General features: G+C 34.4%; 13 protein-coding genes and 2 pseudogenes across 23 annotated transcripts in view; 5 read left to right on the forward strand and 10 right to left on the reverse strand.

Annotated features, from left to right (window-relative positions):
• Nucleotides 1-1,484: 1,484 nt before the first annotated feature.
• Nucleotides 1,485-4,558, reverse strand: LOC114732954 (cucumisin-like; annotated as a pseudogene).
• Nucleotides 4,559-9,309: 4,751 nt separating this feature from the next.
• LOC114732955 (cucumisin-like) lies at nt 9,310-13,941 on the reverse strand. Its single transcript, XM_028920358.1, has 10 exons — nt 13,870-13,941; nt 12,126-12,220; nt 11,915-12,009; nt 11,586-11,820; nt 10,965-11,484; nt 10,768-10,871; nt 10,446-10,670; nt 10,233-10,344; nt 9,916-10,129; nt 9,310-9,818 (listed from the first exon to the last, which is right to left on the reverse strand). Exons 1-10 carry the CDS (start codon nt 13,939-13,941, stop codon nt 9,310-9,312), a joined length of 2,181 nt encoding a protein of 726 aa, XP_028776191.1.
• A 2,296-nt stretch (nt 13,942-16,237) lies between these two features.
• Nucleotides 16,238-19,784, reverse strand: LOC114732972 (cucumisin-like). Its single transcript, XM_028920384.1, has 10 exons — nt 19,679-19,784; nt 19,429-19,526; nt 19,165-19,259; nt 18,835-19,069; nt 18,210-18,729; nt 18,014-18,117; nt 17,677-17,901; nt 17,471-17,582; nt 17,157-17,370; nt 16,238-17,035 (listed from the first exon to the last, which is right to left on the reverse strand). Exons 1-10 carry the CDS (start codon nt 19,760-19,762, stop codon nt 16,503-16,505), a joined length of 2,220 nt encoding a protein of 739 aa, XP_028776217.1. The 5' UTR covers nt 19,763-19,784; the 3' UTR covers nt 16,238-16,502.
• Nucleotides 19,785-22,181: 2,397 nt separating this feature from the next.
• Nucleotides 22,182-23,302, reverse strand: LOC114732956 (cucumisin-like; annotated as a pseudogene).
• Nucleotides 23,303-24,986: 1,684 nt separating this feature from the next.
• Nucleotides 24,987-36,503, reverse strand: LOC114732927 (cucumisin-like). 4 transcript variants are annotated; one of them, XM_028920318.1, is made up of 10 exons: nt 28,238-28,524; nt 28,062-28,150; nt 27,676-27,770; nt 27,340-27,574; nt 26,676-27,186; nt 26,464-26,567; nt 26,162-26,380; nt 25,958-26,069; nt 25,649-25,862; nt 24,987-25,552 (listed from the first exon to the last, which is right to left on the reverse strand). In XM_028920318.1, the coding sequence occupies exons 1-10, from the start codon at nt 28,337-28,339 to the stop codon at nt 25,029-25,031; spliced, it is 2,205 nt and encodes a 734-aa protein (XP_028776151.1). In that variant the 5' UTR covers nt 28,340-28,524; the 3' UTR covers nt 24,987-25,028. The 4 variants fall into 4 exon arrangements, with proteins under 4 accessions (XP_028776151.1, XP_028776152.1, XP_028776150.1 ...); XM_028920317.1 differs by lacking the exons at nt 24,987-25,552; nt 25,649-25,862; nt 25,958-26,069; ... (5 more) ...; nt 28,062-28,150; nt 28,238-28,524 and adding exons at nt 32,815-33,428; nt 33,548-33,761; nt 33,860-33,971; ... (5 more) ...; nt 36,017-36,105; nt 36,196-36,503; XM_028920316.1 differs by lacking the exons at nt 24,987-25,552; nt 25,649-25,862; nt 25,958-26,069; ... (5 more) ...; nt 28,062-28,150; nt 28,238-28,524 and adding exons at nt 32,815-33,428; nt 33,548-33,761; nt 33,860-33,971; ... (5 more) ...; nt 36,017-36,105; nt 36,181-36,503.
• Nucleotides 36,504-43,782: 7,279 nt separating this feature from the next.
• On the reverse strand, nt 43,783-56,750 carry LOC114732929 (cucumisin-like). Of its 2 annotated transcripts, XM_028920321.1 has the most exons (11): nt 56,614-56,750; nt 56,438-56,526; nt 56,016-56,110; nt 55,681-55,924; nt 55,085-55,595; nt 54,868-54,971; nt 54,567-54,785; nt 54,361-54,472; nt 54,048-54,261; nt 53,419-53,942; nt 43,783-43,929 (listed from the first exon to the last, which is right to left on the reverse strand). In XM_028920321.1, exons 1-10 carry the CDS (start codon nt 56,713-56,715, stop codon nt 53,419-53,421), a joined length of 2,214 nt encoding a protein of 737 aa, XP_028776154.1. In that variant the 5' UTR covers nt 56,716-56,750; the 3' UTR covers nt 43,783-43,929. The 2 variants fall into 2 exon arrangements, with proteins under 2 accessions (XP_028776154.1, XP_028776153.1); XM_028920320.1 differs by lacking the exon at nt 43,783-43,929 and having other exon boundaries at nt 53,349-53,942; nt 56,614-56,749.
• Nucleotides 43,911-47,358, reverse strand: LOC114732926 (cucumisin-like). Of its 2 annotated transcripts, none has more exons than XM_028920315.1 (10): nt 47,233-47,358; nt 47,054-47,142; nt 46,578-46,672; nt 46,242-46,485; nt 45,597-46,107; nt 45,380-45,483; nt 45,079-45,297; nt 44,873-44,984; nt 44,560-44,773; nt 43,911-44,453 (listed from the first exon to the last, which is right to left on the reverse strand). In XM_028920315.1, the coding sequence occupies exons 1-10, from the start codon at nt 47,341-47,343 to the stop codon at nt 43,930-43,932; spliced, it is 2,223 nt and encodes a 740-aa protein (XP_028776148.1). In that variant the 5' UTR covers nt 47,344-47,358; the 3' UTR covers nt 43,911-43,929. The 2 variants fall into 2 exon arrangements, with proteins under 2 accessions (XP_028776148.1, XP_028776147.1); XM_028920314.1 differs by having other exon boundaries at nt 47,218-47,358.
• Nucleotides 56,751-66,569: 9,819 nt separating the features above from the next.
• Nucleotides 66,570-69,915, reverse strand: LOC114732930 (cucumisin-like). The gene is made up of 10 exons (XM_028920322.1): nt 69,745-69,915; nt 69,569-69,657; nt 69,182-69,276; nt 68,847-69,090; nt 68,251-68,761; nt 68,034-68,137; nt 67,733-67,951; nt 67,527-67,638; nt 67,214-67,427; nt 66,570-67,108 (listed from the first exon to the last, which is right to left on the reverse strand). Exons 1-10 carry the CDS (start codon nt 69,844-69,846, stop codon nt 66,585-66,587), a joined length of 2,214 nt encoding a protein of 737 aa, XP_028776155.1. The 5' UTR covers nt 69,847-69,915; the 3' UTR covers nt 66,570-66,584.
• An 8,272-nt stretch (nt 69,916-78,187) lies between these two features.
• Nucleotides 78,188-80,377, forward strand: LOC114732966 (ras-related protein Rab2BV-like). 2 transcript variants are annotated; one of them, XM_028920377.1, is made up of 3 exons: nt 78,188-78,253; nt 78,416-78,608; nt 79,768-80,377. In XM_028920377.1, exons 2-3 carry the CDS (start codon nt 78,444-78,446, stop codon nt 80,251-80,253), a joined length of 651 nt encoding a protein of 216 aa, XP_028776210.1. In that variant the 5' UTR covers nt 78,188-78,253; nt 78,416-78,443; the 3' UTR covers nt 80,254-80,377. The 2 variants fall into 2 exon arrangements, with proteins under 2 accessions (XP_028776210.1, XP_028776211.1); XM_028920378.1 differs by having other exon boundaries at nt 78,209-78,253; nt 78,406-78,608.
• Nucleotides 80,378-91,976: 11,599 nt separating this feature from the next.
• On the forward strand, nt 91,977-94,561 carry LOC114732976 (protein NRT1/ PTR FAMILY 5.6-like). Its single transcript, XM_028920391.1, has 4 exons — nt 91,977-92,197; nt 92,535-92,752; nt 92,862-93,403; nt 93,483-94,561. Exons 1-4 carry the CDS (start codon nt 92,047-92,049, stop codon nt 94,330-94,332), a joined length of 1,761 nt encoding a protein of 586 aa, XP_028776224.1. The 5' UTR covers nt 91,977-92,046; the 3' UTR covers nt 94,333-94,561.
• A 3,326-nt stretch (nt 94,562-97,887) lies between these two features.
• LOC114732931 (mitochondrial substrate carrier family protein B) lies at nt 97,888-102,601 on the forward strand. Of its 3 annotated transcripts, XR_003739039.1 has the most exons (9): nt 97,888-98,325; nt 98,887-99,063; nt 99,147-99,296; nt 99,670-99,771; nt 99,858-99,928; nt 100,311-100,378; nt 100,682-100,776; nt 100,888-100,963; nt 101,999-102,077. XR_003739039.1 is itself a non-coding variant. In XM_028920323.1 (7 exons), the coding sequence occupies exons 1-7, from the start codon at nt 98,107-98,109 to the stop codon at nt 102,238-102,240; spliced, it is 1,029 nt and encodes a 342-aa protein (XP_028776156.1). In that variant the 5' UTR covers nt 97,888-98,106; the 3' UTR covers nt 102,241-102,601. The 3 variants fall into 3 exon arrangements, 1 of the variants encoding a protein (XP_028776156.1); XR_003739038.1 differs by having other exon boundaries at nt 100,682-100,963; XM_028920323.1 differs by lacking the exons at nt 100,682-100,776; nt 100,888-100,963 and having other exon boundaries at nt 101,999-102,601.
• Nucleotides 102,602-103,436: 835 nt separating this feature from the next.
• LOC114732941 (protein DA1-related 2) lies at nt 103,437-109,395 on the reverse strand. 2 transcript variants are annotated; one of them, XM_028920339.1, is made up of 12 exons: nt 109,271-109,395; nt 108,379-108,533; nt 107,104-107,191; nt 106,902-107,019; nt 106,497-106,617; nt 106,252-106,335; nt 105,909-106,028; nt 105,582-105,794; nt 105,444-105,506; nt 105,207-105,322; nt 104,296-104,354; nt 103,437-104,208 (listed from the first exon to the last, which is right to left on the reverse strand). In XM_028920339.1, the coding sequence occupies exons 2-12, from the start codon at nt 108,490-108,492 to the stop codon at nt 103,877-103,879; spliced, it is 1,428 nt and encodes a 475-aa protein (XP_028776172.1). In that variant the 5' UTR covers nt 108,493-108,533; nt 109,271-109,395; the 3' UTR covers nt 103,437-103,876. The 2 variants fall into 2 exon arrangements, with proteins under 2 accessions (XP_028776172.1, XP_028776171.1); XM_028920338.1 differs by lacking the exon at nt 109,271-109,395 and adding an exon at nt 108,789-109,236.
• A 6,731-nt stretch (nt 109,396-116,126) lies between these two features.
• Nucleotides 116,127-141,339, forward strand: part of LOC114732940 (delta-1-pyrroline-5-carboxylate synthase) — a 27,575-nt gene continuing 2,362 nt past the window's right edge. Inside the window, exons 1-15 of one of the 2 annotated variants that reach the window (XM_028920336.1) lie at nt 133,379-133,794; nt 134,169-134,240; nt 134,349-134,452; nt 134,581-134,683; nt 134,894-135,055; nt 135,946-136,223; nt 136,701-136,851; nt 136,961-137,125; nt 137,236-137,313; nt 137,759-137,848; nt 139,595-139,681; nt 139,793-139,879; nt 140,245-140,341; nt 140,464-140,567; nt 140,680-140,755. In XM_028920336.1, coding sequence (XP_028776169.1) covers nt 133,735-133,794; nt 134,169-134,240; nt 134,349-134,452; nt 134,581-134,683; nt 134,894-135,055; nt 135,946-136,223; nt 136,701-136,851; nt 136,961-137,125; nt 137,236-137,313; nt 137,759-137,848; nt 139,595-139,681; nt 139,793-139,879; nt 140,245-140,341; nt 140,464-140,567; nt 140,680-140,755 — 1,714 coding nt within the window. In that variant the 5' untranslated portion in view covers nt 133,379-133,734. Of the gene's footprint in view, nt 116,137-122,985; nt 123,000-133,378; nt 133,795-134,168; nt 134,241-134,348; nt 134,453-134,580; nt 134,684-134,893; nt 135,056-135,945; nt 136,224-136,700; nt 136,852-136,960; nt 137,126-137,235; nt 137,314-137,758; nt 137,849-139,594; nt 139,682-139,792; nt 139,880-140,244; nt 140,342-140,463; nt 140,568-140,679; nt 140,756-141,339 lie in introns of those variants that run through there. The other variant, XM_028920337.1, reaches the window with a different exon arrangement.
• On the forward strand, nt 118,916-126,082 carry LOC114732939 (protein NEDD1). The gene is made up of 10 exons (XM_028920334.1): nt 118,916-119,268; nt 119,576-119,676; nt 120,597-120,857; nt 120,994-121,098; nt 121,869-121,934; nt 122,075-122,296; nt 123,268-123,834; nt 124,513-125,112; nt 125,399-125,572; nt 125,655-126,082. Exons 1-10 carry the CDS (start codon nt 119,133-119,135, stop codon nt 125,760-125,762), a joined length of 2,340 nt encoding a protein of 779 aa, XP_028776167.1. The 5' UTR covers nt 118,916-119,132; the 3' UTR covers nt 125,763-126,082.
• Nucleotides 128,411-129,606, reverse strand: LOC114732944 (probable glycosyltransferase At5g11130). Its single transcript, XM_028920345.1, has one exon. The coding sequence runs from the start codon at nt 129,472-129,474 to the stop codon at nt 128,437-128,439; it is 1,038 nt and encodes a 345-aa protein (XP_028776178.1). The 5' UTR covers nt 129,475-129,606; the 3' UTR covers nt 128,411-128,436.

Here is a 141,339-nt window from a genome sequence, read left to right on the forward strand (position 1 = left end):
AATGGGACGTACAAATTAAACCCCACAATGTTGGGGGGGAATCATTTCATGATATAGCCGTTCCAATTAATTAAGCGATGCAAGGTTAAAGGGAAGCATTATATTTCGTTTCAAACTGCAATCCTATAGGATACTCATCTTGTCCTATTTATAAGTCACTTTCAATATATTTCACACATACTAATAAAAATTTTAAACTTTATTAACTCTCATCTAGAATTCAACAACTTTATGATTTTATTTTTATTTAATATACAATATACCTCATCAAAACGAAGTCAACATAATAATAAATGAAAAGTAAACTTGTACATTCATGTGAAAATTTTCTCTCTCTCTATCCTATAAATAGGACTAAAAATTTTCTTGTCTCCCTATGCTATAAATAAGACTATAAGAGTACTATATGCCTAGTCACTAATTAACATCCCAATTCTGGGTCCGAAAATTACTGTTATACTGGACACATTATTATTCCCGAAATATCTTCTAATATTTCAAGCCGAGGGTAATGTTGGCAATAATTCTGTTTATTCCAAAATTTCAATTGAGTCCTGAGAAGGACCTGGGAAGAGAATGTCGATTATTTTTTGAGATTCCGCAGGAAGTCGTGCGTGTGGTAAGAGATGAAGAGAGGTGCAGATGATCTGGAGAGACACGGGCTGAGGTCTTGAGGATGTTAGTTTGTGTTGGTTTTGTCTTTTCTTGATTCAGGCCTTGGGCCTCCTTCCTACCAACAAAAAAGACATGCAGTACTCCACTCAGCCTCCACAATGGAACCTCCAACACATGTATTTTGCGTCTCTCTTCTTCTTCCTCTTCCCTTTTTGTATTTCTCCTCTCTCTTATACTGAGGCTTCCAATATTATTATCATTTGTTTTGGCCGAAGAACACCATTGCATTTATCCAATGTGGGATTTCTCACATTAACCCAAGTCCACTCACACTTAAAGAACCTAACGTAAACAAATTAATTCATAAATTTGAGACCAGATTAAGACACAGCATTTCTAATATATTTATGTTCTTTATATCATCATCACTTACGTAATGAAGACTAGTTTTTAAACTCACTCTCCTTTTCCTTCCATTCTCCGTAGCATCTTCACTTATAGCTTGCCACTTGTGATGCACTAGCGTCATGTGAAAGAAAAGGTCATGACTAATAAACTGAGACTGAATATAGACAAAATATTTATGAAAAACTGGCCATATCCTTTATTGGTAAAAAATCAAGCATCCTTGTAGATTTACAGGAGATAGAAACCTTGGTCGTACCACCTTGTAATCAGGCAACAAAGCTATCAAACATTTCAACATCTTTTTATTTTACACAGTAGGAGAATAAACAATGACAAATTAAGCAAATATACATGAAACACGCTTATTCAATGGACTTAATTTATTCACCATATTCAAAGAAATGTGAAAGAACGAAATTATCTTTTGTCAGTTCGAGACGGAGAATCCATGTGCATGGCACTCACTGAGTGCTGTAAACCACAATAGGGCTCTTCACTTGGAAATTGCCATCATCCCAAATCAAAGAAGCAGACACTATCCCCACGTTTACTGTTCCTTCAACTGTCACTGTGAACGACTTCTTCTCACCCACAGACGAGAACGACAAAACATTTGGCGTCACTTGAATAGTCAACAAAGATGGCGGAACAATCACTTTAGCCTTATATACAGATGTAGCTCCTCCAACATTTGTCACAGTTCTATGAAACACACTGGTAAAAGGTTCTGAGATGTTTCTCTCAAGAGCGAAAGATGGGAGATTGAGGTCCCAAACCGTTTCGTTCTCAGATTTCTTACAGTTGACATCTTCATCTGTAATGCTTCTTAGGCTTGTCCTGTTATAACCTTGTCCACACAGGAACCTCACATATCTGATTCACTAATATCATATACCAAACCAGGGGACACTGCCTTAATGGGATTAATTTGTCCAGCTCCATATGCAAATTCAGCTTCTGGGTTGAGAGCGGAACTCATTGGAGTGGCTGCAACATATACACGGAAAGGACGGTACTTATGTCATCGTAAGAGAAACTAGATAGAGCACTATATAACAACACTTGAAAAAAAGTTGATATTGGTGGATTAATTAAGCAATTACCAGTGGTCATTAAGGCAGACTTGATTGTTGCTGGAGACCATGTGGGATGAAATGACTTGACGTAGGCGGCTGCTGCAGTAGCATGAGGGCAAGCCATGGAAGTTCCTGATATTATATTGAAGTTTGATAATCTCTTATCTCCTTTCAAATTCGAAACTGGGGAAATGCCAGACCATGCGGCTATGATATCCACTCCTGGAGCAGCTATATCAGGCTACAAAGACATTAAAAACAGAATCATTTCAATGACTATTCATCCTCGAAAAGGGCTAGCATGCAGACCGAAAATTCATAACTAGTAGCAGTGACTCTACCTACCTTGAGAATGTTGGGAGTAATTACGTTTGGACCCCTTGAAGAAAAGGAAGCTACGTAAGGGGACAGAGAATCTTTGCCTTCATTACTCTTGAAAATAGCAGCAGTTGGATTTCTGCAGAAATTGGTAGATCATAGAACAAGAAAGAATAATTAATCAACAATTCATGATGAGGGGCTCAAATATAGACGAATATGATGTCTGATTATATATACCTGGTAGAATCCAGGTAAGAGCGAATGGTTGTGCCATCATTTAGAGTAAGCAAAGCGAGTGGAAAAGGAAAACGATAAAGAGATGGCGCATCTTTTGGGGAAATGGTTGAAAGCACAACACCAACCGCTCCTGACAGTCCTGCAGTATCAATGATCGAAAGCGCATCACACAAAACAATTTTTCCCTTCACCATCGCTTCATCTAACGAGTCTGGGGAGCAAAGCCTGTCCAACAAGCAGTCATTAGAATATCATTCTAGTGGTTTGTTTCTTTCATTTCTTAAACATATTTTACGGCAAAATAACATTAATAGAAATAGTAATAGTACTAACCAAAATAACAATACCTTGATGTGGAACTGTTAAATCCACCAGTGATATTGGGTGCATCTCCAGAGTAAATCAATGGGTAGGTTTTATTTTGGAGATCAAATGTGTTCATGGAAATTCCCTGCAAGCAAAGTGGACTATTGTTGTAATCTTGTCTCTTAAATTTGTTATCCATTTTTTATTTAAAAAAAAAAGTGGAGTATCTTTGTTATGACTGTTGATTACTTGGAAGTAATTATGAAAAGATTATTGACGAAAATGAGTGATACCTCGAAACGCATTCCGTTTCCCAACTGAACGTTGGTGGTAAACTTTCTATTAGTAGTGGAAGCAGCCACCGAAAGCGACCAGGGCGCAAAACTAGTCATGGTGAAAAGTTCTGGACCCAAGTTGTTGGCAGCAATTGAGGTTAGAATGCCATTCTTCATTGCATGAAAAGATCCAATTGCAAATTCATCCTGAAACAAGTCAGGGTGTACCACTACTCTAGAGCCGAGAGATACAGAAAGTATGTCGACACCATCGGAGATTGCTTCGTCAAATGCTGCTAGAATGTCAGCTGTATTGCAACCTTTTGACCAACAAGGTTTGTACACAGCAATACGAGCTGATGGGACTCCCCCTCTTGCAGTGCCCGAGCCTAGCCCATATAGACTTGCTGAGCTAACCAGGTTTCCTGCTGCTGTGGATGCACAATGAGTCCCGTGGCCATTCGAATCCCTTGGAGATATAATATCATCTTCTCCAAACTTACCGTCCACCCGAAAGTATTTTGCTCCAATTATCTTGCTGCATATTTATACACATATTGAGTGATATATGACATGCACGATTCAATTTATTGCTTTTATTATAGTGCTTTATATATATATATATATATATATATTGTTGACTTAGTAAAAGTGTGTCGATGCATACTTATTGCAAGTGATGTTTTGGCAAGAGCCTTTCCATTTTTTTGGAGGTGAACTAAATCCTTGGTCGTTGAAGCTGTCAGACTCGGGCCAAATTCCGAAATCGATTACTCCGACGATGATGTCGCTCTCCACACTTGTTCTGTTCACTTGCTGTGGAAACCCTATGAAGTCCCACGATCTTGTTGTTTGGAGCTCGTGCGTTTTGCTTTGGAACACAGAGATCACCCCATCCATTTCTGATGAACATGGTATTATGTTTAGCACATACTCCCTTATTTAATAGTGTTGAATATATAGATGAAGAAAAATCAAGCCCATCCCAATATGCAAAACTGTACCGGCCATTCTTTCAGCTTGCTCTGGCGTTAGCCTCACCGCAAATCCGTTAAAACTCTTCTTGTAGCTGTGGAGCAGAGCTTCTGGTGCAAAGTTTCTAACCAAAAACAATTTGTATTGTCAGTTTCTTGTTGGACTCTCTTTCAATCACAGACAATGAACAAAATTATAAAGTGACCCGTCATCATCAAATAACCCTTTTATTAAATTGGATAACAACGAGTTATGGACGTAGTATGAGAACCTGCCAAGGACTCTTTGAACCATACTCGTGTGGTGTAATTCAGCGACTCTCATTTCCTTCGGATGGTCCCCCATGTACACGATATACGTCTGCGTCTTCAGAATGAGGAATAAAAAAACATTTTAAGTATTTTATTCTTAAACTTCAATGAGTTGGGAAAGAAAACTGAGATAAAATAATCAGCCAACATTGGCAGAGAGATTATGGTTGGAGAGCTCGAGGAAGAGAGATTATTTCACCTTTGGATCATCGCAATGTGCATGAAGCAGAAGTAGTGCGCAAAAGAGAGACAAGAGGAGATGCCAGGAGCTTAGAGAAAACATGTTTAAATTGCTAAATGAAACGATAGAGCTTCAAGTGTATGTGTATTGTGGCCAAGTAGTCTTGCTGTGTTTCGGGGCAGGACCTGTCCGATGCTATTTATATAGGACAATAATCAATGCTTCGTCCCAGAGCTTGCATTAGATGAGACGTACGTTTGTTGTACAGGATTGAAATTTTCTTTTAACGACAAGGTCAACGCGTTCCTAGATTCTGTCGAATTCCGAAAAATGTACATATAAGACGCGTACGCTGTATCATTAATACATAATAGAGAGATGTGTATCCTTTGGCCACCAAAGATTAACATTTAATAGAGGTTTATTTTCCTTGTAAGCATGATCATTTTGAAGTTTTCTCACATGTATGTTCGGCATGTATATATTTTCCAAATTCCCGTCCCAGGAAATCATAAAGAATTAACGAACTCAGTATACTCCTCCGGTCCTTAATATAAGACCCAATTGTTGAGTTAGTTTTGGTCTTAAATGTAAGACTCATTTCTCATATTTATCAATTTTCTCTAAATTACCCCTATAGAGACTCCCTCAACCATAATCAAGTAGTAGAAGAAGATTAGGTATTAAGAAAGATGATTATGATATTTTAGGAAAAACATGTGACATTTCTTATAATTAACTAACTTAACTAACATCATTAATATAATCAAATTAGTTAAATGGGTCTTATATTAAGGACCAGAGGAGTATATTAATTTGGAGTTGGTGGGTTCTAATTTTTTGTTTCATATGAATAATTCTTGGATACAGAAGGTCAAGCAGCCACAACCCACAAAGGCCAATAAAGCAGCCACAAGGCCAGGTCAGCTTCGTGGTGGCCTAAGTATTACAAACTAGATTGGCCAGCCCGTCTTATATCTTGTATGTTTCATTAATTCATGAGATTGTAAACAAATAATTAATTTTGACAGTATTGTTGAATGCTGTAACATGTTTCTGCTTTTTTAAAGAAGTTTGCTCAAATTATTCAATTTTAATCCATTTTAACATATTTTTTTTGGCTCCCCAAACTGATGAGCCGTCCTTGTTCCCGAACGTTGTTTAGTTTATATATGGAGGCGGAAGGATTTGAGAAATAATCCTCTTGCGCTTGAACTCAATTTTTATTTTCAAACGGTGATGTGATTTGAACAAATCAGAGTTAAGGTCATGAGTTCTGCATTTCATGTTGCCAAATAAGGGTTGGTGGGGCATGGATGTGTGGGTCCTCTCCTTTGTATTAAAAAAAAAAATGGTTTAAAGTCTCCAAAAGGTTCAGCTTCCAAACTAATTTTTGAGGGCCTGAATGTCATGCCAAACGAATTAAACACACTGAGTAATACTCTGTTTTTCTCTTTATAACGATGTTTAAAATCATTCTCACCTTCAAATGACTTGCACCTCTTTCTCGGGCCATTTCTTTCCAACCCAAAACCTCGGATCATCACCGCTTTCATTTTGGGCTTTGTCCCATCATAAGTTATAAGTAATTGCGACAAAGGCGACAGTATTATTTGTTTGATTTCTGCTTCTTCTTATTTTTTTTTGGGTGATACAAGATAGAAAGAAAATAAACTGAAATACTAGGCTAAAATTCTCAGAGGCATGGCAGTCCCTTCCAAGCCCTCCTTGTATATCTGCATAATGCTTCTCGGTGGTGTGTTCCAAATTGTTTCTTGCTGTTCTTGTTGCCAAGCCAGCTTCGCCAAGTGATCAGCGCACCTGCTCGCTTCTCTAGAAACATGTCTGAAGCTTAACTCCCGGTCTCGATTGAGCAGTTCATGAAATTGATTAACCAGTTGTTGGCATTCATCAATCTTTCCCCTCCTTGTATTTGCCTAATTGCTTCAAATGCATCACTTTCCACTTCAAATTTCCTAAAACCCGTCCTGCAGCATAGTTCCAGCCCTCTTGCAATCCCTTGAAATTCGGCAGAAAGAATATCACATTCCTCCAATTGCATAGTAAATCCTCTTAACCACGGTCCTTTATTCCCGCTTGTTGCACAGCTGCAGTCTCTCAGTGCAGGTAAAGGATCTTCCACTTTCAGGTTGCAAATTCCACATATAGTCCCATGCTACCATCCCATTTACAGGTCACGTGTTTGGTAGGAATCTTCTTGTGTGCTGTTATCCACATAAAGACACGAATTCGTTCTGATATTTTAAGTTTCCAGATCCTCCTCCAAATTTTTTCATGATGATCTTCTTGCTCTCCTCTCGGCCCTTTGCAAGTGCTGGCTGTGATGAATGCCCCACTTTTGTTTAGCCTCCATTTAATCTTGTCAGGTCCTCTAGAGTCAATTGGAATTCTCATAGGATTTATTTTCTGTATAAGATCTCCCGAGACTACGGCATGTTTGGATCATCACAGCATCAACCTCAAGTCACGAATATTGTAGGAATATTAATAATAGGAGATGTTTAATTATACGTATAGGACTTGATTGTTAAGTTAATTTTCATTCTAAATATAAGACTTATTTCTCATATTTATTAATTTTTTTTAAATTATCCCAATTGATACTTCCTCAACTATAATCAAATAGGAAAGGAAAAAAAGATATTAAGAAAAATGATTATGGTGTTTTGGAAAAAACATATTATATTTTTAATAATTAACTAGTTTACTTAACTTTTTAAATATAATCAAATTATAAATAAGTCTTATATCAAGGATTGAATGAGTACTTTAACATTGAACACAATATACTAATGAAAAAAAATTTATGTCAAGTTCCTTATATCTATTATGTCAAATCCTCAAATCATACATGGCCATATGTCTTTTTTTGTTTAATGTGAATTTATAATTAAATACTATTTAAAGTTAATATTTCAAAAATAGGAAATATGTTTTAATCAATTATTGGAATAATCATCAGCTACTGTGCGTGTTTGACAATCTTTAACAACAGCAGCTAAAATTATACTCATATTTTCATTGTAAATAAATCAAAAAATTATGCAACTGCACCATGCTAATTTAGGAGATCAGCTAGCATTCTCACCATTAAGAAGTTAATTAAACTTTTTTACATAATTGAAATTTCATTATTCTGCATAATTTTCTGTTTATAATTATAATAAAACCAACAAAATGGTTTCCTATTCATAATTACATTACATTAAACTTCGAATATTACACGTATAATCAAATTAATCATTCTCATTTTTAAAATTATTTCCACACCCATGCATGCACCACTGGTCATCAGTTATACCATATGAAAGAAATTGTATATAGAAACTACAGTCTTAATAAGATCAAGTCACTTGTAACACATTTTATATCATCAAAAAATACATTAAATTGATAAAAAAATTTAAATTTTTTTATTAGAAAATTTTTCTCTCTCTCAATATTTACAAATCATTCTCACATATCTCTCTTTTCTTTCTTTCTAATGAGAATTAAATAAGATAAAATTAAAAAATAATCATTAAATACCTTACAAGTTAACTATATTTAGGACAAAATTTTTTTTCCTGCGAGTGATTTGTAATAAAACTGAAGTGTAGGACTTCATAATTATGTAGTTGTCATTGTTGCCCGTTCTAATGATCAATCATTACTCTCTCCGTTTATTTTCATAAACAGCCTTAGACTAAAAACGTAGATAAAAAATTAGTTAAAATTGGTTAAACAAAGGTATAAAAATTGGAAATTTTTTCCTTCCAAAATGCTCTTATTTATTGGGAAGAGAGTATAAAAAAGAGAATTAAAAAAATTATTATAACAAAGATAATTATGAAAGACAGAATATGTGATGGAGAAAAATTATATTAAAATATAATTTTCAAAACATTTATTGCTTAGCAAATGATGTTTTGGAAAACAAAAACTAAATATATTAAAAATTAAAATAATTTTTTAATATGGGTAAAATAAAAAATTTGCTACAAAAATTTAAGACAATTTGTAAATATTACTTCTATTTAGGAAAAAGAAAAAATGATAGTTGTTGCTTGTGAAAATGGGACGGATGGAGTATATGATTATATTCCCATTGCATTATTGAATATCATTACTGTTGCATTTTTTTTACGAAGAGGATTATCATGAGTTCTAAAAAACAATATATATATATATATATATATATATATATAATCACCAAAAAATTCTAACTCAGTCTCTTTTTCCTTGCATTCTCCATAGCATCTTCAACTAGCTTGTAACTTGTGAAGCAGAGCGTCGTGGGACTAAATGTTTATGATAAATTGGCCACCCTTTCTTGGTAGAAAATCAAGCATCCTTAGATCAATGCACATAAGGAAACGGAAACGTAGATTGCTTCACCTTCTAATCAGCCAACAAAGCTATATATCAAACATTTCAACATCTTTTTATTTTACGGAGTAGGAGGATAAACAAACACAAATTTAAGCAAATATACATGAAACACGCTTATTCAATGGACTTTATTCACAATACTACAAGAAAAATGAAAGAACGAATTAATCTTTTGTCACCAGTATGAGACTGACAGTTCTTGTCCATGGCCCTCACTGAGTACTGTAAACCACAATGGGGCTCCTCACTTGGAAATTGTCATCATCCCAAATCAAAGAAGCAGAGACTATTCCCACGTTTACTGTGAACGACTTCTTCTCACCCACAGACGAGAACGACAAAACATTTGGGGTCACTTGAATAGTCAGCAAAGATGGCGGAACAATCACTTTCGCCTTATATACAGATGTAGCTGCTCCAACATTTGTCACAGTTCTATGAAACACACTGGTAAAAGGTTCTGAGATGTTTCTCTCAAGAGCGAAAGATGGGAGATTGAGGTCCCAAACCGTTTCGTTCTCAGATTTCTTACAGTTGACGTCTTCATCTGTAATGCTTCTTAGGCTTGTCCTGTTATAACCCTGTCCACACAGGAACCTCACATAATCTGATTCACCAATATCGTAGACCAAACCAGGGGTCACTGCCTTAATGGGATTAATTTGTCCAGCTCCATATGCAAATTCAGCTTCTGGGTTGAGAGCAGAACTCATCAGAGTGGCTGCAAGATATACATGGAAAGAACGGCAGTGATAATAAGAGAAACCGGAGCATTATGTAAGAAAGCTTCTCAAATAATTAAGTGATTAAGTAGTTACTAGTGGTCATTAAGGCAGATTTGATTGCTGCTGGAGACCATGTAGGATGAAATGACTTGACGTAGGCGGCTGCTGCAGTAGCGTGAGGGCAAGCCATGGAAGTTCCTGATATTATATTGAAGTTTGATAATCTCTTATCTCCTTTCACTTTTGAAACAGGGGAAATGCCAGACCATGCGGCTATGATATCTACTCCTGGTGCTGCTATATCAGGCTGCAGAGACATTAACAACAAGATCATTTCAATAACTATTTATCCATGAAAAGGGCTAGCAGACAAAAAAATCATGATGACCAGTAGCAGTGGCTCTAGCTACCTTGAGAATGTTGGGAGTAATTACGTTTGGACCCCTTGAAGAAAAGGAAGCTACGTAAGGGGACAGAGAATCTTTGCCTTCCTTGCTCTTGAAAATAGCAACAGTTGGATTTCTGCAGAAATTGGTGGATCATAGAACAAGAAAGAATAATTAATCAACAATTCATGACGAGGGGATCAAATATAGATGAACATGATGTCTGATTATACATACCTGGTAGAATCCAGGTAAGAGCGAATGGTTGTGCCATCATTTAGAGTAAGCAAAGCGAGTGGAAAAGGAAAACGATAAAGAGATGGCGCATCTTTTGAGGAAATGGTTGGAAGCACAACGCCAACCGCTCCTGACAGTCCTGCAGCATCACTGATGGAAAGTCCATCACACAAAACAATTTTTCCCTTCACCATCGCTTCGTCCAACGAGTCCTCGGAGCATAGCCTATCCAACGTTTCTTTCATTTCTTAAAAACATATTTTATGACAAATAACAGTCATAGAAATAGTAACAGGACTAAAAGCAACAAGAATAATAGTACCTCGAAGTAGAACTGTTAAATCCACCAGTGATATTTGGCGCATCTCCAGAGTAAATCAAGGAGTAAGTTCCATTTTGGGGATCAAAGGTGTTCAACGAAATTCCCTGCAGATAAAGTGGAGTATCTATGTTATAACCATTCTCATTGATTTCTTATAGGTAGTTATGAAAAGTGACAATGAAGAAAATGAGTAGTACGTGAAGAACTATGCCATTTCCCAACTGAACCTTGGTGGTAAACTTTCTATCAGTAGTGGAAGCAGCCACTGAAAGCGACCAGGGCGCAAAACTTGTCATGGTGGAAAGCTTTGGACCCAAGTTGCCGGCAGCAATTGAGGTTAAAATGCCCTTCTTCATTGCATGGAAAGATCCAATTGCGTACACATCCTCAAACAAGTCACGGTGTATCAGCGTACGAGAGCCAAGGGATACAGAAAGTATGTCGACGCCATCAGAGATTGCTTCGTCAAATGCTGCCAGAATGTCAGCTGTATTACAACCTTTTGACCAACAAGGTTTGTACACAGCAATACGAGCTGATGGGACTCCCCCTCTTGCAGTGCCCGAGCCTAACCCATATAGATTCGCTGAGCTAATCAAGTTTCCTGCAGCTGTGGATGCACAATGAGTGCCGTGGCCATCTGAATCCCTTGGAGATCTAATATCATCTTCTTCAAATGTACCATCCACCCGAAAATATTTTGCTCCAATTATCTTGCTGCATATATACACACACATATCGAGTGATATGACTTGCACACCTCAAGTTAATCGTTTGTGTGTGTGTTGTTGACTTAGTAAAAGTTTGTTGGTGTATACTTATTGCAAGTGATGTTTTGGCAAGAGCCTTTCCACTTTCTTGGAGGTGAACTAAATCCTTGGTCGTTGAAGCTTTCAGACTCGGGCCAAATTCCATAGTCGATTACTCCGACGATGATGTCGCTCTCCACACTTGTTCTGTTCACTTGCTGTGGAAACCCTATGAAGTCCCACGACCTTGTTGTTTGGAGCTTGTGAGTTTTGCTTTGGAACACAGAGATCACCCCATCCATTCCTAATGAACATGGTATTATATGTTTAGTAAATACTTCCTTGTAATCGGGTTTTATAGATGAAGAAAAAAAATTAAGCACGTCTCAATACTGTACCGGCCATTCTTTCAGCTTGCTTTTGTGTTAGCCTCACCGCAAATGCGCTGAAACTCTTCTTGTAGCTGTGGAGCAGTGATTCTGGTGCGAAGTTTCTAACCAAAAGCATTCTGGATGGTCAGTTTCCTGTTGGACTCTCTTAAAATGATCATCATCAAATAACCACTTTATTAAATAGGATAACAAAGAGCTATAGACGTAGTATAAGAACCTGCCAAGGACTCTTTGAACCATACTCATGTGATGTAATTCAGCGACTTTCATTTCCTTCGGATGATCCCCCATGTACACGATATACGTCTTTGTCTTCAGAATGTGAGAGAAAACGTTTTAAGCATGTTACTCTTGAACTTCAATAAATTACAAATAAATATTGAGATAAAATAATCAACCGGCATATGTAGACAGATATGGTGGATTATTTTACCTTTGGATCATGGCAATGTGCCTGAAGAATAAGAAGAGTGCAGAAGAGAGAGAAGAGGTGATGCCAGGAGCTTAGAGAAAACATGCTTAAATTGCTTAATGAAACGATGGAGCTTCAAGTGTTTCTGTGTATGCTGTGGCCAAGAAGTTAACTTAATTTGCTGTGTTTCAAGGCAGGACCAGTGGAATGCTGTTTATATAGGACGATAATCTGTTCTTCGTCCGAGATTGCTTTACACATGACGAACGCTTGTGGTAGAAATTCGAAAATATGCTTTTAACGACAAGGTCAACATGTTCCTAGACCCTGTCGAATTTGGAAAAAGAGAACATGAGACGCGTACGTTGTACCATTAATACTTGCTAGCGTTGGATATATATATATATATATATATATATATATATATCCAATTTGGCCAACAAAAATTAGTACTGAATAGAGGCTGACTTTGACTTTCCTTGAAAGTATAATGATTTTGAAGTTTTCTCACATGTATGCTTTCCAAATTCGCGTCGCAGGAAATCATGAAGAATGAACGAATTCAGTTTATTTTAAGTCGGAGTGGGCAAGGTTCTAAATTTTTTGTTTCATGAAATGATTCTTGATTGCAAATATATCAAAGGTCAAGCAGCCATGAGGCCAGGTCAGCTTTGCGGGGCATAATAAGTACAATCTAGATTGACCAACTCTCTTCTCCTCACTTCCTTTCCACTTAATATTTTTATCATTAGATCAAAATTCAATGACTAAGATTTATTTTATAAAGATATTATTAAAATATTAAATATTAAATAATAAAAAATATATAAATAAATTTATAGTGTTAAGTGTTAAAATTTGATTTAAGTAGTTTAATATGATAAATTTTTATTATATTTAATATTATATGAAGAGAGAAGTTAGTGGAGATATTTTTTTTCACGTCTGTCTTTTATGTTTCGTTAATTCATGAGCTGGTAAAAACTAAGGGGGATTCTGATCTTAGTTTTATTTTTTTTAATAAATAAGATAAATAAATAATTTTGACTATATTGTTATGTTAGAAAACAAGTTGGGCTTAAATTATTCAATTGTAATCCATTTACCATGTCCGTTCCCCACCCAAAAAAAAAAAAAAAAAGAGCCGACCTTGTTCCTTTTTTTGACCAGCGAGCCGACCTTGTTCCTGAATCTTGTTTAGTTTTTCTCAATATATGTCAACTGGGTGAAAAACTAAATATGGTAAACTTAAAAAATCAACTCAGGACTTTAATTAAGATTACATAGATAACACAAATTTAAAAGCAAATTGACATGATTTTATAAGTTAGAAATATAAAAACAGTAAACTCAAAAAAATCAACTCATGAGTTTTACAGTAATGCACGAAAACCCAACATTGTAAAAACTTTTATACCAAAAACTAAAATGGTGACAACATTCTTGCTGGGTTTTGTGTGCGTGTGTGGGAGATGAAATGTGGCATCCAGTTCACTTATCTGGAGCCAAACATGTTAAGTTAATGGTCAGACACAAGTAGAGTTCTAACCTTGAGGCCTATGTACCCCCTTTTTCTCTGAATAACAATCTTCAAATGACTTGGGCCTGTTTCTTCGCCCATTTCTTCCACACCCAAGCGTAGATGACTACTTCATTTTGGGCTATCATAAGTCATTGGGGCAAAGGCCCACCATCAATTTTTAAATTTATATTTTCATATTATATCCTTTTTTGTGACAATTGTATTATATCCCCTTAAATAATTATAGTTTTTAAGATCCTTTACACTAAATATAATTCTCCTTATGTTCCTTACTCTGATTTTTCCAATTTAAATAATGTAAATATATTTTTTAATCAATTATTTGAATAATCATTGGCTACTGTGCGTGTTTAACAATCTTTAACACTAAAATTATACTTATATTTTAATTGCAAAAAATTCAAAAAATTATGTGACTGCACCATGTTAATTTAGGAGATCAGCCATACTTATTCGCATTCTCATAATTAAGATATTAACTAAATTTTATAATTAAAATTTGTAATTGGAATTTCATTATCGTGCATGGCATAATTTTCTGTTTATAATTATAATAACACTTCTCGCAAAATGGTTTTCCATTCATAATCACATTACATTAAATTGCCCTTTTCATTCAATATTACACCTAGAAATATTAATATATAACCATATTGATCATTGTCCTTTTTCAGTAGTTATCAATTATACCAAAATAAATGTGTGTGCGCGCGGGCGCAGGATAAAACGATGGATCAAGTTACAAATTCGATCATATTAATTCAAAATAAAATTAACTGATTATCCAAAAGGACACATTTGAAATAATTGGCAGGAACCACGAAATGAAGATCCAATTTGCTTGGTCACATCAACATTGGTGTGTACTAGTTGTTAATAGCGATTACTGATTACCTAAGTGGCGCGCGCGCGCACATACGCAGATATATTATACACTATTTGTATATATTATATTCCCACTACTTAAAAATACTTGTTATTAATTACAGATTATACCATATATGGAAACTGCCAATCAAGTTAATTATTCAATCATTTTGATCTACAATACAATTAATTGATTTTTCAAAGGAGATTCAATGCGGACTTTGCTAAGTCAAATTTGAGACAATGGCTTGTATCACCAAATGATGATTTAAATATTTAATTGACTTTACTAAAATCGTTTACCTCTCAGTGCTTACATCAACGGAATGAGCCTTTATATATAAATATATATATTGTGAAAATCAGAAAAAGTTACTTATTGAAACTTTTTATAAATGAAATGAATTAAATTCAGAAGTACTCCATATGTATAAAATTTATATAATATCAATACTTTTTAGGTGTATAAATTCATCATGTTTTTCTCATTAATAAAATTTTCAAGGGATTTTTTCTCCCAATATTTCCTGTTCCCACTGCATATTAAAATACATTAAAATATTATATTTAGAATCCAAACAAGCCTTTTATCTAGGTTTAGCACCAGGGGTAGTGTGTATTTTCCGCCATTTACTTTATGCAATAGGTGCCTTAAATCCCAATTCCGCATGCTACAACAAAAGTGCCTCCGAAATTATTGTGCAAACGTGGTTATAAAAATTGACCCCGACTTTTGTCAAGAAAAATCCCTCTAATCATTATTTGGACTTTCTATAATTAAATGTTAATCTTTATATTTCATGCGGCACATAAGATTCCACAAATCTTTTTTTATCTTATAGATATTTATTTGTAGTGTAAAAATATGAAAACTCACACAAATACTAAGTACTATCTTTGAAGTAAAATTTAGTTTCTAGCAGTATTATAAACTTGCTATATATTCATATCTCAACTTCTCCACTTCTCAGTATAAAATCCGTTTTACATTGAGTGAAAATAGTACTACTTCCGGTCTTAATTATAAGAGCTAGTTAACTAATTTGAAAAATTAAGAAGAAAAAAAAGTTAAGTTAGTTTTTTGTGATAAATATGTGTTGTCTTTCCCAAAATATCTTTGCTAATTAAGTATATTGGCTATAACTACTATTATTAGAAGGATTATCTTGGAAAAAATGCATAAATATGAGAGACAAAATGGATTGGGATAAAATAAAAGTCAAATAAGGTTTTATATTAAAGACCGAAGATAGTATTAAAATATTAGCAAATATGTTACCAACAAAGAGTTGGTATAACAGTATAAGGCTCTACTAAAGTCTTTCGGATCTCAAGTTCGATTTTTAAAGGAGACACCTTTGTAGGAAAGGAAAGCTATGAATCCAAACCAGATTAAGTAATTCTGCTTGATTAAACACTTCTATCTAATTAAAACCACCATATAATCAATATAAAATACTCTAATTTAAATAACCTTGTTGAAGAGAATAAATTGTCACAGCTAATATAACAGGGCTAAATATAAAATTATGCTACATGATAAATTAATAACCATCCTTTTTCATTGCACTGAAGGAAGCATCCAAGGGGCCTCTAGTCATCCAGCAACAATTAAACATATTTTTACTTTAGACATACAGGAGAATAAAAAATGACATATTTAAGCAAATAGTAGTATATATTGAGCGTGTTTATTCGCTCGACTTTATGCAGCACGTTCATATATAGGAAATTCAAGAAAGAATTATATTTTGCCAATCCATGTGTGGCACTCACTCAATACTATAAACCACCATGGGGCTTCTCACTTGGAAATTGCCATCATCCCAAATCAAAGATGCGGAGATCATTCCCACATTTATAGTTCCTTCAACTGTAACTGTAAATGACTTCTTCTCACCCTCAGATGAAAAAGACAAAACATCTGGTGCCACTTTGATGGTTAACGTTAGCAAAGATGGAGGAACAATCACTTCGGCCTGATATATAGATGTAGCTGCTCCAACGTTAGTCACAGTTCTATGAAACACACTGACAAAAGGTTCTGAGATGTTTCTCTTAAGAGCAAAAGATGGGAGATTGAGGTCCCACACTGTTTCAACCTTAGTTTCCTCACAGTCGATGACATCCTGTGTAATGATTCGTAGGTTTGTCGCATTATAACCTTGCCCACACAAAAACCTCACGCAATCAGATTCACTGATATCATATACCAAGCCAGGGGTCACAGCCTTGATGGGATTAATTTGTCCAGCTCCATATGCAAATTCAGCTTCAGGGTTGAGAGCGGAACTCATTGGAGTGGCTACAATATTTGGATGGATGTTCATGGAAAAAGAAGCAAGTAAACACAAGAAAAACCAGAACTTCTATGAAAACTTTACAAAGTTGACATAGGTGGATTAATTAATTAATTAAGTAATTACCAGTAGTCATTAAGGCAGACTTGATTGCTGCTGGAGACCAAGTGGGATGAAATGACTTGACATATATGGCTGCTGCAGTAGCATGAGGGCAAGCCATGGAAGTTCCTGATATTATATTGAAGTTTGACTCCCTCTTGTCTCCTTTCACACCTGAAATAGGCGAAATGGGAGACCAAGCGGCTATGATATCTACTCCTGGGGCAGCTATATCAGGCTATAACAACACAAACAGTAGAATAATCATTTCAATAACTGATTGAACCTAAAAAAGGTTAGCAGCAAAATTTACAACTAGCTAGCTGTGACGACCCTACCTTGAGAATGTTGGGAATAATTGTGTTTGGACCCCTTGAAGAAAAGGAAGCTATGTAAGGGGAGAAAGGATCTTTGCCTTCATTACTCTTATATATAGTAGCAGTTGGATTGCTGCAGAAATTGGTAGATCATTGAACAAAGAAGATTTATTGATCAATAGGAGCAAAGGAACCAAATATAATATGATCTCTCTGATGACCTATACCTTGAAGAAGACAAGTAAGAGAGAATGGGCAAGCCATCATTTAGATTAAGCATAGCGAGAGCAAGAGGAAAAGCAAAGCGAGATGCTGAATCTGTTGGGTAATTGGCCAGAACCACAACCCCAACCGCCCCAGACACTAGTCCTGTAGCATCATCTGGAAGCCTATCACACAAAACGATTTTCCCCTTCACCATCGCTTCATCCAACGAGTTTTCAATGCAAAACCTATCCAGCAATTAATTATTAGGATATAATTCTAATTCTTCATTTCTTTCAATATATTAGATCACATTCTATGATATAAAAATAGTAACAATAGTAACAACAACAATAATACCTTGATATCGAACTGTTAAATCCACCAGTGATATTGGGTGCATCTCCAGAGTAAATCAAGGGGTAAGTTTTATTTTGGAGATCAAAGGTGTTCGTCGAAATTCCCTGCATGTAAAGTGGGTTATCTAAGATATAATCATTCTCACTGATTTCTCAAAGTAATTATAAAAATCATTAACCAAGAAAATGAGTGTTACCTCAAAAACCATGTCATTTCCCAATTGAACCTTGGTGAAGAACTTTCTATCTATCGTGGATGCAGCCACAGAAAGCATCCAGGGAGCAGCTTTAGTGGTGGTCGAAAGGTTTGGACCCAAGTTGTTGCCAGAAGTTGAGGTTAGAATTCCATTCTTCATTGCATGGAAAGATCCAATTGCGTACACGTCCCCAAACAAGTCACGATGTGTCACAGATTGATAGCCAAGTGATACAGAAAGTATGTCGACGCCATCAGCGATTGCTTCGTCAAATGCTGCCAGAATGTCAGCTGTATTACAACCTGATGACCAACAGGGTTTGTACACAGCAATGCGAGCTGATGGTACTCCCCCTCTCGCGGTGCCCGAGCCCAGCCCATATAGACTTGCTGAGCTAACCAGGTTTCCTGCAGCTGTGGAGGCACAGTGAGTGCCATGGCCATCCAAATCCCTTGGAGATTTAATATCATCTTCGCCAACTGTAACATCCACCCGAAAGTATTTTGCTCCAATTATCTTGCTGCATATAGAGAGAGAGAGAGAGAGAGTGATATATGACATGCACGCTTCAATTTAATCCTTTATATATATATTGTTGACTTAGCAAAAGTACATTGATGTATACTTATTGCAAGTGATGTTTTGGCAAGAGCCTTTCCATTTTCTTGGTGGTGAACTAAATCCTCGGTCGTTGAAGCTATCTGACTCGGGCCAAATTCCGGTATCGATTACTCCGACAATGATGTCACTCTCCACACTTGTTCTGTTCACTTGCTGTGGAAAACCTATGAAGTCCCATGACCGCGTTGTTTGGAGCTTGTGCTTTTCGCTTAGGAAAACAGAGATCACCCCATCCATTTCTGGTGAACATGGTATTATGTTTAGTACATACTCTCTTGTACCTGCTTGACGAGGTTATAAATGAAGAGAATAGAAACATCTAAACCATATATACCGGCCATCCTTTCAGCTTGCTCTGGTGTTAACCTCACCGCAAATCCATTGAAACTCTTCTTGTAGCTGTGCAGCAGAGTTTCTGGTGCAAAGTTTCTGAACCAAAAGCAACTTGGATGGTTAATTTCTCGTGAGACTTTCTTTCAATCAGAGAGACAGAATTGAACTTATAAAGTGATCATCAAATAACCCTTTTTGCTAATAGGTCCAGGAATAAAGCTACAATTCAGTTAGATACAATGAGTTAAAGACGCAGTTTAAGAACCTGCCAAGGACTTTTTGAACCATACTCGTGTGATGTAATTCTGCGACGTCTTTCATTTCCTTCGCATGATCCCCCATGTACACGATGTATGTCCGTATCTTCAGAATGTGAGAGAAAACATTTTAAGCATTTTACTCTTAAACTTCAGTGAATTAGAAAAGAAAATTGAGGTAAAATAATCAACAAACACAGACAGACAGACAGACAGACAGACAGATACGGCGAGAGAAAGAGGGAGAGATTATTGTACATTTGGATCATCGCAATGCGTCTGAATAATAAGGAGACCGCAAAAGAGAGAAAGGAGGAGATGGCAGGTGCTTAGAGAAAACATGTTTAAATTTAGTTATGGAAATGATAGAGCTTCAAGTTTTGCTATGTATCTCTGGAGACTCAAGAAGTTTTGTTATATATATGTCTCAGGGCGAGACGTACGTTTGGTGTAGACAATTGCGTTTCATGGTATGGTTTCTGAGGTGTAAGAATCGCAACTTGTTAGTGATAGTGTCATTAAATTCTCGATAATGAATTTGATTAGATATCAATTTATTTTAATTACGTGGGACAAGTACGTGACACAGACATCATCATTGATATTTCACAAGATGGATTTCTTCCCTTGTGAACATAAGAATTTTGAAGTCTTCTCTCATATATGTTTGGCTTGGATCATCCAAATTCGAGTTGCAGAAAAGTCGTAAGAATGACTAATTCAGTGCCGTGAGACATATCCATTATCATTAATTATCGAGGACAGTGGAGTAGTGTTTCAACTTTCAAGGAAGGTTCGGCTGTTGTTTTCTGTTTCATGAATGACTCCGAAAGATATAAATCAAAGGTCAAGCAGCAGCAATAATGCCGGCGATGTCATACCCAATTGACCAATTCGTGTTTTTGACTAGTATACTACCTCTGATCTTAATTATAAGAGCCAGTTGACTAATTTGAGAAAATTAAAGAAGTAAGTTGAGCAAGTTATTTATCCTAAATAGGTGTTGTCTTTCCTAAAATATCGTTACTAATCAAGTATATTAATTAGAACTATTATTGTTAGAAGGGCTACTTTGGAAAAAATATATATATATGAGAGACAAAGTAGATTGGGATCTTATATTTAGAATCAAATTAAAAGTCAAACAGGGTTTTATATTAAGGACCGGAGGTAGTATATGTTTCACTAATTCATTAGATGGTGTTTTTACTTGATAAATACATAGGAATAAAAATTTTTATTTTACTTTTATTTTTTATAAATAAGATAAAGAAATTATTTTTGCAACATTATATTGTTGAATATTTTAGCATATTTTTATTAAAAATGGTTTGACTTAATCATCCCTTTTTTAAACACTATAATTATCCTCCATTAACAATTAAACTAATATCCCTATAGTATAGTATATAGAGAATAAAACATATACAATTCCCAACTAGGATTAATACCATATACACAAGCGGACTTGTCCTTCTTGTTCATGAATCTTGTCTATTTACGAAAGTTGGAGCTGAAGGATTCGACTATCGTTTGAGATTTTACTGTGAATCGGTGTTGTGATTTTGAATAAATCCGAGTTAATTGCATTAACTCAATGCTTTTTTTCCCCTTGATAAAGGGCAACAAAAAAGGCTGAAACACAAATTTATGTTTGAAATTTGTTGAAGCCACTAAGTGAAAGGTGACGTAATGTTATTCCATAAATTTAAGGGAAAATCACTATCATCAAATCCTTAAAAAAAAAAAAAGAATATAATTATAAAAAATCTCAATTCATCATTCACTACTTACAAAACTTTTTTACTGATTACATTCATTTTTTGGGACCACCCAGTAATTTTTTCTGAATCTAAAAGATGGAATAAATGTTGTCATAACTTCTGTTATTTTGACAATTCGTGAACAAGAAAATTAGAGTGTTCACCTGAAAAATTTTACTCATCAAGGGCAATGTTTTTGAAAACAGAGCCAGACCAAATGATTTGATCGGTTGAGCCGTTGTCAAACTCACTAATAACTGTTTATATGGAGGAATCAAAACGCGTACTGAGATAAAGTCATGTAAAAGGGTTTGCACATGGATGGGGAAAAGTCTATGCGAGAAAGGAAGACATAACCAAATTAAAGCTATTGGAAGTTAGAAGTACACAGCAATATATTCCTCCAATCTTTTTTATAAGTCACGTGTTCGAATTACAAAAAAAATCTTAAACTTCATTAATTTTTATTTAAAATTTAACAACATTTTATTTTTATCCCTATTTAATATATATTAAACCGTATGTAAACAAAGTTAATATAGTAATAAATGATGGGTAAAATTATACATCCGTACAAAATTTTTTTCTCAACATCTTATAAATAGGACCAAAAAATTATCTTGTCTCTCTACCCTATAAATAGGACCAGAGAAACACGTGCAAGTTTGATGCTAACGTGGAAGAAGATAATAGTAAAAAAATACATTGGGGGACATAGTATAAGCCCAATAATTAAAGGTCCAGCAGATCAAAGCATATTAAAAGGAATAACAAAAACTTAGCTACATATGTCGTGATGTAGTAGTATTCTGTATTTGTGACACGTGCATTCTTCACCTAGTACAATTGATGCTTGATGATCAATGTATGGCCATCACTAAGTACTAAACACCACAACAGGGCTTCTCACTTGGAAATTACCATCGTCCCATATCAAAGAAGCTGAGACTATTCCCACACTTATTCTTCCTTCAATTGTAATCGTGAATGACTTCTTCTCACCCACTGATGAGAACGACAAAAGTCCTACGAAACAAATTGCCAAAAGATACTGAAATGTTTCTCTTTAGAGTGAATGATGGAAGATTGAGGTCCCACACTGTTTCATTCTTAGTTTTCTTGCAATTGATGTGACCATCCATAATGTATCGCAGAAATTTTGTTTTGTAACCTTGTCCACACAAGAATCACACATAATCTGATTCACTGGTGTCATATACTAAACCAGGACTCACTGCCTTAATGGGATTAATCTGCCCAGCACCACATGCGAATTCAGCTTCTGGGTTGAGCATAGAACTCATAGGAGTGGCTGCAATATAATATCTTGGGGGGGGGGGGAGCAGCTTGGCAAAGATCCTGAAACCAATTAATATTGATGGATGAATTAATTACCAGTGGTCATTAAGGCAGACTTAATTGCCCCTGGGGACCATGGGGAATGAAATGATTTGACATAAGCTGCTGCTGCAGCAACATGAGGACGAGCCATGGAAATCCCAGATCTTATATTGAAATTTGATACTCTCTTGTCGCCCTTCACGTTTGAAACTGGAGAAATGGGAGGCCATGTGGCTATGATTTCTGCTCCAGGAGCAGCTATATCGGGCTATAACAACATAAAGATCAAAATAATTCTAAATTATTGAAGAGAACCAGAACAAGTATTTATATCCAATTTTGATGACTCCACCTTGAGAATGTCAAGAATAATTGGATTTGGGCCCCTTGATGAAAAGGAAACTATGTAAGGGGACAAAGAATCTCTGCCTTCATTACTCTTAAATATAGTAGCTATTGGATTACTCCAGAAAGTGGTTACTCCAATCATATATATAAAGGGGGAAAAAAGTCTCAGAACTAACAATAACCAGATTTCATATGAATATATGTTCTTCTTTGGTGTTTAATGAATCTGTATCTTGTTGAATTTAAGTAGGAGCTTATGGTTGTGCCATCTTTTAGAGTAAGCAAGGTAAGGGGAAGAGCAAACACAGATGCCACATCTTTTGATGAAATGAATAGAAGAACAACACCGATCGTCCCTGACACTAGTCCTGCTCTCTCTTTTGAGAACCTATCACATACAATGATCTTTCCCTTCACCTTTGCTTCATCCAAAGAGTTCATCAGGCATGATTCGTAACATCTTAATTTTTATTCTAAAGATTTAAATATTTAAAAATTTAAAAAAGGGTTTCAAGCTGTCGTTTCTTTCGTTTTAAAGAGGGTTTTTAACTTCAGTTTACCCCGAACGTTTTTCACTTTTCTTTTCCCACTCTCTTCATGTCTGTCGCAGCATTGTTCTCTCTCCAATTTCTTTCTCCATCATTACATTCATTTTGTTAAGTAAAATTACTTCTAATTATAAAATTTTCTTCATGAAAATCATTCTACTTAGTTAGATCTACAATAATGTGGTTAAATTTTTAAATATTAAAATCAACGAATGGACAAATCCAAACTGATAGAAATAATCTATTATAATAGATCCATAATATTATAGTTCTCACTCATCAAAACTAAATACTTACTCAAAATTCTATGCTAAAATTTTTTTTTTCAAGCAATATAAAATTATTATCATTAGATAGATCTAACTAAGTAGAATGATTTTCATGAAGAAAATTTTGTAATTAGAAATAGTTTTACTTATCAAAATAATCTGTAATGATGAAAAAAGAAATGAGAGAGAGAACGATGCTGCGGAGGACATGAAGAGAGAGAGAGAGGAAAAGAAAAATGACGAGGGGAAAAGAGAAATGAAGAGGGGTGGCAGTAAAAAGAAAACATTTTGGTGATAACATAAAATTACTACTACCTCCCCTTAATATAAAAACTAGATTGAAATATATTAATAAAATTAGTTCGGTCAGTAATTTATCACAAATGTAAGTTGACCTTAAACTACTACTTCCGATCCTAATTATAAGAACTAGTTGACTAATTTAAAAAGATTAATGAAATAAGTTAAGTTAGTTGTTTGTAATATATAGGTGTTGTCTTTCCTAAAATATCCTTGTCAATCAAGTATATTGGCTAAAACTACTATTATTAGAAAGACTTTCTTGTAAAAAAATACATAAATATAAGAGACAAAGTAAATTGGGATCTTATATTTAGAATCAAAATAAAAATCAAATGAGGTCTTATATTAAAGACCGGAGATAGTATTATTTTTAATAATGTGTATTGGAATACCTTTTGGTGATAACATATTATAATCAATAAGGATATTTTAAAAGAAAAAAGAGAGAGAATCAAAATAAATCGAGGTTTTATATTTCTAATTAAATAAAATCTCCAACTAGTTTTTATTAAGGATTAGAAATAGTATTTCAAAAAATTTGTTTCATTTTACTCCTTCCCTTCCCATTTCTAGACCAGAAATTTGGAGGGTGATTTGTTTCATTTATAAAACAAATTATAAAATTTGAGATAGATACATTTTTTTTTTCAATTTTCTCCTATTTAATATAAGAAATGGCTTGCTATAAATGTTGCATTCTCGATATAAATTAATTAAGTCGGTTCAATCGGCATATGAGAATAGAGTAATTTTGTCCTACAGATGAAAACAGAGGAAGATTATACTCATTTTATTACAATTTAAACTTGCTCAGAAAAATTTGAAGCCAAAAAAAAAAAACCTCGTTCAGACAAATATGAAATAATTGAATAAATGAATATAAAAGGCGAAGAGATCAAATCTATTTAATATATTTGTGAATTTTTTGTAATCCTATATTACTATCTAGTAGTAGCACAGATAGGCCTTATCAGCTTGTTTGTATTGTTCTTGCATCGATTTATTCAACGTTCGATAGTAGTGACAATAGCATAATCTACTGAGGTGAATTGAACACAACAACAGGGCTTCTCACTTGGATCTTGCCATCACTCCAAACCAAAGATGCCGACACTACAGATGCTTCCAAGCTTCCCTCAACACTCAGCACAAAGCTCTGCTTTTCACCATAAGAAGTGAATGAAAGAACACTTGGGTTCACTTGGATTTTCAGCCCCAGAGGACTAATCACAGTGGCTTTATATGTGGGTTTTTCTGACCCAACATATGTAACAGTTCTTTTAAAAATGCCACTTACAGTGACGTTGGAGGGAGGGGTTGGAAGAGCAAAGGAGGGATAGTTGAGATCACTAGCTTTAGCTGATACAGAACAGCTGCTATTATCCCCTGTGACAAGCTGTAATGTCCTTGTGCTATACCCTTGTCCACATAAGAATCTCACAAAATCTATTTCACTGGCATCGTATACTAAGCCAGGATTTATTGCCTTTATTGGATCGATTTGACCTGCTCCATATGCAAACTCTGCATCTCGGTTAATCCAAGGACTCAGTGGTCTAGCTGCAACCAACAACACATAACATGATATATGTTCAGTTTTGTGCAATTCTATGTTGCAACAACTTAAATGTGAACAAATGACAGAAGATGGATTACCAGTGGTCATCAAAGCCGATTGAACAGCAGAAGGGGACCATGTAGGATGGAATGATTTAACGTAAGCTGCAGCCCCAGAAACATGTGGACAAGACATGGATGTTCCTGAGATTATGTTGAACTGCAAACTTCTGTTGTCGCCTTCAATCCTAGAAATAGAGCCTTTCGGAGACCAACCAGCGAGAATCTCGACTCCCGGAGCCACTAAATCCGGCTAAAGAAGAAGGGAGACATTTGTAATGAACATAAAAAATCTGTAACATGTGTATATTGAAGTGATTAAGTGATGATCAGACATAGAAAAGAGACCTTGAGAATATCAGGGGAAACAGGGCTAGGACCCCTTGCGGAGAAAGAGACTACCACAGGGGCCAATGAATCCTTTTCCTCGTTAGTTTTAAATATGGTTGCAGTCGCATTCCTGCAAGTTTGGTTAAGGAATTCTAATTAAAAAAGGTGCTATTCACGTGACTTGGTTAATAGATAACGGAAACCTCAGCTAATGGTTAATACTTGGTGGCATTAATGTAGACAAATATATTGTTGGCGTCCTCCAAGTCAATGTACGAAGCGGGCAAGGGGAAAGAGTAGCCATGGTCTCTGGAATTCTGACCTTGTGCAACGGCACCAGCAGCTTCAGCCACAAAGGCACCTTCTGCTCTGTTTCTTCCCTCACAAAGGACAATTTTACCCTTAACTAAATTTGGATCCAATGAACCTCGACTGCAAGACCTGCACTTTTAACAGTATCTCGTGAACAACACTAAATCATTATGTCCCACGTTTTCTCCTAAAGGATTTCAAGGCTTTATCACCTTGATGCAGATCCATCAAAGCCTCCTCTCGTATTTGTTGCGTCTCCTCCGTAAATTATAGGATACTGTTGTTCGTTCAGGTCAAATGTATTTATTGAAACTCCCTAGACATAGGACAAGGAGATTGCCATTCATTAAACATTAGAAAAATTGTGTCAAATTTTTTTTTTTGGACAAAACTTGATGTCTGGCTTTTAGCTGACATTAACTACCTCAAATGTTCTGTTGTCACCTAATCCAACCTTTGTAACCAACTTTCTGTCGATGGTGCTAGCGGCCACAGAAATAGCCCAAGGTTCAAAATTACCAAGCGATCCGGGACTTGGACCTGAATTTCCAGCAGAAGTTACCGTTAAAATTCCACGTCTCATAGCATGAAAAGCTCCAATGGCAATTGCATTTCTGAAATAATTCTTATCATTCAACCCTCCAAGAGAAACTGATAATATATCGACCCCATCAGCAATGGCATCATCAAAAGCTGCGAGAATGTCTGCATCATTACAACGACGCGACCAACAAACTTTATAGACAGCAATGCGTGCTGATACAGCACCCCCTCTTGCTGTTCCTGGTGCTAACCCTAACATGCTTGCCTGGCTAACTGGGTTCCCTGCTGCTGTGGATGATACATGAGTCCCATGACCATGATAGTCTCTTGGAGACATTTCTTCACCTTCGAATGATCCAGCGTAATTGTAGTACTTTGCCCCAATGATTTTTCTGCAATGACAGCAAAATCTCTTGGTATGGATAACATGATCTTTATCAATTTGACGGTTCGACATGCAGTTTACTAAAACTAGATAGTTTGTACATGTATAGGAGAATTTATATATATATATATATATATATAAATAATAGACACACCCACACCTGTTGCAAGTGAAGTTAAGACATGTGCCCTTCCATTTCTTTGGGGGCGGACCCAATCCTTTGTCACTGAAGCTCTCGGATTCCGGCCAGATTCCAGTGTCAAGAACTCCAATGATGACATCACTTTCGGTCGTGGCTCTCTGCACGTTCTGTGGGAAGCCAATGAAGTCCCAAGACCTTGTTGTGTGGAGTTGTCTCATTCGATTAGGGAACACAGAGACCACCCCATCAAGGCCTATATGCATTGTGAATTTTATGGGTTAACGTATAACTCTGAATCGAAGACAGAGCAAGGAAGTTATGAAGAAGGCAAGTATAAATGGTCTTCTTGCTCACTTGACATTGTTTCTGCTTCTTTCTCTGTTAGCTTCGCAACAAAGCCATTGAAACTCCGTTTGTAGTGATGGAGAAGTGACTTGGGCACAGCATCGCTGAAGTTACGGATACAAATTGAGAATTTAAGCATCATATTCAATTTTCAATCTATAAGATTACAGAGTACACTGAACTTCCTACATAACCTCTTTCTCTCAAACAGTAATATCTTACTCATTTTAACACGCAATCTTTCTTCTTAATCTTATCAGGAAACTTCGATGAAAGTAATTTACTGTCGGATATATAAATTATCCTTGTATGTTCATTTTAGAAGTTTCAGCTTGTAAGATAGAATCATATGTTAGACCTAGAAATTTCTAGTTTTTTAAGTTGAGTAATATTACCTCTCAGAGGCCCTTTGCAGCAATCTTGTGTACTGTGACAAGGCAGAATCTTCATCACTCTTGCTGTTCCCAGTGTAGACAATGTAAGTCTGCATTATCGGAAGACATAATTAATAACCAGAAACTGAATCATTTGAATTCAAAAGCCAAGACAAAGCGACAAAAACTTGCTTGACCTTGAGTTCATCTGAGGAAGAAGAGTGACATTTGATCAGAAGAGAAGCAAAGCTAATAAGTGAAATCAACAACAACAGAGGAGCAGAGGATCTGCTGTCCATTTCTGAAGTTCGTCTTGGAGTAATGACCTATCAACCTTAACCAACGTGTGTTTGTATAGAAGAACAAGGAAAACTAAAATTCCACAGATTCTTGGAAAATGCATGCATATTCTTCTTCTATCAAGTTCATCAGTTTACTTTTCCAAGAAGCTTTTGGTAAGGAATAGTATCCACCAATCAAGCAAAACACGTGTTAAGATAAAGTCGAGAGAAAGGATTTATTTGATACGTCCGTGGAGGGGAAGAAAAGTCTACACGAGGGAGAAGACATGGCCAAAGCTGAATAACATGGAGCTAGTGAAGCTATCATTGTACAGCTCTCTTAATTGATACTTGATTGGGACACGATTTGGCAATGATTTTCGTATCTTGTCATCTGCGTTCTTGTTCACCAGTAAAAATGGTGATTTTCGCTGTCGTGCCTAGTGGTTCCAAAGCAATCCAGGTTAAAGAACGAAGGCCCCCAAGTAGGGCTGAGATTACCGTCAGTTACATATGTCCAAGTACGTAAATTAATAGGAACAGATGATAAAATATCTTGCATTTCATGTCGAGGATAGTCTGGGAAATTTTTTTTTTTTTTTTGGCCGAAAAAGTCTGGGAAATATTTGAAGCGTTGTGTTTTGTGAGGTGAAGGAGCGTGAACGCATTAAAAGAGAACGTTGGATGTAAATGCTGTGTTTTTTAGATGCAGTAGCTGGCTTTCATCGTTGGAATAAATTCCAATAGCATTTATTATGACTAGGCCAAATTTTACGGTATTTAATGTTTGAGCTGAAAATATATAGTTCCCTCGCCATGTTTATTAGATAGATTGAAGGTTTTTCTTCATCTTATTTATAAGTCATTTTACTTAATTTTTAATATAAATGTATTATTTTGTTCTTCATTTATTATAATGTAAACAGTTATTTTTTTAAAGTTGTATATATTAAATAAGGGTAAATTGAAAAATTACTATACTTCTTCTTGTCCTTATTATAAGCTTCAAATAACTAATTTATGAATAATCAAACTATTAGTTAAAATTACTTAAAAGCAACAAATATGTTAGAAATATAGTTTTGCTTTCAAATATGCCCTTATAATAAATGAGAAAAATGATAAAAGAGAATGCTTCAAAAAATATGACAAGAAAAAGCATGATAAATGAGAGAGAATAAAAATTAAGGGCAAAATTATAAAAAAAAACATTAAATATTAAGATAAGTCTGAAAATGAAGCTTATAAAATAGATCACATCTCTTTTCAAATTTGAACCTTATAAATAGAACAGTATATTTCAAGAGAGGGTTAGTGTAGTTTAAAGTTTTTCTTAATCTGCATAAAACGTGCTAAAAATTCCCTGTAAATAGAACCAAAAGAGTATTAATTGCTCCGGTCTATAATATAAGATACTCTTCTAGTCCTATTTATAAGTCACGTCCAATATATTTTACACAAACCAAGAAAAACTTTAAATGTTATTAACTCATTTAAAATTCAATAACTTTTCAATTTTATCTCTATTTAATATATATTATACCACATATAAATAAATTCAATACAATAATAAATAAAAAAATAAAATTGTATATCCATACAAAAAATTCCTCTCAATACCCTATAAATTAGATCAAAAAATATCTTCTCTCTCTGTCCTATAAATAGGACCAGAGGAGTATTAGTTATGCTTTATCTTGAGTTCATCTAAGGAAGAAGAGTGACATTTCAGTAAAAGTGAAGCAAAGCTAAGAAGTGAAATCAACACCGGAGCAGCAGAAGATCTGCCGTCCATTTCTAAAGTTCGTCTAGTAGCGATGATATAACTTTGTGGCATGTGCGTATAGATGAAGAAACCAAAACGCGTATTGATATAAAGTCGTGAAAGGATTTGGACGTGCATGGAGAAAAGTCTACCCGAGAAAAGAAGACATGACCAAAGCCATCGGAAACTATGAATATAGAGAGCTCCATCTTATTGATTACTGAGAAGGACACGATTCCTACGGTTAACCCAATGTTCCTCGTCATTTGGAATTGCATTCACATGGTGAACCTTAACTATCAGAGATATGTCCAACGTACGTAACATTTCAGTCCAAGTTTTCGATCCTAACGTTCTCACGCATGGACCGCCAAGTCTATGATTATTTGCCCATGCAATCTGCTCCGACAAATCTGCTGCGCCACGTTTCAGTAATGATATTGATTTTTTCAAAGCAATATACATGTAAGCTTGATACTGAAGTGTAGGAAATTATATTGATGGTTTTAGGTAGTGGAAAGGTCGGAGGACCTTGTGTGGCGATGATTAACTGCTCGTACAATGTGGTTGGCTTCTTTCGTCAATTCTGATTCTTAATTATCAGAGGGTGACTTGTAACTTTCTTCTTGTCGGGGGAAATAAGACGGCACGAAGTCTTATGTCCAAGTGGCGAGAAAAGTGGAGTGACCATCGTCGCCTCCTCCATTGCGCGGACCGCGGAATACAAAGCCAACAACGGGTTTGTTCTTGACCAGCTCTTGGCGAATATTAACTTGAGAAAATTTTGCTTATTCTAGACAATTGCGTTAACTCAATACTTTCTGTTTTTATTTTTCATTCCCGGCGCACAGGAGACATTGGATATTATATTATAGCAAAAAGAAAGAAATTAAAGAAAGAAATAAGGAAATTGGAAATAAAAACATTAAGTGGGTGTTTGGATATGAAATCAAAACCATGATTTAAAAAAAAAAAACTTTTACAGTATACAAAATAAATATGTAAAAGAATTTATCTCGATTTACGAAAAAATACTTTTTAAAAACACTTTTGATGCTACCTAAACACCCCCTGGATATTGGTAACTATAAATGAGATATAGCATAATTTTGGTAGGTGTAGATTTGGCTTTAACTTGATTTTTGGTCAAAAGGTTATTTACCCCCAAAGTCAGGCTAAAATCCAAACATTATTTTGAGCGTCAAATAGCTTTTTGGCTTTAAAAAGTCAAGCTAAAATCCAATCCTCACTCCAAGGACTTGGAAGATTTTTCTGAAAATTTTATTTTTTTCATCATGTCAAATATAAGTTTAATTCCTTCACTTCGAAATTCTATATCTATGCCTATATCATATTCCCACGTTTCAGTAATGATATTGATTTTTCAAAGCAATATACATGTAAGCTTGATACTGAAGTGGAAGAAATTATATTTATAGTTTTATCTTTGCACGAAATCGTACGTCCAAGTGGCAAGCCAAGGTGAGTGATAATCGTTGCCTCCTCTAGACTGGTTTAGAGCTTGACTTGTGCGTTGGCATATGAATGATAAATGCTTTTATCTCTTGACTAAAATTTTAAGCAGAGAACGTCGTATTTGTAAAATATTTTTAGAAGTCTTTAGTATATTTTTATTTACTTTTAGAACATATTTGTAAAACTTACTAATATCTTTTATGTATTACTTTAAATTATACTCGTATATATTTATCCTACTATGTATAATAGAACAAAAAATTTGAAGAAAAAAAACGATACAATAATTTAGAAGGAAATTAAATGTTCCTTTCGAAGATTATACTCATTTAATTGATATTTAATGTATTTCTTACGACAATTAAAAATTAAAGTACATCTACCAAATTAATTTTTAAAAATAATTATTATTATAATTGTCAAACTTACATTTTAATAATTTTTAGATTTTGTCAATAGACTTTTAAAATAATTTTTTACACATAAAAATTTTTTAAAAAAAAAGACTTTTGGATTTTAGATCCGATGTGAAATCCAATTACATTTTTTTTTGGGGACTGAAAATCTAATTACATATACTTAAACCTCTTTGAGAAGCATATGGAGAATTAAGCTAATAAATAAGGCTTGAACATTTATTTATTTATTTATTGGACGGAATGCTTTAACATTTATTTTACTTACAGGGATCAGCGTCGCTGGAAATGGGAAATCGATCCATCTCATTAAAACTTTCAGCAAAACGAGGATGAAAACATGTAATCTGGTATATTCTGGTCGAGTTCGCTACGTCATCCGATTCTTCCATTTTCAGTACAAGCAAGCCCCTTCTTCCAATTATCTAATTCTGTGTGTCATCAGTAAGTTAATTGATTATTGTACTGCTCAATTTCTACTTTTTTTTGCCCCTTTTCCCCCTCTTTGCATTCCCCTTCCCAGGAGAAAGTGTGTTGAAATGAATAATGCGCTATCTGCGTTCTGGAGATTGTATATGCTTCTTGACTAGGAATTAAGTTGGCATTATAGTGATCAGACTTCCATTCTTTTTTTGATGTTGATTTACAAATGTAATTGTGTATTTTCTGAAATGTCGTTGGATCTAATGTCAACACAAAATCAGAACTGTTCTTATTGTTGTTGTTGTTGTTCCCACATTATGTGATATTGCACTCTGAAATCTATTGGCGTCACACAAAATGAGTGAAAATTCAGAATGGACTTCTACCCTCTCTCATTTGTACACGCCACAGCATAATGATCCTACTCGATTCTTCAAAACGTTGGATTATACTTCGGCATCAATTTATTCAACGTTTAATAGTAGTAATAAAATCATAATGATCTATTGAGGTGAATGAAACACAACAATAGGGCTTCTCACTTGGATCTTACCATCACTCCAAAGTAAAGATGCTGACACTATCGATGCTTCCAAGCTTCCTTCAACACTTACCACAAAGCTCTGCTTTTCACCCCTAGAAGTGAAGGAAAGAACACTTGGGTTCGCTTGGATTTTCAGTCCCGGAGGACCACTCACAGTGGCTTTGTATGTGGACTTTTCTGACCCGACATACGTGACAGTTCTTTTAAAACTGCCACTTACAGTGACGTTGGAGGCAGGGGTTGGAAGAGCAAAGGAAGGGTAGTTTAGATCACTTGCTTTAGCTGATACAGAGCAGCTGCTATTATCCCCTGTGACAAGCTGTAATGTCTTTATGCTGTACCCTTGTCCACATAAGAATCTCACAAAATCAACTTCACTAGCATCGTATACTAAGCCAGGGTTCACTGCCTTTGCAGGATCGATTTGACCTGCTCCATATGCAAACTCTGCATCTCGGTTAATCCTAGGACTCAATGGCCTGGCTACAACCACCCACCCACACATCATGATATATGTTTACCATTTGAAACGACTTATTTAGCACCTGTGATAACATGTGGACAAATATAGTGTAAAGAAGCAAGAATAGAAGATTTATTACCAGTGGTCATCAAAGCTGATTGAATAGCGGAGGGAGACCATTCAGGATGGAATGATTTAATGTAAGCTGCAGCCCCAGAAACATGTGGGCAAGACATGGATGTTCCTGAGATTATGTTGAACTGCAAACTTCTGTTGTCACCTTCAATCTCGGAAACAGAGCCTTTCGGAGACCAGCCAGCAAGAATGTCAACTCCTGGAGCCACTAAATCCGGCTAAAGAGGGGAACATTTGTAATAAAGATAAGTCCCTAATCTATCTTTATAAATATTGAAGTGACAAAGTGATGATTAGCCAGCCACAAACAAGGTACCTTGAGAATATCAGGGGAGACATAGTTAGGACCCCTAGCAGAGAAAGAGGCCACCATAGGGGCTAATGGATCATTTTCCTCATTGGTTCTAAATATGGTTGCAGTTGGATTCCTGCAAGTTTGGAAAAGGAATTCTGTTAAAAAGAAAGGTATTATTCACATCACATTGTCAATAAATATCAGCAACTTCAGCTAATGGTTAATACCTAGTGGAATTAATGTAGGCAAATATACTATTGGCGTCCTGCAAGTCAATGTACGAAGCAGGTAGGGGGAAAGACCAGCCAGAGTCTCTGGAATTCTGACCTTGTGTAAGTGCACCAACAGCTTTAGCCACGAAGGCACCTTCTGCTTTGCTTCTACCTTCACACAGAACAATTTTACCTTTGGCCAAATTTGGATCCAATGAACCTTCATTGCAAAACCTGCACTTTATTACCATGAACAAAAATAAATCACTATGCCTCAGGCCTTTTCGCGAAGGATTCAAGGCTTTGTCACCTAGATGAAAGTCCATCAATTCCTGCTTTAGTATTTGGTGCGTCTCCTCCATAAATTATAGGATACTGTTGTTCCTTAAGGTCAAATGTATTTACTGAAATTCCCTACACATTAAACAAGGATATCATTAAACGTGAGAAAAATTGTTAGATTTTTTTTCCCAGTTGAAACTTGATGTATGGCTGCTAATTAAAATTACCTCAAATGTCCTGTTATCACCTAGTCCAACCTTGGTAAGGAACTTCCTATCAATGGTGCTGGCAGCCACGGAAATGGACCAAGGTGAAAAATTTGCGAGTGATCCTGGTTTTGGTCCAGAGTTCCCTGCAGAAGTGACCGTCAATATTCCATTTCTCATAGCATGAAAAGCTCCAATAGCTAGTCCATCCCTGAAATAATTCTCATCATTCAACCCTCCAAGAGAAACTGATAGTATATCCACCCCATCCGCAATGGCATCATCAAAAGCTGCGAGAATGTCTGCATCATAACAACCATCCACCCAGCAAACTTTGTAGACGGCAATGCGTGCTGATATAGCGCCTCCTCTCGCTGTTCCTGCTGCCAGCCCTAACATGCTTGCCTGGCTCACTGGGTTCCCTGCTACGGTGGATGATATATGAGTCCCATGGCCATCATTGTCTCTCGGAGACTTCTCTTCACCACCAAATGATCCATCAGATCTGTAATACTTTGCCCCAATGATTTTACTGCAACGACAGCAAAATCTGTTAAATGGTGTGTGCTGTGTAATATGAATAAGATCTGTCTCTAGTAGCACCCTGACAATTGTACTTGAAGTTTAGTAAAACTAAATACATTGTGCATGTGCATGAGAATATACTTGTTGCAAGTGAAGTTAGACGAGGATTGACATGTGCCCTTCCATTTCTTAGGTGGCGGACCTAATCCTTTGTCATTGAAGCTTTCGGATTCTGGCCAGATTCCAGAGTCGAGAACTCCAACGATGATATCACTTTCGGTCGTGGCTCTCTGCACGTTCAGTGGGAGGCCAATGAAATCCCATGACCTTGTTGTGTGGAGTTGTCTCTTTCGATTAGGGAACACAGAGACCACACCATCAAGTCCTGCATTGTGAGTTTTCTGGGTGAACAACACTGAATCGAAGATAGATCGAGTAAGTCATGAAAGAAGATAAATAAATAGTCTTATTTCTCACTCGACATTGTTTCTGCTTCTTTCTCTGTTAGCTTCGCAACAAAGCCATTGAAACTCCGCTTGTAGTAATAGAGAACTGACTTAGGCACACCATCGCTGAAAGTACGGATACAAATTGAAAATTTAAGCTTCATGTTCAATTTTAAATCTGTAACATTACAGGGGACACTTAACTTCGTACTTAATAGTTTCATATTTAATGTAACACGCAATCATGCTTCTTAATCTTATCAGGCAAATTTAATGAAAGTAATTTATGTTCCGATATAGAAATAAAATCATCCATGCATCGACTAAGGTGTTGAACTCGTCCTTGGGATGAAAGAGAAGCATGAAAAACCATAACGAAATTAATCTATCTTTGTACATTTAAAAGTTTAAGCTTTTAAGATGCTGGCCACAGAAAATATTTAAGCTTTATAGCTGAAGTCATAGGTGTGACCTAGAAATTTCAAGTTTTTAGTGGATTGATAGTACCTGTCAGAGACTTTGTGCAGGAAGCTTGTATACTGGGACAATGCAGACGCCTCATCAGTCTTGGTGTTGCCGGTGTAGACTATGTAAGTCTGCATTATCAGAAGACATGATTATTAACCAGAAAGAGAATCATGGGAATTCGATAAAGCCGAGGAAAAACTGACAGAAGAATGTCTGACATTGGGATGGTCTGAGGAAGGTGAGTGGCATGTGAGCAGAACAGAAGCAAAGGAAAGAAGTGAAATCCACAACAGAGGAGCAGACGATCTGCTGTCCATTCTGAACTTCATCTTGTATGTGTTTCTATAGACGACAGTGGTAGATAAGACTCAAATTCCACAGAATCTTGTCTATGTATCTTCTTCTATCCAATTCAGATACCTTTTCCCAGGAGATCTTCGTGGGAATTAATGTCCACCAAGCAAAACAAGACGCGTACCAGGATAATAGAGAAGAAAAGTCCACACGGGAAAGGAAGAAATAACCGAAAATGAAGAGAGTCTAAAGCTATTGATAGCTACTATGAACATAAAGCTCCAACGCATTAATTATTGAGAAGGTGTTTGGATGAGTGTAATAGTCTTTTTCAAAGATATTTTTTTACAAATTAAGACAAATTTCTCTACATATTTACTTTGTATATCGTAAAAACACTTTTAAAATCATAGTTTTGTTTTCACCCAAATATCCTCCCATGGAAATAATTCCTACAGCCACCCCAATGATTGTTCGGAGGTTGTCGTCATTTATTCGCAGTGGTTATACAGGGTTAAGGGAAGCGTAATCTGTTTTGGAATGCATTCACATGCTTTGTCTTTACAACTTGAATCACAATTGGGGCTCAATCAGAGGCATTACCCAACGATATAGCAATTAATTGCAACTTAATGATTTAAATATCTTCTAGTGACGCAAATTAATTAAATATATATATATATATATCTCTCTCTTCAGGTGTATATTTATTTTGGGGCACAAAAACAAAAGAACATAAACAAAACGCTAGCTACCCCCAGGCCCCAACCAAACCCAAAGCCACATCTCTCGCCTAAGCATATGTCACAGTCACTTCGTCAACCATCTTCGTCCACACATGCGTGCCAGCCGTCAATCTTGTTTCTTTTCAAATTGTAAAACGACATGGAAAATCCCAAAATTTTTAAATACAACAAAAAATTGATAGACAAAAATTCCTTACACAGTACGGTTGTAAATAAAAATAAATAAATTGTAAAAATACTAATCAAGTTATATTGCCACCTACTACTAAGCAAGTAAGGGTATTCTCATTTTTCTTTTAATCTCTGTATGGAAGATGCTGGTGGAGAGTTGGCTTGAGATTTATATGGGAAGCAACAAAGGAAGCATAATGAAGATGAGATTCTTGACTCGAAGAAGACACTTCAGATTTCTCAAAAACACGAAGCAAAGTAATGAAACTCATGAGATTGAAATAAGGGTTAAGGTGCACCCAGCACCCCATGTATTTAGCCAGGTGCACCCAATGGCCTGAAGTAATTTGTGGTGCAAATTTGCCCTCAAAGTAATTAAATTGGTGCACCGGTATCCCATGCTAACAGATCTGTTAGTTTGACCGTTAAATTGATGAGTCAGCACAAATTTGACCAGAAAATCTGACGTGGCATGTCTAATAAGCAGGTGATGTGGAATTTTTTCGGGGTTAAGGTGCATCCAGCACCTCCAAGTATTTTTCCAAGTGCACCCAGTGGCCTAAAGTAATTTATGGTGCAATTTTGCCCTCAAAGTAATTAAAATGGTACATCGATATCCCATGCTAACAGATTTGTTACTTTGACTGTGAAATTGATAAGTCAGCACAAGTTTGACGAAAATAATCTGACCTAGCATGTCTAATAAGCAGGTGACATGGCTTTTCTTGTTAATTCCATTGTTTTGTCCGAATATTACTCCTCTGGTCTTATTTATAAGGTACTTCCAGCATGTTTCACACAGACCAAGGAAAACCCTAAATTTCATTAACTCTCATTTAAATTTTAATAACTTTCCAACTTTATCCCTATTTAATATACATCATACCTCATATAAACAAAGTCAATACAATAATAAATGAGAGTTAAATTTGTATATCCATACAAAAAATTTCTCTCAGTGCCTTATAAATAGGATCAAAAAATATGTTTTCTCTCTACCCTATAAATAGGACTAGAGGAGTATCTCTAAAAAAATTTCTTACTCTGAAAAAATTTCCAAGAGCCAAAGAGAGCATTTACTGAACAGAGAAAACAAAGCAGTGGGAGACGAAAAAAATTCCACATCACCTGCTTATTAGACATGCCAGGTCAAATTATTTTGGTTAAACTTGTGCTGACTCATCAATTTCACAGTCAAAGTAAGAGATCTGTTAGCATAGGATACCGGTGCACCATTTTAATTACTTTGAGGGCAAAATTGGACCATAAATTACTTTAGGCCACTGGGTGCACCTGAAAAATACTTGGGGGTGCTGGATGCACCTTAACCCCAAAAAAAATTCCACATCACCTGCTTATTAGACATGCCACGTCAGATTTTCTAGTCAAACTTGTGCTGACTCATCAATTTAACGGTCAAACTAACAGATCTGTTAGCATGGGATACCAGTGCACCAATTTAATTACTTTGAGGGCAAATTTGCACCATAAATTATTTCAGGTCACTGGGCGCACCTGACTAAATACACGGGGGTGCTGGGTGTACCTTAACCCTTGAAATAAAGGCATATGTCAAAAGCAATTTGATTAATTTCCAATTTTACATAACCGCGTATTAGCAAATCAAATAGTACCAAAGGATGAGAAGTGCAAATCTCATGGCTGCCAATGGGGGGAAAAAAGGGCCCAAAGCATTCTTTTCATCATTTAGCTCGTGACCTCACTTACAGCTCCAACCGCAATTGAATCATTCAATTCAAAAGAATCAAGTACGCCCTACTTTGTTTAACTCTGCTTTTCTGTCATAAAAACAGGGTGAAGCAGAGCATCCTTGTATTCTTTGGCTTGCACGAGGAGCAAGAATGACAGAGGTTATAGACTCCTCATGATTGCGTCATCCTTTTCTATGTCAGTGGACTTAAAACTATGCTTTAATTGTAATGTTTTCTTGTCTTGCCTGATATATAATTATGACCTATGTTTTGGCAACTTTTGGCTAGCAACGTTAAATGCCTTTGTTTCGTGGAATCAATAATGGGTGGCCCAGCGCATGTGAGAAAAAGGAACCAAGGCGAGAAACTCAAAATATTAAACTTTTCTTTCGCCTTTTAGGGAATCTTAAGTTCTTGTTCTTTTGGGGGATAAAAATGGTTCTCCGTCAACAACCAAGAGAGGGGGGAGGGGGGGGGGGAACAATTTACAAAACAAGAAAAATGGGACCCTGAGTATCATAGAATTGCTTCTTGCTAATCTGAATATCAAATGCTTCCTTCAGCTGCTTCTTGGTGGTCTCACTTCCATGATTTCGAAACCAATAAACACCACAAGAAGGAAAACCTGTTTTGAAATAAGAAGCATGTTCTCTTCTGCCCACGACCCACATACAACTTTAAACTGTTGGTTAGCCTCGCTAATGACTTATTGAAACTATGGTGATTAATCCCCGAACACATACAAGTCACGTTTGTTAGGAACCACTCAAAATGAAAAATAAGAATTAAGATTAAAATTTAAAAAAATATATGTGTTAAAAGAATAGTTAGTTGGAGTGATTGTTTATTATTTATGAGTGGACAAATCTATATATGTAAAATTAGAGAATATGATGATAGAAGATAGTATTCTCTAATTCCACCTAAAATGTTTAATTCCATATAACAAAAAATTATTTATACTAAATATTTTTTAATGTTTTTCTCAATTCCAATCATAATTTTTACCTTTTATTTTCAATATTTTCTACCAAATGTTACATAAGGCTTTGACAACGTTTCACCAAAATCTTCAAAGATAAAAAACTTATCCTTCCCCGTTGGGAGGGGGAAAAAAACTTATTTTTCCGTTTATATACAACCAGTCCAGTTGCCGATGGGCAGTTTCTTTTCCCCCGGCCAAAGCCAGATGGCCAGTTGAGAACTTACTAAATAAACAATTAGTTTATATTGCTCTTCAGTTGATATTTCAGAGAGACTGTAGATTGCACGTATGATTATATACTTCATGTAATACTATCTCGAGCAATTAATTTAGGATATAGTTTGTAGTTTAATTTAAACTACCAATTAGATTTTATATTAAGAATGGAAGATAATATATATTAATAGTAATAAATAGTTTAGACTACCAAATTATAGAACACCTCCTTATATGCGATGTTGGGGGTTTTGTTTGTTGGATCCAGTCTAAGATTCACATCTTTAAACCTTATTTCTGACATGTGTTCGCTTTCCATTATTGTGATACATGCTCTCAGTCTCATGTGATTTTCAGTTTTTTAAATAATAAATTGCATCATTTATATTGTCACTTGCCATTCATTTTATTTTTACTTTGATGTATGAAATTAAAGATAAATTTATTCAAAACATACCATATAGAGAAAATATTTGTTATTTTAACAATATTCAAATTTTTTTAAATTATGAATTAGGATGGTGGGAACTCATTTTCTTTATTTCCTTCCTAAAGAATCTGCATGGAAGGAGAGGTAATACATTCCATCACCACTTGTTTTATCGTATTAGGAAAGCAAAGCTCATCTAAGCATTTTAGAACAAAATCCTATCAAACTCAATCATAGACTTTTTCTAAGTTAATCTTAATAGTCATATAACCCTTCTTCCTTTGCAAGTTCCTCATAGTGTGAATAACCTCTTGGGTGATAATAATGTTATCTGAGTTGGTTTACTCAGGGACGAAGTTGTATTGGTTAGGACAAATAACTTCCGGGAGAAACTTTTTGATTTTGCTGTCCACGTCTTTACTGTTTTATAGTCCCTTTTAATACGTGCTATATACTTTTCTTTTGACAAACTTCTTTTACTTGCACGCGTGAAAATTTTGATAATCATTGTGCCATCTGATGCTTCATTTAATGGTGTGGGAATCATTTGATGTCTAATCTTAGTGATGTATGGGTTTACTTTTGCTTTTCAGCCTAGACTCCCTATGTCTTTATGGCTAGGTAGTCTCCTTATATATATGCTATATATATATTTTTGGCAAACTTCTTTGGTCGGTGCATTTGTAGAGATTGATGATAATTACACCATTTGATGGTTGATTTGGTTCCCTCTACACGTGTGTGGGAAATTTGGAATTGATTCGCATGCTTGAATTTAATATGCAAGACTGCCTAAATTATTTTCACGTGCTATATGATCCTTCAAAATTGTATACGTGGCTTATCTGAGGAAAATTTTGTTTTTCTTATTTATTTAAATAGATGTGCTTGCTCTGATATTTGCACGTGTACATGTGATGCATTTCTATGAGGCTCATTGACATTTATTTATTTCATTTGTTTACTTTTGCTCTTCAAAGCTAATAACGGGAGATGGAAACATGTCAAGTCAGGGTCTAGTTAAATAGGCATGAGCTTTGAAACAAAAGTATAAAGTCTGAGCCTAGATCTGATCCTATATATGAGCTTTTCTTGAGACCCAAGCTTGAGCCTTTGAAAAAACCTGAATAAGTCTAAAGCTTTTTTAAAGACTTAAAATTCTATACCTTCAATCATATATATAATTTCTCAGGCCTATTTAGAAGACCATACTGTTGGCGGGAAAGGTTTTCTAAAAAGTACAAGAAAAAGAAATGAAGAAGAAAGTGGTGTACGATGTCTTCAAAGAGTGGGCAGCACTTTCCTTTGGGTTTAATTCGCCCCCACCTATTCCTATCTTATAGGGTGCAAGTTGGGATGCTTGGCGAATTTTCTTCAGGATACAATGAAGACCCTTGACTTTGGATTGCATTTTCAAATTCAAGTAAAGACAACAATGGCTTTCACAAAGTGATAATTTGACTCTATCTCTACGTGCACTCAAAGACAAAGACAATGAGTTTGATCTTAGTATTTGTGTTGTATTTCTCCAAATGAAGTGATGGTGAAGGGTTTATATAGAGTATGGAATGATGCCTTGAAAAGATACCTTTTAGAATAAAACCTTACTCAATAAAAAGTCACAACTATATGTTGGTTCATGAACCAACATAATTTAAATAAATACAACGAATTTAGTATGTAGGTTCATTTAATGTTTTAACTTTCTATATGACCTTTTGTTAAATACAATGTATTTAGTATGTAGGTTCATTTAATATTTTAACTTCCTACATAACACTTCATATAAATATATTAATTTATATGAAGACACAACCCTTCAAATAAATTTATTAATTTATATGAAGACATAACCTCCCATATAAATTTATTAATCTAATAAATTTATATAAGGACATGACTTTTCAAAAAAACACATCTCTTCATTTTAAAAATAATCCAACATATATTATGCCTCAAATAAGGTATGATGCTATAAAAATTACATGTGATTTAATTATTTATAGCTTAAATTTACAATAAAATGGCAAAATTCTATTAATTATGTATCTCATAAAAACTTGATTCAATTACATTAGCATACATACGTTAATTTGTGTTTTTGCCGACCATATGATGATTTGTTTTGTTTTTTATTATACAATACAATAATTTTTTTATAACAATGATAAATCATTCTACAAATATTTCATAATTAAGCTAATAATCTGAGATTTTAATATAATTTCTTTTTATTGGATGACTCCCATAAAATAAATTAAGTCATTAAGTAGACTATTTAATTGTATTGTTACTTTCCAGAAGACACACTTAATTTAAAAATGCAATTATAAAACTTTAGATTAATCAAAAGTAAAACATGATACTGTGAGTTCTTAAACAACAAATTATGAACACGCTAATCGACCAATATAATATATAGGCTTGGAGTACTTTTTTAATACAACATTGAAATTTCCATCATAATTCCATAATTTCCGAAATTGAAACTTTACAAAAATATATTATAGAAATATGTTTAGATTTATCCCAAAAATTTTAAAACAAGCAGCAATAGGTTAAATGAATGAGAAGAATTTAATAGAAATAAGCTCTTTTAAGAGCCTTAGCGCCCTTATTAAACTGACCCGACCAGGCTCGAAGTAAATTAGGCTGTAGACCCTAAAAAAGTTTTGGCCTACTTTCACCCTTTTTGTTAATGACGTGGCCTTTTCAAAACTGTTGGCGTCCTCACAAAATTTGAAACCATCCTTCAGTTTGCAGTATAATTTTTAATTTTCAGTAATCATAATTGCTTATACGGATATTTACCGAACATTGTTGTTGATCTTATTCAGTTCATAGCATCTTAAACCATGTTTGTTCTTCCACAACGATATCCTCCATATCATAAAAAATGTAGCAGCTTTTAAGGCCCACAACAAACTAACATGTTCTGTCTTGCTATCTTTTGAGCAGTTTGGATTCATTTGCTTGTATTGCTAATGATTTCTTTTATTTTATAATCATCAAGTTCTAACTTGCCTCACCATTCTCCAAAAAAAAAGAAAAAACAGAACGCATCAATACACATTAAATTTACCACTACTCGTGTGTTTCAAATAAATTGATTTTTTTTTAGATATATTTTTCTTATTTTTATATGGTTAATTTTTACGTAAATCAATTACAACCTGGGAAAATTTGGCTTTATTCTCTATCATCCCATCCGCACGAAGACACAAAAAAAAAAAAATTGGAGAGTAATTTATACACATATATATAATCAGAATGGGTGACGTACTTCCGTTATATATGGATAGTGGGTACCATGTATATTATTAAAAACGGCAGCGCTACAAGGGGTTAATATTAGTGTTTATGCTTCCGCTTCAACTTATTCTATGTACAGTAATGACCTATTGTGGGGAACTAAACACAACAATAGGGCTCCTCACTTTGATCTTACCATCACTCCAAACCAAAGATGCTGACACCATAGATGCTTCCAAGCTTCCTTCAATACTCAGCAAAAAGCTCCGTTTTTCCCCATAAGAAGTGAATGAAAGAACACTTGGGTTCACTTGGATTTTCAGCCCCAGAGGACCCCTCACAGTGGCTTTGTATGTGGACTTTCCTGACCCAACGTACGTAACAGTTCTTTTGAACATTCCACTTACAGTGACGTTGGAGGGAGGGGTTGGAAGAGCAAAAGACGGATAGTTTAGATCACTAGCTCTAGCTGATTCAGAGCAGCTGCTATTATCCCCTGTGACAAGCTGTAATGTCCTTGTGGTGTATCCTTGTCCACATAAGAATCCCACGAAGTCTATTTCACTAGCATCATATACTAAACCAGGACTCATTGCCTTTATAGGATCGATTTGTCCTGCTCCATACGCAAACTCTGCATCTCGATTAGTCTTGGGACTCAATGGCATGGCTGCAACAACCACACACAACATGAAATATGTTAAATCTTTTTGCATTAATTTGTTGCAAGTTGATAGACATTGTGTGTAGAGATTCAAGAATGGAAGATGAATTACCAGTGGTCATCAAAGCTGATTGGATAGCTGAGGGAGACCAATCGGGATGGAATGATTTAACGTAAGCTGCGGCCCCAGAAACATGTGGGCAAGACATGGACGTTCCTGAGATAATGTTGAACTGCACAGCTCTGTTGTCACCGTCAACCTCAGAAATGGAGGAATTTGGAGACCAACTAGCGAGAATGTTGACCCCTGGAGCAACTAAATCCGGCTACGACGAAAAAGGAAAACATTTGTAATAAAGACATGATGACTCTAATCTTTGTATATATTGAAGTGACCAAGTGATGATCAACCATAGCCAATGTACCTTGAGAATACCAGGGGAAACAGGGCTTGGACCTCTAGCAGAGAAAGAGGGCACCATAGGGGCCAATGTATCCTTTTCCTCGTTAGTTCTATAAATGGTTGCAGTTGGATTCCTGCGAGATTTTGTCAAGGGATTCCTTTTAGAGAAGTCTAGTGCTATGGAATGCTTGTTAATATGTACTTGTAGCTTCAGTTAATGGTTAATACCTCGTGGAATTTATGTAGCTGAAAATATTGGCAGCATCTTGCAAGTCTATGTACGAAGCAGGCAAGGGGAAAGTGAGAGAATAGTCTCGGAAATTTTGACCTTGTGTCAGTGCGCCAACGGCTTCTGCCATGAAGGCACCTGATGCTTTGCTTCTGCCTTCGCACAGAACAATTTTCCCCGTGACCAAATTTGGATCCAATGTGTTGCCAGCGCAAAACCTGCACTTATCACACTATTTCATTAATTAAGATTAAAAAATATTCTCATGTCTTCACGTAGAGGACTTCAAGGCGCTGTCACCTGGATAAAGATCCATCAAAGCCCTCCTTTGTGTTTGGTGCATCCCCTCCATAAATTATGGGATATTGTTGTCCCTTGAGGTCAAATGTATTTATTGAAATTCCCTAAACACGGAACAAGGAGATCATGAATAAAACTTGATCTTCGGATAATATTTCCAGTTGAGAATTCAGTTACTAGCTAGCTCCATTAGGATAATTTCTCAGGTTAACCTTACCTCAAATGTTCTGTTGTCACCTATTCCAACCTTGGTAAGAAACTTTCTATCGATGGTGCTGGCAGCCACAGAAATAGACCAAGGTGAAAAATTTGCGAGTGATCCTGGTTTTGGTCCAGAGTTCCCCGCAGAAGTGACCGTCAATATTCCATTTCTCATAGCATGAAAAGCTCCAATAGCTAGTCCATCTCTGAAATAATTCTCATCATTCAACCCTCCAAGAGAAACTGATAGTATGTCCACCCCATCCGCAATGGCATCATCAAAAGCTGCGAGAATGTCTGCATCATTACAGCCATCCAACCAGCAAACTTTGTAGACGGCAATTCGTGCTGATACAGCTCCTCCTCTCGCTGTTCCTGCTGCCAGCCCTAACATGCTTGCCTGGCTCACTGGGTTCCCTGCTACGGTGGATGATATATGAGTCCCATGGCCATCATTGTCTCTCGGAGACTTCTCTTCACCACCAAATGATCCATCAGATCTGTAATACTTTGCCCCAATGATTTTACTGCAACGACAACAAAATCTGTTAAATGGTGTGTGCTGTGTAATATGAATAAGATCTGTCTCTAGTAGCACCCTGACAATTGTACTTGAAGTTTAGTAAAACTAAATACATTGTGCATGTGCATGAGAATATACTTGTTGCAAGTGAAGTTAGACGAGGATTGACATGTGCCCTTCCATTTCTTAGGTGGCGGACCTAATCCTTTGTCATTGAAGCTTTCGGATTCTGGCCAGATTCCAGAGTCGAGAACTCCAACGATGATATCACTTTCGGTCGTGGCTCTCTGCACGTTCAGTGGGAGGCCAATGAAATCCCATGACCTTGTTGTGTGGAGTTGTCTCTTTCGATTAGGGAACACAGAGACCACACCATCAAGTCCTGCATTGTGAGTTTTCTGGGTGAACAACACAGAATCGAAGATAGATCGAGTAAGTCATGAAAGAAGATAAATAAATAGTCTTCTTTCTCACTCGACATTGTTTCTGCTTCTTTCTCTGTTAGCTTCGCAACAAAGCCACTGAAACTCCGCTTGTAGTAATGGAGAACTGACTTAGGCACACCATCGCTGAAAGTACGGATACAAATTGAAAATTTAAGCTTCATGTTCAATTTTAAATCTGTAACATTACAGGGGACACTGAACTTCGTACTTAATAGTTTCATATTTAATGTAACACGCAATCATGCTTCTTAATCTTATCAGGCAAATTTAATGAAAGTAATTTATGGTCCGATATAGAAATAAAATCATCCATGCATCGACTAAGGTGTTGAACTCGTCTTTGGGATGAAAGAGAAGCATGAAAAACGATAACGAAATTAATCTATCTTTGTACATTTAAAAGTTTAAGCTTTTAAGATGCTGGCCACAGAAAATATTTAAGCTTTATAGCTGAAGTCATAGGTGTGACCTAGAAATTTCAAGTTTTTAGTGGATTGATAGTACCTGTCAGAGACTTTGAGCAGGAAGCTTGTATACTGGGACAATGCAGACGCCTCATCAGTCTTGGTGTTGCCGGTGTAGACTATGTAAGTCTGCATTATCAGAAGACATGATTAATAACCAGAAAGAGAATCATGGGAATTCGACAAAGCCGAGAAAAAACTGACAGAAGAATGTCTGACATTGGGATGGTCTGAGGAAGATGAGTGGCATGTGAGCAGAACAGAAGCATAGGAAAGAAGTGAAATCCACAACAGAGGAGCAGACGATCTGCTGTCCATTCTGAACTTCATCTTGTATGTGTTTCTATAGACGACAGTAGTAGATAAGACTCAAATTCCACAGAATCTTGTCCATGTATCTTCTTCTATCCAATTCAGATACCTTTTCCCAGGAGATCTTCGTGGGAATTAATGTCCACCAAGCAAACCAAGACGCGTACCAGGATAATAGAGAAGAAAAGGAGACACAGGAAAGGAAGAAATAACCGAAGATGAAGAAAGGAAGAAATAACCGAAAATGAACAGAGTCTAAAGCTATTGATAGCTAGTATGAACACAAAGCTCCAACGCATTAATTATTGAGGAGGTATTTGGAGTGCAAAAGTGTTTTTCAAAAGTATTTTTTTACATAGACAAATTTCTCTACATATTTACTTCGTATATTGTAAAAACACTTTTAAAATCATAGTTTTGTTTCCACCTAAATATCCAGGGAAATAATTCCTACAGTCACCCCAATGATTGTTCGGAGGTTGTCGTCATTTATTCGAGGTGGTTATACAGGGTTAAGGGAAGCGTAATCTGTTTTGTAATGCATTCACATGCTTTATCTTTACAACTTGAATCACAAGTGGGGCTCAATCAGAGGCATAACCCAACGATATAGTAATTAATTGCAACTTAATGATTTAAATATCTTCTAGTGACGCAAATTAATTAAATATATATATATATATATATATCTTCAGGTATATATTTATTTTGGGGCACAAAAACAAAAGAACATAAACAAAACGCTAGCTACCCCCAGACCCCTACCAAACCCAAAGCCACATCCCTCGCCTAAGCATATGTCACAGTCACTTCGTCAACCATCTTCGTCCACACATGCGTGCCAGCCGTCAATTTTGTTTCTTTTTCAAATTGTAAAACGACATGGAAAATCCCAAAATTTTTAATTACAACAAAAAATTGATAGACAAAAATTCCTTACACAGTACGGTTGTAAATAAAAATAAATAAATTGTAAAAATACTAATCAAGTTATATTGCCACCTGCTACTAAGTAAGGGTATTCTCATTTTTCTTTTAATCTATCTATGGAAGATGCTGGTGGAGAGTTGGCTTGAGATTTATATGGGAAGCAACAAAGGAAGCATATTGAAGATGAGATTCTTGACTCGAAGAAGACACTTCAGATTTCTCAAAAACACGAAGCAAAGTAATGAAACTCATAAGATTGAAATAAAGGCATATATGTCAAAAGCAATTTGATTAATTTCCAATTTTACATAAGCGTCTATTAGCAAATCAAACAGTACACAAGGATGAGAAGTGCAAATCTCATGGCTGCCAATGGGGGGAAAAAAAGAGCCCAAAGCATTCTTTTTATCATTTAGCTCATGAACTCAATTACAGCTCTCACCGCAATTGAATCATTCAATTCAAAAGAATCAAGTACACCCTACTTTGTTTAACTCTGCTTTTCTGTCATAAAAATAGAGTTAAACAGAGCATCCTTGTATTCTTTGGCTTGCACGAGGAGCAAGAATGACAGAGTTTATAGACTCCTCATGATTGCGTCATCCTTTTCTAGTTCAGTGGACTTAAAACTTTGCTTTAATTATAATGTTTTCTTGTCTTGCCTGATATATAATTATGACCTATATTTTGGCAACTTTTGGCTAGCAACGTTAAATGCCTTTGTTTCGTAGAATCAATAATGGGTGGCCCAGCGCATGTGAGAAAAAGGAACCAAGGCGAGAAACCCAAAATATTAAACTTTTCTTAATCACATGTTCTCAGCTGCATGTTCTTTCGCCTTTTAGGGAATCTTAAGTTGTTCTTTTGGGGGATAAAAATGGTTCTCCGTCAACAACCAAGAAGGGGGGGGGGATTTACAAAACAAGAAAAATGGGACCCTGAGTATTATAGAATTGCTTCTTGCTAATCTGATTATCAAATGCTTCCTTCAGCTGCTTCTTGTTGATCTCACTTCCATGATTTCGAAACCAATAAACACCACAAGAAGGAAAACCTGTTTTGAAATAAGAAGCGTGTTCTCTTCTGCCCACGACCGACATACAACTTTAAACTGTTGGTTAGCCTCGCTAATGACTTATTGAAACTATGGTGATTAATCCCCGAACACATACAAGTCACGTTTGTCAGGAACCACTCAAAATGAAAAATAAGAATTAAGATTAAAATTTAAAAAAATATATGTGTTAAAAGAATAATTAATATGAGTAATTGTTTGTTATTTATGAGAGGACAAATCCATATATATAAAATTAGAGAATACAGTGATAGAAAATGGTATTCTCCAATTCCACTTAAAATGTTGAATTCCATATAACAAAAAATTATTTATACTAAATACTTTTTAACATTTTTCTCAATTCTAATCATACTTTTTACCTTTTATTTTTAATATTTTCTACCAACTGTTACATAAGGCTTTGACCACGTTTCCCCAAAATCTTCAAAGATAAAAAAAAAAAACCTTATTTTTCTGTTTATATACAACCAGTCCAGAACTTGATGGGCAGTTTCTTTTCCCCTGACCAAAGCCAGGTGACCAGTTGAGAACTTACTAAATAAACAATTAGTTTATACTGCTATTCAATTGATATTTCAGAGAGACTGTAGATTGCACGTATGATTATATACTTCATGTAATACTATCACGAGCAATTAATTTAGGATATAGTTTGTAGTTTAATTTAAACTACCAATTAAATTTTATATTAAGAATGGAAGATAATATACATTAATAGTAATAAATAGTTTAGACTACCAAATTATAGAACACCTCCTTATATGCGATGTTGGGGGTTTTGTTTGTTGGGTCCAGTCTAAGATTCACATTTTTAAGCCTTATTTCTGACGTGTTCGCTTTCCATTATTGTGATACATGCTCTTAGTCTCATGTGATTTTCATTTTTTTTAAAAATAATAAATTGCATCATTTATATTGTCACTTGCCATTCATTTTATTTTTACTTTGATTATGAAATTAAAGATAAATTTATTCAAAACATACCATATAGAGAAAATATTTGTTATTTTAACAATATTCAAATTTTTTTAAATTATGGATTAGGATGGTGGGAACTCATTTTCTTTATTTCCTTCCTAAAGAATCTGCATGGAAGGAGAGGTAATACATTCCATCACCACTTGTTTTATCGTATTAGGAAAGCAAAGCTCATCTAAGCATTTTAGAACAAAATCCTATCAAACTCAATCATAGACTTTTTTTAAGTCAATCTTAATAGTCATATAACCCTTCTTCCTTTCCAAGTTCCTCATAGTTTGGATAACCTCCTGGGTGATAATAATGTTATCTAAGTTGGTTTGCTCAGGGACGGAGTTGCATTGGTTAGGACAAATTAATAACTTCAGGGAGAAACTTTTTGATTTTGCTATCCATGTCTTTACTGCTTTGTAGTCCCTTTTAATGCGTGCTATATAGTTTTCTTTTGACAAACTTCTTTTACTTGCACGCGTGAAAATTTTGATAATCATTGCACCATTTGATGCTTCATTTAATGATGTGGGAATCATTTGATGTCTAATCTTAGTGATGTAAGGGTTTACTTTTGCTTTTCAGCTTAGACTCCCTATGTCTTTATGGCTATGTAGTCTCCTTACCTAGATGCTATATATATATATATATATATATATATTTGGCAAACTTCTTTGGTCGGTGCAATTGTAAAGATTGATGATAATTACACCATTTGATGGTTGATTTGGTTCCCTCTGCACGTGTGTGGGAAATTTGGAATTGATTCGTATGCTTGAATTTAATATGCAAGACTGCCTAAATTATTCTCACGTGCTATATAATCCTTCAAAATTGTATACGTGGCTTATCTGAGGAAAAATTTGTTTTTATTTATTTAAATAGATGTGCTTGCTCTGATATTTGCACGTGTACATGTGATGCATTTCTATGAGGCTCATTGACGTTTATTTATGTCATTTGTTTACTTTTGCTCTTCAAAGCTAATAACTGGAGATGGAAACATGTCAAGTCAGGGTTTAGTTAAATAGGCATGAGCTTTGAAACAAAGGTATAAAATCTAAGCCTAGATCTGATCCTATATATCATCTAAGCCTAGATCTGATCCTATATATCAGCTTTTCTTGAGACCCAAGCTTGAGCCCTTGAAAAAACCTGATTAAGTCTAAAGCTTTTTTTAAAGACTTAAAATTCTATACCTTTAATCATATATATAATTTCTCAGGCCTATTTAGAAGACTATATTATGCGTCAAATAAGGTCTGATGCTATAAAAATTACATGTGATTTAATTATTTATAGCTTAAATTTACAATAAAATAGCAAAATTCTATTAATTATGTATCTCATAAAAACTTGATTCAATTACATTAGCATACATACGTTAATTTGTGTTTTTGCCGACCATAGGATGATTTGTTTTGTTTTTAATTATACAATACAATAATTTGTTTATAACAATGATAAATCATTCTACAAATATATCATAATTAAGCTAATAATCTGAGATTTTAATATAATTTCTTTTTATTGGATGACTCCCATAAAATAAATTAAGTCATTAAGTAGACTATTTAATTGTATTGTTACTTTCGAGAAGATAGACTTAATTTAAAATGCAATTATAAAACTTTAGATTAATCAAAAGTAAAACATGATACTGTGAGTTCTTAAACAACAAATTATGAACATGCTAATCGACCAACATAATACAGAGGCTTGGAGTACCTTTTTAATACAGCATTGAAATTTTCACCATAATTTCATAATTTCCGAACTTGAAACTTTACAAAAATATATTATAAAAATATGTTTAGATTCATCCCAAAAATTTTAAAACAAGTAGCAATAGGTTAAATGAATCAAAAGAATTAATACAAGTGAGTTCTTTTAAGAGTCTTAGCGTACTAATTGAACTGGCCCGACCAAGTTCGAAACAAGCCAGGCCGTAGATCCTAAAAAACTGTTGGTATACTTTCACCCTTGCTGATAACTTTCGATATTGAGGCCCTATTTGTTAATGATGCGGCCTCTCCCTTTTTGTGGTTTGTGACGGCAAAGTTTAGAAATTTGTAAATGATTTTAGCTTACTCTCTACCCACAGAAAGCTCGGGCTCCTTTATTGGGCAGTTATGTCAAGTGATTGGCAGTAGCATAAAACTTTAAGCATACACACATAAAAGAACATCTATGCAATTTATAGACACATAAAATAACATGTTCTATCTTGCTTTCTTTTGAGCAGGTTGGATTCATTTGCTTGTATTGCTAATGATTTCTTTTATTCTATAATCATCAAGTTCTAACTTGCCTCACCATTCTTTAAAAAAAAAAAGAAAAGAATGCAATAAATCAATACACATTAAATTAAAATGTCAAAAGGGAAAAAATAAAGAAAGTAAAAAAAAAACAAAGAATATGATTATTTCCCAGAAGGTCCGTTAAGTGAATGATATTTATCTTTCATGTTTTCAGTACAGAAAATAATTAAATATTAAGGATGAAAACATACAAGATAAGTATAGAAAATATTGAAAATGAACACTAAAAAAATTGCAAAACTGATTATTAAAAGTGTCAAGAATAGGTATTAAAAATATGAAAGATGACTATTGAAAATATGAAAAAATAATTAAATGATTAATTAAGAAAATATTTTGAGAACAAAATTATATAACAAAATACTACACCTAAATAAAAAGTATTTTAGAATGATGACTTGTTAGATGAACTTTAACTCTATACGTGGCTATTAAAAAAAAACCTAATTTACCACTACTCGTGTGTTTCAAATAAATTGATTTTTTTTAGATATATTTCTCTTATTTTTATATGGTTAATTTTTACGTAAATCAATTACAACCTGAGAAAATTTGGCTTTATTCTCTATCATCCCATCCCCACGAAGACACACAAAAAAAAAAAAATTGAAGAGTAATTTATACACACATATATAATCAAAATGGGTGACGTAATTCCATTATATATGGATAGTGGGTATCACGGGTGCTATAAAAACGGCATCGTTTTCAAGGGTTTAATATTGCAGCCCCCAACTCAATTTTGCAGAAGGTCTATATGCTTCCGCTTCAACTTATTCTATGTATAGTAATGACCTATTGTGGGGAACTAAACACAACAATAGGGCTCCTCACTTTGATCTTACCATCACTCCAAACCAAAGATGCTGACACCATAGATGCTTCCAAGCTTCCTTCAATACTCAGCACAAAGCTCCGTTTTTCCCCATAAGAAGTGAATGAAAGAACACTTGGGTTCACTTGGATTTTCAGCCCCAGAGGACCCCTCACAGTGGCTTTGTATGTGGACTTTTCTGACCCAACGTACGTAACAGTTCTTTTGAACATTCCACTTACAGTGACGTTGGAGGGAGGGGTTGGAAGAGCAAAAGACGGATAGTTTAGATCACTAGCTTTAGCTGATTCAGAGCAGCTGCTATTATCCCCTGTGACAAGCTGTAATGTCCTTGTGGTGTACCCTTGTCCACATAAGAATCCCACGAAGTCTATTTCACTAGCATCATATACTAAACCCGGACTCACTGCCTTTATAGGATCGATTTGTCCTGCTCCATACGCAAACTCTGCATCTCGATTAGTCTTGGGACTCAATGGCATGGCTACAACAACCACACACAACATGAAATATGTCAAATTTTTCGCATTAGTATGTTGCAAGTTGATAGACATGGTGTGTAAAGATTCGAGAATGGAAGATGTATTACCAGTGGTCATCAAAGCTGATTTGATAGCTGAGGGAGACCAATCGGGATGGAATGATTTAACGTAAGCTGAGGCCCCAGAAACATGCGGGCAAGACATGGACGTTCCTGAGATAATGTTGAACTGCACAGTTCTGTTGTCACCGTCAACCTCAGAAACGGAGGAATTTGGGGACCAACTAGCGAGAATGTTCACCCCTGGAGCAACTAAATCCGGCTACAACGAAAAAGGAAAACATTTGTAATAAAAATATGATGACTCTAATCTTTGTATATATTGAAGTGACCAAGTGATGATCAACCATAGCCAATGTACCTTGAGAATACCAGGGGAAACAGGGCTTGGACCTCTAGCAGAGAAAGAGGGCACCATAGGGGCCAATGTATCCTTTTCCTCGTTAGTTCTATAAATGGTTGCGGTTGGATTCCTACGAGATTTTGTCAAGGGATTCCTTTTAGAAAAGTATAGCTCTATAGAATCATAGTTAATATGTATTTGTAGCTTCAGTTAATGGTTAATACCTTGTGGAATTTATGTAGCTGAAAATATTGGCAGCATCTTGCAAGTCTATGTACGAAGCTGGCAAGGGGAAAGTGAGAGGAGAGTCTCTGAATTTTTGACCTTGTGTCAGTGCACCAACGGCTTCTGCCATGAAGGGACCTGATGCTTCGCTTCTGCCCTCGCACAGAACAATTTTCCCCTTGACCAAATTTTGATCCAATGTGTTGCTAAAGCAAAACCTGCACTTACCACACTATTTCAATAATTAAGATTAGAAAATACTCTCATGTCTTCGCGTAGAGGACTTCAAGGCTCTGTCACCTGGATAAAGATCCATCAAAGCCCCCTGTAGTATTTGGTGCATCCCCTCCATAAACTATAGGATATTGTTGTCCCTTGAGGTCAAATGTATTTATTGAAATTCCCTAAACACGGAACGAGGAGATCATGAATAAAACTTGATCTTTCGTTATTGATTCCAGTGGAGAATTCATTTACTAGCTAGCTCCATTAGGATAATTTCTCAGGTTAACCTTACCTCAAATGTTCTATTGTCACCTATTCCAACCTTGGTAAGAAACTTTCTATCGATGGTGCTAGCAGCCACAGAAATAGACCAAGGTGAAAAATTTGAGAGTGATCCAAGGTTTGGACCAGAATTTCCTGCAGAAGTTACCGTCAATATTCCATTTCTCATGGCATGAAAAGCTGCAATGGCTAATCCATCTCTGAAATAATACTCATCATTCAACCCTCCAAGAGAAACTGATAGTATGTCCACCCCATCAGCAATGGCATCATCAAAAGCTGCGAGAATGTCTGCCTCATCACAGCCATCCAACCAGCAAACTTTGTAGACGGCAATTCGTGCTGATACAGCTCCTCCTCTCGCTGTTCCTGCTGCAAACCCCAACATGCTTGCCTGGCTCACTGGGTTCCCAGCTGCTATGGATGATATATGAGTCCCATGACCATCATAGTCTCTTGGAGACTTTTCCTCACCATCGAATGATCCATCAGATCTGTAATACTTTGCCCCAATGATTTTTCTGCAGTGACAGCATGATCTGTTAATGACCTATACTACATAAATAAAAATAACATCTACATATATAAACACGCACACGCACACACCTGTTGCAAGTGAAATTAGCGGATGATTGACATATGCCCTTCCATTTCTTAGGTGGTGGACCCAATCCATTGTCGATGAAGCTTTCGGATTCTGGCCAGATTCCAGAATCAAGAACTCCGATGATGATATCACTTTCGGTCCTGGCTCTCTGCACGTTCTGTGGGAAGCCAAGGAAATCCCAAGATTTCGTCGTGTGGAGTTGTCTCTTTCGATTGGGGAAGACGGAGACCACACCATCAAGTCCTGCATTGTTAATTTTCTGGGCTGAGAACTATGAACCTAAGACAGAGAGCGTGAGTTCTGAAGAAGATAAGGAAATAGTCTTCTTGCTCACCGGACATTCTTTCAGCTTCTTTCTGTGTTAGCTTCACAACAAAGCCATTGAAACTCCGTTTGTACTGATGAAGAACTGTCTTGGGCGCAGCATTGCTGAAATTAATGATTACATATACACTGATGCATGACATGCAATTTTCAACGTACCAGTATACTATGATCACAGGATACATTGAACTTGCAATACTTAGCCCTTGTCTCTCTTACACTACGATCTTATCGGATCATGCAACTTCTTAACAGATATGTAAAAGCTAAACTATCCACGCACGTGCTTATGAGTTGAACTTATCCGTGGTGGGAGGTGGAGTGTTAAAAGCTGTAATTATTAAATAATCTATGTACGACTGTTGAAAAATTTAAGGTTTTAAGGCTAACTCGTACTCGTAGCGTTGAAATGTCTGGTTAGACTGGTATTACCTGTCGGCTGCATTTTGCAGCAAGCTTGTGTACTGTGACAAGGCAGAAGCTTCATGAGTCCTGCTGTTCCCAGTGTAGACAATGTAAGTCTGCGTTATCAGAAGACATAATTAATAACCAGAAACTGAATCATGGGAATTCAAAAACCAAGACAAAGCGACAAAAACATGCTTGACCTTGAGTTCATCTGAGGAAGAAGAGTGGCATTTGATCAGAAGAGAAGCAAAGCCAAGAAGCGAAATCAACAACAACAGAGGGGCAGAAGATCTGCTGTCCATTTCTGAAGTTCGTCTTGCAGTAATGACCTAACAACCTTAACCAACGCGTGTTTATATAGAAGAACAAGGAAAACTAAAATTCCACAGATTGTTGGAAAATGCATGCATATTCTTCCTCTATCAAATTCATCAGTTTAATTTTCCAAGACGCTTTTGGTAAGGAATACTATCCACCAATCAAGGCAAACGCGTGTTAAGATAAAGTCGTGAGAAAGGATTTATTTGATACGTCCATGGAGGGAAGAAACGTCTATACGAGGAAGAAGTCATGGCCAAAGCTGAATAACATGGAGCTATTGAAGCTATCGTTGTACAGCTCTCTTAATTGATTCCTGATTGGGCCACGATCCCTACATTCATGGCAATGATTTTCGTACCTTGTCAGCTACGTTCTTGTTCACCAGTAAAAATAGTGATTTTCGCTGTCGTGCCTAGTGGTTCCAAAGCAACCCCGGTTCAAGAACGAAGGCCCCCAAGTGGGGCTGAGATTCCTGTCAGTTACATATGTCCAAGTACGTAAATTAATAGGAGCAGATGATAAAATCTCTTGCATTTTATGTGGAGGGTAGTCTAGGAAATGTTTGAAGCGTTATGTGTTTTGTGAGGTGAAGGAGCGTGAACACATTAAAAGAGAACGTTGGATATAAATGCTGTGTTTTTCAGATGTAGTAGCTTTCATCGTTGGAATAACTTCCAATTGCATTTACTATGAATAAGCCAAATTTTACAGTATTTAATATTTTTCTTCGTCTTATTTATAAGTGACCTCATTTAATTTGCAGCATGAGTATATTATTTTGTCCTTCATTTATTATAGTGTAGATAATTTTTTTTTAAAGATGCATATATTAAATAAGAGTAAAATTAAAAAGTTACTATATTTTAAGAGAAAATTAATGTAGTTGAAAGTTTTTTTTAGTATATGTAAAACATGCTGAAAAGTTCTTGTAAAAAGAACTCGCTCCAATCCATAATATAATACTCCTCCGATCCTTGATATAAAACATATTTAACTGATTTGATTAAATTAAAAAATTTAAGTAAGTCAGTTAACTATAATAAATTGATAAAAGTTATCTATTTTATGCTTATTCAAAAAATGTGATTGAAAATTTCTCTCATCTCTCTGTTATATTTAAAACTCTCTCCCCTCCACATAACAAGGGATACATAAAAGTGAAAAATTATCATTAATTATTCTATGGACTTCTTATATACTATGGACAAAGAGGATAGGTTTGATCGATCATCTCACCATCATATTCAAACTTTTGAAGAATGCAAGGTATCCGTGTTAATTAGGTGATGAATCTTGACTGGGATGGGACTCCAATGCCATTAGAATAAGCTAGCTTTTGGACCAAAGACCAAAAGAAGTTATGCCTTGGACCCGGAAGAATGCCACTAGCATTATTGAATGCTAAAGCATTCATACTTAGAAAAGTTATTACAGTTTGCATTCACAAGGAGTAGTGCATGTCTGCATGATATGCTCTTTTCATTCATAATTAGTATGTCATATGTCGTTAGTATTAGAAGGGAATGAGTTTCGGTGTTAACCAGACTAATGAGGATAAAAAACTTATCATTACTGTTGAATTTTGTCTTTTACTTTTATTGTTTCAAAATAATTATTTTAACGTGTGCAAATTTTATGATAAAAATAATATTTTAACCGTCAGTTTTAACAAGCTTTTTCTATATAACAATAGAGTTGGAAAAGTAAATGTAAACTATCAAAATTGTATTTGAATGACTTATACCTTATCGTGACAATGAGTCCTAAAGTTAGTTCTCATCAAAAAAGTAATTTTTTCCTAGAAAACTAAACTTTGGAACCTAAGAGGCGTGGCAAAAGACCCCAATTTGTTTTTTTTAACTTCAGTGAATTATTTTAAGAGTTTATAGAGGTTAGAAAGTCTAATTTTTATTTGTTGATTGGTGAATAATCGCTTGAGTGAAGTTTTAACAATCCAATGGGTAACCAAATTTTCTTTCTTGAAAATCCCAATGAAAAATTAGGATTTCTATTTGAATTTGTCGTGAAAAGGATGATTTCTATCAAAATATCGCATTCCCACTTCAGAGATGTACCATTCTAAAGCAAACAATCAATAAGAATTTTACTATATCAATTTTTCACCTTAATTTTACTATCATATTCAATCAATAAGAACTCTTCCAGTATTAATAACAACCATCAGGCGCACTATTTTAGTTTATGTTCAGCTTTCAAAATTTTTCAATGGGTTAATATATTTTTTGATCCTTAAGTTTGCCCTCATTTTGGTTTTAATCTAAGTTTTTATTGGATTATAAAAATCAATGTTTCAAATGAAAAAAAAAAAAAAAACCTAAGAGACCAAAACATGTCATTTGAAATTTGAGGGACAAAACCAAAATAAAGATAAACTTAAATGACAAATTTGGATTAACCCTTTTTAAATAATAATAATAATAACAACAACAACAATATTTTTCGCGTAAAATGATTACATGTGTCAATGTTACCTTCGAGTGCAAGTATTTTTAAAAGTGGACAAGGAGAAAAAAACATAACTAAGTAACTTTTTCATTTTTATTTATATCTTAAAATTTGAACATTGTACACATTCTTATTTTAAATTTTTTTTGCCCTATGAATTTGAATTTTCTAAAGGAAGTATTAGGACTTCACATGCAAGTGAGGGTGAATCACCCAAGTCTTAAGGGGATGAGTACCAAATACCAATAGAAGTTTGATTCAACAGAAATGAATTAATTCCTCATTCCAAGAGATGTCTACAGTTAATTCTTGATATCATGTGATGAAGACTTAACTTTTAAAATTCCTTTGGTCCTGGAAACAAACTTTTTTTTTTTGGTCAAAATGTCAATTTTATTAATAAACAAAACAAGGATACAAACACCAATAGCCGAAGCCAAAAGGGAAACACTCAAAAAACCTAAGATACAACCTACCACACCAAAAAAACTAACCAAAAAAAAGAAAGAAAACAACAAAGAAGGAAACAAAACCAGAACATTAGCCCATACCTGTCCTATTCACCTCTGTAGGCTTCCTCAGTTCCAGATCCTTCCTAAGCAACTCGGTCAGAGAGGTTGGTGGTTTTGACAACCATCCTCGTGGTACCAATCCCCCCATAATTTGAGCTGCTAGCCCATCAGCAACACAATTCCCATTCCTAGCTACTAGAGCAACCTCCACATCCTTATAATGTGAGGTCTGCAGCAAGTTGATGCACTTCATCACAATGTCTTTGTCACACCTTAAGTTTATACCAATTAACTTACCTTGTGGAAGCATTTGGTATCACTTTTGAAGACTAAAAGTTATGAAAAATCAAGTTTGAAAATTTTTCTTTTTCGGATTACTATTCATTGTAACCCTAAAATGTGGCAAACTTTGAAAATTCTTAACTAATTGTAGAAAATCGAAATCAAGTGATTCCAAGTTTTATGGAAAGCTCTTTGGATAAACTTTGGAGGAAAAATAGTTTCTGGACTGATTGTTTTGAAATTTAAGCCCGGTTTTTAGGAGTTGAAGCGAATGCTGACCTCTGTCCCAGTACTAGTTATCCCCGATCTGACACTACCGTATGTAGTGTACACAGATGCTAGCAAACAGGGATTGGGATGTATACTAATGCAGCAAGGAAGAGTTGTTGCCTATGCCTCGTGCCAATTAAAGTCTCACGAGGGAAATTACCCCACTCATGACCTGGAGCTTGCGGCGATAGTGTATGCCTTGAAGATATGGAGGCATTATCTTTATGGGGCGACCATAGAATTGTTCTGTGATCACAAGAGTCTCAAATATCTGTGTAACACCTCACATAATTATATCAATATACGCAATAAAATATTTAATTTAAAAGTCCATACATATTTCTAATACTGCAAACAAGTCATCAAAATTTCAAAACTTTTCTAACATAGCTTAACAACATGAACTATTAAAGTCTTATAGTCATGGCAAATAAGAATATAACATAGCATGTGCTTAAGGAGCACAAAAGCCTTTACGGCTCACTCCATTGGTGCCTTCCCTTGATTCCTACTAGATCCTTCGCCTAAAAATTGTTAATATAGGAGATGAGTTCAAACGCCTCAGTAACTACTGAAATTCTAACCTATACAAGCAAACCATATATGATAAATCAAAAATTTGTTTACATGTCTATATATGCATATATTAAAAATCATGGATTTGATACATTTAATTCAATTTCATTTTTCTCTTTTCAATATATTAAAAAATAATGCAATATGCTGCCTCTCTTATATCACCGTCCACCCTTATACCGCTAACTGGAGCCATAGGCTAACACATAGTCCGATAGGAATTAATCCATTTTACTGAATTATTCTAAGCTCACCGATACTAGAGATATATCCGGCCAAAGATATAGAGCTCAAGCTCGGACTATGGCTCCCCTCCTTTGTGAATAGGGAGGTGTCACATATCCCACAACTCCAATGAATTCCTGGCCAAAGAAAAACATGGAAGAAGAGGCCCTGACAAGTGCCATCCACTGTGCACCGAGTTATGGCATACCACGTGGTAATTTTTTATCCTTGCAATCTCCTTCTATCCTTAACCTAACAATGCATGTCAAATGCCAATAATATTACATCATAAATACGTCTTCAAATATATTATTAATGATAAGATAGCAGTAAAATTCATATACCATTTAACAGTAACTCATAATAATTTCATAGTTATTAATATATTTAAATATTGATCATAATTACTAGCAACAAATTTTAATAAAATCAGGTAACATACCAAAACATTTATTTTACAAAAAATCATAATATTATATTTCAGTAATATAATAATTAGTAAATCCACAATATAATTATACACAATTCACATGTACAAGAAAGAATTTTCAGAGTTACCTGGTACTCTTTAGCTTACAAATAATCACACAAAGATTACTCCAAAATTCTCAAGTCTACAAAATTACACATAAATATTTATTAATATAAACTCAGAACTACTCCAAAGCTACTCTAAAATTCTAAGACTACCCTCTAAACCAAAATTACATAAATATATTACTCTCCCAAATCTAGACATTTATAATAGATATTATTTTGGAAAATATAATTTAGATATAAGGCTATTTAAATTTAACAAAAGTATATATATTTTTATTACCCAAAATGTAAATATTTTATATTAAAATTCTCAATTATTTATTATAATCTCATTTAAAATTTTTCCTCAAACCAAACAACTTCTTTTTAAATTATAAACAAATTGTAGCTTTATCTAATTTCACAAAATTCTTAATTTATAATTTTTCAAGCCTTCACAAATTATTTCAAAAATATATCTTTAACTTATTCAATATTTAAACCGATTAAAACCTCAATAATATATTAAATAACTCAAATAAATTATTTAACTCAAATTTAATCGATGAAAACATATTACAAGTCTAAATAACAAATTTTTCAACTAAAATCTTAGTTTAAAATTCTCAAAATAATCATTCAACAAAAATAAACCGATTAAAATTCCTTAATAGTGGATCTTTAAATTTCTACAGGCATATATTGTCAAAACTCTGTATTTACTCTGTACCCACACAGTAAAATTTTCTCTAAACATTATAATGATAATAATAATATAAAGCTATAAATATATAGAAAATATTTATAAAGAAAATTTGACAACAAGAAATAGTTTTGTGTACCTAAATGATCTTCAAAGCTTGTCCTAACTTTCAACAGCTCTTCTCACTCTTTCCTTCTCTTCTCCCACTCTTTCTATTCCGTTCTCTCACTCTCTTCGATCTCCCCACTCCCTTTTATTCTTTTTTCCCTTCACCATCCAACGACCTATTCCATTTTTTCCATCTTTCATTAAATGCTACCCCCCCCCAATTTCTTCCTTTTGTCAAATGCTCCCAGCTTTCGACCGAAAGCTGTTTCTTTTTTTTTTTTAATAATAATAAAATATTATTTAATTTAATTTAATAAATATATTTTTTAAATTTTTTTATTTTTTAATAATAATAAATATTATTTAATTTAATTTAATAAATATATTTTGTTACAACCTGCAAGATCAGAAAGAACTTAAATGAGATAGAGGAGATAGATGGAGTTGCTGAAAGATTATGACTACCAGATTAAGTATCATTCGGGAAAGGCCAATGTAGTGGCTAACACCTTAAGCAGAAAAGTGCTACAGGTAGCAACCCTCATGATCAAAGAGGGTGACCTGTTAGAAGATATACAAGACAGGGGGCCCTATTTATCATATGCAGTTGATGGCAAATGATGTGGCTAATGAGCCATTAGTGCAGAGCACAAATACTGATATGATGATACAAATTGAAGAAGCTCAAACACGGAATCCTTTAGCAAAGACCCTTTAAGCTAAAGTCTTGAGTAACGAGATTGGTCTATAAAGGACATTATCGTAATTAGCATATGAAAATCCTAAAAATTTCCAATAAATCATGAAAAATAGAATTAATGTTGTAAAACGGTATTTGAGGTCTAGGAAGTAAATACAGGTTGAAAATAATTTATTAAAAAATTATTTTTAATTATTAATATTTTGGCTAAATTTGGGAAAATTGGCCAATATCAATTATTAAAAATACCTAAAGATCTCAGAAAATTATGAAAAATTAAAGAAAAATCATTTAGGAATTGTGGAGATTTATAAAATTATTTTCAACCCTAAATTATGAGGAGGTTAGCTTTGGTTAAAAGTTAAGGATTAAGTGATTACATGTTAGTTTTGTTAAAAATCCTTTTCCCTATGATTATATATAGTGTTCGGCAAAATTGAGAAATGCATGAGGGAAGTTATTTCAATTCAATTCAATGCTTCCAATGAATTTAAATGATGATTTAGTGTAGGTATGTACTAAGAAAGTAAGGTTGGAAGCATTAAAATTGAAATGAGAATTTTGAAACCCTAAATTAGTGTTTGGCCAAGTCAAGTTCAATGGGAAGGGATTGGATTTTCATAAAACTAATATGATAAATGGATTCTATATGAAAAATCATACAGAAAAAGCCGAAGAAAGTTCAAGAATCAAAATCAAGAAAAAAGGGTTTGGGGGATTATGTTAAGTTATGGAGTTGTAATAATGCTTAATAGTGTGTCATTGGTTGCCTAAAAGGCTATACACAACAACAGGGATGAAGATCTAATCAAGAGGAAAGAGTTCAAGAGAAAGGAAAGTATTCAAGATAGCTTTGCAATCCATTATATTAGAGTGTCACTTTATTTTGTATGATTATGGCTACGTGTTATGCTAACTTGTTATGCTACAAGGTGGATGAGAATGTTATGTTATATGATGTTACCTCAATGCAATTTATGTCTTGGCTTATGCTATGTTGAATTCCATGAATGTTTATGATGATGTGTCCTTGCCATAGCATGAACATAAAGTATGCATGCATGTAGCTTGATTTACAATGTATTGTGTGACCTTGATAATGTATGCAATCGCTACTAAAATTCCCCAAGAATCTTACCCCAATATTTAAACAAATCCTAGGGCCTTCAACATCCAAGGGCAAATAAAGGGAGTTGACTCTTACTTGAACAGATAGTAAGTCATAGTAACTTTATATGGTTTTAAACCTTTCTATTTTGAAAGAATGTAATGATAAGCATACTTTGAATTTTCAATAGTATGATTAAGGTTAGAAGTGTCCAGGCATGACAAGAATAGTCCAAACATATTAGAAATCGCTAGTATAGCTAATTTTTATAATTTCTCTAAAGTTTTAAAATTTAATTCACTCATTACATTTTACCTCTTTATATTAAATTAATTTAAATCTATTGTATTGTGTAAAAAAAATTTTAATAATTTTTTATTATTTATTAAAACTCATACCCATTTTGGTAATTTTACAAACAAATTTACTTTTACTCAATCATAATCTAAACAACTTTTTACCAATCTCATTTTGACAAACTAATTTTTTTAACTCCAATCCAAACACAATTCAACTTATCTAATTTAACTTTTACTCATCTTACTTTTCTAAAAGTCAGAATAGAAATAAGCTATTTTTTTGGAGAAATTATAAAAAAGACCTTAGAATTGCAAAAACACAGATAGGGACCCTTGACAACTTTACTTTGGGTTTTGACAATTGCTAATTTCCCTTTTTTTCTTTTACTACCAATCCAAAAGCACCCTTTGATTAGGAACAAGTTCAAAAGCACCACAGTACTATGCTTTGTGGATGATTTTGGCTTACTATCTACCCACGAAAAGCTCCGGCTCCTTCATTGGGCAGTTATGTCAAGTAATTAGCAGTAGCATAAAACTTTAAACATACACGCATAAAAGAACATCTCTGCAATTTATACACAAATAAAATAACATGTTCTATCTTACTTTCTTTCTTTTTTTTTTTTGGGTGAAAATTCTATCTTACTTTATTTTGAGCATGTTGGATTCATTTGCATTTATTGCTAATGATTTCTTTTATTTTATAATCACCAAGTTCTAACTTGCCTCACCATTTCCCAAAAAGAAGAAGAAGAAGAATGCAATAAATCAATACACATTAAATTAAGGGAAAATTCCAGAAAAGGTCCCTCGAATATATGAAATCCCAGATTGGGTCCTGGAATTTCCAAAATGACAGAAAGGGTCAGTGACCCAATCTGTCATTTGTGAAATTAAGACCAATTGACAATTTTGCCCCTGACTAAGTGAATAGTTATTCTCTACACAAATATAGGTAACGCTTACACTGTTCTAGTGATTACAATATTAGTTGTAGTTAATAATTACAAGATTAGTTGTAGTTAATAATAAGGTGCCTGATTATGAAAAAATGAGTAGTTATTCTCTACACGAATCTAGGTAATACTTACATTATTCTAGTGATTACAAAATTAGTTGTAGTTAATAACAAGACACCTGAATATGAAAAAGCGAGTAGTTATTTGCTACATGAATCTAGGTAATGCTTAAACCCTTATAGTGATTCCTTAAATCATTGTAGTGAATGAATAATAAGGGCAAAATTGTCAATTCCTCTTGATTTGCCAAATGACAGATTGGGTCACTGACCCTTTCTGTCATTTTGGAAATTTCAGGACCCAATCTGGGATTTCATATATTCAAGGGACCTTTTCTGAAATTTTCCCTTAAATTAAACTGTCAAAACGGGGCCCAAAAAAAAACATGATTACTTCCCAGAAGGTCCGTTAACTGAAAGATATTTATTTTTCATGTTTTGAGTACAGAAAATAATTAAATATTAAGGTTGAAAACATACAAGATAAGTATAGAAAATATTGAAAATGAACACTACAAAAATTGCAAAACTGATTATTAAAAGTGTTAAGAATAGGTATTAAAAATATGGAAGATGTAATTAAATAATTATTAAGAAAATATTTTAAGAACAAAATTATATAACAAAATACTGCACCTAAATAAAAAGTATTTTAGAATGATGACTTGTTAGATCAACTTTAACTCTACACGTAGCTATTTAAAAAATACCTAATTTACGACTACTCGTGTGTTTCAAATAAATTGATTTTTTTTCAGATATATTTTTCTTATTTTTATATGGTTAATTTTTACGTAAATCAATTACAACCTGAGAAAATTTGGCTTTATTCTCTATAATCCCATCCCCACGAAGACACACCCAAAAAAAAAAATTGAAGAGTAATTTATACACATATATATAATCAAAATGGGTGAGGTACTTCCCTCATGTATGGATAGTGGGTATCGTGTCTATTATAAAAACGGCATCGTTACAAGGGGTTAATATTCCAGCCTCCAACTCAGTTTTGCAGAAGTCTTTATGCTTCCGCTTCAACTTATTCAATGTATAGTAATGACCTATTGTGGGGAACTAAACACCACAATAGGGCTCCTCACTTTGATCTTGCCATCACTCCAAACCAAAGATGCTGACACCATAGATGCTTCCAAGCTTCCTTCAATACTCAGCACAAAGCTCTGCTTTTCCCCATAAGAAGTGAATGAAAGAACACTTGGGTTCACTTGGATTTTCAGCCCCAGAGGACCCCTCACAGTGGCTTTGTATGTGGACTTTCCTGACCCAACGTACGTAACAGTTCTTTTAAACATTCCACTTACACTGACGTTGGAGGGAGGGGTTGGAAGAGCAAAAGACGGATAGTTTAGATCACTAGCTTTAGCTGATTCAGAGCAGCTGCTATTATCCCCTGTGACAAGCTGTAATGTCCTTGTGGTGTACCCTTGTCCACATAAGAATCCCACGAAGTCTGTTTCACTAGCATCATATACTACACCAGGATTCACTGCCTTTACAGGATCGATTTGTCCTGCTCCATACGCAAATTCTGCATCTCGATTAGTCTTGGGACTCAATGGCATGGCTGCAACAACCACACACAACATGAAATATGTTAAATTTTTTGCATTAATTTATTGCAAGTTGATAGGCATCGTGTGTAAAGACTCGAGAATGGAAGACGTATTACCAGTGGTCATCAAAGCTGATTGGATAGCTGAGGGAGACCAATCGGGATGGAATGATTTAACGTAAGCTGCGGCCCCAGAAACATGTGGGCAAGACATGGACGTTCCTGAGATAATGTTGAACTGCACAGTTCTGTTGTCACCGTCAACCTCAGAAACGGAGGAATTTGGGGACCAACTAGCGAGAATGTTCACCCCTGGAGCAACTAAATCCGGCTACAACGAAAAAGGAAAACATTTGTAATAAAAATATGATGACTCTAATCTTTGTATATATTGAAGTGACCAAGTGATGATCAACCATAGCCAATGTACCTTGAGAATATCAGGGGAAACAAGGCTTGGACCTCTAGCAGAGAAAGAGGGCACCATAGGGGCCAATGTATCCTTTTCCTCGTTAGTTCTATAAATGGTTGCGGTTGGATTCCTACGAGATTTTGTCAAGGGATTCCTTTTAGAAAAGTATAGTTCTATGGAATCCTTGTTAATATGTACTCGTAGCTTCAGTTAATGGTTAATACCTTGTGGAATTTATGTAGCTGAAAATATTGGCAGCATCTTGCAAGTCCATGTACGAAGCTGGCAAGGGGAAAGTGAGAGGAGAGTCTCTGAAATTTTGACCTTGTGTCAGTGCACCAACGGCTTCTGCCATGAAGGGACCTGATGCTTGGCTTCTGCCCTCGCACAGAACAATTTTTCCCTTGACCAAATTTGGATCCAATGTGTTGCTAGTGCAAAGCCTGCACTTATCACACTATTTCATTAATTAAGATTAGAAAATACTCTCATGTCTTCACGTAGAGGACTTCAAGGCTCTGTCACCTGGATGAAGATCCATCAAAGCCCCCTTTAGTATTTGGTGCATCCCCTCCATAAATTATAGGATATTGTTGTCCCTTGAGGTCAAATGTATTTATTGAAATTCCCTAAACACGGAACAAGGAGATCATGAATAAAACTTGATCTTTCCTTATTGATTCCAGTTGAGAATTCAGTTACTAGCTAGCTCCATTAGGATAATTTCTCAGGTTAACCTTACCTCAAATGTTCTATTGTCACCTGTTCCAACCTTGGTACGAAACTTTCTATCGATGGTGCTAGCAGCCACAGAAATAGACCAAGGTGAAAAATTTGCGAGTGATCCAAGTTTTGGACCAGAATTTCCTGCAGAAGTTACCGTCAGTATTCCATTTCTCATGGCATGAAAAGCTCCAATGGCTAATCCATCTCTGAAATAATTCTCATCATTCAACCCTCCAAGAGAAACTGATAGTATGTCCACCCCATCAGCAATGGCATCATCAAAAGCTGCGAGAATGTCTGCATCATAACAGCCATCCAACCAGCAAACTTTGTAGACGGCAATTCGTGCTGATACAGCTCCTCCTCTTGCTGTTCCTGCTGCTAACCCCAACATGCTTGCCTGGCTCACTGGGTTCCCAGCTGCGGTGGATGATATATGAGTCCCATGACCATCATAGTCTCTTGGAGACTTTTCCTCACCATCGAATGATCCATCAGATCTGTAATACTTTGCCCCAATGATTTTTCTGCAGTGTAAGCATGATCTGTTAACGCCCTATACTACATAAATAAGAATAACATCTACATATATAAACACGCACACGCACAAACCTGTTGCAGGTGAAATTAGCGGATGATTGACATATGCCCTTCCATTTCTTAGGTGGTGGACCCAATCCTCTGTCGATGAAGCTTTCGGATTCTGGCCAGATTCCAGAATCAAGAACTCCGATGATGATATCACTTTCTGTCGTGGCTCTCTTCACGTTCTGTGGGAAGCCAAGGAAATCCCAAGATTTCGTCGTGTGGAGTTGTCTCTTTCGATTGGGGAAGACGGAGACCACACCATCAAGTCCTGCATTGTGAATTTTCTGGGCTGAGAACTATGAACCGAAGACAGAGAGAGTGAGTTCTGAAGAAGATAAGGAAATAATCTTCTTGCTCACCGGACATTCTTTCAGCTTCTTTCTGTGTTAGCTTCACAACAAAGCCATTGAAACTCCGTTTGTACTGATGAAGAACTGTCTTGGGCGCAGCATTGCTGAAATTAATGATTACATATACACTGATGTTTGACATGCAATTTTCAACGTACCAGTATAATATAATCACAGGATACGTTGAACTTTCAATCGGATCATGCAACTTCTTAACAGATATGTAAAAGCTAAACTATCCACGCACGTGCTTTTGAGTTGAACTTATCCGTGGTGGGAGGTGGAGTGTTAAAAGCTATAATTATTAAATAATCTATGTACGACTGTTGAAAAATTTAAGGTTTTAAGGCTAACTCGTACTTGTAGCGTTGAAATGTCTGGTTAGACTGGTATTACCTGTCGGCTGCATTTTGCAGCAAGCTTGTGTACTGTGACAAGGCGGAAGCTTCATCAGTCTTGCTGTTCCCAGTGTAGACAATGTAAGTCTGCGTTATCAGAAGACATAATTAATAACCAGAAACTGAATCATGGGAATTCAAAAACCAAGACAAAGCGACAAAAACATGCTTGACCTTGAGTTCATCTGAGGAAGAAGAGTGGCATTTGATCAGAAGAGAAGCAAAGCTAAGAAGCGAAATCAACAACAACAGAGGAGCAGAAGATCTGCTGTCCATTTCTGAAGTTCGTCTTGCAGTAATGACCTAACAACCTTAACCAACGCGTGTTTATATAGAAGAACAAGGAAAACTAAAATTCCACAGATTCTTGGAAAATGCATGCATATTCTTCTTCTATCAAATTCATCAGTTTAATTTTCCAAGAAGCTTTTGGTAAGGAATACTGTCCACCAATCAAGGCAAACGCGTGTTAAGATAAAGTCGAGAGAAAGGATTTATTTGATGCGTCCGTGGAGGGGAAGAAAAGTCTACACGAGGAAGAAGACATGGCCAAAGCTGAATAACATGGAGCTATTGAAGCTATCATTGTACAGCTCCCTTAATTGATACTTGATTGGGACACGATCCCCCACCTTTATGGCAATGATTTTCGTACCTTGTCATTTACGTTCTTGTTCATGAGTAAAGATGGTGATTTTCGCTGTCATGCCTAGTGGTTCCAAAGCAATCCAGGTTCAAGAACGAAGGCCCCCAAGTGGGGCTGAGAATCCTGTCAGTCACATATGTCGAAGTACGTAAATTAATAGGAACGGATCGATGATAAAATATCTTGCATTTTATGTCGAGGGTAGTCTAGGAAATGTTTGAAGCGTCATGTGTTTTGTGAGGTGAAGGAGCGTGAACACATTAAAAGAGGACGTTGGATATAAATGCTGTGTTTTTCAGATGTAGTAGCTTTCATCGTTGGAATAACTTCCAATTGCATTTACTATGACTACGCCAGATTTTACAGTATTTAATGTTTGGGCTGAAAATATATAGCCAAATTTTACAGTATTTAATGTTTGAGCTGAAAATATATACTTCTCTCAACCTACTTACTACTACAAGATAAAGAGAAAGTTTTTCTTCATCTTATTTATAAATTATCTCATTTAATTTATAGCATGAGTATATTATTTTATCTTTCATTTATTATAATGTAGATAATTTTTTTTAAAAGATGCATATATTAAGTAAGAGTAAAATTGAAAAGTAGCTATATTTTAAAAGAAAGTTTTTTTTAGTTTGTATAAAACATGCTGAAAAGTTCTTGTTAAAAAAACTAGAGTGTAACTCGCTCCAATCCATAATATAGGACTCCTCCATTCCTTAATATATTTAATTAATTTGATTAGATTAAAAAGTTTAGGTAAGTTAGTTAACTATAATAAATATAATATTTTTTTCCTAAAATATCTTAATCATCTTCATTATATCCTCCCCCTCTCATACTTAATTATAGTTGAGGGGTATCAATAGAAGTGATTTAGAAAAAATTGATAGATATAAAAAATAAGTCTTATATTTATGATCAAAATTCACCCCACAATTAGGTCCTATATTTAAAAGTCAAAGGACTATATTAGTTAATCTTTCTCACAAATCAATTAATATTAGTTAAATCATAAAACGTGTTTTAAATTGATGAAAGTTATCTATTTTATGCTTATTAAAAAATGTGATTGAAAATTTCTCTCATCTCTCTCTTATATTTAAAACTCTCTCCCCTCCTCATAACAAGGGATACATAAAAATGAAAAATTATCATTAATTATTTGGTCAACCTCAGATATTTTAAACTTCTTTTTTTTAAGAAGACTTCTTATATATTATGGACAAAGAGGGTAGGTTTGATAGATCATCTCACCATTATATTCAAACTTTTGAAGCATGGACGGTGTACATATTAATTAGATGATGAATCTTGACTAGGATGTGACACCTATGCCGAGCTAGCTTTTGGACTAAAGACCAAAAGAAGTCATGCCTTATGACCCGGAAGAATGCCACTCGCAATTTTTGCTTGCTAAAGCATTCATACTTAGAAAAGTTATTACAGTTTGCATTCACAAGGAGTAGTGCATGATATACTCTTTTCGTTCATATGTCGTTAGTATTAGAAGGGAATGAGTTTCGGTGTTAACCAGACTAATGAGTGTAAAAAACTTATCATTACTGTTGAATTTTGTCTTTTACTTTTATTGTTTCAAAATAATTATTTTAACGTGTGCAAATTTTATGATAAAAATAATATTTGAACTGTCAGTTTTAACAAGCTTTTTTTATATAACAATAGAGTTGGAAAAGTAAATGTAGACTATTAAAATTGTATTTGAATGACTTATACCTTATCGTAACAATGAGTCCTAAAGTTAGTTCTCATCAAAAAAGTAATTTTTTCCTACAAAACTAAACTTTGGAACCTAAGAGACGTGGCAAAAGACCCCAATTTGTTTTTTTTTTTTTTAACTTCAGTGAATTATTTTAAGAGTTTATAGAGGTTAGAAAGTCTAATTTTTATTTGTTGATTGGTGAATAATCGCTTGAGTGAAGTTTTAACAATCCAATGGGTAACCAAATTTTCTTTCTTGAAAATCCCAAAGAAAAACTATGATTTCTATTTGAATTTGTCATGAAAAGGATGATTTCTATCAAAATATCGCATTCCCAATTCAGAGATGTACCATTCTAAAGCAAACAATCAATAAGAATTTTACTATATCACTTTTTTACCTTAATTTTACTATCATATTCAATCAATAAGAACTCTTCCAGTATTAATAACAACCATCAGGCGGAATATTTTAGTTGATGTTCAACTTTCAAAATTTTTTAATGGGTTAATATATACTTTGATTTTTACGTTGCCCTCTTTTTAGTTTTAATCTAAGTTTTTATTGGATTATAAGGACCAATGTTTCAAATGAAAATAAACCCAAGAGACCAAAACATATAATTTGGAATTTGAGGGATCAAAACTAAAATAAAGATAAACTTAAATGACTAAAATTTAACCTTTTTTTTTGTGTTAAAACATAGGTATTCTCCTATTGGAGATAATTCTATTCAAGGTACTGTCAGGTACTAAATGTGGGTACCTCTCCCAACAAGGATTCGAACCTTAGTTCACCACGTTATGAGAGACTAGCCCCTTTCGTTAGACCCAATTCCCGTTGGTAACTTTTTTTTAATAATAATAACAACAACGACAACAACAATATTTTTCGAGATTTAAAGCGTAAAATGATTACATGTGTCAATGTTACCTTCGAGTGCAAGTATTTTTAAAAGTGAACAAGGAAAAAAAAAAAAGGCATAACTAAGTAACTTTTTTAATTTTTATTTATAGCTTATTAAAATTTGAACGTTGTACACATTCTTATTTTAATTTTTTTTGCCCCATGAATTTGAATTTTCTAAAGGAAGCATTAGGACTCCACATGCAAGCGAGGGTGAATCACCCAAGTCTTAAGGGGACGAGTACCAATAGAAGTTTGAAAGCGGAAATGAATTAATTTCTCACAATTTTGATAAGCCAAAATCTGAATCCTCATTCCAAGAGATGTCTACAGTTAATTCCTGATATTAATGTGATGAAGACTTGACTTCTAAAATTCCTTTAGTCCTGGAAACAAACTAATTAATACTCATTTGATTCTTAATATAAGACTCATTTAACTAATTTGATTAGATTAAGAAAGTTAAGTAAGTTATTTAATTATAAGAAAAGTGACACATTTTTTCTAAAACACAATAATCATCTTTCTTAATACGCCATCCTCCTTTTCTACTTGATTATGATTGAAGGAGTATCTATAGGGGTAATTTAGAAAAAACTGATAAATATGAAAAATAGGTCTTATATTTAGGACCAAAATCAACTCAAGAATTGGATCCTATATTAAAAACCGGAGGAGTAATACATTTTTCGTAATAAAAAAAATGCCTTTTTGTTAATAGTAAGACGCAAATTTTCCTTTGATCTCTTTTGTTTTTTTTTTTGACCCGCAATTTTCCTTTGATCTCTAGTACATGTATCAACATATGTAATTATGTATGTCTTTAAGTCATATCATTTATAAATATTGTGGTTTGTTTTGGGTTATATTTTTTATATATAGCTATTTAAATTACTACTAATTTAAATTTTAATAAATATTGACAGATTTATAGCTGTTGTTTCCAACTTTTGTCACGCTGTTAATCCATTTATTAATTTCAAAATTTGATCTTAAATAGCATTATTCATTTAAAATGTACTACCTCCAATTCTAAATACAAAATTTAGTTTACAAGAATAATAATAATTTGCAGTATAAAAAGTTGACCTTATATTTAAAAATAGAGATATTAATATAATTTGGAGGCGGATTTTCACAAAGTAAATGCTAAAATTTTGATGACTTTTTGTACAAGAACTTTATTGAAAAAAATTACACTAAATTCCGTGTAAGAGAATTAAATATTAAAAAAACTCTCAAAATCATCAAATTAATTTAAATGTTCAAAAGATTTTATTACAAGGGATTTTACTTATTCAATTACTAAATTACCCTCATTTTTTTAAGTATGCATTTTCAACTGAAAAGACAGTTACTAATAACTTAAAGTGCAATGATTAACAACTATCATGACAAATAATAACAACCCATAAATTAAATTTTTGTCATACACTAAGAAAATATATTGTTAATACTTGATATGATAGTTTGTAATCGTTACATTTTATATTGTTAACGACTGCCTTTTTAATTGTCAATACATATTAAAAAAAAAAGTAAAAGCACCGTAATAACTAAACAAATGAAATCTCTTGTTACGAGATCTCTTAAAATTTAGATTAATTTAATAATTTTAAAAAACTATTTTGTATTTATTTCTTTTGAACGAGACTTAACGCAAATTTTCTAACTTTATTTTGGGGCTATAAGCAAAGAAACAGAATACTTCCTCCTTTTCTTATTATAAGATCTAATTTTTTGAATACATTTGTCTTTTTTTATAAAATCTTTTTTGAATTTGTCTAAGTATTGAATGATTTTGTTACCTATTTCATTTCTAATTTAATATATTTAATATATTTTTTTATTTATCTTACTATTACTCTCTCATATTTATTCATTTATATATAGGGGTATATTTAAAAAGAAATTATATTTGCTACATATTAATTACTTTTAACTAATTTTAATTATTTTTTAAATTACGTAATTTAGTTTTTTAAAAAAATCTTGTAATAAGAGACAGATGTATACTGTACAGTCACCACCTAGATTTTTTTTTTTTTGGTTGTCCAGAGTATCCTCCCACCCGAACGTTAAGAGACTAATCTCTCAGGGTACTGTCAGGCGCCGTAGCGGAAACCCCTCCCAATAGTGTTTTTTTCATACGTACCTCCCCAAAAATCAAACTCAGGACATGATGTTTAAGGGGTCTAAGTCCCTTCCACTTAGAGCAACACTAGTTGGTTGTCACCACCTGGATTTATTTTGCCAAAAAAGTTATCCTCGGCTTGGAGCTCGCGTTGCTTTTGAAGGCTTTTTGAAAATTTGGGTTGAAATTAAAGAGATGGGCGCTTGGTTGTCGATAAAAGGCCCAGAATCAGTACTCATCTTGAAAATATATCTCGTGACAAGTCATCAGGCACAAAGCCAAAAACTTGTTTTGACATTTCATGATAATGATTTCGTAATGTAATAATTTTTCATAATAATTGACACACATGCACGCAAACTTATATCAAATTTTTTATATTCATTATGTTGGACTTTCCAATCATATATGGTCATTTATCCTATCTTTAAAATATTATTATTTAATTATAAACTCGTAAAAAAGAGATAATTGACCATATATGATTCAAAAAACTTTATAATGAAAATAAAGAATTTGACATTAAAGTCATTAAAACTTAAATTTATTTGGATATTTTTATCATTAGTAACAACCTTATTGAGATCCATTGAGAAGACAAGACAGAGACAGATAGCAACGGCCAGTGGAACGGGAAAGCAAAAGCTAGCATAATCCACATGCAAAAAATAGTATTGTCATTAGTCACATAATAAGTCACTCTCTTTCTTTATCTTTTATTGTTCCTTTCCTTTCCTTTCTTGTGACTGAAATGCCCACATCTTTCATTCATTTTCTTGTTGGGGATGAATGCATGCATTTTTTTTTTTCAATATGAAGTTTTCGGTTGTTGTTTGTATTGCAATCAAGTATATGTAGTATTACTTTCTGTCTTTAATATAAGAGCTTGATAAGTGTTAAATTTTGATTTTAAATATAAAATATTAATTTATTTTTTCTTTCATATTCATTATTTTTTCTTAGAATAATTTACTTATAAACCCGTACGTCATCTAACATTGGATAAGAGTATTTTAAAAAAAATCATGTTATATTTGTTATAATTAATTATTTTATTTTATTTTTTTTAATTTATCTAAATTGGTTAACTAATTATTATATTAACTATTGAAATGAGTACAATGGAACTTCCCCCCCCCCCCCCGAATTTCTCTAGAGACAGTTGAGTTTACCTTAAATTTCATTATAACAAGTACCGAAATGAAAATATAATTGAGTTTTAACTTTGATACTACTGGCTAATAACTGTTGTTGGTATGAAAAAAATATATTGAAATGCGATGAAATTCACAAGTCATTTTTTGTTGTGTTTACAAACTAATTACTCCTCCAGTATTAATATAATACATATTTAATTAATTTAACCAAATTAAAAAATTTAATTAAGTTAATTAATTAGAAAAAAATATAACATACTTTTCTTAAAACACCATAATCATATTTCTTAATATCCTTTATTTCTTACTTACTCGATTATAGTTGAGAGAGTATCTATAAAGATAATTTATAAAAAAACTAATAAATATAAAAAATAAATTTTATATTTAAAACTAAAATTAACGTAATAATTAAGTTTTATATTAAAGATTTGAAGAATACGTTATAAGTTAAGAGTTAGCTTCGGACTATTTAGATCAGCTCCTGAATTGAATCCATATAAAGTGTTAGTAGGCCATGAGGTGACGGGCAACCAAAAAAAATTTGATACCAAACTTCCCTGTGTTTCCGGGATACGTGTTTGGGAAAAGAAACAGCCCGACCATTGAACAAGAAGCCCAACCCTGTAGCATTTTGTCATTTAAAAGTTCTCCATCTTTACCAACAAATATTAGCTCAAGTAAAAAAGACTTGAGTACCTTAAATATTATGTTCTACCTAATTCTATTATGAGAGATTAGTTTTTTACTGTTCAGATGGGAGGATATTCTAGAAAACCAAACTAAAAGTTCCCCTTCTTTCTTTCTTTTTCGCCTACAGTTCTCTATCCAAGATGGTTCAAATATAAACAAATATTTTAATGAAAAAGATGATATGTTCCATTTGAAATTGAAAGGAGAAGAAATTACTAACCTTTTAATTTAAATTATTTCTTCTAATCAATGTATAAGTAACAACCTTGTTTAATTCTGTTATTATAAGAGACAACCATCATAATCACACAGTTCAAAATATTAGTTAAAAATAATAAATATATAAAGAGTTAATATAAATTTTGGTCCTTTAAGTTTGCCCTCATTTTGGTTTTGATCCCTCAAGTTTCTTTTTATTTAAAATATTGATCTCTACAACTCAATAAAAACTTAGGCCATTTTGCCCCTTGAGGGACCAAAACCTATGGTTTGAAATTTGAGGGATCAAAACCAAAATGAAAACAAACTGAAGGGACCAAATATTATATTAACCTATATATAAAATATATATATTTTTTACAATTATATATTTATTTGAGGGAGTACGTAGAGATTATGAGTAATATGTAGGGCACTTATCTTGCCTGCACGCCGATTTCCAGGCTTTTTATCGCAATCTTTCGAGTCTTGGTTGAAGATGAATTTGGAACAGAGCCCGAATTGGTGTATTTTCTTTGGAATCATCTGTTGGAAGCTTTTGGAGTGCAAGAAACCATCTCCTTTTCTGCCAAGTACACAAGGAGGCGCATCTCCTAGTCAACGAAGCACTTTCTTGGGCCATGCATGTTGGGAAAGCCCAGGATCCTAACTAATCGTTTTCGTTTTTGTTCTTTTGTACTCGTTCTTTCGTTTCTTTTAATAAAATTTCATTTCTACCAAAAAAAAAAAGTAATATATATTTAATAAAAATAAAAATGAAAAGATCAATTTTCAATTTTAAACAAGGAGGAGTTATTTTTTTTGTTTTTTTTATTTAGGAACATAACGGCTGTGAGAGATGATTGTCTATTATAGAAAATGAAGGTGATTTAATCTTTTTCATTTTGCGTTGATTGTTTGGTCATATTCAGGTTGATGAAGAAGATCTGACGATGAACTCAAAACAGGTTTGCAAAAAATAAATAAAAATAACATCTTCCGAGATTCACGCATTGCATTCCACGTGTAAGGCTGTTCAAAGTGCTTTCTCGTCCGTTTATTCCGTTTCTCTTCATTGTTGGCCTTCCAATATGCACTTTCTTCTCTTCTCTCTCTCCTCCTCCCCGTCCCTGCACTCCTCTGTAACCTCTCCACTCTTTTCAATCTCTATTCCCTCTGTTCACCGTCGCTTCATCACTCGCCTCTTACCGTCTTTTATGGTTCGTTTCCCTTTCTCTGTCTGTTTATCACGATAACTTGCAGCCAGACTAACGGATTTTATATGTTGTCGAATTTTGAATGTAATTTCGGCTGTGTGTTTGTATATCCTAGGTTTTTGATCGACAAATTTGTGTTTGCTAATTTTGCTTAGATCTGGGCAGGTTTTACGTGGTGTCGGGTGTTGGAAATATGGCATATAAAGTCGATCATGAATACGACTATCTTTTCAAGATAGTATTGATTGGGGATTCTGGTGTCGGAAAATCCAATATCCTTTCTAGGTTTACGCGAAATGAGTTCTGTTTGGAATCCAAATCTACCATTGGGGTAGAATTTGCTACGAGGACATTGCAGGTTGGTTTTATAACATCAACTTTCATGTAATTCGAGTTCCGTTTCGGTTGATTCTCGCATGAAAGGTGCTGGGTTCTTGTTGATCTTCCCCTTCGATTAGTCTTTACCTGGTTTAAAACTAGGTCCTGAAAGAATTGAATGAGTGAATGAATCTCTATCTGGTTTTAGGATAATGAACACCTGATGACTTTTTTTTTTTTTTTTGGGTAGAACACCTGATGAGTTTTTTCTGTTATGGTGACTATACAGACATCAATTGGAATGCTTGTACTCATCATCTTTGCATTTGCATGCAACATATAAGGATAGATGTGGCCAGATATTTCTATTCCTGATTTCTCTGTAATGTATGACAGTTTTCTTCTGTGAAAAAATTGGGACTACCGTTACTTAATTTCTTTGAGCTCGCCAGCAGTGTTTATATTTACTATATTTACTGTTTGTCATCACTTTTGTCCATGTCTTTTGTAGGTAGTACTACTAAGACCATCCAGTAGGAAAAAATTATTTAACTGGGAGAGATTATAAGAAAACAGTTTACAACTTTTGTATGATATCTAAAGTTCTAGCATTTTAGTTCATTCTAGTCTCCCTCGGTAGGTGCTCTGTCTTTAATTTATATTCAAAAAGGGTCTAGTGCTGATGGAACTTGTCAAACATTTAAATAAACTATTCATGATCGGCGTATCTCAGAATTCCTTGGTAGTAATGACCAAATGCTTTGTCTGCACTTTAAGTAGCTTGGGTGAAAGACGTCTTGTAAGAACGCCAAACAAAATTATTCATGAAGTTCACATAACAACTTATTAGGTATCAGCGCTCATTCTCCTTGTTAGGGATGGCCGCAACCTGGCCTGATCACATTGGATTGCAGAAACTTTAAAGGAAAAAAGAAAAAAATTGTGGTCCAAGCCAATCTTATTGGGAATTTTTTCTGACTCGATTCAATTAATTAAAAGGTAACAAATGTGTATGAGAATTTATTTAAAAATTTTATTTTAAGAAAAATATAATTTAGTAAAAGACTTGTCTGTCTTCGTAAAGAGTAATGAGTTATAATCAGCATGACTCAGACAATGTAGAGGACAAATTTGTGGTACTGTGGTTTACTTTGTATGAAAGAGTGATTATTAGGAAATCCATGTTTCTGTTGACATAGGTGGAGGGGAAGACTGTAAAGGCACAAATATGGGACACTGCAGGTCAAGAGAGATACCGAGCAATCACAAGTGCCTACTATAGAGGAGCTGTTGGAGCCTTGTTGGTCTATGACATAACGAAAAGGCAAACATTTGAAAATGTGCAGAGGTGGCTTCGCGAACTAAGGGACCATGCAGATTCTAACATTGTTATTATGATGGCTGGAAATAAATCTGACCTGAATCACTTAAGAGCAGTTGCTACTGAAGATGCTCAAAGTTTGGCTGAGAAGGAGAATCTGTCTTTTCTAGAGACTTCAGCATTAGAGGCCCATAATGTTGAGAAGGCATTCCAAACCATATTATTGGATATATATCAAATTATGAGTAAAAAGGCGCTGGCAGCACAAGAAGCAGCTTCCTCCACTGGCCTTCCTCAAGGGACAACCATAAATGTCTCAAATTTGTCAGGTAACGTGGAAAAGAAATCTTGTTGCTCAAATTAAACAGGATAGCTCTGTGTAAAAAAGGAGAGGAGTGAACTTGCTCGTAGAAAAATATAGTTATATGAATTAGTAACATGAGGAATACTTGCTACCGGCCGCCAGATTTTCGTCTATATTATTCTCCTGGAAGATGGGAGGGGACTAGTCTCTTAACACTCGCAAGTGAATATGCTGAACATGGCAGTTTTAACTAATTCGTCTTCGCTTTGGAATGAAGTAATTATGAAAAGCAGCAATGCACTCGGAGTTAGGTTATTTGGTACAGTTGGGGTTTAGTTGGAAGCAATGTAACTATAGTTTCTCAACAATGTCACTCATTTGGCTCTTCTGATCTGCGTATTTTTGTCTTCTTTCATTCACAATAAGATATTTCGTTTCTTTTATTTAATCTGATGTTACTTGTGATTACAACTATGCTTGAAAATGCTTATTCTAACTTGTTGGATGTGCATCTAATATGAAACAATAGGAGATCTTTGGTACTTTAATCTAAAACGATAGTAGTAGTACCAAGCAAACCAAACCAAATCTTGAAATAACATATGAGCATGTGAGAATAAAAGCGCAGATTCCAAATGTTTTTTCTTCGTGTTTATGGTTATGATTGGTTTACTCATCTTATGTACCTAAGATTTTTCTGTCAGACGTTCTGGGATATCTTTCTCCTTCAGAAGAATTGGTCAAACAATCCATAATGTTGTGCATTCTGTTGATTTATTTAACAGCTAGTTATATATTCAGGAATGACTGCGTTGTAGCTGTTTATATTGTTTGTACTTTGTTAACGGTGGATACACCAATGAACAACTAAGGAGGTAACACCAAACTTAAAAAGTTGTTGAAGTTCAATAAAAGGATGAAGTGAAAGATCTATCTCCAGTCTCCATAAGGGGCATATACATGTTTGAGCAGATTTGACCTCGATCGATGAACACCCATGGCGGCAAAATGTATAGCTCGAGTGCCTGTTAGGCTGGACTAGCATCTGATCAAGCTGGTTAATAAAAAAAATTTCTGAAAAATTAAAACTTAATACTACCTCCGGACAATGTCTTATAATTAGGACCGGAGGTAGTACAAGTATAATTTTATTTATGGAAAAAAAAAAGTATCATTTCCTTCAATCATGATATATTTCTTTTAAAACAATTGTTAGGATGACTACGAGGTCTTATAATTAGGACCGGAAGTAGTACAAACATAATTTTATTTATGGAAAAAAATATATCATTTCCTTCAACCATGATATATTTCTTTTAAAACAATTGTTAGGATGACTACGAGGTTTTATAATTAGGACCGGAACTAGTACCAAACTTTACATCCTCCCTGGCTCCAATGGACGAGGCGAGATTGGGTTCATTGGCCAAGCGAGTGAGTAATTTCAATGTGTTGATTTTTCTAAAATACCTAATTTAATAGAAACTTCCTCCATATGAAATCTTTCGCAAATATATGCAATCAATAAAGATAATTTAAGAAAAAAATTATAAATTTGAAAATAAAGTGAATTGGATCTCAAATTTAAGATCAAAAGTAAATATTCCAATTAATTCTTATATTCAAAATCTTTCAGTTAGTTTTTATATTTAAAATGTGACGGAATAATTGTAATGCTTTGCCGCGGTGCCTTTGTATATACTGACCACCAGAACAAGTAATGGTGCACGTGGAGACGAACGAAAAATATTTAAGGGTTTAGTTGCCAATAATAAATAAAGAATGAAGAAGTCGTGCCTTTTGTAAGGTTTTTCTCTTTTGATAATAAATGAATCCATTAAGCCACCCCTTGAAGAATCAATACATTACATTTACTAGAAGCCAGTTACAAGGCAGATCACAAGCTGGCCAATCATGCTCACAGCTTGACCTTTCGGAAGCTCAGTCGTCAGGTTTAAAACTTGATATTAATCTTTAAAAAAAAAATTAAATTTTAAGATATACTCCCTCCGTTCCTTATTATAAGAGACGAATAACCAAATTACGTTGATAAAAAAAACAGTTAAAATTAGTTAAGAACAATCAATGTGTAAAAAGTGTGATCTTTTTTCCAAAAATGCCCTCATTAATAAGGAGAGAGAGTATGAGAAAGAACAATTAAATTATTAAAAGAAAGAGAAGTGAGAGGGAGAGAGAGTGTGAGTTGGAGACAATAAATATGGGTAAAATGGAAAATCAACACAAAAAAGTAGAGACAACTTTTAAGTGTCTCTTATATATAAGAACATGCCATAAGCATCAAATGTCTCTTATAATAAGGAACGGAGGGAGTAATTTATAGTGCAAATTACACTATTTAAACCCAGAGATAGTACTTAGGGAAAAGTGCAATTAAAGACCCTGGAATTTAAAAAACACAGATAAGAACCAGTGACAACTTCACTGTGGCTTTTGACAATTTCATCACATATGATGAAATGTAGCATTATTTTGGTGATGCAATGTAGCATGACTAAAAGGCTTACGCACGCATAATTCTATATATGGGACTATGGTACACAACTTACGTCAATAATTTATATATGCTTTATTAGTGAAACAATATACTGATATTAAATAATAACAAGGATTATTTGTAAGGTGAACAATACGGTTTTATAGTTTTAGCAGTCAACAAAATTTTAGTTGTCTTTAAAAATATTTTTTTTTCCAACTAAAGATAAAACTGCACTGAAAAAAGAAACTAATATCGATATTCAGCTTGAGTTTGCTAAGTTTTTAATCAAATATTTCATGTCATTCTATTTTATATTCATATGTAACATTAAATAGTTCATTCTAAAAGTAGTTTGCATATTGAATTGATTTGTTAGAATTGCTATAATGAAAGGAAACTACTGATTACATTTAAGTAATTCTTCGCAATACCATTATTTATTTATAAATTATAATATTGCTGCGCCGATACTATGAAATGATAAAGATTTTATAATAAAGTAAAAGGAAAATTGTAAATAAAAACCCTCTAATATGTAAAATTGTGATTTGGAATTCTGAATTTCGAAAATAGTAAATAAAGATCTGGTCCCACTTTTGCAGATATGAAATCATAGTGAAATATTTGAAATGCTCCTAAGCCAAATGACAAGTTGACTGTGAAAAATGACAAATTCATTTTAACGAATGACAACTTCAGTCAAGGAACAAAAAACCGGACCGGACATTAAACCGGTCAAGACATGGGTTAAGGGTTACTGGTCGAACTGAGGTCAGACCAGTTATATTAAAATAATATAATTTAATTCATAATATTAAAATGAAAGAAAATTTCTAAATAATAATCACTAAAAAAAGATGAGAAGCTACAAAAGTTGGTTTAATGTTTAATAGTATCAAGCAAATATTAATAAAATGCATATCTTCACTATGAAAAATCAAAATCATCACTAAGATTATTGGCATGGACTGAGATGTTAACAACGGGATGAGGAAAAGCAGGAGCAACAACATCATCTTGTAAAGGTAGAGGGTCAGTAATGTCCATATCTTCATCGCCTATGTAAAACAATAATCAATATTAACAATCATAAAAAAAATTATATATTTGTATAGAAATAAAATCTTAATTATATATATAAAGTTATAAACCTTCATTAGTCAAAATTTGACCAAAATTTGTTTATTATCTAAAATCATAATTTTAAATTATTTAAATCAAGGACCATTTATTATTTGCAAGTTCTCTCACCTCTGTCTCATTCACGTTCACTTTTTTGTTATCCCTTCCACGCCACCGTCAAAATCAACATGACACATAGGGAAGATACATTGTCAGGTTCTTATTTACTCCCTTGTTAATTAATATTTTATTCCTCCTTTCTTCTCTTACTTTCCTGTCTATTCTCGATGCATTTTATTTCAATTTCATAACTCTTTTCTTCTTTATTCCCCAAACTTTGAATTTCAGTCAACTTCCAAAAAGGAGAGAGCTTGGATGAGCGAAGAGTACAGCCTCACTATTTTGCTGAAGCAAAGCAGCTGTAAGGCGACCTCATCTCCGTCTTCTTCCTCCCCAGATTTGGCGACTCATCTACGTCTTCTTCATCCGGCGACCTCTCCTCCATCTTCTTCTCCCGGCGACCTCATCTCTAGCCATCATCGAGCTCATCTCTTTCCCACTTTTTTTGGATCTGGTAACCTTCACCTTCACTGGCCAATCCCTATCAATGCCTGAGTCTCCATTTCTCTTTCTCTTCTATCATTGTCCACCTCTTCTTCTTAGATCTTCCATCGTTGGCTCCATTTTCAGCATTCGAAAATGATTTTATAGAGAACCGGGTAACCCACCCAACCAGTGGGTTACCTGAGTTTTTACCGGTTGATACCGGTTTGGATCGGTTGACACCGGTTCAATTTTTAGCCGGTTTAGAGCGTGATTCGGACCGGACAAGTGGCCGGTTCACCGGTTTCTGGTCTGAACCGGCCGGTCCGGTCTGGTTTTTTATACCTTGACTTCAGTAAACCAAATCACAACTTGGCTGAGGGTATGCCAAATGACGAGTTGACTATAAGAAATAACAAGTTCATTTTAGCAAATAACAACTTCAGTAGACCAAATCACAATTTGTAAAAATAGAACATGATCTTTATTTGTTATTTTTCAAATTCAGAGTTTCAAATAATAATTTTACATATTACGAGTTTTTTATTTGTAATTTCTCTAAAGTAAATTCTACCCGTGCATTCCATGAGGAAGTCAATGCTAGTTTCTTTTAAAGTAATTGTTAACATTAATTATATAATATTTAAATATTAATTAAAAACACAATATGTGTGGGTGTGTCAAATTGACATGGGACAAGCTAGCACCAAACTCGGTATCCTGCCAGGCTCCAGTGAACGGGGCACCTTTGGGTTCATTGGCCAAGTGGATGAGTACACAGATTCTTTGGTCTTTTTTTAAATTCGTCTAATAATTTTACATAAAAGAGTTAAATAAATAATTTATAAAAAAATTTAATTCAGTTAATTATTACTCCCTCCGTTCTTTATTATAAGAGACATTTGATGCTTATGACATGTTCCTATATATAAGAGACACTTAAAAGTTGTCTCTACTTTTTTGTGTTGATTTTCCATTTTACTCATATTTATTGTCTCCAACTCACACTCTCTCTCCCTCCCACTTCTCTTTCTTTTAATAATTTAATTGTTCTTTCTCATACTCTCTCTCCTTATTAATGAGGGCATTTTTGAAAAAAAGATCATACTTTTTACACATTGATTGTTCTTAACTAATTTTAACTGTTTTTTTGATCAACGTAATTTGGTTATTCGTCTCTTATAATAAGGAACGGAGGGAGTAGTAAAAATATATGTTTTGTTTTTTTTTTAAAATGCCTAATTTAATCATTTCCAATAGAAACTACCTTCATATGAAAATCTTTTCTAAATATATGCAATGATCAAAGATAGTTTAAGAAAAGAATTATAAATTTAAAAATAAAGTGAATTGAGTCTTACATTTAATATCAAGTAAATATTTTAATTAGCTCTTATATTTAAAATTTTTCAATTAGCTTTTTTATTTAAAATATGACGGAATAATTGTAATGCTTTGCAGCGATGCTTTTGAATATATTTACCACCAGAAAAAGTAATGGTCCACGTGGAGACAGACGAAAAATATTTATGGGTTCAGTTGCCAACAATAAAAGAATGAAGAAGCTCAAGCCTTTTGTAAGGTTTTTCTCTTTTGATAATAAATGGATCCATCAAACCAGCTGTTGGAGAATCAATAGCTTACATTCACAGCAAGCCAGTTATAAGCCAGATCACAACCTGGCCGCCCGTGCTCACAGCTTGACCTTTTGGAAGCTGAGTCCGCATGTTTAAAACTTGATAATAAATCTTCAAAAAAAAAAAAAGAATTTTACACACACTATAACTTCCTCACGTTTATTATTATCCAGTCTTAATATTTAATATATAATTTGTAGTTTAAAATATGCTATAAACTAGTTGATAAATCTTATATTTAAAACCAAAGACAATAATTGTTATTTTGCTAATGTAGCATAGCATGACGACGGCTTTCACGCGCACAATTTTATAAATGGGACTATGGTACACAACTCACGTCAATAATTTGTATATGCTTTATTAGTGAAATAATATACTAATATTAATTAATAACAAGGATTATTTGCAACAGGGATTGTTTGCTCAAATTTAAGTTTAGGAGGTTTCTGGGCAAATTTTAAAAATAATTAAGGTCATATAATAGATTACACAAGAATTATTCTTGCAATATCAAAGATGTCAATATAAATTATACTACCTCCGGTCCTTAATATAAGATTTTGTTTGACTTTTATTTTGGTCTTAAATATAAAACTTTAATCCACTTTGTCTCTCATATTTATACATTCTTTTTCAAGGTAATCCTTCTAACAATGGTAACTTTGGCCAATATACTTGATTAGCAAGGATATTTTAAGAAAGATAATACTAATTTATTACAAATAACTAACTTAACTTGTTTTTTTAATTTTCTCAAATTAGTTAACTAACTCTTATAATTAAGACCGGAAGTAGTACATCAATACAAAGTATTCGAGCATGTTTCAAAATGTTTAGAATTTAGAGCTCATTTTTGTTATGCCCCATAATGCCTCTTTTTAGCGAAAAAAGGAAAAAGAGTATCATTATCATACACACTATGATTTATGCTAGAATATTTCTCAAATTTAATTAGTTTATATGTTTGATACGTTTAAGATTAGGATTCCTTCTCCTAATCTAATGATGAAGATTAGGATCTCGGACGACATACTTGGCTCCTCTTAAACGGTCACTAGTTTGACATATTGAAAACACTTTTTAAACAAATTAAAAAGGAAATGAAAAAAGAAATCACTATCTCCGATCCTAATTATAAGAACTAGTTAACTAATTTGAAGATATTAAGAAAAGAAGTTAAGTTAGTTATTTGTAATAAATAAGTATTGTCTTTTCTAAAATATCTTTGCTAATTAAGTGTATTGACTAGAACTACTATTGTTAGAAGGACTACTTTGAAAAAAATGCATAAATATGATAAACAAAGTAAATTGGGGTCTTATATTTAAGACAAAAATAAAAATCAAACAAAGTCTTATATTAAGAACCGGAGATAGTACTTAATTTTTTTGGATGATGACATAACATATTAGCTTTAAGTTAAACAGGTTCTGCATGCATTTTGATAAAAACTTAATTTTTTGTATAATATTTATTTCACTAGTTAATTTCCTGTATGAAAATTACTGTGTGAAACAATTGCATTGCAATTTCTTCCATTGATGATAAATATTTAATCCGCTTAATTTTTAATAATATCTCTATGCTTTATTTTTTTGTTAAAATATTAAAGTCATGTATTGAGTTGTGTGATGTAATTAAGATGAATGAATTATTTTTATTTAGAGGACACAGACACATCTGATGACAAAGTTGGCTAGAAATAATTTCATCACTTTTAAAAAGTTCGGTGATCGTTCAAAATAAAGTTAACGTGGAGGCAATTTTGGAAATTTAGCCTCTTCATTCATTCCATGAAATCCAGAATATTATCCTCTAATGCAATATTGCAATAGATGGAGTCATTTGAAACTCAATGATTAATGGGTTAAGGTGTAAATTTGCGTTAAAAGATTTTACTCAAGAGTGTTGATATCTGAAAGTTTTTTTGAAAACAAATTTATCCCAAAAATTTAAAATTATAACAATATTATCCTTTTTGGTTAAAATTATTAATGGTTAATGTCACTATTTTAACATTCAATTTTAGTTTTTTCATGATAAGAGACAATATTGTCAGAGTTTTAAACTTTCAAAACAAGTTAATTTTAAAAAAAAACTTCTCAATACTTAGAGTTTCTAAGTGAAAACTTTCAGGATAAATTTGAACTTTAACCCATGATTAATCTATGGAGATGATATTTCACTGTCACTGATGGCATCATGTGCTTAACGAAATAATTAATTAATAATGATGCTATTAGCATTTTCATACCTTTTTTATTTCTCTTTTTCATCAAAACCAAACATTATATAGATGGCTCTCAAGAATGGCAGCGTCGTCTTAATGATTGCAAAAGCATGGGAGAGAAGAGTCAAAATGAATTCATCGTTGTCTGGATTTTAATTCATGCAGGATTCTGATTCTCGCAAATGGTGTTGTTTAATTAATGCATATATTCTTTGATGCATTTCGAAAAGCTATGTTGGTGTGGTTATGGCTGTAAACACGACTCTTTATGCGGAATGCCAAAAAGATTTTTCTTTTGAGAAAATGATAATTTAGTCTCTTTTAAAAAAATACTAGTATATTGACAATTTAGTAGAATTTCATGGGAAAAATAGCAAATAAAGACTCCCAATATATGAAATTATAATTTGAGACCCTCAATTTGAAATGACTCGGTCTCATATTGCAAATATGAAATCTTGACGAAATGTCTGAAATGCCCCTCAGTCAAGTTGTGATCTGATCTACTGAAGTTGTTATTCGCTAAAGTGAACTTGTCATTTCTCATAGTCAACTTGTTATTTGACATACCCTCAACCAAATTGTGATTTGGTTTACTGAAGTTGTCATTCGCTAAAATGAACTTGTTATTTCTCATAGTCAATTTGTCATTTGGCATACTTGAGTTGTGATTTCAGACATTTTACTAAGATTTTATATTTACAATATGAGACCGGATCTTTATTTGCTATTTTCTAAATAAAAAGTCACAAACAATAATTTTACATATTAGGCGGTCATTATTTGCTAATTTTCCAATTTCATAACATTAAATAGAAGCCTATAGGTGTCTAGGGATCATTTTTTAATTAAATGAAAAGAAATCGTCCACTCCCTCCGGGTTGCTGGGATGATCGGATCCGTGGTCGTACATTATAGTGGGCATCCGCTAAATATTATTAATAATTTAATTATACTTCTTCTATTCATAATATAAAAATTAATTCAGTATAGTCGGTATTTAGTATCAATGAATTAAGCTACAAAACTTAGCTTGACTCGAAAGATTATGTTACTTTCGATTTTTAATATAAGAGCTAGTTGATTAATTTAAATAAATTAAGAAAATTTGTTAAGTTAATTATTTCTAATAAATAAGTATTATTTTTCCTAAAATACCTTTACTAACTATGTGTATTAGCTAGAACTATTATTTGATGAAACCCTTAACATGTGTAATTATTCAATGACTACTTTGAAAAAAATGAATAAATATAAGAGATAAAATGGATTGTAGTCTTACGTTTAGAATCAAATTAAAAGTCAAATTCGTTCTTATATTGGACCGTACGTAGTATGTTTTATTGCTTAACCATAAATAATATAATATATATATATATATATTTATATATCATTTGTTAACTTTTGTAAGGGATAGGATAGGATAGGAGTAACAAAGTTGGGAGTGAACGAGGATGTTATGTACTCATATAATTGATGTCAAGTGAATATATATAAAGCCTTTTCAATTTGAATAACTGATTTGTGTTGTTTTTGCCAACCTTGTGATGTGACGCAACATTTTGAAGACAAAGAAGCGATGCTAAATGAAAGGCGGATAAATTTCATATTTCTGAGAAGGAGACTTGTCCAGAAACTGGATATATGTGTTGATTCCGCTTATCAAAATATCTCTCTTCTTTTCATTAAATCCACGAAGAATCAAATCAAAAACCAGTGAAGAGTAAGAAACAAAGCACGGCAGAAAGAACAATATATCGGTTTATCCGCTAACAAGGAGAAACAGAATTTGTTCTCTGAATTTGCTGTATGCAAAGAGTGGATTCCCTCTTCGCAGTATTCATTAAAAGTTAGCTTATCTTACGGAGCAATGGTTGAATACTTAGAAAGAAGAACGAGCATTTGAAAATGATTAAAAAAAAATTAAAATCTGCAATGAGTTTCAAGAGACCTTCAAGAATTTTTATTGATCATTGTTGAAGCTGATTCTGTAAGCATCTTCAAAAACATTCCACATTTAGTGTTTTTATCCAAATATCTGAGTCATTTAATCCTTTTAACCAATTCTTCCTTATTTGCTTTAATATGAGGATGGCATATTGGTGATTGAGCCTAAATCTAAACTCAAACCCCGAATGAGTACAGCCTTTTTAGAGTATTTTTTTTTTATTTGCAGAATCTGAACTTTGAGACTAAAAAGAGTTCTGTTCATCTGGGCCATCTACTTCTGTAGGCAAGGAACGCGTGTCCTTCTTTAGTCAGAAGTGAAATTTACTTTATTATGGTGCTATCCACCCCCCCAACAATCATTTAATTCTACAGATCCGTATAATTATTATAGCCCATCTGGATCATGTGTAGCTACCGTATTTTGACTTGGTAGCTATGTCTCCTTAATGGTTTAGTCGTACCCTCTTACTCTACTTGAGGAACTCAGCTTTGAATCCATTCAAGAATCTGATCCCCTCTGTCCTCTGAAGCCAGCAAAACCCGCCCCCATTAGGACCTGTTTGGGTGACTCCCAAAACTATGATTTGGGTGGAATGTCACCCAAACAGCATCAATTTTGATGTCATAATCTGAAACTATAGTTTCAGGAGAAGTGAATTCATTCTGCTTCTGGTTCAAATTGAAAAGTATGATTGTGCCTGTCAGAGTAGATCTCAATAATAATATGACTTTAACATCTCTCAATTAATTTTTTATAAACATATTAATCTTATATCTTATAAATATATATACACATATTAATTATTCATTAATTATATTATCTTATGTATTATTAATTATGTTGGTAAAAAATATATTATTAACAATTTTATTCCTTCAAATTAAAATATATCATAAAATCTATCTTTTATGTAATTATCATATTAACTTATGTTTTTTTTAGTAATTTATATATATAAAAAGTGATTCTGATAACAACTATTCAAACACTCTCACTTCTCAGAATCATTTTTTCACAAAATCTATTCTTCACAAAATTTATTCTCTCCAAAATCCATTTTTTACAAAATCTATTCTTCCCAAAATCTATTCTCCAGAAACTATTTTTCAAATTATGGTTTGGTTTCATCCAAACACCTCCTTGTTCCAAGAGAGAAGCATAGATCTTTTGTTAGATATAGGGCCAGAAATTAATCGAACTTGTACTACTCTCTCTCTACATGCATATAAAACTTAAAAAGTTTTCAAACTGTTCATATTTCAATCCATAAAGTTTTGACAGTCTCCCAAGTCTAATCCTTTACTGTGGCAGCTCACAGTAATAAGAGACAGGAAGCAAAATTGTGAGTGAAAACCAGAGGCTTTGTGGCTTATTTCTTTAACTCCAAGCTTTCCACTCTGTATATTCCAAGTCCATTTAAGTTTATTCCCAAGCGAAATAGCACTTTGTGGTTCATTGCTTTAACACCATCTGTTGTAACTCTACATATTTTGGTTCATTTGTGCGTACTTTGATTCCTACAAAAAGTTCATGTATAAGATAACAACACTTCTATGTAGTTACTGGGCTTAGTAAAGTAATATAACAAATAATGAACCCACTGGTTTACGCTTTGGTTGGTTCAACGGAGGGGAGGGGAGGTTGATTAAACAGAGCCTTAAGGTTCTCTATTCTTGATCAAAGATAATGGAGAATCCACATGAGTGGCGATTCCTTGAGACTATGATTGGGCATAATGTTTCAGATAAAATGCAACTAATCAAAGGGACTAACTAACTGTAGTTATCAGTATCACCCAACCTTGTCTTCTTCTTCTATATAACATAACCTTTCCACTGAGGTTTTTTCTACCCTGCATCTTTCACTACTGATGATGGAGCAAGAAATGGACCACGCAAAGAGGAGCACCAGAGAAGAAACTGATGAAGAGAAATGGGTTCACGATGCTTCTGTGGATTACAGAGGCAGACTTCCTCTTCGTGCTTCCACTGGCGTCTGGAAAGCTATCCCGTTCGTCCTCAGTAAGCATTTCTATCTAAAGCCAAAACATGCTTCTTCTCATTTCACAGACCATTAACCCAGAAAACTGAATAGCTTTCTATATCTGACCAACTTCGCTGTTATTGAAGGAGAACTACAAATATCAGTTTGTAGCCTGCATTTTCAAACTAGAGGATTTTGAGTATTCGGTTTTAGCTAAATTTTTTTGGTTCATCCAGACAAAATCGCTTAATCTTGGAGATGGCTATCAGTACCACCGAACTAAATTTCATAATGGTTCTCTGTTATTGTACGTATATTCAGTTAGTAGAAGGTAGAAACAATAGTTCGGTGATTTTGAGTCGACTTTTGTGGCAGCTATTGAATTTAGTGAGAGAGTGAGTTTCTTTGGGATAGCAACGAATCTCATCACATACCTCACCAAAGTGATTCACCAAGACCTCAATACAGCAGCAAAGAATGTGAATTACTGGGCGGGAACAACCACCTTGATGCCTTTACTTGGAGGATTTGTCGGTGATGCCTACACTGGTCGCTTCCATATGGTTCTCTTTTCTTCTCTCGTGTATCTTATGGTAACCAACCCATACTCTCTCGTTTTACACCAAAAAGAAATCTAATCTTTTTGCCAATTTGAATCCAACCCACCTCAAAAAATCTGACCTTTTTACGTTGTGAACCCAGGGATTAAGCCTCTTGACTATGTCTCTGTTCATCCCAAGTCTAACGCCATGCAAGAATAATGCAAAGGTGTGTGTTAAGCCCAGGAAGGCTCATGAAGTGGTATTTTTCCTTGCCCTGTACTGTATCTCCTTGGGTACAGGAGGATACAAGCCCTGCTTAGAGAGCTTTGGGGCTGATCAATTTGACGATGATCACTCGGAAGAGAGGAAGAAGAAGATGTCTTACTTCAATTGGTGGAACTTCTCTCTGTGCTTTGCCTTACTGCTTGGTGTTACTGTGGTTGTTTACGTTCAAGACTATGTGAGCTGGGGACTTGCGAGTCTTGGCCTCACTATTCTAATGGCCGTAACAATCATAGCTTTCTATGTTGGAAAGCCATTTTACAGGTTCAGGAGCTCAGAAGGAAACACTTTGACACCAATTTTGCAGGTGGTAGTTGCAGCAATAAGGAAAAGGAACTTACCCTGCCCTTCAAATCCTTCTCTGTTTTATGAAGTCCCCAAGTCACAGGGAAGGCTTCTAAGGCATACCAACAGGCTCAGGTATCCACCAATACCCTACTATTCTTACATTTCATGAACTTATTAGTTAGAAATTAATTATCCATAATTGAATCAACAGATGTCTGGACAAGGCTGCAATAATCGAAGACAGGAATGAGGATCAGGGAGACATTAACCCATGGAGACTTACGACTTTAACGAGGGTGGAAGAGACAAAGCTTATCGTTAGTATGATTCCCATATGGTTAACTTCATTAACAAACGGACTTTGCATAGCACAGAGCACAACCCTCTTCGTGAAGCAAGCAGACTCCATGAAACTCAACATAACTCACAGTTTCAAGATCCCACCAGCTTCTCTGGCCGCCGCAGGAGCTGTTGGAACCTTAATATCTGTCCCAATATACGACAGAATCATCGTCCCGTTTTTGAGGAGAGTAAGGAAAAACGAAAGAGGCATCAGCATTTTACAAAGAATCGGCATTGGCTTGGCATTCTCTGTTGTAGTTATGGTTGTGGCAGCCTTAGTGGAAAAAGAGAGACTAGGAAAGGCCATGTCTGGGAATGAAAAGATGAGTGTTTTCTGGTTGGTGCCTCAGTACTTATTGCTAGGTGTTGGGGATTCATTTTCTCTTGTGGGTTTGCAAGAGTACTTCTACGATCAAGTTCCTGACTCAATGAGAAGCTTAGGGATAGCTTTATTTCTGAGCGTGATTGGGATGGGAAGCTTCTTGAGCAGCTTTCTGATCATAATTGTGGATCATGTGACGGGGAAAAATGGAAAGAGTTGGATTGGGAAGGATATAAATATGAGTCGTTTGGACTATTTTTACTGGTTATTGGCTGTGTTAGGTGCTCTGAATTTGTGTGGCTTCGTGTTGTTGGCAAGAAGGTACACTTACAAACCAGTGCAGAGGAGGGTAATGCAAGCTGATGATGGGGTTGAAGATGAAGCCACCAGAGTTTAGCTGACACCTATGATTTCTGCTAAACATATTGTGCTACATATAATTGCCTCAAATTAGTGAATTGTTCTTCCATGGACACATTACATATTAAGATGTTTGCATGCTTAATGTTCTGGCCTTCAAGTCCGTGGCTCGTTGGGCCGTACTATCTTAAAAGTAGCCTGTTCATTGCAATTTGGCCCCAAGTACAAGTTGTATATTTGTCTATTAGACAATTGTTTACTGCTTAGTGTTCGGTTATTATTATTGTGATTTTCTTATCCTCAATATGGCAAAATCTTGGGTAATGTGTCCATATGCAATGCTCGTCATTGGAGTAACTAGTAACTATTCAAATCCAACTTAAATGGTTAAATTTTAAAGTTTTTAATTTTCAAATGAATTTATTTTTTTTTAAAAAAGGAAAATCTCACCCAAAAAAATCTGAAAATTACTAAATCCCAAATAAAATTTTTTTTAAATGATGTGTCATTATATACAAGAGTGTAGTCAAAACCTACTTAAAATATATCTTTAATTTATATTCAACATCTATTAAAATATTAAAAATAGATAAGTTAAATCAAATCCAAATCATTTAATTTTAATCCAGATGAACACCCAATGCTTATTAGTTAATATGAGCATCTAATATAATTTAGGATTTCAATTATAAAGAAATGAAGATTATTTACAGCCTAAAGGATATAGATTGACTTTATAATATACTCCTCCGGTCCTTAATATAAGACCTAATTGTTAAATTAATTTTGGTCCTAAATATAAAACATATTTCTCATATTTATTAATTTTTTCTAAATTACCCCTATGGATACTCTCTCAACTATAATCAAATAGAAGAAGAAGATGGGATATTAAGGAAGATGATTATGGTGTTTTAGGAAAAACATGTCATATTTATTATAATTAACTAATTTACCTAACTTCCTTAATATAATAAAATTAGTTAAATAGGTTTTATATTAAGAACCGGAGGAGTATTAAAGTACTTGTTTGCAATGCGATAGAATCCTTCAAAAGCAATTTTTTAATTGTGATTTACAGAATACGAAGTAAGTATATGAGAAGAGTTTTATTTTAACTTATATGAACATACTTATAAACATTTAATATATGTAACTCCATACAAGTATTAAGTTTTAGGATAATGAGGAAGCTGTACCCCCTTCTCTTAAAATAGGTCCATAAGGACGCTAGAATCAGACATATGTTAACTAATGGCAAAATTGCATCATTCTAAGTGTAGAGTTCTTTTAACCTTAAAGATATTTCATCATCGATTGTTGGAAGAAAACTAATTCTGTATATATTATTGTTACTGATGTCTCGTTATTGCTGAAATAAAAGCATCTTTATTATTGTATTCCTTCTATTTTGATTTATAAAATATTATTAGAGTGGTAATTTAATGATTCATAATATACAATATTTTGAAGAAAACAATGATTTAATTTATTAATGATTTTATTCTAAAAAAATCATCATTTATTGTGAGTTACTCCTCCGATCCTTAATATAAGATCCAATTCTTGAGTTGATTTTGGTTCTAAATATAAGACCCATTTCTCATATTTATCAATTTTCTCTAAACTACCCCTATGGATATTCCCTCAACCATAATTAAGTAGAAGAGGGAGAGGGGGTATTAAGAAATATGATTATGGTGTTTTAAGAAAAATGTGTTACTTTTTTTATAATTAACTAACTTACTTAACTTTCTTAATATAATCAAATTAGTTAAATGAGTCTTATATTAAAGACCGGAGGAGTATTTATAATGTAGTGTTAAATGAATGGCATTTTTGGGAGTTTATACTTCGTTTTGGAAAAAGTTAAGGTTTCTAACTAGATTTAATGTATTTAATTGATTTATACATTTCTTATATGTTGATTGCATATATAAAAGTTGATAGAATTAAGAATCTTATATTTAACATCAAAACAAATAGAATCAAAGTGACTAGTTTATCTGCTAAAAGACAAGAAATTTTAAAAAACTACTAATAATTTATGCTAAAAAAGTGGGTTCGTGAATTCTTAGTCAATCGAAAACCCTTTTTAAGATAAGTACGCTCAATTAAATGTGAAGATATTAAAATCTAATTCAATAATCGCGTCCTAAGAAAACCTGTTATAATGGAACTACGCCTTTAGAAAAGGGAAAATATAAATCTTTTGTATGCTATAGGGAAAATATAATAGAATAGAAGCAAAGTTGATCAAGCAAGACGTGTTTCTCATTTTGCACGTAGGACGGTTTGGCAGATTTCTATAGTGTGAAAACGCATGCGAATAAACAAAACAACCCTTTAACTTTAGCTGGGGAGAGGATATCAATTTAGATCCTTCACAATATTTTATACTACATTCGATATTTAATATAAGCACTTGTTTGATTTTTATTTTGGTCTTAAATATGAAACCTTAATTCATTTTATCTCTCATATTTATCTATTATTTTCTAAGATATCATGATAATAATAACATTTCTAACCAATATATTTGATTAGTAAGGATTTTTAGGAAAAATAAGACCTATTTATTACAAATAGCTAACTTAATTAGTTTTCTTAATTTACTCAAATTAGTCAATTAGCTCTTATATTAATGATTTGAAGCACTGTATAACTAGTGGAATATTGGAATTGACTGTTTGTTTCTCTCTTTAATTCTAGGATTATTATTTTAATATCATACCATCCCAAATTTACTTACAAGACAAAAACTATAATTAAATTATTTTTTAACTTGTTTTTTAATAAGTAGGCGCAGAGGGGGTTTTATAGAAGATTTTAGGGCGAAGACAATTGAAAAAAGAAGAAGAAGAAGAAGAAGAAGAAGAAGAAGAAGAAGAAGAAAGAGGCAAGCCTGTGGAATTCACAGTTTATTTTATTTCCGTCGAAATATGAAAAATGTTTATATTGCGGAATCATGATTCGTGAGTTTTCCAACCAAAATATCAACCGAGAAAAGTAAGTCGGTGGGCCTCGCAAAATAGCAATAGTAAATTAAAGTAATACTAAATATTTATTTACGACATATTGATTGCATCTTACGTGTCGCTGTTTAAGAGGAGGTTTGCTCAACTGACATTGGCCAACGTTAATTTCCACAGTTGTGGCGCCTTCTCTTCTCAATTTGCAGGTATATTCTTGGGGACAAAGAATCTGTTTATCCTTTACCTCCTGTGTTTATCTCCTGCATCACGTCCCACGGTAACGCTCGTGTTCCTCACAGGTCACGTATTTAGATTTGCCCATTGCATCATAAATCTCACGGGGCTCCCAAAATCAAGCGGTTTCAGACGCTTTTATGGTAAAACCGATCACACGAGAACAGGTCGAAGGGCAGTGAGACTAAGGGGTACGGCAACGCCAGCTGTTCGTTTTTCCCCTAATAGGCCAATCGTGTCTCACGGGATGAGGCGTTCGAATTGACTTGGACTTTGAAACGGCGTCGTATGGATGAGCCGCTTTCTTTCTTTCTTCCTCCTGAGCTTTTTTAAACTTCACGGCAGGGATGGGGGAACGTGCTGAAAAGCTCGAAAGCTGAGAAACTAGAGCAGAAGGATGCGAGGAAGGAGAACCTCCTCTGAAGCACGTACATGCACCATGAAGACGTCGTGTTTCTTTTTTTGATATTGAAGGTTCAAAATCTTGCGGTTGATTTCTTCGGAACCACGAGCGAGGCGGCATTTATTTGCTAAAAGTGGTGAAAAGGAATTTTAGAGAGAAAGAGAGAGAGAGAGAGACGGAGAGCAAAGAGGGTTTTGATATGCAAGCGGATACTAGGGTTGGGGTAGTGGTCGAAAGGGGGAAAAGAGGTATCAATTCAAGTCAAGGAGGTGTTGCCGTTGGTGGCGGTGTGATGAAGTTGGCGCAGCAGCAACGTTCCGACATTGGGACTATTTCTCAGCTTCTTGCTGGGGGCGTTGCCGGTGCTCTTAGCAAGACCTGTACAGCGCCGCTTGCTCGACTGACCATACTCTTTCAGGTTGGCATTTTTCTTTCGTTTCTCTGCTTTTGGCTATTGCAGGCTGTCTTGGTTTATATTCCTTCAATTTGACTCTTCTGTGCGGTTTTTTCCCAGAAAATGTTCAAGTATAATCTATGCTGATACTGCTATTATTGCCCCCAAATGAATTGTGTTTTTTCGTGACATAAACATTTTTTTAATCATACGCATCTCTTGTTTCCGTGGGAGTAATGTCGGTTGGAGAATAATTTGGGTTTTTCGTGGGACTCTTCAACCACTCAGACATTCGGTTCAAGAGGAAGATTTAGGACCAGACGGAGGAAAGAGGGAGGGACCAACCAAAAAAAAAAAACTAGTAGTTTCATTAAGGAGGGGGAAAGCCTACAGTTAAAACTTGTTACATTTTCTCAGTTCTTCCTGATTTGACGTTAAGTTTATTTGCTTTGCTAAGAAAATGATTTCTGGAGGATAAATATTTATTGATGTGATCCGTATCTGGCTTCTTTCCTGTGTTCTTCAACAATGAGTTTATCTGGCTAATGTCTAGTATTTTCTGCTTTACTCATGCAACGTCTTCAGGTTCAAGGTATGCACTCCAATGCCGCGTCGTTGAGGAATGCCAGCATATGGAATGAGGCTTCACGAATTGTCAACGAAGAGGGATTTAGAGCTTTCTGGAAAGGAAATTTAGTTACTATTGCTCATCGTCTGCCTTATTCTTCTGTCAACTTTTATGCATATGAGCACTACAAGAAGGTTAATTTCTGATTTGGAGAAGTACCTTTTAAACATTCTTGCCCTCGGCTTACTTTACATAATGGTTATTTTCGTTTCTGCAGTTGCTAAAGACGGTTCCAGGACTGCAAAATAATGGGGACAGTATGAGTGCAGACCTTTGCATACATTTTGTAGGTGGTGGCCTAGCTGGAATAACTGCTGCCACTGCGACTTATCCTTTGGATCTTGTAAGGACGCGCTTAGCTGCTCAGGTAAGATCTAATGTCTAAGATTCTTGCTTTATTTATTCCTGATTTCTCTACTCTCAGTACCACCTCTTGCCATTCCTATGGTCTATAACATTTTATCAACTTAAATTGGGTTTAACCATGTGCCTGAGTTTCCTTCCCAGTTGATGTGATTTTGCCCCTTCTGACTAGAACTATTTGCATAATCAGTCTGTGTGGTGTTAGATGCTCAAAGCCTTGCATGAAATTAACTTTGACTTTTCTATTCTGAAATCTGAGCATCAAAGAAAATAATTGCTTAACCGCTTTTGTTGAACTGTCATGCAAAGTTAGTGAGGACTACCTTTGTTTTTGCAACTCAATTCTTTAATAAATTAATCAATTTGAGATTTTGCAGACAAAAGTTGTCTACTACAGAGGTATTTGGCATGCTTTACGAACTATTAGCAAGGAAGAGGGATTGTTTGGGCTTTATAAGGGACTTGGAGCTACACTGTTGGTATGCTGCTATTAACAGATTTTATATTTACTTAGAGTGGGACATTCCTGTCTTTTGTAATTTACAGAGGCTGTGGTTTAATGCAGGGTGTGGGGCCTAGTATAGCGATCAGCTTCTCTGTGTATGAAACCTTAAGATCATTTTGGCAGTCACATAGGTAAGAAATTATCAAATATCCTGCAATTTATCTTAAGAATTGACATGGAATTTGGTCCCTGAAAAATATAGGTCCTACCCACAGTCCATGGATTTATCCATCTGTACAAATTAGTTCCTAAGCTAGTTACTTGCTAGTTGCCACCTGTGTATATTATATTGACCCTCAAAGGAGGGTAAATATGATTTTGTCCAACAGAGGGACTAATTGCAACGAGCTAGAAACTTGGGACTAACTCATACGGAGGAATGAATTAAAAAACTAAATTGTTGGGAGGCATCTCTTTGAGGGATCTAATTGTGTATTAGTTCTTAATTTTGGCTTCTAATTTTGTCTTATGTATGCTTATCATAGTTTTAAATATGTTATCTTTGTATACCAGGCCCAGTGATTCAACTGTCCTTGTTAGTTTAGCATGTGGTAGTCTTTCAGGCATTGCATCATCAACAGGTGAGTGATATAAAGGGCTGCTATGTTTATGAGTTACAGTTCTGAGGTTCCTTTTCACTTAGACTTGATGGTTTTGCTGCTTCATCCTTGTTCAAGTTGCTCTTGCCATTGTCCTTACGGTCTTGTCTGTGCAGTTTTGTCCTTGCCATGCTTTTGATTACAGAGATTACTTAGAACTGCTGTGCCAATTGCTTATTATATGGGCAGTTACACTTAAGATTCCTTTAATTAAATTAAATTTCCTAAACCAAAGGATATTAAAGAAGCTAACATATGCAGTGGTTTATAATGGTCTTGATGCAGAGAAAGAGGGTTGGTGTGGTTTTTGCTCCCACTATCTAACCAGACTGACCCCAAGAAACAAGGCCGGAGTTGTTTGTCAGGCATAAGAGAATTTAGTAAGGAAGATAACAAAGGGCTCATTTTCCTATTTTCTGAAATCTTAATAATCTTCCTTAGCTTAACTCTGTGACATGTCTCCCCATGCTGTTCGGTAAATTCCATCTTAGGGTGGCATTACTTGGATGAACCTATATTCTGCCCTCAGTCATCAAATGTGAAGGCGTGAGAAGTGTCCTCTTTGAGGTATGCTTCTCACTGAGGTTTCCATCAACTAGTACCCTTTAAAACCCTGTGTTTCTGAGGTGTTCTCCTTTTATAATATTGAGTTGAGTATAATAATCATGGTAATTGTAATAGAATATTATATATGACAAATGGAAATATGATAAAATTGTCATTTTCAAATAATGTGTCAAAAACTGCCATTTCAATCTTTGTCGTGGGAAAAGAGCCATATCTATGATTGACACTTGGTGACATACTAGTGCGCTGAAACCGTATGTCATGGGCACCGACTATATGCATCTAAAATAGTGGCGTGTACGAAGTTCTCATAGCCACTTATCGATTGCGTCAATTTCTAGTACGTTTGTATGTTTTCTTTTGCCTTGCTTCTCTTTAAACTAATCTTACAAGTGATTCGATCGCCATTGTTCTAGCTTGCTAAAAATGCTTCCATTATAGAATTAAGTGTGTTTGGAAACCCATTGGTTTTGGTCAAAGTGTTTTGACCAAAGTATCGAAAGTTGTAAAAGCCCGTTTCTGACGAATTTTCAAATGTAGCCTAAGTTGCTCAACTCTGAAATATCAAATATAACTTCCTGGGCTTATTTAGGACATCTTGTCAAATATTCTGCTGTCTGTGACGGGGGATTGTGGTTCAAAAGGGTAGGGGGCATCATTAGAACAACAATCTCTTATTTCATAATTGCCTTGGTGGCTCATATGTTTCAAATATGGTTGACTTGATCTGCAATTTCTGTTTTTTGACGTGGTATTGTTTTGTTATTAAAGGTATGCATGTCCTTGATTCATCTATGAGTTGAAGTATTATCAAATATAGCGCTGTTAAAAAAAACAAAGAAATTGAGAGGAAATAATGCGTAAGAATAAAGATAAGCGAGTCTGCCACGTTTTTATTGTATGCGTCACTTTCCCTTGCTATTGCATATCACTCCTGTGGAGGAATCAGAGTTTGCATGTAAGAAACCATATCTTTGTATAAAGAAATCTCTGTGAATAAAATGTATTTGATGTTTTCATCTGAACCTATTGCAGCAACATTTCCCTTGGATCTTGTGAGGCGGCGGAAGCAATTGGAGGGGGCAGGCGGCCGGGCCCGCGTGTACACGACAGGCCTCCTTGGGATGTTTCGGCACATAATGCGGACAGAAGGCTTACGGGGCCTATACAGAGGAATCTTGCCTGAATATTACAAGGTTGTGCCTGGCGTAGGTATCTGTTTTATGACTTACGAGACACTTAAGACGCTTTTAGCTGATATTGCCACCACTTCATAGTCACAAAAGTTTTTAGACATTTATCCAAAGAAAAAGTGAGTTTATTAGAGCTATTGCCTATCTACGAAACACATTTTATCTCTTGGTAAAATGGTTTGCTGCTGCGGGAACCGGGTAATACATTTTTATCAATGTATAGAAACAATTTCCTTCATTGTATCTTGAATTTTATTACATACTTAATAGGAGTATTGGGCAGTTATCTACATCCAAACGAATCATTTTTGTATTACCATGTTCCATTCCACATCTTTCAGTAAGTTAATTGAGGTTGCATTTACTGTGGGATTCTTTGTAAGAATATTATATTATCAAAATTGAAGTCACAGGAAGCCCTGGTTCTAGTTTTTTGTACGGGTCAGCTTTTTTGTATTCTCTTTCAGCAAACATCCATCGATAGAAAGTTGGGAAACGCGCGCGCACACATCCTTGCGTGCGTGTTTGTGCGATGCTTAGCTAGGATGCAAGACGACTTCATAGAATCAAAATCTACCTACTATGAGTTTGCTGTTTTTCTCTCGAGTTATTCTTTTAAAATGCTATTTATTCCTATTTTGAAGTGTTTAACGTTGTGTATTGTATGAGATAGCAATGCTGTATATAAACAATGTTCCATAATATATTGATGATTTTTACTTTCATTGTACTAAAATATAAGAATTTGTTGATTAATTCACATATATTAAGAAAAATTAGTTAAAGTGGATTATTTATTAAAAATGTGTGAAATTTTTTTTCAAAAAAATATACGCTTTGTCGCGACCCACAGTTCTTACTGACAGATAAAGTAGATTGGGAATTTTCCTTTAATATTGTAAGAATAATTTCAATTAGCATTCACATCTAAAATAAGATGGAAAATTTTCCCCAAAAAAAAAGTGGAATTACAGATCTGATTTATTTTGGAACATTAAGAGTGAAATATATACCGTTAACGTTAATACGCATTATTTAGAGCTACAATAAACTTGCATATTTATTTAAGGATAATTGGGTCAAACCAAAAATCAACTTAAAATACACTCCCCCACTTTGTTTTAGGGAAAATTAATATCCCATGGATTTAAAAAAAAAAAAAAGGTAAACACAGTAATTTTAAACTAGAAAAGAGATTTATGTAATTTAAAGGGCGCACTTGAAGTGTTGGCCAGACAAAAAGGAGCATATTCGACATGAGAAACTGAACACAACGGGAATTAAAGACCAAAATTTCATAACGGAAGGCTGAAAATAGAAAGGGACGGATGCAGGATACATTGGAAAGAAACGTTTCGAAATGAATCGCCAAAATTCTCTGAGAGAACAATTCAAAGACTCCAACATGAAATACTTTTTATTTTTGTTATTAGTATACTCCAACTTGGCACACCCTCAGTACCCCCAAGAAATAGGAGGGGGGAAGCTCTCCCAGCTTCTGTCTTCGACCTTGAACTAATTCAAGGCCATCCATATCAATCCCAACGTTCTCAGTATAAATCCGAATCAAGGAAAAATGGGGAGACGAGAAAGGAAGAGAATTAAAGTTTCCATTGAAATCAAGCTTGATAGAAACAATTAAGTTAACAATTCTCTTGCCTTTCTTTTTCTTCCATTTTCCCTCAATCCAATCGTTTTAAACGATACCATATTTGCGTTATTACAGTGGGAAATTACCAGTCCAACGAATATGTTCAAGAGTACTACGTAAACCATATTTGTTCACTGCCTCATTAGCAGCTCTAAAGCCACCCCCATATGCTGGGGAAGAATCATTGGCAATCTGATTCATGAAAAACTGACCCAGTTTATTTTCAACTTCAGATTTAGTTCCTTTCTTAGATGATGAGGAGTAGTAGGAAGATGAGGAAGAAGAAGCTCCTGAAGTTGAAGGCATGCTTTTAAGGCCAGGCATCACTTCTGACTCAAGCCACATATAAGAAAGAACCTGACAGATTCCTTCCTCTACTTCAGGATTAAGATTACGGTACCCTGCTTAACTCAACATGAATAAGGATAATATTTAGGGTACCGTAAACCTGAATACCAAGAAAGAGTGAAGATGGACATTGTTCATACCTTTAAGGCGTAACCAGCCATGCATCAGCTCGTGGGCAAGGATAGCGCCTGTGAGTAACCTGAATCCCCCAAAAGTATTAAAACAAAGGGATGAATGAAAAGCAGAGCCACAGTTAAAGATTTTAAACAGATAAATCTGCTAAAATCTATCTTAAGCACTACTCATGCTGTTTCTAATCAAGTTCGATCATCATCACTACCGCCAAATTGTCTGTTAGGTTCTGCTTGTCTGAGACATGTCCGGGCTTCTCGCTCAATAATGCATCACCAGAAAGATATCCGGACAGGATTTCAATTTAAATTAAGTACTTATAATGTAACAAAATATTAACACATCCAACAAAGATATAGCCGAAAGCTTTGAAATATAAACACGTAATTGTGTGTTTGTTTTCAGGAAAAAATATCGTGGAATGTGATGCAGCATATCTTCTACTACCTCCGGTCCTAATTATAAGAGCCAGTTGACTAATTTGAGGAGATTAAGGAAGTAAGTTGAGTTAGTTATTTGTTCTAAATAGGTGTTGTCTTTCCTAAAATATCCTTGCTAATCAAGTGTATTGACTAGAACTCTTATTATTAGAAGGGTTACTTTGGAAAAAAATATATAAATATAAGAGACAAAGTGGATTGGGATCTTATATTTAGGATCAAAATAAAAGTCAAACAGAGTCTTATATTAAGGACCGGAGGTAGTATATTACAATGAGAGCAACCTTTTGGACTTACAACCCACCCTGTTAATTTTTAGGAGACCTACAAGTAATTTATGCCACTTTAAGTCCGTTCAACCTTCTATTACGAGAGCTTTTACATTCCAAACCCCAAATGCATAGATTCACAATACAGTAATTTAAAGGGAATTGCTCTCATTCAGCAAGAAGAAAAGGTAAAGCTCTGATGTATATTACCTGGGAAGACCATAGAGAACAAGAATGGCTGTAACTTCACATTTTCTAGATAGTTTTTGAGGTTGGGTTCTCATGCCCATTAGCCTATGGCCTCCAATTCCTGGTCTTCGATGAACCTAAACCAGCATAAAAATTAGTGAATTTAGTACAACTCCCTGATAGGTAATTTGTAACCTAGCTCATTAAGGCTATTAGATCGCATATAAGAAATCAGAAGTGGAAATTTTGAAATCATACACTGGTGACAGTCAGCTCTTCAGAAAGGCACAAGCCTCTTGTCTCTGGCATATGATGGTAACCCTGGAAGAAGCAAATTCAGAGTAAGAGAAATGCAACCTTTAACGTGACTAGATCAAAGAACGGATTGTTCCTTACATTTGTATCCCCAACAATAGCTTCATTGAGTGCTTGCCTCTCAACCAGAAGCATAGGAATTTGTTGGTCTATTTTCATATTCATTCCTTCATAATAATCTCTAATAGCATGGTAAAGAGGTTGACAATCTCCGGTGTCCATAATAGCTGACTCCATGCACTCTAAACATAAACTCCGTCCATCTTCCAAACTATAGTATTTCGTATTCAAAGACTTCCAAGATTAAAGTAACAGAAGATAGTTGTTAGAAATTTCTCCTTCCTTCTTTTGAAGAACTACTACTAATAATAATGATAATATATTATACGACACCAGTTTGATTAGTACCTCCAATCTTTCACAACTACAGCAGCGAGCCGTATCATCATATTCATGAGCTGGACAATATTTTTGGGACCAAAAAGGATGACACCTATACTCAATCAAACCAGCAGCATTTATAGGAATCTGAAAGTGAAACAACAGAGACAGGTGTGAATTTAGCCTATCTTTTACACAAATATAAGAACAATTGTTGGACAACTCTTTGATCAGAGTGTGTACTATCATTAACTTGATTGCCTTGATCAAGAGTGTGTACTATCATTATGCCGTGAACTTGTACAGAAAAGGAAAATAATTTTACAAAAAGCAGTGCAATATGAATCAGTGAAAGGCAGACTAATCTTACAAATCGGTAGCAAACTTCACATTTTGGGTGGGTCAACTCTTTGAAACAGGACTTGTGATATGGATGCTTCCCTGATAAAGAAAACTTGTATAAAAAGGAAAGAAAAAGATGCGGTAAGTGACAGAGAAAAATAGAAGCATCATAATTGTGAATGTGAGAAACGAAGAGAGTACTATATGCAATGTGTAAATGCTTGTTGAAAGGCTGAAAGATGACTCCAACAGTCTGCGAGAGTATCAAATTACCTCATGCTCAGTAATGGGGTAGCGACAAGAGTGACAACGAAAGCACCCTGGATGGAAAAAAGTATTATTGCACTTTAAACAATTCCCATGGGCTATCTCCCGCTTGCACCCACCACATGTCCTGCATATTAAAGTCAATGCACATGATTAATTTTAAAATTTACCAAAATCTCTGTTCTTTCCCGTGCTTGGATATAATGATAGATAGGCAGATAGTGAATACTGATGATTAGGATGCATGGCTTTGATTTCTGTTTTCACCTTTCAAAGGCATCAGGTAATTTAGAGAAGCAGGTGGTAACTGTATATGACAGCACACACTGGCTGATCTTTCTTTTCATTTCTTGAACTTTAGTTTGGCATGCACATCATGAAATATGCAATTTAGAACAGCAAAGACAGTACCTAATTTCCCCACATGTTGCACGGGTATAAGGAGGATGTGCAGAGGAGTTCTGGTTATCCTGAAATTCACCCGCATAATCTTCGTCGAAGTTTCCATGGCATCTATATCCTTGGCGAGCTAATGAAAAGTAATGTTTAATCCCGGATCAAAGGATCATTATTGAGAGAAAGAAAGCAAGAATTTTGAAAATTAAACAACTACCATTTGGTCTCTTCAAATCTTCAGCTAACGATAGTGCAATTGCACGGTCCAGATCCTCTTTGTCCTTCTGAGCTCTAGAACGGTCATCCTGAGAAGAATTATTCAGGATGCTGTATTTAGTTACTTACCAATCAAACTTGCAAAACAGTAAAAGAAACAATGCAACATGGCCCATTGCATGTACAATAATGATCTTCTTCATTTTGTTCACTAACTTGGTGCGGAAGAACCAATGGACCTGAATATTTGATAACACCCTTGCTCATCCACAGCGAGGAGGTATTTGAAGATCATGTTGAATAGTTCAAAGAAGAAAGATATTCCATTTGATGTTGTCACCATAATAACTTGTCTGTTTTCAAACGGGAAATGGCTGGATAACTAGGAAAAGCTTTTTCCCGTACAAATAACTTAATGAGTCTAATGACATATGCTTCAAAATATATTCCAAGAATGCCATTATCATTAGTTACTACGCAGTGCAATGGAATGTAATGTCAGTTGAATGAAATTCATCTCAAACATTGGGCAAGATCTCAGGCTTAATATACAGCAAAACTGCCCCAGTTTCAAAGTGGGATGATGATTAAAATTTGTCAACCAAGATTTATATTGCTGACAACACTTTTAAGTACTTAGTCATCTTGCGATTGAAAATGAAATTATTCTGTTGGCTAAATGAACATCAGATTGAGAGAATTACGTCACGAGTTAGCAGTAAGAGAAGAAAACATCAGATTTTTTATGAAACTATCAAACATAAAAGGGAATGTATAATGTGAAGCTAGTTACCATAGTGGAACAGAACTTTTAGGTATGATAGACGTGGGAAATCAAGCACGCTGTGAACAGTAATCAATTGCCACTTAGAAGGAAATCTGTTAGTTACGATGTGTTGATAGAAATCAGGTACGTCATTGAGTTATGAGCTGTAGGAAATCTGTTAGTTATGATGTGTTCATAGAAATCAGGTACGTTATTGAGTTATAAGCTGTGGTCTGAGCACCCAATTAATCCACACCTAGATTCCTCAATTGACTTTTTACGAAGCAAAGTAAAAAGGGTGATGTAATGAATCAAACCGGAGAAAAAGTCAACTTTCTAGTGCTCATGATATTTTTGTTCGGTGACATATGGAATTAACATAGGTTTGGCTTAGAAGTAGCACCACATAATGCTGATTGTATCATTATTTATGTCTTATTTAATTCAAGTAAAGCAATGATGTAATCCATAACAAGGACAACAAAAGCAGAAGTCAGAGCTTATGTTTACCAAAGATCTAGATGGATTGCGCCAGACCAAATTTTCCTCTGTAGGCTGCTGGAGATGACGACCTCCCCTTCCTCGACTGGACCCACCTTTGAAAAGCTTACTAAACCATTTCATAAATCCAGACTTCCTCTCGGAGTATGAGGAAGCAAAATCCCCTGCTTCCCATCGAATTTTCGAGACAAGACGCAACAGAAGGAAAGAAGTTAATCAAGACAGGAATAGAATTTCCAATATCAGCACAGTAAAATTGATTAAATAAAAGGACTTTGAACTTCAAACTGAAGTTTCAGGAGCTAGCTCATTTCCAATGAGCAAAAGCTATAAGGGTCATTACAGCATGAACAGTAAACAACACGAAACTCCAATTTGGACGAGGAATACAGAGACAGAAGGAAGAACGGAGAAGATACCATATATACAAGGGTGAGAGAGATGATTGACTTCTGAAGGAGCCATAACGGCGGCGGAAATATGATGTATAGAATTGGCGAAATGGGAGATCCGAGGGAAAGCAAAAGGAAAGACGAAAACCGAAAATGACAGAGAGAGAGAGAGGAGGAGATGCAAAACAAGAGGAATTAGACATCGTTAATAGTAGCCGAAAAAGGAAGAGAAAAATAGGGAGGGGGGGAGAGAGAGGAGAGGAATCTGAGAGGAAGTGGTAGAGAGAGAGATTCTTGGCTTGGAAAGCAATGAAGAGAAAGTAGGGAAGGGCAGAAAGATGGGGTTCTGGGGAATCTGCTGAAGCGGAGAATATCAGGTAACTGTGGATTGCCGCGAATCGAAGATGGATTTAGAGAGAGAAACAAAAGAAAAGAAAGAAGAAAAAAACCACCCAAAAAAGTGCTGCGTTTGCACGCATGGAAGATGAAGCAAGCAGCCCAATATGTACATTTTTCTCTTTCTTGCTTTTTCTGGATAGAACCCTGAAGGAATTTCGCCTGTTAAAATAACAGAACAAGTTTGCTTCATCAAGGGCCGCTTCTCTCAGGAAGCGACGCCAACCATTTCCAATTTCTGACATTTTTCTTCTAAGCTGCTCGCTCGATCAGCTTCAGTTAATTACTCATGCATGCGCTGCTATAAATTCCTCTTCACTTGTCACTCAGAGGTCAGAACTTCTATCCTTCTGGCCTTGATAAGAAACCTCAGTTAATTTTTTTTTCTTGATTATTAGAAACATTATTAGGCTTAAAGAAATTGAGATCGTGGACAAATGCAGAAAGAAAAACGGAAAATATGCTCAAAATAGTGCTCGAAAGGAATCGTTTTATACATCAGGCCGATGGCCCACGTTTTTGAGCAAACCAACTTATAGTCATCACATATAAATGATATTCCCTCCCCTTCTTAGTATTAACCCATTTTTAATTACAAGATCTCGTTTATAAACTATAAATAAGATTTTACAATTTAGTATTAAAAACTATTAATGAATTAATTTGAATAAATTTTGACAAATGAAATAAGTTTTGAAAAAATTAATGAATACATAAAATACATTTGAATTAAAATTTTATATTTATGATAAAATTTAAATTCCTAATTAGTTTCCGTTATAGAAACAAGAGGGAGTAGCATTCGGTGCCCGTGCCTATATAACACAGTGATATGTGTGGGGATAAATGGCATTTGTTTCCCTTCCAATTCCATATAGAAAAAATTTAGGATATATGAGTTCGTATAGCTTTAAGTAATTCAAACTCATTATATCAATGTTGATATGGGTTGTAGATGATTATTACCACTTTGCTGACGAGAATCAAATATCACCGTCATAACTTGATAGATAAGTGAGTTTAAAAATACAAGGGAATCACACTTATAAATCAATAATATACCGAAACTTTGGTAGCTGAAACCACGTTTTGGCAGATGGCATGCTCCTTGTGCAAAACATGGTTTTCTAACATTATCATGCATAAACTAGCTTGTTTGGTACGTTTCTGTTGCAAATTGGTTTCTCCAACTGTAAAATAAATGCTATTTTCATATTACTTTGGTCAAAATCATGTTTTCATTAAGATCAATAATAAGTTAATGGCTAGTTTTTTCACCAGATTTGGATGAGGTTTTAGGTTCAAATCAGCGTTGACATGTTTGTATGCCTTAGTGTGTTTAATTTTATTAAATAAAAAAAGAATAAGATCGATAAATAATAGGTTTCCGACACATTAAAATTCCATGGAAAAAAAAAGGGGAATTGAAGAAAGTATGTATAGATATGAATTGAAAGTCAAGTCACTCTTTCTTATAGTATTCCTTGGATGATCGAGGATTACTCGTACAACGTATGGTCAATATCAACATATCTGCTTCTTCCACCCGTAGCTTTTTCGTCAAGCTCTTGTGTTGTTTTTGGATATGAGGTTACCATAATTCATTTATCGTATTATCCCTTTACCTGATGATTATCAAATCAATAGCTGTGACGCTGCATGTTCTCGTTATGATTTTCATTCATTATTTCTCGATTTAAAAAAACAGTTTTTTCCTCATGTATCATTCTTAACCACAAAAATAGTCTTTACTATTTTTAATAATAATAGTAATAATAAATAATATATATCATCAATATTGAGGATGCCCTCAACAGTTTCCTTATTAAGGAAACCACAATATTTCGTTTTCATAAATTCCATATTATTCCTAGGTTGCATATATCGATCGTTATCCTGTTATTCCATTCCACCGATCAAAACCCCTTTTGTTTTATTTTCATTCGTGTCTTCCATTTGACATGACAATCCAGAAACCCAAAAAAGCTCTTTTCATCATACACAACTCTCCCCCCCCCCCCCCACACACACACACACAAGGAATCATCTTCATCTTTTTGTTGTTGTAATATTGCTAAAAAGGTAAGCTGGTGAAGCAAAATCACAGATATGTGGAACTCTCCCTAACTGATAAAGGTGTTTCTGTAACATATATGCACATGAAAGAACTTGACAGGACCTAAAAGAAATGGGAAAGAGAGAACACACATATATATAACTATTACTGAATTTTATTACGTAAAGTGTATCATTGGTGTCTTTTGTTATTCATTTTCCAAAGTTTTGGAAAAAGAATATATTGGCAGGGTAGTTATAACGATATTTTAATATTTGCTTGAAAAGGCTAGCCAATCGTCTGCTAGTTTGATCTGGTATACAAGTTGCGACAGCAGTGCAGATAAAGAGAAAGGAAAAAGAAAAAAAAACAAAAGGGGTTTCTCAGATCTCAATCTCTCCCACTAGAAAGGTGATCATCATTGTATATTTTGTGTAGAAGAGAGGCACTGAAAGCTAGGAGCTTCAAAAGCAGAGAGAGAGAGAGTAAAGAAAAAGCATTTTACAACCATGCCATCTTTTTTTTCCTGGTTGGACATGGACGTTGCTTTTGATTATCATATTCATTCACCATACAATTAGGGCACCCTCTTACCCTATAAACAAGGTGTTACATAGCCGTAAAGTTGGGACCAGTTGCATATATATTTCCCTTTATAAGATAAAAGATGCCGGTTTCTCCAACTGTTAATTCAAGTCGCATACGAAAGCCCCCTTGACTTTATTATATTCTGCAAATGAATCAAGCACTGAGAAACATTAAAACTTGAGTTGACTGGTGTTTCATGTGTGTGGCTCACGTACAAAGTTTTGTCGAACACAATACTTCAAACACGTATTTGATCGTGATAATAGCACAAAGTGGATGAAGGATCAAATTAAAATTCGTCTCAGATCACCCATCAGATTGAATCCTTTAAGACCATCCAAAGTTTTCCTTAGTCATGTTCTGAAAGGTGTACGTAGATGAAATTTGGTCTAATAACAAACACTACTCATTCTTCTTAAGGTTATGATCATTTCTTGTAACCGTGTTAATTAATACTTCTCCGATCCTAAATATAAGACCCATTTCGTAGTGTAATTTACACTACAAAATAGGTCTTATATTTAAGATCGGAGGAGTATATTTTTAAGGTTTTAGAAAGAACAAACAGCTCATATGTTGTCCTTAATCATAATAGGAAAATAAATAAGACATTAGGATTATGTTTTTAGTTATGTGTAGCTTTAATTTGAAAAAGTACCGCACTGTTTCATGAGGATAAAGTGGACACATGTTTATGATCTCTAAAGTGGATATATCTGTTATCTTTAAACAGAGGGTTAAGTGCCTATAAATTAGGGGTATGCCCTAAAGTTGTGAGGCAAAACAGCAATGACAAGTGCTTTTAAAATTAAAGCAGCCTTCAGCTTTGTTCCAGTAGGTGGCCAGGAAAAAAAAAAATGCAGATCATCTTCAAAAACAAAGAATCGAAGAACAAAAGCCCTAAAACTGTTTAATCCCATATCTGTACGTCATTCACATATTCTATATGACTATAAAGGCTCAGTTTCTGAGTCAGACCACATGTCAAGAGAACCTCATAAGTCATAAGATACCTTCCTGTGCCTAATTTATTTAGACAGTGGCAGCATCTCAAAACCTCAACGCGAATCTAGTTGCCATATATAGGTCATCGAAATTCGATCAATCTATATCTTTGTCCTTTTTCTTTTTCTAGGTCATTTATTCGTTTATGTATATTATATATTAATTAATTAAATGAATATCAGGGAATTGTGTTCTGCAAGATTGCTTTCACTTGACAGCCAAAGAATCGGGAGTCGTTGAAAATGCTATTATATATTATATATAAATATAAAAGATGATGTTTTTATTTTCAATCACCCATTGCTCATTGAGTACTTTCAAACTCCATAAAGTTACATTTGTTCTGTTGTGTCTATATCTATTATATGCAATGTTCCAGCTTCTTCTTCTTCTTCTTCTTTAACTCCCTACAATTTTATACAACAAAAACATATGGGCATCATTAATATGCTTATATATATATATATATATATCAATTTGCTATATGTCACTGTACCAAAGATATGAATGCTACTAGTGCAAAATATATGTTTAGCGAGTTTCATAAAGATATTGAGAGAGAGGCTGTCAACATGGGAAGGCATTAATTCAAAATTCAAAACATCGCTAATAAGAGCTAATAAAGATTATTTTTGTATTAATACCATATGAGTACAAATTCAAAGAAAGAGCTCAATCTTAAAAGAATAATAGGAAAAGCCTCTTAAACTTATGAACCACACCACACTTGTTGCTCATGACAGTCTCTTATTAAACACACAACATATATATATTAATGAAAAATATAATCCTCTCCAAATTCTTATAGTCTACATTAATTTGAATTACCTAAGTCCCTCTAATTTGCTTTGTTTGAATTGATTCCTCACACTTCATTTGGCAATTGACTATACGTACACGCATGGATTAGAAACACAGAAGATGAATATAATACTTCTTGTTCCTAATATAAGAGTTGATTGAGAAATTGAGTTTAGTCCTAAGCATAATATTTTTATATATTTTATCCCTCGTACTTATTGTTTTTTAATTAACTATTTCTGTTAATTACACAAGTTAAAAAAATTTGCAGTAAGGGGTAGTTTTGATGCAAATGTTTTTAAGAATGTATTTTAAAGAAATCAACACATATTTTTAACAAATAATAACTAATTTAATTGGTTTTATTAATCTATTCAAAACAAATTGAGTAGATCTCATGTTAATGATAGAAGATAATAGTTGGAAGGAGTGGCATATTAAAATGAAGCAATCGTGACAACATGCATGTGGTGAGTTAACCCTGTGAAATGAGCAGATGGAGGGAAGAGAAATGATCACGTGGATGCAAGCAGATTTTAAATTTCCAAGGACACCAATATTGGTCTTTTGATGTTGCCGAGGAGACTTTCAAGGGACCAAAAAGATATGATGGAATGCTTAAACTGGACCACCCATTTTTATAACACCAAAATTCTGGTTTGATTCTCCGAGAATATTATGTGTTCGGATGGGAGATAATTGAGGGGAAAGTGAAACACGAGCCGGGTAAAAAATCTATTCTTTCTTTCGAGAGGACAGGATATAATTCAGGATTTTTTTAATCACTCCTCTTTAATCCTTTTTCTTCTACATATTTCCTTAGTTTTCCTACTATCCTGAAAGTTTAACGGGAAAGGAATCCAAAGCAAATAAGATAAAGGAGAAAAGAACAATGAAATTATAGTGCTTTTTTTAATTTAAAAAAAAAGTCAATATTTATACCTACCTACGCATGATCTTTTATGTATATATGGTACTAGCTAAACCATAAGATTTAGTAATATTATTATACTACCTCCGGTCTTTAATATAAGACCTTGTTTGACTTTTATTTTGGTTCTAAATATATGACCCCAATTCACTTTGTCTCTCATATTTAAACATTTTTTCCAATATAATCTTTCGAACAATAGTAATTTTAACCAATATACTTGATTAGCAAGGGTATTTTAGGAAAGACAGTACCTATTTATTACAAATAACTATCTTAACTTATTTCTTAATCTCCTGAAATTAGTCAACTAGTTCTTATAATTAAGATGGGAGGTAGTATTGTTTATGGCTTATAAATAATATAAAATTATGGTAAATTTATAATCTATATATTGATATATGGAGCAAAGCAAACAATATTATTCATTTATTATTTTTTTTATATATGCAAAAAACTAAACACGTCTAATTCTTCTTTTAAATCTCCTTTGTGATCGCTTCAAAATTCTCAAAGCTTCTCTCTCTTCTTCCCCATCTCTCCTTATTATACCATGGAGGGGACTTCTTCACTTCCCTTATCCTTCCATCCATTATCTCGTATCCAAATATATTCTATATTTTTGGCCAAAAATGACATATTCTTGACTTGTTTATTTGAAATTTTTGGACGAAATAGTTACTCCAAACTGTCTCTTGACCACTCTTTCTTTTATCTTATCTATTGCTTCTTTTTGTTAATCCCTTCTCCTTTGGAAACGCACCTTTTGCTTGGAGTTTATAAGAAAAAAAATGAAATTTGAAAATAAATTATTAGTAAAACAATAATTTTCTTTTTAAAAAAAAAACACTAGCACAAAAACAATATTTTTACAGTGGTTAAAAAGATTTCTTATGCCATTTTTTTTTATGAAAAGACGTTTTATGCCATTATAAGATCAGTGTAGAAAGTCTAAAATCGCTGTACAATTGCCGTAGAAAATTGAATAAAAAAACTAAAAAGAATATTTTTTTTTCACTTTATCGACCGATTGTGGGCATAACGAATCTAATATCAGTTAATATGCGCAAACGCTGTAAAAAGCTTTTTTTGTTGTAATAATCTACTTTTTTTTTTCTAACCACCCTATTAATTACATTGAAAACTTATAGAAACAATAATAAAAATAAGTAGCCAATCAACAATTATGATACAAAAGAGTTGGCAAAAGAAGTTATGACTTATACAAAAGAAGCAACAATAATTCTCAATTCCAATCCCATCTATCATTATCATCATTATCATTTATCAATGTAAGTTTCTATTACAAGTCATTGTTCTAAGGTTCTAACAGACTAAACTAATGTCAATTTTAATACAAGTCATTATTCCAAGGTTTTTTTTTTACACCAAAATTATTCCAAGGTTAAACGATTAAAACCAGCAAGATTCTTTTGAAAAAATGAAGTCCTAGTCTTTAGTCTTTACCTATTTTCTGTGGATTCACTGTACTCTGACCCTCTCAGCAACAAGAGAGGGGTTCGATTTCCCATTACAATACTTGGAGAGACATCTTAAATCTAAGAATATCTAGGTAAATGCTTAAAAATCTGTTGTAAGTTTGTCAAACCCAGCATGGTATGACCTAAAAGGAGCTAAATTAAGTGCTTTATCTTTGATTTGAGTTGAGCTCCAACCCTTACCTAAATTTTTTGTACAAAAAATAATAATACTCTTTAAATATATCTATATAATTAATTGCCTCTTGAGAAAATTCTCCCCTTTATTTTCATGCCTCTTTATGTTGATTTTCAACTAAAGCCAATAATTCAGGCCGACCCATTTTATCAGATTTTTCAGAGGAATGAGCTCATAAAGCAGGGAAATAATTATATAAGGAAAAGGACTCTGGGGCTCGGGTTTAAAAGCCCCAGAAAAACAGGTCGAGCTTCGGTCAGCGGTAATCCTAAAATCCAGTTATGGGCGTTGGGCATATTTATAATTAATACTCTCTTTTTTTCATTTTGATATATATATATATATATTAATCTTAACAACACTCCCCCTCTTTTTTTAAGTAAAATTTCATCTTTGAAGAATTTTTTATTTATATTTAATTTTCATTTAAAATTCATGATGATATTAATTATGATTTTCCATTATAGTATAGCCTTATTTTCACAAACTCAAATTAATTAGTATGAGAGATGATCGTAGAGAAAATAAATAAAAATAAATCAATAACATATTACAGAATTTAAAAGAAATCCTAGCGTACTATATATAGACATTACACACGCGTGTCTTGATATGTGCGTTACAAGCACTTGAAATTGACAAGGGAGATCATTTGGAAAACAACACATATATAGAAATCAAGAAACTAAAATGAATACTTATCTACGTAAATTGACAGGGGATATTTAGTAATTTTAGTGTCAGGAGATAATCTAACGATCTAACTACGATAAAAACCCATATTAAATTGGTTTCGAAGAGAAACATGTATTTAAAAAAAAAAAAACTAGAGAATATGTTTTTTGTTGTTGCTAACCACACTATCATTCTATTAGAGATAATTCAGTTTGAGATATTAGTGAACACTTCTTCTAGTGAGGATTCAAACCTTAGTTCCTTATATCGTGAGGGACTAGTGTCTTTCGCTAGACCCAACTTTCCAGTTTTTTTTTTTATGAGCAGGGATATTCTCCATTAGATGTAATCATGTTCAAGACATTATCAAACATTAAATGTGGGCACATCTTTCAGTAGAGATTTTTTTTTTTGCTAAAGCATAGATATTCTTCTACTGAAGGTAATCCTATTCGAGGCACTGTCCGGTACTAAATGTGGACACCTCTCCCAGCAGGGATTCAAACCTTGATTCGTTACGTTATGAGGGACTAGCTCCTTCTACTATATCCAATCCCTGTTGATTTTCAGTAGAGATTTAAATTTTAGTTCACCATGCTGTAAAAAATTAGCTTTTTATGCTAAATCCAACCCCATTGGTAATTGCCCACTTTAAGACAATAAGCCCCGAACTCTGTTTTTGATTTTTTGTCATTACTTAGGTGGCTACGAGGCTGTCGCAAAAATTAGGCTATAGGAAAGCCCAACCCAGTAACTACCTAGCGGACTGTAAAGCCCCATTGAGTTTGAGGATGGATTGTGCTTTGCTAGGGAGAATGTCAGCATTTGAAATTGTACCAAAAAAACTTAATTTGAAATTAGGGTAAGAAAATTCTAAAACTACAATGCAGGATTATGGCACTAAATTGAAGTTATGTTATAATGCTCAATGCGCAAATTGCTCGTTAATATTGTTGGGAAAATAATGCTCTTTAATATACAAATTTCAACAAGTATTATTAGCAGACAAATATGATGGCAAAAAAGAAAGAACGAAAGAAAAATAATAAAAAGAGTACAAATGCATTGGTGTCTCCTCTCTTTTATATGTCTAAAACTTATATCAATATCTTCTAAAACTAATAGTCACAAAATGCAAACATTTTTCCGGTCCAAAAAAATGCAAACATTTAATCCTATCTAAGCATAGGTGTTATTTAAAATCTTTTAAATTAAAGAGGGAGTAAACAATTAAGTTATGAGGAAAATTTTATAATTTTAAGTTTCACAACACAATTATAGATAAAAAATTAAGTATTTTATAATATTTAACAATACAAGCGTTCATTTTCCTTTTTCCTTCTTTAATAAATTAAATAATAAACATAATGTATTTCTTGCCGGCCTACATAGGGTACGCATAATTTATTATATCTAAAATTCTAAACTAATAAATTGCAGGTCTGTACTTGACTCACTGTCTGCGGTTAATTACATTTAAAAAAATTCCCAAATCATGTTATAAGGCTTAGCCACTTTTGTTATGGGAGCATGACCTTTTTTTTTCCCCTTAACACAGATTTTACATCTAGAAAATGTGCCTAAAATCATATATGGATAAATATATTATTTTAATTTTTTTTGGTTAATGAGTAAATATAAGATAACCCTTTTAATAAAATTTGTGGCCAATTGATATTTTCACATGCTTGAATTTCCTTCTTTATTACTTTTTCATAATGATGTCCAAATTAAAAGTTAAGCTTTTGTGGCCTTGAAATCTTTAGTGCAATTGAAGAAGTGCCACAGAAGAAAGCCAACAATTTCTCCCACCACACACACGCAAACCATGATTAGCTGCATATTCATCTCTGAAAAAGGAATTTACTGAAAAGAATAACTAAGTAACTGCACATGTTATTATTTGAAGTTTCAAAATTCTTACTGAAGGGAAAGTTAATATGCACACTCGTTCTGAGCTGAGTTCCCGGATCCTTGACATCATATAAAGGCGCTCACTTTCGTTTCTCTGCGTTTAAATTTTTTTCCTTCTTCGCCAACCTTTATAGGGTTTCCAAACCCAATTTGAAAAATTGATTTACATTTTCCGTCACTTCACCCCAAAAGATTTTTACCAAAGTCGTCACTAAAGAATCCTTTTGCTGTATTTATGCGGCAAAATTCGGATATGGTAATGGTGGTTTCGGAAGCCTAGTTGAAGTGAGATTGTGAAAAAGTGGGTGGTAGAATTTGGGATCCGTCAATGACGTTGTTGGCAGCCTGTGGAGGTGATACAGTGAAGTTGTTCGATGCCTCGGTCAAGCCCGGTGATCCTTGCTCATTGAGCTATACCCCTTCTCCTGGATTCCAAGTCAATTCAGTGAAGTGGAACCATACCAGTGAGTCAATCTGTGATCTCTTTCCTTTACGCTGCATACAAATTTTTAATTTTTTTTTTTCCCCCTAGAAGGGTTTACGTTTGTGGAATATTGTTTTCTTATAAATGTTTTAGAATTGTTTCTCTGTACTGTTTTCTTTCGGTCGCGGGCGGATTGAGCGCAATTGAACTAAACAATGGTGTTGATTTGTTTGATGCATTTGATTTTGTGGTTCCTAAATTGCGGTAGAAATAATTTAAGCTGTTTGATTATATGCACTGGCTTACGGAACAAGTTTTATTGTCTGAACTGAGCCTTTTGTTTACAGATTTGGTTGTGGCCAGTGCTGGAGATGATAAGAAGATCTCGCTGTGGCATAAAAATGGGCAGAGCATGGGTACCATTCCTGACAGTGGAGACAACATAGAGGTAATATCTACTGTTTGGTAGACTAGGCTGTACCCGATCATGCCCGCATTAAAATGAATTCTGCAAGTACATTTACAAAAAAGGAACCGCGCATCAGAAGAGTAAAGGTTTAGAGAAATAATAAAGCATCTAAGTCACACGATGCTTGTTATGTTTCATGGTTATGAACCTTGTCATTCTTTATCTGAAACTGTCAACACCTAGTGCTGAGAAAAATTATGTTGTGAAGTACTCTCTTCCGTCACTTCTCCCCCAAAAGGTGCAGGAAAATGGCTTAATTATATCTTTGGTGTCATTTTAGTTTAGCTTTCTCTGATGAGTAACACTGGAAAATTGTAAGAATGAAAACATAAAATAATTTGCTTTAATTGTCTTCCATTCCCGCACATATTTTCAGCAACTCATGCTTGGAAGTTATGGGGGCAGGAATTCCAATCCGTACAATCACCAATGTCCAGACTCTATATCATACAATTATTGTATGTGGAATTTGAAATGACTTTTCATAGAATCTTCTACAACCTTTAGTTCTAGCAACAGGCTTTAACATTGGAGAATAGAATTTATGCACAAGGGGAAGTACTATTCTTTCAAGGTTGGCTGTCAGGTTTTTTCAGAAGAAGCAAATAAGGCAGGAAGCATATCTGTATAATACTGATGTGCCTTCTTTAGTGTAGTTTGTTCCCACTTTTATGAGCTACGAGGCAAAGTGGCATCATTCAAGGTTCCATCCAGCTTTATATTGCATTTAAAATTATTTATCCGCATTATCAAGCCCTTTGTAATCATCTATTGATCCACTGCAATTATATGATCACTATGTGGTGTCATTGGTCCTGAAAGTTACTCAAGTACTGCATAATCAAGCAATATTTTGTTATTTTGGGGGTTTAATTCATGCAATTTTGTAATTTGTGCAGGAGTCTATAATGGCTATCAGCTTCAGTAACAAGGCTTCCAGATATCTATGCTCTGGAGGAAGTGGTCAAGTTGTACGGATATGGGATTTGCAAAGAAAGCGCTGTATTAAATGGTTGAGAGGTCATACTAGCACTATTACAGGTGTAATGTACAACTGCAAAGATGAACACTTGGCTTCTATCAGCCTTAGTGGGGGCCTTATCCTTCATAACCTTGCTTCTGGTGCAAGGGCTGCTGAACTCAAGGACCCCAATGAACAGGTTTTCTGTAGAAAAAAAGATTTTCTTTTTTCTTTTTTGAATCCTCTGCCTCTTAAGTTCTAGTTTTTTCTTTTTTCCCCCTATTTTCAAAGTTGAAGTGTCTTTTAACCACTTATGTTTAAAATTGTAAGACCAGGTGTTGAGAGTTCTTGATTATTCCCGGATTAGTCGTCACCTTTTGGTGACTGCTGGTGATGATGGTACTGTTCATCTGTGGGATACAACTGGTCGGAGCCCTAAGGTGTGCGGTTTTTCTTTCATACATCACATACCTCATGTTGAAACATTATGCAATGATGAAATACAATTTTAATTGGTACAATAGACAGTTTCTCTCTCTTAAAAGCATTTTCCAATTTAGTATTGCTAGAGGCTTCCATTAAGTTGCTTATGCTCGCACTGATATGTTACTTGTAAAATAATTAATTAAGAATAGTCAAGTTAGTTTGTGGAGTTAGGTTATTAATGAGCGTTTGCTTAGAATTGACCAATGGCTGTTCTGCTGTGACTGAGTTGGCTGTTCTGCATGATGAAATCTTGGATTATCTTTGTCCCTTTTTTGGTCCTTATCCTTCTCTGTTTGTCCCCCTCCCGCCCCCCCATATAGATATATCACACATATCTAAGTGATATAGAACACTTGTGTGCAACCAGTTGTTCAGTCCTGATGCTGTCTTGTTGCTTTGCATATTAGAAAGCAACAGTTAAATGTGCAATCATATAACTTCGCGCAGGAATTTCATTTTGCGAATTTCATTGCAACAAATGCATGGGTCTTACTGCCATTAGTCTAATTATTAAATTTGAATTTATTAATTAGTTTGTTATGATTGAAATACAAGGAGTCACCGCATCCTGTGCCTTTGGCATTGCATGTAAAATCCTGCAGAAGATTTGTTCAATTCTTGCTTCATTTTCAACTGAATTTTCAAATGCATCTTTGGGAATTGACTGTCTACATTTGCTTTTCTCTTTTCTTTTTCTTGTGTTATGGGTAAAACAATATAACAGGTTTCATGGTTGAAGCAACATTCTGCACCGACTGCTGGTATTAGCTTCTCTCCATCCAATGACAAGGTTTCATTTCTGATGGCTTAATCATATTTAAATATACTGGGGATATTGTTTATCCTTTTGTGAAGTCATAAATCTCTCAGTAGGACAGCTAATCAAATATTGAAGTTCTCTGCTTCCTGACACCATTCTTCTGTTGACAGATAATTGCTAGCGTGGGTCTTGACAAAAAATTATATACTTATGACACTGGTTCTAGAAGACCGTCATCTTGTATATCTTATGAGGCACCATTCTCTTCATTGGCCTTTAGGGATGATGGATGGATGCTGGCAGCTGCAACAAGCAATGGTAGGGTTGCTTTCTATGATGTTCGTGGAAAGCCACAACCTTTTGTCGTTCTTCATGCTTATGGTAGCTCTGAGGTAGTTCTTTGCCCCGTTTAAAACTTTTTATTTGCAATTATGGAGTCAATTTGTTGTGGCCTGGTGTGTGATGAATGAGAAATTAACTTGACATAGAAGCTGCTTTAAGTTACAAATTTTACTGAAGATGAGCATTCTCTCGATCCCAAGTAATGGTGGTCGTGGATGGTAGGAACCGCATGCAAGATTAGTTCTCTTGTGTCTACTGTACATAGCTGTTGGAACTGGGGCCAGGTTAGGGCAACATGTCCGTTGGGGTTACTAATTAATGTGGTGGAATCCATTCATATCGACTAATAAAAATCAATTTCTTGGTGAACTAAAATGACAAATGCTGTGCATATTATCCAAGATTTAATTAAGTATAATATCCCTTACTGATTGATTATTTTTATCGACTTTTAATTCATGATATGAATTTACATTATAAAGTTTGTTATAAATAAATAATCATACTTTTATCTAGTATCTAGTAAAAGTATGATATCTTGAAATCATACTTAAAATTGCTCTATTTTTTTATTAACTGATGAACAAAATCTTTATGTATTGAATAAGGGGGATGTGGGGTGCGAAGGAAGGGGAAAAACTCTGAAAGTTCTTTGAAAGTCTTTCCTGGCCTAAAGTGAAAGTTGAGAGTGCTTTGTGGTCTATACACATTTTAGGCGCAGAAGAGAGAAGTGTGTGAGATAAGCATAAGCTGGTCAAGTGAACCTGTTTAAATTAGATACTGTTTTAAATTTTTACCTTTAGAGGGCAAGGGTTAATTTAAAGATGAAACTAGAACAGACAATTGGCCAGTTCACCTGTAATCTGGGCTGAGTGACCATTTTTTTCTACTTCTTACTAAAAACCTTCAGTTGGGTTTTCAAAACATTGATTTTGATCTTATGATCTTGATTATTCCCTTAAATTAGCTTATGAATTTATGTTTTCAAACTTTTGCTCTGACAATGTATATTGGGGAACAGGCTGTTACGGGCTTATGCTGGCAAAGGTCAAAACCTGTAAGTGTCAATGAAGCTAATTGCACTGCTGAGACAGCACTTGTGGGAGATTCAGTTGAAGATTCCATCCTTATGCCGGATCCTTTACCTTCTGCAACCTCATCAAGTGTTTCTCTATCTACTGTTATGTCAAGTTCTAGGAATTCTGCTCGTGTAAATGCCTCTATTGAAGCATCTTCGCTTAAATCATCTAGCAGTGGATTGGTGTCAAGCATGCTAAATGTGTCTAGTGGAGAGGAAACACCACATCGAAGCCATTTATGGCCAGGTGGAAATCTCTCAAGGCTAAATGCTCCACGTTCTAATTATAACTTCAAAGATGACATGGAGGTCTTCTCCCCCCTTGTGGATGTTCAACCAATAACACCCTCACTATGGGATGAGAATGGAGCAAAGAAGGATAACATATTTGCAGATAGGAAACCTTCATCACTGTTGTTTCCTTCATCTAGCAGGAGATTTCCAAATACAGAAGAGGGCAGCATTGATCATCCAATATTTGATTGGAAATCTGGCTCAATTTCCAAGCAGGTTCTTGTTTCCCTGTGGCCTTAGTTTTGCATTTAGCTGCTCTATATGATGCGTATTACTAGAATTTCCCAATATTGAATGCAAAGATTTGAAGTTCCTTGAGAATGATCTTCAAAAGATTTGAGCTCTAGTATATTTTAATTTTGACTTGCAAAGAAAGCACGCTGCTTAAGAGCAGTGGTTAAGCATCGTAAATTGATTCATCAAACTAATCTCCAGTGCTTTGTTTTTTTCACCCTCTAGCGCAAAATGATTTTCAGGATTTAATACTCTTTCCGCTTCAAAATATAAGCTAAACTTTATCTATTTACATTTATCAAGAAACTAGTTAAAATCACTTTAAAACAATAAATATGTAAGGTATATATATATATATATTTCAAAATATGCCCCTATTAATGAAGAGAATAAGTAAAGGATGTAATAAATGAATTAAAGAAGAAAGAGAATATATGGGGCTAAAATTGGAAAAAACTCATTAAATGCTTAGACAAAAGTAAATGTTATCTTATAAAAAAAGACAAGCCCTTCCAACAAAGTTTAGCTTATATTTTGAACTGGAGAGAGTATATGCTTACACATCTTGGCGTGAATCCTTCAATTCACTTTCTCAGGGTAGTTCATTCAAGTGAGGTTACTCATTTTGAAATGATTATATTGCTTTATAAATTCGTGTAGGATGAAATTCGATCTTCATTTTCACCTGTGGAATCAATTGCTCCCCCATCTTCGAAGGATGAAGCTTCTTCAATCACTCCTCCAGAAGCTTGGGGTGGTGAGAAGTTATCTGAAAAATATACTTACCTTCGTCAATCCATCAATGCACCTTCTCGTTTTGGGACGTCAGCTTCTGGTGTTCAGACAGCAGGATCAATGTCTTCTGGATTGCAGGCTTCCTCATCATCAGATGTTACTTCTCTTGCGACTTCAAGCATCAATTTTGCCAATCTACGCAGCAAAGATGTCTCCACTAGTCAGGAGACTTCATTAGGTTTTCCTGATCACTTGTCTTCTAACTCCTTGGCTATCAATACAAAATCCATTCTTGGACAGGTTAACCTGGATTCCCCACGGATCTCATCTTTGACCCGGCGATTTTCCACTTATGCGGAGAGAATAAGCACTACATCTACCTTCAGTGATGGAGTATCTCTTTCTGTAGGATCACCTAAGATGAAAAAATATGGAGCAGAAACAAGAGAAGAACTTCTTAACAACTTGCTGCTGAAGTCTGATGCATCAGTTTCAACAGAATCAAGCTCTGTATTACCTGCAAATGTATGTAATTGTGAAGTCTGTGCATTATTTATACCTCCTGTTTGCTTTGCAGTTACTATTGTTTGATTGTTTTCATTCGACTGTGTAGAGCAGTTATCTCTCTATTCCTTCATCCTGGATACTTCCGCAATGTCGGCATAAAACTAAGCGCTGTGTGTGTTTCATTGTGCTAGTTCTGGTGTTTAGTTCGGATTTTAGATTCAAATTGGTCAAAGAAGCTACTATGATAATCTGCTCATGGATATATTTTTACTTCCCTTGTGTATTGATGTGATATTTATCATAGGGTGTAAGCGCACAACCACAGAAAGCATCTCAGTCAGATGCACAGCAAGGTTCATTTACACTCCAGCTTTTTCAACGAACCTTGGAAGAAACTCTGGATTCGCGTCTGAAACCCATACATGAGGATATGAGGAACCTTCATATTGAAATGTTAAGGCAGTTTCATCTGCAGGAGGTATGCATCTAAAATTACTTTTCCATTTTTTTTTCATCATTTCCATTTATTTTCTCCTCATATTAGTAGCCACATTTGACAGACGGAAACATTTAGCGTGATGAAATCCATTCTGGAGAACCAAGCTGAGTTGATGAAAGAAGTGAAGTCTCTTCGCCAGGAATTTCAACAGCTCCGGCAACTGCTTTGACTTCTGTTAATAAAGTTGTAACCTCTTTTTTTTTTTTGGGGCCCCTTCTATCCTGTGTGGGGTTTGTTTGTTCGTTGACAAATTGACGTTTAATGTATGGCCTGTCATAGGTGTCTAGATTTGCTTCTCTATGGGCAAGAGAAGTTTAGGAGGCGATGATTGAAGAAAAATATGGAAGGGAAAGAAGGAAAATTGCTTGTCGCTAGATTAGGACTTTAAAAATGTACAGAAATGATTATTTGCAGATTTGTATGGGTGCATGTCTGTTGATTGATCGATTCAAAATTTGATTTAATTCGAGTTTCTGATTAATTGATCAATCCTTTTGAAGGCTGAGTAGGTGGTTGTCCACTTCTCTCCAGGACAAGTTCTGGACATTTCACGTTATCTAGTTAAGGAATTATCATGGTTATTTCCAAACAAGCCCAATTGACTTATTTTTCTAACGAAGTCCGCTTCTATGCAAAGTATCAACTTTTAGAAATGAGACAATAATTGTACACAACTTGAAATAGTATGACTTTTCTGGCCCCAAAAAGAAGAAAGAAAGAAAGTAGTAAGCGCCTGTTTGGTACATTGGAATTGATTTTGATAGAAATGGAAATAGAAAGAGAAATGGATATGAAAAATGAGGTCTAGGAACATGCTTGGTATGACATGGAATTCGGATATTATTTTTATTAAATATTTATATTTAAAAATGTGAAAGTACTAGGATGTCCTTGTTTAGAAAAATCCTAACAGTGTCCTAAATATCCAAACCACTATTGACATTGTCGTCATTCTCGTCAGAAAACCAAACCCAGTATCAAATCAAACACAAAAGATCCATTCATAAACATGTGTAGAATTAGATTAAAAGAAAATGTCTTGCTTGAAATTGAAGAACAAAATAAAAGACGACTTGATGATGAATGAAGACAAAGTGGGGAAGACAGATTTGGCCATCTTGATGCTTTGGAATGAATCACTGTTGAGCTTCAACCACTATCATGGATTTCTACCGCCACTGTCAACCTTCTCCTTCATCTCTCCTTCCTCTTCTACTTTGTTGCTCTCTCCTTTTCCAGCATGGATTTTCTTGTTTTGTTCCAGATGTAAGTTTCAAATATGTGTGGAGAAGAAGATGAAACACCATCAACTATCCAAACCATCATCACCTTTGCCAAAAAATCAATCTAAATCTAATCAAACTCAACAATATCAATTCAAACGTAGAAAAAACATATGAACAATTGAAGATCTGGAGAAATCAAAGGTATAAAAGATGAAGAAGGTAAAGAAGTCGAAGGTGGGGAAGAATTGAAGATCTGGATCAGAACGTCGAAGATCCGTCGATCTCGCCGTCGGTGATGGTGACAAAGCCAAAGAAGTCGAAGACAAGGCAGGGATATGCAGGAGGCAAAGATCTATGAAGGAGGTGTATATCTCATTGTCTTGTTAGAGATATGGGAAGATGAGTCATTGTTAGGGTGGCTGGAGATCGCCATTGTAGGTCGCCATCATCGTTATGGTAGGCTGGAGGATAGTGATAAAGTGATAGAAGTCTTAATGAAATGAAGGATGAGGGGCAAAACTAAAATTTCATGGAGTTATCTAGAATTCCATGGGTTATATGATGGAATTGGAGAATTCCATGGGTTATATGATGGAAGCCAATTCCATCAATTTTGAGGGGGTTGGCTTCCACATGGAATCCAATTCCATGACCCATTTTTTGTACTAAACAAATTTTGTGGTAGAAATCAATTTTATTTACATATCCATCCCTCCAATTCCATCGTACCAAACGGGTCCTAAGGCTTTCTCATTTATATTATTTTTTATTATTAATATAAGAGTTATTTAATTAATTTAGGTAGATTAAGAAATTCAAATTAGTTAATTATAATAAAATATGTGATTTTTTAAAAATACTTTTATGTATTAGATAATATATATCAATTTATAAATTAAGTAAATTAGTTTTTAAAATATAAATATGAAACAAAATAAATTAGAATCTCATATTTATTTTTAAACCTAACTTTCTGAGGGGGAGTAACTTATTTATAATGATATGGACCGGAAAAATTATGCACCAAGAAAAGACGAACAATTGTAGTATTACCTCTATGACAATTGGGAGGGGAAATTCATGTTTGTTTAAAATATGAAATGTCTAGATTTTTCAATTTTCATATTAAAGCTTTTCTCCTCCCCTCCTTCATTGGATATTGGCTGTGAGTGTTTCATGTGAGAATTCTTCATTTACGAAAAGGGATCTTTTAATCACTAAAACTCTTTCTTCGTTGGTGGCTTGCTCACTTATTGATCTACTTGGTTCCATTTTCAATGAGACTAAAAAAATTTCCTAAAAAATATACTTAGAAGAAGGGGCGAATAGATTGTGGAGTAATAAAATAGTCCCACTTCCCTTAAATGACATGCACCCATCTATTATTTATTTGTCGAGGAGGTTGGTGATTGCTTGGGAATGGGATGAAACAATCCTTACAGATCATTGAAGATTATTATATCCCCACATTATTATTTTCCAGCTCTTTTATTCCCCATCACGTTTGTCAGAGTTCAAGAATTGAAGAAGCATCTCTGGTTTAAATAATGTTTCCCTACCTTATTCATCCATGCATCTTCACATATAGAATCATAAATCCCAAAAAAGAAGTCGCTGCTATTCGGCTCTGGTATATCTGATCGCATGCCTCCTAAGCCATAATTGATACATCACGCTGTGAAACGAATCCAACGGCTCTGGTTTCTCATTCCACACGAAATGCTTGCTCGCTGCCACACCCAATCCCTTCATTCGCTCACCCCGATCTCTCCACGTGTTATTCAGCACTTGCTTCAGCTCCCCTCTTCTTCCCCAACTTCTCAGGAAAACCGCCATCTCCTGCCACCTCAGCAGGTCAACAAACGGCAGGTCGTTTATTGGTCGATCAGCTATCACCACAGGCACACACCCGAAACGCAAGGCCTCACCGATCCATGACACGTCGTTTCCGTGTTCGAACAGACAAAACTTACTGCTACTCAATCTCTTCGTAAAAGTAGTTTCATCCGACGGGTCCCCTTCGACATGGAAGTCCTCATCGCTGACCAACTCGGCGATCAAACTCGGCGACGTTATGGCTTTGTGCCTCACGTAACCCAGAAACCTCACCGTTCTGTTCGCCGGCGCGTGAGAATTATAAATGATAGGAGGAAGCGTCACGTCCTTGTGAGGGATGAAGTGCCCGCCGTCCTTTCTTCCGGGAAAGCAAGAGATTTGAACCGAGTTCTTCTTCAGCTCCACGACGTTCCGGTTTGAGTCATGGCCAACCCCGTCGCAGGACAAGAAAAAGTGGTCGGCGCCGAGGGCGCGGTTCCAGTAAGGGAAGCCCTTCCGTAGGCTTCCGATGAAACCAGCGAGGGACCGCAAGGAGGTATCGGGAGAGAAAGGGACGAAGAAAAAGTGTGCTTCTTCGGCGTTCTGGGTGACGAAGTTGCTCCTTTGAAGCGTGGCGTAGAACATCGATTCAGCTTGGGTCGTATAATTGAAGGCTTTGTTCGGTTTGTAGATGAAAACCTTAAATTTCTGAACCATTTTCTGATAGTTGAGGATGGTGGTGGGTGATAAGTAAGGCGAAGTATTGAGAAGGACCACTGGTTCGGATTGTGCGATGAGGAAAAGAGAGAATAAGCAGAAGAGTACAGAGAAGGAGGCCATATCGGAGATAGTGAAGAAGATGGAAGAATAGTAAGATCAGACGAAGTTGCTGTGAAACGTGAGAGAACGAAGAAGTTATTCTGAATGGTTGAAGATGAACGTAAAGCCATCGACTTGATATTTTTAGGGATATAAATGTTCCATGAAACAATGACGTAGATAGTATAATCGTTCTAATCCATGCGTATGGTTTTGTTTTTGACTATTCACAAGTTTGAAGCCACGGTCGTCAGCTATGAGACGATAATTTCAAAATTCTATGTTGCCAAGTTTGGCCAAAAAGCGGGGAGGAAAAAAAAAAGATTATATAATGAGATGGCGTGATGCATGGAGGCTTTTTATCAAAATTATTATAGGGGTTTATGTTATAAAAATATATATATTCTCAATCGTGACATAACTTGAAGGCAAAAACGAAAAGGAGATAAAAATATAATATATTTGCAATGATTAAATAATCTCTCTAAATTAGTTATTCAGTTCTTAAATTAAGTATCAGAAGTAATATTTAATTAAATTGATGCTATTTGTTGCGTTTGTGTGTGTGAGCTATTCATTCTGACTTGAAGTGCATTGAGTGTCTTCTTTTAAACATTTTCCCCTCGGAGCCTGACAATTCAGTTCAATCTAAATCGAGCAATATTTGATGGGATTATTTATTTGGTTTCGTGTTATGATGAGGCTTTTTAATATTAGATTAATTCAGCCAAATACAACAAGTTAACATCTAATGCGGGGTTAATTAAATGAGTAGTTTTGGATTTGCTAATAAGGTTTAGAAAACAAAGGTTTCATTCTTAAATTATTACTGTGAATAGAAGACAACACATCGCGTGTTCTTCAAGTAGGAATCTTTGTCTTGCAAAAGACGTCGTCCTGGCTATTGACCTAGTCTATGTATCGATGCATTCTTGTACATCAGTCTTTGTAGATAAAGAAGTTCATATCAGCTCAAAATAAAAAAAACACAGAAGTTCATATTTATATATATATATATAATTATTAGCAATCATTTTCCTTAGGCCCTAAGAAGTTGACTTTTACTTTAGCTAGACAAGCTACTACCTCCGGTCCTAATTATAAGAGTCAGTTGACTAATTTGAGGAGATTAAAGAAGTAAGTTGAGTTAGCTATTTGTCCCAAATAGGTGTTGTCTTTCCTAAAATATCATTACTAATCAAGTGTATTGACTAAAACTATAATTATTATAAGGGTTATTTTGGAAAAAATATATAAACATGAGAGACAAAGTGGATTGGGGTCTTATATTTAGGATCAAAATAAAAATCAAATAGGATCTTATATTAAGGATCAGAGATAGTACTAGTTAATACTACCTCTGGTTGTAAATGAAAAATCTAATTTGTAGTACTGCAACTAAAAGATTTAATTTGTAGTACTGCAAATTACACTATAAATTAAGTTTTATATTTAGTATCAGAAAAAGTAGCAATCTATTACTATAATAACCAGCATCAATATAAACCGTATTTAAGACTTTTCATGATCTGGCTCATTTGGATTACGAAAAGACACTATTATTGATTTTGGGTTTCGATTTAGGATATATCCTTGTATATATGTGAACCTAACCCCTCATTGATGCCTCATGGTACCATCCACTGCGACCACTAGGCCTTTTTTTTTTTTGAATGAACGAGGTATTTTATTTGAAACATTTTGCCCTTAATAAGATAATGACATTTGGATATTTTATTAAAAAAAACTACTGTGTATCTGAATATGAGAAAAATACTGGCATCTTGATTACAACTAATTTAAGGGAATACAATTTAAAAAAATAAAAAATATAAACAATGTTATGATTTTTCAATAAACTAATAATGGAATATTTACGATCTAGTGACCAAAAATACTAAAAAATATATATAATACTACCTCAGTCCTTAATATAAGACTTTGTTTGACTTTTATTTTGGTCTTAAATATAAAATCCCAATCCACTTTGTCTGTCATGTTTATGTATTTTTTTTCAAGGTAGTCCTTCTAATAATAGTATTTTTAGTTAATACACTTGCTTAGCAAGGATATTTTAGGAAAAAAAGACAACAATTTATTACAAATAACCAACTTAATTTATTTTTTTAATCTTCTCAAATTAGTTAACTAATTCTTATAATTAGGACAGGAGTTAATATTATAATTTCATGACGTGATTTTCAGTTTATGACCAAACGTAACTTTAGGGCCATTGGTCCAATTCCAAAGGCTCCGACTGAGGGAACTGATAGACATACGGCCCACAGGAACTTGTAGAACAATCCGTGGTCCAGTCGTCAATATTAATATATATTTTCAAAATTCAAATGATGTGACAAAAAGGGCGAAAAAAATGGAAGTAGCATGCATTACTTTAGGAATTTAAAAATTAAAAAAAAAATGCAGCATCCAATCAAATTAAAAATAAAATATTAGATTACTTAGTCTTGTAATACTGTGGCGCTTGCTTCTAAAATATCTGTAGTTTTTAATCCATGAGTATTTTATAACCATTTTTTTAAAAAAATAATACAGTTTTTTAAAAAATTAGAATCACTTTGTACTAAATTTAATTGAAGGCAAGAAATTTAAGTATGCAAGACTATGTATCCGAATATTCTATTAGCAGATATGCAGCTATTTCTATATTTAACCCAACACGCACCAAACTTCATACTAAATTAACTTTAAGTCATATATAAATGATCTTTTTTAATTTTCAAATTTCACCCTGAGCCCCCTAAGGTATATTATTTATGCAAATAACTCCTCATAAGTTTGCACAGTATTTATTTGCAAATAATTTAAAGTTCAGGAAAGTTATTACATATAGCCTAAATTTTGTTATATGCACACAAAAATAAGTTTAAAAAGGTATATAATTGATAGTTGCCAATAAACCTGAAAGTTCAGAGTATTCCTTGATGGTAAAAAAAAAAAAAAAGTTCAGGGTATTCCTTATTAAATTCTAAAGTTTTTAAAAAAATATTTGTGCATATCGCAAAATAACTTTGTATAATTAAATAAATAATTTTGTAGATTTTTCTTCTTTTATACCTAAATAAATGGATTGCGAGGTGCCTAATAATTTGAACAAGTGTGTGGAACTGGATTATATGTAGGAATCATAAGTTAAAAAACAGATTTACAAATGGATGAGCACCCAATGCTTATCAGATTTGAACGGTCCGTGTTTATTTTTATTTTTTAAAAATAATTATTTTAATAAGTATAGAATAAAAAATAAAAATAATCTCTTAACTATTATTTTTTAAAAATATAATTTTTTTATTTTAAAATAATTATTTAATAATATTAAATTTGAACCGTTCAGATCTAATCTGAACCGTCCAGCACCAAATGGGGATCCGGTTTTTAACTTTCTTGCCTTGCGCTCCCCAAGTTAGGTGCTTATTTGGATCCTTTTTTTGTGTGTGTAAAAAAGTACTTTTATGTCCTCTAATATATTCAGAATACACGGCATAGTCAAAACGGAAAAAAAACAAGAAAAAATTACTATTATAAAAGTTAAATAACTAATTTGAAGAGATTAAAAAAATTAATTAAGTTGATTATTTATCATAGATGTTTGTTGACTTTCCTAAAGCCTTAAAGAATAATAAATTTAAAATACAAGATGGATTGATAAATTTGGATGACATCACCTAGGATCGCTGGAAGAAAGTTCCCAAAATGCTCACTAATTGTATTTGCAGGCCAGGGTTAACCCAAAAGATAATTTTATTTTTTAATGCAGAAGAAAGTCAAGTCCATATCTATCAAATTAAAGATTGCCAGACTTTCTTAGGTTGGCTGGCATGATCGCTAGGCTGCTGGGCATGAACAATAATGAAGTGGGGCAAGGACAATTGTTGTTCATATGGTCAAAAAATGTATTCGAACTCTATTTGAACTCTGAAGTTCCATTTTTGATCGATCAAAAACAATGTCAAAACAAAGCACTTACGTATACGCACGTGGATTTAGAACAAGTGGGAGGTGAGATTGAGGACAACCCGTGACTGGTGACTGAATCAATGGATTGTGTCTGTGTATTGTTGGAAACAAAATTTGGATAAATTCCTCGAATGCCCTCCAAGGGGCGGCTGGCTTCGCATTGCTGTCGCTAGTTTGGCTGCTTTTGCCGCTTCTGCCTGAACGTCAGCCTCTCTTTCACTCGCTTTCGTGCTCTTTCATATCTGACGTTGGTCGGCGCCAGTCCACCCCGGACTTCCGACACCGAACTGCGCTGCGTTGGACATGGACGCCGCAGATCCTTCTCGAGTTTTCGTCAAGGACGTTAAGCGCATTATCATCAAGGTGGGTTGCATTTTCTTCCACCACTCTCCTCCAAAATCTGTTTTTTCCCCTCGCTATATTGCATGAGAAATGGCGTCTTTTCTAATTGAATGCTTCTTTGCTAGTTTACTGTGCAAGTGGGAAGCAGTTCCCTTGAATCCGTTGGTTCCATGTGATGGTTTTGTACAAGTTTTCAAAACCAATTAAGTTACAGTAATTGGTAATTCAGAGTTGCATACGGGTGAACTTTTTTCCCGGCTTTGTTAATGCTTTTTGAGGGGTAATTGTCCGAAGTAATTAAGTTTTTGAAGTTGATACGATGGATGGTGTCGTATATTAATGACTGGGGTGGTTGTTTGATGCCAATGCTAATGTTGCTCTGTTGATTGTTCTAGGTTGGGACTGCTGTTGTGACCCGTAAAGATGGAAGATTAGCAGTTGGAAAATTGGGGACGCTCTGCGAGCAGGTATCTCAAAATGGTGTTCAACGTCTGACTTGTCATGGTTTGTCAAATTGTCAAGGGCCTTTAAATTTGGCATTTTTAACTGTACACTGACTTTTGAAACTAATGTAGATCAAGGAGCTTAATTCTCTGGGATATGAGGTTATTTTGGTGTCGTCTGGTGCCGTTGGCCTTGGTCGCCAAAGGCTTAGATACAGGAAATTAGTTAACAGCAGGTTAGACATCATTCCTAAGTACACCTTCAAATCTATTAAATTTTAGAAATTTGGGTAGATAATTATTTCTTGCATTTATAATCAAGTTAAAATATTAATTTTCTTCTTTATTTCATATACTGTTGTAGCTTTGCTGATTTACAAAAGCCACAAGTTGAACTTGATGGCAAAGCCTGCGCAGCAGTTGGACAAAACAGTCTAATGGCCATATATGATGCTCTGTTCACTCAGGTAATTGGCACTACTTGATGTCATTTGTCTCCAATTCCTCTGGCGTCTATGCTTGTACTTATTGTAAAATGTTTTCCTCTGCAGGCTTCTTTTGTTTTTTGCCCCCTTTCTCTATTTCATGTTTTTCACGTGGCTAGTTCACTAACGTTTATAACCTGATTTCAGTAGAGTAGATATTTGATGATACTCTTTTCTCTTCCTACCCTGCAGCTTGACGTGACATCAGCTCAGCTCCTTGTGACAGACAATGATTTCAGAGATAGAGATTTCAGAAAGCAACTTACTGAAACTGTAAAATCATTGTTAGCACTAAAAGTCATACCCATATTCAATGAAAACGATGCAGTCAGTACTAGGAAGGCTCCGTACGAGGTTTGTTGCGCTACTTGTTTCATTTGCTACAACAGATAAACAAAGTTCTTGAGCTTAATATCATTAAGCTTTTTAGGTTTTCCCTGCAGTTTGTATACAATTACTGCCACTGAATTTAATGGCATTCATTGCAGGTGATATGTTCAAGGCTAGATTCAATTAGGTGGTATTCTTTGAGCTTTTCATTGCATAGGATTTTATATGGTTAAAGTTTTGATAGGATATTGCACCAAAAAATTTTGATAGGTTAAGGCCTGAAGCTAGCTTATCTGATGATCCGCTTTAGCTTCAGCTAATAAGAAATCAACAGCAGAATTTTTTTTTTACTTTTCCTTTTATAAATTTGCTTAATTATATGTTTAAGCTTAAGTTTGATTCTGTATTTAATGTCTTATCTAGATTATTGTAGGCATGGTCAAACTTTAGTCAAAATCATGTGAACAAGCCTGCCTAAATACATAAGAGAATTTGACCTTTTGTTTCTTCTTCAGTTAGTGCCTTATTCTCCCATTATACGATCAACTTACCGTGGTTAAACTACAATTCTATTGAGGGTTTTTCGAGGCCTTTGTTCAATATTCTAGTATGTCAGGATTTTGCCAATACAGTAAAACCTAATAAACTTGTAGGATAGCCTTTTTCTTCCCCCTCATTTTCCTTATGTCTCTTCTTGGGGTTATTGCTTGAAAGTTGTGTGAAGGTCTGCATCCTTCATTTGAATCTTATTTGACTGTGGAATACATGTCTTTTCAGTTATGGAAGTAGTATTTGCAATTTGCCTGGTGGAATGATTAGTTAATGCTTTCCGTTATTAGTCATATAGTTTATACAAGTATTTCTAACCCTTGCATTCTGTTGGCCAAAAAAAAAAAAACCCTTACATTCTTCAGGATTCTTCTGGTATCTTTTGGGACAATGACAGTTTATCAGCTTTATTGGCCTTGGAATTAAAAGCTGATCTTCTTGTTCTGTTGAGTGATGTGGAGGGTCTTTATAGTGGCCCTCCAAGTGACCCACACTCAAGGCTTATTCATACATACGTTAAGGAAAAGCATCAGAATGAAATCACTTTTGGAGAAAAGTCTAGGGTGGGAAGAGGCGGAATGACTGCCAAGGTAAAGGCTGCTGTAAATGCGGCTGAAGCTGGCATTCCTGTTATTATTACCAGGTACACTTTTACATGATTTTACGTGGTTCACTGAGGAATATTAGAAGTCAATAGAGCCTTTGTTATGCCTTCTTCAAAATTATAATTTTTGAGGGAATTTTTTGCACTCTTCATTTTCTTGGTGAAAGGAGTTTTCCCCCCCTTCCCTCAGTCCCACGTTCACTGAGGGATAAGTTTAGGAGAGGCCATGACTTGTGGATATCCTAAAGAGTTTTCTGTTTTGTTATGCTATAGCATATATTTCTTTCTCTTTGTATATCTTCTTGCCTACCCACACATTGAGTTAGTGGATGTTCACTTCCTTTTCAGTAAGTACGTGTATGTATATGTATGTGCGTGGGTGTGTTTGTATATTTCAAAATAAAATAAAACTGTCTTTCTGATACCAATAGGGCTCCGAAACCCTGTGTGCTCTACCTACTCTATCTGTTTCTCATCTTTGTAAAGAGGATTTCACGTTCACGTCTTTTTCCCCAGTGGTTATGCACCTGAAAATATCCTTAAAGTACTTCAAGGACAATGTATTGGAACCCTCTTCCATAGAGATGCTCATAAGTGGGTCCCAGTAAAAGAGGTATCAGCACGTGAAATGGCAGTTGCAGCTAGGGACTGCTCTAGACGGCTTCAGGTTTTCTTTTTCTATCTCCACTCTTCCAAAATGCGTGGTGGGTCAGAAATATTTCTGAGCACCTAGCGAAAAGATCCTTGTTCAAGAAGCTAATCTCCTAATTCTATAGGCTTTATCTGAAGAAGAGAGGAAGCAGATTTTACTAGATATAGCTGATGCACTGGAAGCAAATGAAAACGAGATAAGGATTGAAAATGAGGCTGATGTTGCTGATGCGCAACAAGCAAATCTTGATAAATCATTGGTTGCTAGGTTGCTTCTAAAGCCTGGGAAGGCAAGACTATCTCCCACTTTAAGAATTGCTCAAATTTTAATGTAATGTATGGATAGTGTAAATTTGAGCTCACCACAGAAATTTTAGTGGTATGTTTTATTAACTGACAGATTGCAAGCCTTGCAAAGAACATGAGAACCCTTGCAAACATGGAAGATCCAATTGGTCAAGTATTAAAACGAACTGAGGTAAGGAAATTTGATTGTTGCCTCCAAGTTGGATCATAAACTTTTCTTCATCTTATGGTAATAACAATAGAATCTGGTTGTGCATCAATAAATCTTTTGTCTTGCCACTAAATCAGACGTACGTGTCTCATGACTTAGGTTATTCATGATTTTTTTTTTTTTTATCAAAATGTTATTTATGATTTCATGTAATTAAATTGTCCAAAATTTGCATGCATAACTGCTGCTTGGTACTTTGTCAGTTATAGTGTTTGGAACTAAATTTTCTGGGACCATGTGGGAAATTACCTCAGACTTATTTTCGTTAGGTAATTTGCCAAACCTGCTATCATCATCACCTAAAATGACATGGTAGCGATTGCCAGAAAAGGGAGGAATCCTTTCGGCAAATTTATTATGATAATTACTGATTTCTGGTGTTTCTGATGGGCACCCCTATATCCAGGTTGCAGATGGGCTAGTTCTAGAGAAAACATCATCTCCTTTAGGTGTTCTCTTGATTGTTTTTGAGTCCCGCCCTGATGCCCTAGTGCAGGTATGTTATACATTTTTCATGCTTTTCTTTCTCTCTTATTCTCTCCTGTGTTTACATCTGCTTAATTGTCACCAAAAGAGAAAAGCCATCTTGTCATCTTATATTTCAGCTTGCACTCTGTGTAATTTAAGTAGTTTAGAACATTAAGAGTGTCCGGCCAATAATTCAGACAATTACTAAAACATTTTCTTCATCGCCTTCTCACTTTATCTTGATATTGGGGTATCATTCAAGATCTAGAGATTGGAACTATTGATATCATCTCTTAATTATTGCTGTCCTTGTCAACCAGAAAGTATGAAGGAAGATCTATATAAAGGTTGACAAATGAATATGTGCACTCAAATTAGCCTGGTGATATAATGATCAGAAGTATGTTAAATGAGATTGATATGTTTCCTACCAGTGGAAGTCTAAGATTAAGACACCTTGCCCGTCTTCCCCAGGAATATGGATGCAAATTAATGAGCTACAGCAGTGGACTTGTATCTTCTCTTTTCTGTGTTTCTGATGGCTAACATCTTTGAATTTTTATTTTTCCAACGCGAACTATCTGTCCATAATGTATAGTATCAATGAAATAGTAGAACATTGCATTCCTTAGAGTTCCCGTATTGCTCTGTTGTATTGCATCTTTCGACTATTTATATTTTGGGATGCATATTAAAGATATCACCTTTCCACGTTTTTAAATCAACATCTCAGCTGACCACAATAAATTTATAATTTAGGGGGTGTTTGGATGAAACCAAACCATGGTTTGGACAATAGCTTCGAAGAATAGATTCTGGGGAAATAGATTTTGTGAAAAATGATTCTGATAAAGTGATAGTATTTGGATAGTTGTTATCAAAACTTTTTATATGTGTAAATTACTAAAAAATACATAAATTAATATGATAATTACATAAAAAATAGATTTTATAATATATTTTAATTTGAAAAAATTAAAATTGTTAATAATATATTTTTTACCAACATAATTAATAATATATAAGATAATGTAATTAATAAATAATTAATATGTATATATATATTAATAAAATATAAGATTAAATATGTTTATAAAAAAATAATTAAGGGGTGTTAAAGTCATATTACTGTTTGGATCTACTCTGACAGGTACAATTATACTCTCCAATTTGAACCAAAAGCAGAATGAATTCACTTCTCCTGAAACTATGGTTTTGAGCCCAAAACCATGATTTGTCAATTTCTTCTCCTGTTTGGCAAGTTTGGAACCCAATGGTTTGGGTTCCAAAACCATAGTTTTGAAGGTTGGCCAAACAGGCCTTTAATCTTCTTCTCCGTAACATTTTTATTAATATATCATACCACCCGCCAGTGTTGATGTTACATACAGCTTGCTATATATCAAATTTTATTAACTACTTTGACCAGAAATGTATTGGTTTTAATGGTTATGCACGGAAAATCTCTGAAAGTGGATTGCTCACTGTTCTCATGTTTGTGCATCCTGCCATCTTATACATTCATCATTTAAAGCTCTGTTTTGTTTATTTATTTTTAACTATTCTCATATTTGCTTCCATGTGATTGTTTTTATTGTTACACCTTTCTAAGTTGGCAGTCTAGATTATATGTTCAAGAAACTTCAATATAAACTATGAATTGAGCTTCTGATTTTATTCTCATTAGCATAGTTTTCAACAATTTTTGACTGAATATCTGAAATTGGTTGTTTAATAGTCATTCTTAATCGGTGGCTTCATATGATCTGCACAGATAGCTTCCTTGGCAATTCGGAGTGGGAATGGACTTCTCTTAAAAGGAGGCAAGGAGGCTAAGCGATCAAATGCAATTTTACACAAAGTTTGGTTCCAAATGAAATAACAATTCTAAACTATTTTCTGTTCAGATGTTAGGTTTGGTAGCCTCCTTAATAACATTTTTTTGGGCATAACAATTCCTATGAATTTGCAGGTAATTACTGAAGCCATCCCCGAAACTGTTGGTGGAAAACTTATTGGACTTGTGACCTCAAGAGCGGAGATCCCTGAGCTGCTTAAGGTGAGTGGACCTGGCTAGCTTAAAGCCAAATTTATAAAGTACTCCTCTGGTCTTATTTTTAAGACACTTCCAGTATGTTTTACACAGACCAAGAAAAACCTTAAACTTCATTAACTCTCATTTAAAATTTAATAACTTTCCGACTTTATCCCTATTTAATATACATTATACCTCATATAAACAAAGTCAATACAATAACAAATGAGAGATAAAATTGTACATCCATGTAAAAAATTTCTCTTAGTGCTCTATAAATAGGACCAAAAAATACATTTTCTCTCTGCCTATAAATAGAACCAGAGGAGTGGTTCACTTCAAAGATTGGAACCTTAGGCCAAAGTTAAAATCTGAATTTTATCTTCCAGCTTGATGATGCAATTGATCTGGTTATTCCACGAGGCAGCAACAAACTTGTCTCTAGCATTAAAAGTTCCACCAAAATTCCTGTTCTGGGTCATGCTGGTAAGACCATTATGCTTATGATTAAATGTTACATTCAAGTAGTGCTTGATATACTATGTTAGATCCTTTTCTTCAGGAATTTGGTTGTCTGCCACAGTAAGGCTGCATTTTTGTTAATTCAGATGGAATTTGCCACATCTATGTTGATAAGTCTGCTAAGATGGAGATGGCTGGGCGGATTGTATTGGATGCAAAAATAGATTACCCAGCTGGTTGCAATGCCATGGTAATCCATACTACTGGATGACAGCGCAAGCTTAGTAATACCGACAATTTTTCTTTGCTCAGTGGTCGCAGTCATGGATAGCTAATTCCGTTATTCAAAATTCAAATCTTAGGAAACACTTCTTGTTCACAAGGACTTAGCAGAGAAAGGTTGGCTAAATGATATTATTGTTGACCTGCGGACTGAAGGTATGTATTTTGGGCAAAAAGTACCTTAAATTGTACATTCTGTTAACAGCTCCTTTCTTTGTATGCTTTAATTTGTAATTACATCTATTGGTTATGTTTAGATTTATTTTTGCCAGAATAGATTTATTTTAGTTGGATAAAGATTTTTCCTTGTCCATGTGATTTCACCCAGAATTTACGAGTTATATTACAAACTGAGTTTTTGTAACAAACTAAATAGTTTTAATAAGGAAACTGAGCAACTCTAGTAGCAGTAATGTATCTTGTAACATCATGCTTCTGGTCATTTTCCAGCACAAGAGTAGCATTCTTGCTGTAATATATGTTTAATCATTAATACTCTAAGCAAATTTGAGCAATTATTCTGATTTATTTCTGTTAAATCATTATAAAATTGAATTCTTAATTTTTGGATTAAAAAGGTTGGGATTTTTGTTATCAGAGATTTCAATTTGGTGTAGTTTTCTTTGTTTTTGGAGCTTGCTGGGGTCGTGGGCAATCAACATGACACTAGTTTTGTACTTCAAGCCTGTAATCTACTAGAGGAAGAATTTCTGAACTAGACTTGTAGCATATATGACTGA

This window comes from Neltuma alba, unplaced genomic scaffold (genome assembly GCF_004799145.2).
Source record: "Neltuma alba isolate B1F8T4 unplaced genomic scaffold, ASM479914v2 tig00012957_pilon, whole genome shotgun sequence".
NCBI lineage: Eukaryota > Viridiplantae > Streptophyta > Magnoliopsida > Fabales > Fabaceae > Neltuma > Neltuma alba.

Coding starts and splice junctions, on each gene's coding strand:
- LOC114732930 (XM_028920322.1), bottom strand. CDS start 69,846: ATGGACAGCAGATCTTCTGCTCCTCTGTTGTTGTTGATTTCGCTTCTT. Junction 69,277..69,568: donor CTGCAAAATGCAGCCGACAG/GTAATACCAGTC, acceptor CATTAATTTCAG/CAATGCTGCGCCCAAGACAG. Junction 68,762..68,846: donor GCTAATTTCACCTGCAACAG/GTTTGTGCGTGT, acceptor CTTACACTGCAG/AAAAATCATTGGGGCAAAGT.
- LOC114732955 (XM_028920358.1), bottom strand. CDS start 13,941: ATGGGCGAAGAAACAGGCCCAAGTCATTTGAAGATTGTTATTCAGAGA. Junction 11,485..11,585: donor CAAAACATCACTTGCAATAA/GTATACACCAAC, acceptor GTATATATGCAG/CAAGATAATTGGAGCAAAAT. Junction 10,872..10,964: donor GAAATGGCATAGTTCTTCAC/GTACTACTCATT, acceptor CTTTATCTGCAG/GGAATTTCGTTGAACACCTT.
- LOC114732931 (XM_028920323.1), top strand. CDS start 98,107: ATGCAAGCGGATACTAGGGTTGGGGTAGTGGTCGAAAGGGGGAAAAGA. Junction 99,297..99,669: donor GGACGCGCTTAGCTGCTCAG/GTAAGATCTAAT, acceptor GAGATTTTGCAG/ACAAAAGTTGTCTACTACAG. Junction 100,379..101,998: donor AGGCATTGCATCATCAACAG/GTGAGTGATATA, acceptor AACCTATTGCAG/CAACATTTCCCTTGGATCTT.
- LOC114732972 (XM_028920384.1), bottom strand. CDS start 19,762: ATGTTTTCTCTAAGCACCTGCCATCTCCTCCTTTCTCTCTTTTGCGGT. Junction 17,902..18,013: donor TTTAACAGTTCGATATCAAG/GTATTATTGTTG, acceptor ATTGCTGGATAG/GTTTTGCATTGAAAACTCGT. Junction 17,036..17,156: donor GTCTGCCTTAATGACTACTG/GTAATTACTTAA, acceptor CAAATATTGTAG/CCACTCCAATGAGTTCCGCT.
- LOC114732929 (XM_028920321.1), bottom strand. CDS start 56,715: ATGGACAGCAGATCTTCTGCCCCTCTGTTGTTGTTGATTTCGCTTCTT. Junction 56,111..56,437: donor CTGCAAAATGCAGCCGACAG/GTAATACCAGTC, acceptor CATTAATTTCAG/CAATGCTGCGCCCAAGACAG. Junction 54,786..54,867: donor TTTGATGGATCTTTATCCAG/GTGACAGAGCCT, acceptor TGGTAAGTGCAG/GTTTTGCTTTAGCAACACAT.
- LOC114732944 (XM_028920345.1), bottom strand. CDS start 129,474: ATGGCCTCCTTCTCTGTACTCTTCTGCTTATTCTCTCTTTTCCTCATC.
- LOC114732927 (XM_028920316.1), bottom strand. CDS start 36,306: ATGAAGTTCAGAATGGACAGCAGATCGTCTGCTCCTCTGTTGTGGATT. Junction 35,449..35,540: donor AGAAGCAGAAACAATGTCGA/GTGAGAAATAAG, acceptor CTCACAATGCAG/GACTTGATGGTGTGGTCTCT. Junction 34,465..34,559: donor GTGATAACAGGACATTTGAG/GTAATTTTAATT, acceptor TTTAATGTGTAG/GGAATTTCAGTAAATACATT.
- LOC114732976 (XM_028920391.1), top strand. CDS start 92,047: ATGATGGAGCAAGAAATGGACCACGCAAAGAGGAGCACCAGAGAAGAA. Junction 92,753..92,861: donor CTTCTCTCGTGTATCTTATG/GTAACCAACCCA, acceptor TTGTGAACCCAG/GGATTAAGCCTCTTGACTAT. Junction 93,404..93,482: donor AGGCATACCAACAGGCTCAG/GTATCCACCAAT, acceptor TTGAATCAACAG/ATGTCTGGACAAGGCTGCAA.
- LOC114732926 (XM_028920314.1), bottom strand. CDS start 47,343: ATGAAGTTCAGAATGGACAGCAGATCGTCTGCTCCTCTGTTGTGGATT. Junction 47,143..47,217: donor CCAATGTCAGACATTCTTCT/GTCAGTTTTTTC, acceptor CTGATAATGCAG/ACTTACATAGTCTACACCGG. Junction 45,298..45,379: donor TTTGATGGATCTTTATCCAG/GTGACAGCGCCT, acceptor TGATAAGTGCAG/GTTTTGCGCTGGCAACACAT.
- LOC114732939 (XM_028920334.1), top strand. CDS start 119,133: ATGACGTTGTTGGCAGCCTGTGGAGGTGATACAGTGAAGTTGTTCGAT. Junction 119,269..119,575: donor AGTGAAGTGGAACCATACCA/GTGAGTCAATCT, acceptor TTTTGTTTACAG/ATTTGGTTGTGGCCAGTGCT. Junction 120,858..120,993: donor TCAAGGACCCCAATGAACAG/GTTTTCTGTAGA, acceptor TTGTAAGACCAG/GTGTTGAGAGTTCTTGATTA.
- LOC114732966 (XM_028920377.1), top strand. CDS start 78,444: ATGGCATATAAAGTCGATCATGAATACGACTATCTTTTCAAGATAGTA. Junction 78,609..79,767: donor TTGCTACGAGGACATTGCAG/GTTGGTTTTATA, acceptor CTGTTGACATAG/GTGGAGGGGAAGACTGTAAA.
- LOC114732941 (XM_028920338.1), bottom strand. CDS start 108,834: ATGGCTCCTTCAGAAGTCAATCATCTCTCTCACCCTTGTATATATG. Junction 108,534..108,788: donor CTCTCACCCTTGTATATATG/GTATCTTCTCCG, acceptor GATGGGAAGCAG/GGGATTTTGCTTCCTCATAC. Junction 105,795..105,908: donor GTAGTTGTGAAAGATTGGAG/GTACTAATCAAA, acceptor TAATCTTGGAAG/TCTTTGAATACGAAATACTA.